At 44.2% G+C, this 144,179-nt stretch overlaps 6 protein-coding genes across 9 annotated transcripts in view; 5 read left to right on the top strand and 1 right to left on the bottom strand.

Moving 5' to 3' along the window:
- The first annotated feature begins 1,703 nt into the window (after positions 1 to 1,703).
- Positions 1,704 to 31,037, top strand: jazf1b (JAZF zinc finger 1b). The gene is made up of 6 exons (XM_079504517.1): positions 1,704 to 1,783; positions 1,871 to 2,061; positions 18,992 to 19,064; positions 22,882 to 23,159; positions 26,588 to 26,757; positions 30,720 to 31,037. Exons 2-6 carry the CDS (start codon positions 1,935 to 1,937, stop codon positions 30,894 to 30,896), a joined length of 825 nt encoding a protein of 274 aa, XP_079360643.1. The 5' UTR covers positions 1,704 to 1,783; positions 1,871 to 1,934; the 3' UTR covers positions 30,897 to 31,037.
- Positions 31,038 to 35,412: 4,375 nt separating this feature from the next.
- tax1bp1b (Tax1 (human T-cell leukemia virus type I) binding protein 1b) lies at positions 35,413 to 93,481 on the bottom strand. 4 transcript variants are annotated; one of them, XM_079504496.1, is made up of 19 exons: positions 93,396 to 93,480; positions 92,999 to 93,088; positions 89,387 to 89,586; positions 73,680 to 73,782; positions 70,413 to 70,606; positions 68,806 to 68,964; positions 64,737 to 64,885; positions 62,763 to 62,841; positions 58,787 to 58,972; positions 57,240 to 57,500; positions 55,972 to 56,169; positions 52,869 to 52,944; positions 51,919 to 52,037; positions 51,152 to 51,277; positions 49,366 to 49,452; positions 41,581 to 41,794; positions 39,953 to 40,122; positions 39,190 to 39,278; positions 35,413 to 37,364 (listed from the first exon to the last, which is right to left on the bottom strand). In XM_079504496.1, the coding sequence occupies exons 3-19, from the start codon at positions 89,522 to 89,524 to the stop codon at positions 37,166 to 37,168; spliced, it is 2,547 nt and encodes an 848-aa protein (XP_079360622.1). In that variant the 5' UTR covers positions 89,525 to 89,586; positions 92,999 to 93,088; positions 93,396 to 93,480; the 3' UTR covers positions 35,413 to 37,165. The 4 variants fall into 4 exon arrangements, with proteins under 4 accessions (XP_079360622.1, XP_079360620.1, XP_079360621.1 ...); XM_079504494.1 differs by having other exon boundaries at positions 62,763 to 62,853; positions 93,396 to 93,479; XM_079504495.1 differs by having other exon boundaries at positions 62,763 to 62,853; positions 89,387 to 89,582; positions 93,396 to 93,479.
- Positions 93,482 to 94,037: 556 nt separating this feature from the next.
- hibadhb (3-hydroxyisobutyrate dehydrogenase b) lies at positions 94,038 to 114,282 on the top strand. The gene is made up of 8 exons (XM_079503339.1): positions 94,038 to 94,196; positions 97,406 to 97,566; positions 98,726 to 98,835; positions 103,502 to 103,623; positions 108,589 to 108,722; positions 109,593 to 109,669; positions 110,722 to 110,878; positions 113,445 to 114,282. Exons 1-8 carry the CDS (start codon positions 94,121 to 94,123, stop codon positions 113,607 to 113,609), a joined length of 1,002 nt encoding a protein of 333 aa, XP_079359465.1. The 5' UTR covers positions 94,038 to 94,120; the 3' UTR covers positions 113,610 to 114,282.
- Positions 114,283 to 121,872: 7,590 nt separating this feature from the next.
- hoxa13b (homeobox A13b) lies at positions 121,873 to 123,556 on the top strand. Its single transcript, XM_079502669.1, has 2 exons — positions 121,873 to 122,616; positions 123,305 to 123,556. The coding sequence occupies exons 1-2, from the start codon at positions 121,980 to 121,982 to the stop codon at positions 123,544 to 123,546; spliced, it is 879 nt and encodes a 292-aa protein (XP_079358795.1). The 5' UTR covers positions 121,873 to 121,979; the 3' UTR covers positions 123,547 to 123,556.
- An 11,160-nt stretch (positions 123,557 to 134,716) lies between these two features.
- Positions 134,717 to 137,178, top strand: hoxa11b (homeobox A11b). Its single transcript, XM_079502680.1, has 2 exons — positions 134,717 to 135,478; positions 136,936 to 137,178. Exons 1-2 carry the CDS (start codon positions 134,812 to 134,814, stop codon positions 137,166 to 137,168), a joined length of 900 nt encoding a protein of 299 aa, XP_079358806.1. The 5' UTR covers positions 134,717 to 134,811; the 3' UTR covers positions 137,169 to 137,178.
- A 5,273-nt stretch (positions 137,179 to 142,451) lies between these two features.
- The window catches only part of hoxa10b (homeobox A10b), a 3,024-nt gene continuing 1,296 nt past the window's right edge, over positions 142,452 to 144,179 (top strand). The window contains exon 1 of the mRNA XM_079503150.1: positions 142,452 to 143,527. Within this exon, the coding sequence (XP_079359276.1) occupies positions 142,690 to 143,527 (838 nt within the window). The 5' untranslated portion in view covers positions 142,452 to 142,689. The remainder of the gene's footprint in view (positions 143,528 to 144,179) is intronic.

The following is a 144,179-nucleotide window of genomic DNA, read 5'->3' as shown; positions in this document are numbered from 1 at the left end:
GATTTGTACGGCTCTAGGCACTAGCAGTGATTCTAAACCTGTTAAATTTCAAGGACCCCCAGTTTGACATGCATTAGTCTACGGACCCCCATTTAATGACTTTTTTTTTTTAATCACTGAGACCCTAATTTATATTGTAAAACCAATGTTAATTGAACTCTGAGAGTGATACAAAAGGAGCCAAATGGACCTGTTAGGGTCCATTACAGACCCATAAGGGTCCATTTGGTTCCAAACCATCATTTAGCTGGGGACCCCCTGCCCCTGGAACTCCCTCAAGGACCCAGACCCCACTTTGGGAACCACTACCTGATTTTAAAGGCGGTGGACCACAGCATCCACTGAAACTGACCTGAGACCTGAAGTAAGAGGACATTTAATCCCAGATGTAATGTAATGTAAAGCTAAACGATTCAGCTGGCTTCTTGATTGTATTTATTTATACATAATTCATAAATAATAATTCATGAAATATTATAATTTGGTATTCGTTACATATTCCTTTCATAGCCTACTATGAGGGGTTCTATAGACCTGTTCCAGACAACATATTAAATCAGTCCAAGTAAGGTCTATAATAATTAGATATGACCTCTAGTAGATTTGTTGTGAACAAATTGGGGTGACCAAATAGAGACAGTCAAAAGGATAACGCTGCAGTAAGTTATCTGTTGAACAATACTGCCTCATGGTGGCCAGAAGAAAAAGGTGCATCTTCTAGAACTGTCTGGCCCAGCGATAACCTCTGAAAATAAAACAAAATACTTCCAGTTCCATAGTTACACAACTAATAAGGTTAAATATGATTATTAAAAATGCATTACTTAAATATATTGTATGTGATATAGCCTGTGCTGTGCCATATTCGGACCTGTATACCAGGCTGAACTACTGCCGCCTAAAATCATGCATGAAGCCAGAATTTACTACAACTACAACTGAACAATACATGTATAGCCTAGCCTACGTTTTGCCCGGGGACATAGTTACAGTAAAGGCCTACTGAATTGTTTAGATAAACTAGGATATTACAGTATCTTTTACTATGGTAAGTGTTTCAAACATTCAACAGGTGATAAATAATGATGATGATAAACAAACCGCCCACTCCCTCTTCAGTTCCTCATGTATGGTACATCCCATCGCTGGGAGGAACGGCCGCCCCTATAGTTCTAATTGGCTAATCAATTATCAGTGATAACAGCTGGTTGGTTGGTCTAATCATCTTCTGTGGGTTAGTTAGAGGCCATGCGGATTGTGGGGGACACAAAAACAAAATGAAGTATTGAGCAGAGACTGCACTACATGATCACAGAGGCAAATATTGTACTTTTTTACTCCACCACTACAGTTATTTTAAAACTTTAGTTACTGTAGATTTGGATTACATTTTCAGCCATTTGAAAATAGCTGATCTAGTACAAGCTCACACTGCATTGTGAGCTTGTAGATCAACTATTTAGAGTACCTTTTATTTTTTGAAGCCAATACCTTGTACTTTTACTCAAGTACTAAATGTTTAGAAATGGGAAAACAAATAAATGAAAGCTCCGCAGTATTAATTGCAACATTTACTCAAATAAATGTAGAATTCCAGACATTTACTTGCAAAAGAGTATTTCTATATATTGCTAGTAGTAGTGTTGATCCTTTTAAAGAAAGTAAAGAAATGTACTACTTTTTTCCCACCACTGTTGGTTGTCAGGCAACCCAATCTAGCCAATTACGGCACGATCAGTGCGGGCACGAGCGGCCGAGCCATGGGATCATAGATTAGAAAGCAGTAAGTAGACAACACCCACCGACTTGCTGTTGCTGCTGCGCTCATCCAGCTGTTGTCTGTCAGTCTGTCAGTCTGTCTGTCTGTCAGTCCTCCAGTGTTTTCCAAATCCAATGCATCAGCAGCGAGTGCGCCGCAGCAGCAGCGACCGACCATGATGTCCATGACTGGCTGCATCGCGGCTGCCTCTTTCTTCAACAACACTTGCAGGTTCGGGCTCTGCGGTCTTCACTTCGAGTCTCTGCCCGAACTTATCGTGCACATCGAGGATAACCACATCGGTAAGCAATATGCAATGCATGCCATGCATCACCGCCGGGGGCCCGGACCGGACCGGCCGGGGCTGCCGGCCGGGACCCCGGGGGGGTCGGGCCGGGGAATGACCGACTGACCCCCACCCCCCGTCCCCCCCCGGGGCTGACAGAACAGAAGTCATAATAATATTACTACCTGCTGCTGCAACTCTGCAATGGCCGAGGTTTGTTGCAGCGATCGAGAGAAGCTGTTCTAGCGTTAGGGCTACTTCCTGCGTCCTGACAGCAGCTGTTGCTAGGTGTGGTAACTATTGATGTTTCCGTGTATTTACAGTACGAGCATCAGCATAATGTGCTGAGATTGCATTGTTGCATTTATTTAGCTACAACAACCACAATGACAGAATCACCACCCAGTAGGCTGTGTCTCGTTTGGTCGCCCCAGGAAAGGTGTCATTATAGGAGGATTAGGCTGTATCTTATTACTATGGATGGATAGACCTGTTATTATTGTCAATAACAGTCTGCACGGCGGCCTATATGTATGTACGTATGTATGCGCCGCAATAAGTTATTGCAGCGAATACATACATAGGCCGCCGTGCAGATTCACAACTGCATGCTTGATCATATCTTGTCAATGCAAATCATAACAATGAAATACGAGAGCATTACTCGTGTTTGCCCGTAATAGTCTAAAACAGATCCACTGCTTTGTATTGGTTTGGTTCAGTTTTCATCTACTGCCTTGATTGATTCATTGATTGAATACTTTTAAAAAAAAAGCACAGGAAAGTAGTCAAAAGTACAGTTCAATACCAAGAGGATTTAATTAAAACCCAAGAAAGTGGCTTGTTTCCTTGATTGGGGTCCTTCATATTCAATTCATCAGAACATCTAATGACATACAAATATACAGTACTAATATGCAAAAACACAATCACCAATAGTTCTGTACTGCAGCTATGGTAACATGTACATTATAGTGTAATATAGTTTTTTTTTGTGGTACAATTTATGTCCACTCCTCCTGACCCGCCATAAACACGTATAGCATGAAATGTACAGCACACATGACACCGACATGTTTGATCTGCAGTGGTGATGCTTTAGAGTTGTATGTATTACTTTTACTTTCCGTTTGTCGACGTGAGATACACAACAGCTGTGGGCTGTACGTGTGTGTACCTGTGTGGCTTTCTGCTGTGCATGAATTAACGATGTCCCGTGGCTGTGGAAGGAAGCAGACTAGATAGCTATGAGTCACCCTGGACTGGCCAGGTGGGAAGGAAGGAAGCATCTGTTGAATGTTTAGGACGTTGATTATGACTTCACAGAGCTCTCCTCTTTTAGCCTGGGCAGCATTCCTTTTTGGGTTTATGATCCGGTCGGGAGGGAGCGGGTGATATCGTTACGTCATGTTGTCTGGTTTGGGGCCCGGGTTCCGGCCTGATGACTACAAAACAATGACTACAACATGACGTATAAACGATATCATCCGCTCCCGACCGGATCACACGGCAATTTAATAATGACACAGACCAGGCTTTCCTCCGAGGCGGAAAGCCTGGTGACGCGAGGTTACTCCTCTCTCATCATGACAGAGGGCCTCTGCTCAGCGTTGGTATGCAGGGGTGGAAAGTAACTAGAAGTTCTCTCACTCTCGACTAGTAGAGAGCGAGAGGAAGGGGTAGAGAGAGAGAGAGAGAATAGGGATTGGGTATGTCATGTCATACCCCCGAATGGGTGCAGATGTGACTTCAATGGCAAAATGGTGCATTTATATAGCGCCTTTATAGATTGTGCATTACATTCACCCACATACACCGATGACAGGAAACCATGCAAGGCACCAACCTGCACATCGGGAGCAATTCGGGGTTCAGTGTCTTGCTCAAGGACACTTCGACACCAACTCTGGGGGAGCCCGGGATCGAAGTGGGAACCTCACGGTTCCATACCGGCCAGGCGGCCACTAACTGAGCCACTGCCGCCCCATCATGCTACTCTCTCTCTCTCCACAGAGTAATCTATTGAGACAGAGAACACTGATGCCTCTGTCCTCCACGCATGAAAGAGCTTTACAGCCTGAGAGATAGCATCTTGTCATTGGCTTATTGAAGGGGCGGCAGTGGCTCAGGAGGTGAAGCAGCTGCCTGACAAAACGGAAGGATCTCAGTCAGGTCCTCCTGGGCTGCCCCTGGCTGGCTTAGTGATGTTGTAGTGCCCTTAGGCAAGACACTGAGGGCAGTATTATGCGTGTCTTAAGTACCAGGTCTTATTACTTAACTTAAGACCTGATCAATGCCATTTGGCTATTCTGAGTGGCCAAACAGCATTGACCACACCTCCAGGTCTTAAGTTAAGTAATAAGACCTGGTACTTAACGGCCAAGCTACACCAGGCTTTTCTCGCGCGTTTACCCTAAATGCGCGGCCCGCGTGTGCGTTTTTTAAAATGGGACTGGACCTAAATTACGCACGAGCAGGGGTAAACGCACGAGCGGGGGTAAACGCGCGCGTTTTGTGCGCAAAAAGCCTGGTGTAGCTTGGCCGTAAGACACGCATAATACTGCACTGAACCTTTAACTAGTTAGTTAGTGAGCAGACTGGTACTGTGCGTGTGCGTGTGCGTGTGCGCGTGCGTGCGTGCGTGCGTGCGTGCGTGCGTGCGTGCGCAATGTCTTTGTTTCACTACACACAAATAGTCATATTGATGACATCAGAATACTCGTGGATCTTTACAGACAGCATCCTCTCCGCTGTCCGTGTCAGTGTAGTGTGAATGAACCGTGCGGTCACTGGAACAAAGCCACCGTATTAGCATTTGAATACCTGTTCTGTGAACACCGTAAAGGTGTGTTCCTACGTGACAATTAATGACCAGCGGGGGAGGGGAGCTTCAGCCTTCAGTCAGTGGGTGCTAGTTGGCTTACTATTGTGTCAGTGGGTGCTTCAGCCCTCAAGCACTCCCGGAGTTGACACTGTTGGGTAGATGGGAAGGTGTGTGTGTGTGTGTGTGTGTGTGTGTGTGTGTGTGTGTGTGTGTGTGTGTGTGTGTGTGTGTGTGTGTGTGTGTGTGTGTGTGTGTGTGTGTGTGTGTGTGTGTGTGTGTGTGTGTGTGTGTGTGTGTGTGTGTGTGTGTGTGTGTGTGTGTGTGTGTGTGTGTGTGTGTGTGTGTGTGTGTGTGTGTGTGTGTGTGTGTGTCATTTATGCTTGTAGATCGGCTGTTTCTGGCGATCTGCTGCAGTGTTGGGTCAGACTTCCTCCCTCGTTCAACCGAAAATACCCGAATTTGCGGCTGCGCTATGAAACAACCGGGGGAAACAAGCCCCCCACCTCCTCCTCCTCCTCTTGTCAGCCCCCCCTGCTATGAACACCTTCCAGCGCCCCTCGGTCTTTTTTTTTTTTTTTGGTTGGCCTCTCCTTCTGCAGTGTACTCCTTGCTGTTTCGCGCATGCGCACTGCCGTTCACTTCCTTTAAATGTTTACGGCTCCAAAAGAATGGCTCATATCTCCTAATCTAGGGAACTCCATGGTTTTGACCAAAAGGACAATGTTCCTTGTCTTCATTTCTGACTTCAGCATGCATCTCGTTTTGGAATATTAACGCTTCTAGAGAGACTTTAGTGTGACCAAGCGTGAGGTAAGAACGGAAGATTATGCCTCCCGGTTTTGGGGGGGACGGGGACGGAAGGGAGGGGCTTTTCAGAGTAAAATCTGCCATATCTGCTGGCACTCTAGCGCCTTTTATTTTGAAGAATTCCCCGGCAAAAAAGTGTTCAAAGGTAGCTCACCCCTTGGCCTGTACTTCTTTGTGTACAGGAGCTGAGGAAAGTTTCCATCTAGTTTATACGACTCTCCAGGAAGATGCCGCTGACCATCAACCACTAAAAACCCCTCTATGGTTGACCGGTGTCCCTCAGGGCTCTATGCTAGTATCTTTCCAGTTGGCCGTTATAGCCCGGAGCCGCAGCTCTGTTGCGTAGCAAGCAACGCGTTGTGAGCTTGTCGATCTGCGAAAGCTCTCTCCAGAATATGGAATGGATGCTCGTGTTTAACTGGTTAACTGTGTTTGTTTTGCATTGAAGTTCCGCAGCCAACACCATGAAATGTTAATGAGTTTACTTTACAATGATGGCGTGGCCTACAATTGAACCAAGTGTTTTTTCTCGGTTGATAATGAAGTACGTTGATATGAAAGTTGATCTTATCTTCTGATCCATTGGTTGAGAAACATTGATTTAACTTTAGAGTATCTATATCCTACAGTGTATGTGTGAGATCTTTTAGTGTATTTGTTTAAGTGGATACGTGCTTTGTATGATGAGCAGAACGTTTGGGACATTTTTTGAGGGGCGCTAGCCCCTCCTAATATGTCCAGCTTTGAGTGTGTGTGTGTGTGTGTGTGTGTACACACATAAACATTGTCCTAACACAAATATTGAATGCATTTGATAATGAATGGCCAGTTTTACGTCATTGTCCCCCAACACAAACATTAAATGCCATTGACAATGAATGGCCAGCTTTGAGTGTTTGTGTAAACACAAACACTACGTAAACACAAACATTGAAGACGAAGGTGAGGACGCAAATTGTGATTGGCCGGAATGAGATGATGTATGATGATAAGAGCGCCACCTAACTTCTCACAGGTGTGATTGTTTTTTTTTCTTCTAAATTAGCTACTTTATTTAGCCATACTTTACTCCAGATCCGCCCGTCCAGTATTTCAATGCAGTTAAAATCGGACACAGCCCAGGCAGCTGTCGTTTCTGTTGTTCTTGTTTATTGCTCGACTTGTTTTAATATCCTTTGCCCCCTCTCTGATTGTGTGCCGTGCATGTGTCTAAGGTGTTAGCCCAGGGAAAATGGCTCCCAATGACTTATTGGGGAATAACGAGGCAATTAGCTGGCCCCAGAGTGGAAAAAGCCTCCAGTGCCCCTCTTAGATCTGCCGGCCTGTGGCCGCTAGCTCGGGAGAAGTGTGAAATCTGGCGCGTCCTGCCAAGCGCCTGTGAACCCTAATTACAGAGACGGTGCTTGATTTGGCTTCTCTTCCTCCTCCTCATCTGGTGGCCTGCTGCTTAAAACACATTCTCCTTTTTATAATTAGGCGCCTGGAAAACAAGCTTGCATGCTTGTCCCCGTTTTCCCTCTCCTCCGCGCGCGGGGCCGCTGGCCCAGGGTTCGAGCACTAGGGGGTGCTGCTCTGCCGTTGGATAAGAGGGGGGCTGTTGTTTGATCGGTATAACGGGTACGGTCGCCCCCCTTTTCCATCTCGCCCCACTACTCTACCTAGCTGTAAATAACAAACATAATTCATGTTGGTGGTTATATAAAAGGTATCGTCATATTAATATATATAATTGATGAGTTCACTCTGTATATCCATGGGCATAATAATAGCATGATGATGCAATTACAAAGCATGGGCTACATGGAAGAAATGTGTTTAATAAAACTAAGTGGATTGTTTACACGGCACTGAAAGAAAGCAGTCAGTCTCTGTCTCATGTTATTCTTTCGTGCTTTTACAGAGTACAGGGATCGACTACTATACAAGATAATTTCAGATTTCAGCAGGGAGAGGGAGGGAGCTACTAAATTAACACTATTCGCGGGGTGCAAGTTGGTAAAGGGGCGAGTTGTTTGGTGTCCGTTTGATCTGGCCTGCTGTCTGCAATATAGGAGATGATGGTGTGTTCTATTAACTAGACCGGCGCCCGGCTGTAGAGCTCCGAGTCGGTAACGAGATGTCTGTATCTGTCTCTCTATGTCCCTTTTATTCCTATATGGAGTGCTGTGTCAGGCATGTCCACATAATGGAGTGTTGTGATGTCAGAACAGGCCAGCTCCATATATGGAGCCTGGACAGGGGCCTCTGTCCAGAGCCCGGGCAGAGGCCTTTTGTGGCGGTTCTGGACAACCGTGGGTCCGACCGACTCGACACCGCGGCACTGCACTCCCTGTGGGGGGTGTGGAACGTGTGATAGATGCATACTAACCAGAATACATCTCTGTGCTTTCGTATAGCTGTACAGAGTAATTTATATTAAAACAATAAAATGCCTTATTTTCCAGTTAATGCTGCATTCACATGGAATCAGGCCAAGCGGTATATAGACGGCAAACCGGAAGTCATTTTAGTGGACGGGAGCCGGACGCCGGTAAACGGAACAGGACGGCCCGGCAGCCAGAACCGGCGACGGTAACGGCAGAATGATGGCATCAATGTTAAAAATATTTAATCTTTTTTTTTGTCGTTTTGCCGTCTACCGCTTGCCTGATTTCCATGTGAATGCAGCATTAGGCCTATAATAACTCTCGACAACCTGAGAGGAGAACTGGTAGTTTAAAAACTTTCGTTTTTTAGAAACTAAAAGTTTTAACTGGCCAGTTGGGGATCACAGCACGAAAACCACAAGTTTTTCACTGTTCACTCGTACCACATCACCACGTCGGGCTTGTTCCGCATATCACACACACTTTATAAATGCAAATGTTTTTCATGTTTTTTTTTCATGTTTCAATGTTTTTTCAAATGCAGGATTTGGCTGCAGGGCGGTTTGGTTTTGCTTTGGGTTTCCCCTTTCGTGGTCCCCCTCTTTTAAAAGCAGTAAAAAGCTGATAATGTGTGTACTGGTTGGTCTACACAATAAAAGTGCGTGCCTGACTTTTTCTTTTCTTCTTTTTTACAGTTCTGAGACCTGCCCACGACGGGTATGTTTTATGGGATGATTTATTTAAATATTGTCCGATGGGCTATTTATAGCAACTGTGACCCCAACTGATTCAGTTGGCTGTATGGGTAGTAAATGAGCCTGTATAATAAATGGGAACGATACAAGTTTAACATAACCATTTAACCTGGCATACCTATTTTCAGCATGCCATTATACTTATAGCTGACATTTAAAAAAACAATTGTGCTTTGTAGAGCTGCTATTTCCTGTTTTTTTTTTTTTCTCTTCCAAATAGGCGTAAGTGGTTAAACTTCCAAAAGCTCTGACCTCAATGGTTTACTGTTCTTGTGTGGCATTTAACCCATTTTGGGCGGGAACCCCTTTTCTTATTACTTTAGCTATTGAAAAATAGCAGATCTACAAGCTCGTAGCGCGGCACTCTTGTAGGTCTGCTATTTTTGAAAAATCGTGAGAATGCGACGCAAATCTTTGAATACATATTCTTTCGGAGCAGACGATTTTAACTCAAATTTTAGCTTCTGGGAGGGTCCCTGGAACAACATATTTTCACATGGGGGTCCGCAGCCAAATACAGATAATTCTGGGGGTCCTTGACATGAAAAAGGTTGAGCACAAACTGTCGGGATTTAGAAAACATTTTTTTAATTTCGACGTCAGGCCTAAATGGGTTAAAAAAAAAGAAAGGAAAAAAGAAGCTGTCTCGATCGTGCGTGTGTTTACTTTGCCACTGACTTACTGGGGTCTGTTTAGTGACACGACCAGGGGGACAAACACAAGACTTACTGGGGTCTGTCTAGTGACACCACGACCAGGGGGACAGACACAAGACTTACTGGGGTCTGTCTAGTGACACGACCAGGGGGACAGACACAAGACTTACTGGGGTCTGTCTAGTGACACGACCAGGGGGACAAACACAAGACTTACTGGGGTCTGTCTAGTGACACCACGACCAGGGGGACAGACACAAGACTTACTGGGGTCTGTCTAGTGACACCACGACCAGGGGGACAGACACAAGACTTACTGGGGTCTGTTTAGTGACACGACCAGGGGGACAGACACAAGACTTACTGGGGTCTGTTTAGTGACACCACGACCAGGGGGACAAACACAAGACTTACTGGGGTCTGTTTAGTGACACCACGACCAGGGGGACAGACACAAGACTTACTGGGGTCTGTCTAGTGACACGACCAGGGGGACAAACACAAGACTTACTGGGGTCTGTTTAGTGACACGACCAGGGGGACAGACACAAGACTTACTGGGGTCTGTTTAGTGACACCACGACCAGGGGGACAGACACAAGACTTACTGGGGTCTGTCTAGTGACACGACCAGGGGGACAGACACAAGACTTACTGGTGTCTGTCTAGTGACACCACGACCAGGGGGACAGACACAAGACTTACTGGGGTCTGTTTAGTGACACCACGACCAGGGGGACAGACACAAGACTTACTGGGGTCTGTCTAGTGACACGACCAGGGGGACAGACACAAGACCTTACTGGGGTCCGTCTAGTGACACGACCAGGGGGACAGACACAAGACCTTACTGGGGTCCGTCTAGTGACACGACCAGGGGGACAGACACAAGACTTACTGGGGTCCGTCTAGTGACACCACGGCCAGGGGGACAGACACAAGACTTACTGGGGTCTGTCTAGTGACACGACCAGGGGGACAAACACAAGACTTACTGGGGTCTGTCTAGTGACACCACGACCAGGGGGACAGACACAAGACTTACTGGGGTCTGTCTAGTGACACCACGACCAGGGGGACAGACACAAGACTTACTGGGGTCTGTCTAGTGACACCACGACCAGGGGGACAGACACAAGACTTACTGGGGTCTGTTTAGTGACACGACCAGGGGGACAGACACAAGACTTACTGGGGTCTGTTTAGTGACACCACGACCAGGGGGACAAACACAAGACTTACTGGGGTCTGTCTAGTGACACGACCAGGGGGACAGACACAAGACTTACTGGGGTCTGTTTAGTGACACGACCAGGGGGACAGACACAAGACTTACTGGGGTCTGTCTAGTGACACCACGACCAGGGGGACAGACAAGACCTACTGGGGTCTGTCTAGTGCCACCACGACCAGGGGGACAAACACAAGACTTACTGGGGTCTGTTTAGTGACACGACCAGGGGGACAGACACAAGACTTACTGGGGTCTGTTTAGTGACACCACGACCAGGGGGACAGACACAAGACTTACTGGGGTCTGTCTAGTGACACGACCAGGGGGACAGACACAAGACCTTACTGGGGTCCGTCTAGTGACACGACCAGGGGGACAGACACAAGACCTTACTGGGGTCCGTCTAGTGACACGACCAGGGGGACAGACACAAGACTTACTGGGGTCTGTCTAGTGACACGACCAGGGGGACAGACACAAGACCTTACTGGGGTCCGTCTAGTGACACGACCAGGGGGACAGACACAAGACCTTACTGGGGTCTGTCTAGTGACACGTCCAGGGGGACAAACGGAAGACTTACTAGGGTCTGTCTAGTGACACCACGACCAGGGGGACAGACACAAGACTTACTGGGGTCTGTCTAGTGACACCACGACCAGGGGGACAGACACAAGACTTACTGGGGTCTGTCTAGTGACACGACCAGGGGGACAAACAGAAGACTTACTGGGGTCTGTCTAGTGACACGACCAGGGGGACAAACGAGACTTACTGGGGTCTGTCTAGTGACACGACCAGGGGGACAAACAAGACTTACTGGGGTCTGTCTAGTGACACGACCAGGGGGACAAACACAAGACTTACTGGGGTCCGTCTAGTGACACGACCAGGGGGACAGACCGGAGACTTACTGGGGTCTGTCTAGTGCCACCACGACCAGGGGGACAGACACAAGACCTTACTGGGGTCTGTCTAGTGCCACCACGACCAGGGGGACAGACACAAGACTGGGGTCTGTCTAGTGACACCACGACCAGGGGGACAAACAAGACTTACTGGGGTCTGTTTAGTGACACCACGACCAGGGGGACAGACACAATACTTACTGGGGTCTGTCTAGTGACACGACCAGGGGGACAGACACAATACTTACTGGGGTCTGTCTAGTGACACGACCAGGGGGACAGACACAAGACCTTACTGGGGTCCGTCTAGTGACACGACCAGGGGGACAGACACAAGACCTTACTGGGGTCCGTCTAGTGACACGACCAGGGGGACAGACACAAGACTTACTGGGGTCTGTCTAGTGACACGACCAGGGGGACAGACACAAGACCTTACTGGGGTCCGTCTAGTGACACGACCAGGGGGACAGACACAAGACCTTACTGGGGTCTGTCTAGTGACACGTCCAGGGGGACAAAAGGAAGACTTACTAGGGTCTGTCTAGTGACACCACGACCAGGGGGACAGACACAAGACTTACTGGGGTCTGTCTAGTGACACCACGACCAGGGGGACAGACACAAGACTTACTGGGGTCTGTCTAGTGACACGACCAGGGGGACAAACAGAAGACTTACTGGGGTCTGTCTAGTGACACGACCAGGGGGACAAACAAGACTTACTGGGGTCTGTCTAGTGACACGACCAGGGGGACAAACAAGACTTACTGGGGTCTGTCTAGTGACACGACCAGGGGGACAAACAGAAGACTTACTGGGGTCTGTCTAGTGACACGACCAGGGGGACAAACAAGACTTACTGGGGTCTGTCTAGTGACACGACCAGGGGGACAAACACAAGACTTACTGGGGTCCGTCTAGTGACACGACCAGGGGGACAGACCGGAGACTTACTGGGGTCTGTCTAGTGACACGACCAGGGGGACAGACCGGAGACTTACTGGGGTCTGTCTAGTGCCACCACGACCAGGGGGACAGACACAAGACCTTACTGGGGTCTGTCTAGTGCCACCACGACCAGGGGGACAGACACAAGACTGGGGTCTGTCTAGTGACACCACGACCAGGGGGACAAACAAGACTTACTGGGGTCTGTTTAGTGACACCACGACCAGGGGGACAAACACAAGACTTACTGGGGTCTGTCTAGTGACACGACCAGGGGGACAGACACAAGACTGGGGTCTGTCTAGTGACACCACGACCAGGGGGACAGACACAAGACTTACTGGGGTCTGTCTAGTGACACGACCAGGGGGACAGACACAAGACTGGGGTCTGTCTAGTGACACCACGACCAGGGGGACAGACACAAGACTTACTGGGGTCCGTCTAGTGACACGACCAGGGGGACAGACACAAGACTGGGGTCTGTCTAGTGACACCACGACCAGGGGGACAGACACAAGACTTACTGGGGTCCGTCTAGTGACACGACCAGGGGGACAGACACAAGACTTACTGGGGTCTGTCTAGTGACACCACGACCAGGGGGACAGACACAAGACTTACTGGGGTCCGTCTAGTGACACGACCAGGGGGACAGACACAAGACTTACTGGGGTCTGTCTAGTGACACCACGACCAGGGGGACAGACACAAGACTTACTGGGGTCCGTCTAGTGACACGACCAGGGGGACAGACACAAGACTTACTGGGGTCTGTCTAGTGACACCACGACCAGGGGGACAGACACAAGACTTACTGGGGTCTGTCTAGTGACACGACCAGGGGGACAGACACAAGACTTACTGGGGTCCGTCTAGTGACACGACCAGGGGGACAGACACAAGACTTACTGGGGTCTGTCTAGTGACACGACCAGGGGGACAGACACAAGACTTACTGGGGTCTGTCTAGTGACACGACCAGGGGGACAGACACAAGACTTACTGGGGTCTGTCTAGTGACACCACGACCAGGGGGACAGACACAAGACTTACTGGGGTCTGTCTAGTGACACCACGACCAGGGGGACAGACACAAGACTTACTGGGGTCCGTCTAGTGACACCACGGCCAGGGGGACAGACACAAGACTTACTGGGGTCTGTCTAGTGACACGACCAGGGGGACAAACATAAGACCTTACTGGGGTCTGTCTAGTGACACCACGACCAGGGGGACAGACAGAAAGCACCTTATTCAGAGCGCTGAGTGAGTGAGTGGCCTGAAGAGGCTTTAGTGTTTTTTGCTCCAACAATACTAAACCTGTTTGTCGCTATGTGTCGTTTTAGAAGAATTTGGAATGCTCCACACACACACACACACACACACACACACACACCACACACACACATGCACGCGTGCACGCGCACACACATACACACACACACCCCAAATCTTGAGCGGAAGTAATACATTTGGGAAAGCCAGTGACCGGTGCCCCCGATCTCTGCACCTGGAGGACCTAATTACGGCCCTCCCGTCCCACAGTCCCACCCCCACCCCTCCTCCTCCTCCTCCTCCTCCTCCTCCTCCTCCTCACCCTCCGACAGCAGATCTGTTGTTTTGTGGTGCGCTGCTGCTGCTGGCTGTACAGAGAGGCCAGGGGCTGCTTTCCTCCTCTCCCCCTCCACTGACTGCACAGGGCTTTATGGGAGGGAGGTACGTTTTGGTTTGGTTCAGGACGTGCACCGTTGCGTGCACATAGAGTAATAAAAGGATAGAGATATTCATTTCAGTGGAAGTTGTGGTGTTTTGAAGCACCCGGAAGAACCCTCTATACTTCCGCATTTGACCACCACATTGTGGCGGTGAAATGCGGAAGTGCAACCGAGCGCTCAACGTTAAAGCCCCCAGCTGCACTGGGGTTTCCCCGGTCATGAATCCAACAGGTCGGCCTGCAGTTCACGCTCCAACCACTAGGGCCCGAGTGCTTCAACGCTGGAGAGCCTCACTGGGGGGCTTGGTTGCGTGCCACGGCACTTTGCGGGATGTGTGCGTGCGTGCGTGCAGACTGCGCACGTGTGTGTGTGTGTGTGTGTGTGTGTGTGTGTGTGTGTGTGTGTGTGTGTGTGTGTGTGTGTGTGTGTGTGTGTGTGTGTGTGCTGTGTATATGAACCCTGTGGCTCTTGCCACAGGGCTACGCTCCAGACAGCCAGTGGTAGAATAACACACTGAGCTCTATACTCTCTACTAGAGGCTGAGATTTCTCATTTCCTCTTTTTTTCTGGAGAGGTTTCACATCTTAATGTATTAGCTGTGCTGCCACTCCTGGAACCGTTCCCCCCCCTCCCCCTCCCCCGGCCCCGCCCGCCTCAGCTCAGGAACCGTCGTAAACATGTCACCATGATGTTTGCCACTCCGCACTGAACACCCCCCCCACCCCTCCCCCAGGGCTGTAGTATACTCTGGGCCCAGTGCTCTCTCTGTGTGTGTGTATTCCAATTATAGAGGCTGAACGACACATGCAAATATCGCCATCATCAGCCCTGGGGTTCGAGTTTGGCCTTTTTAATTTTGTTAGACCTTCCTGGAGCTAATGAGGGAGGGAGGTGTGTGTGTGTGTGTGGGGGTTCCTGGAGATAAAAGCCTGGTTTATACTAAACGTATATGGTTACAGGCATTGTATCTCTCTCACACACACCGAAACTAGCTGTTACAGCCGATAGATAGATAGATACTTTAGCCCATTCTGGGTGGGATTAACTTAAAATAGGGGTTTAACTAAGCATTATGTTATACTTTAGCTATTGAAAGATAGCAGATCTACAAGCTCGTAGCGCGCCACCGAGTGGCGCGCTACGAGCTTGTAGGTCTGCTGTTTTTGAAAAATCGTAAAAATGCGGCACAAATCTTTGAATATATATTCTTTCAGAGCGAACGTTTTTTTTATTTTGACGCCAGGCCTAAATGGGTTAGGGGAAATTCAGATGATCCCATAGCATAGCTCATACTGACAATGGCATACAACAATACAGTTAAAAATACATCTGCACTAGTAGCTGGTGCAGCCACCAACCAGAGCACACCCTCGTGCGTTGACATTTTCGAAGTGTCCCGTCGGCCAGGAGGACGTCAACGAGTCCCGTTGCATCGTCCCGCTGCACGGCTTCTGCTGATAGCAGGACCACCAAGGTGGTGGAGGACCACCTGCACAGAGCCCTTAGAGTGGTTCCCATCCCCCCCCCCCCCCCCCGCCCCGACCCCATGCAGCCCTGCTTCTAATCTGAGGCACTGTGGGTGGGGCCCCCCAAAGAGAATAGTGAGGTATTGTGCGGTACACACACCACCACCCCCTTCCTTGTCCCACCTGAAGTGTGGCTGATTTACAGAGTATGTATGAGCTAATTGAGCAGTCCACACAGGAACCTCCCCATCACCACGCACGCACGCACGCACACACACACTGTCTAGCTGCTCATTAGGGATTTCGTCTCATGCACTCAGGGTTGAGAGAGGAAACGCTCACACGTACCTCCCGAACTGCTCTGAAACTCCGCCCGTCTCCTCCTCCTCCAGTGCTTCCGGCAGCAGGAAGAACACCGGCGGTCTTTCTAATCTGAACCCGTTCAGACCTGAGGACGCGTCTGTGTCGCCTTAAAGCTTTTAACCACTTTAACCATTATTTTAAGATAAAATCTTTTTTTTATTTTAAGATTTTAAGATAGATGTTGGGACCGAGTGCCGCGCTGAGCCACGCTACAAGCTTGTGGATCTGCTATTTAGATCTGCTATTTTTGAAAAATCGTGAAAATGTGGCACAAAATAGCAGCTCTACAAGCTCGTAATGCATCACGTTTGTGAGCTTGTAGATTGGCATTTGGTGTACGGGATGAGACCAAGTACAGACCCCTGGGGGACCCCATGGTCAGTGAAGTATACAGGCTTTAACACTAGCATGACAGAGGTCATTTTGACCTATTTTCTTTTAGATTTTGAAGTTTATTATCTTTGCCCATGAAGCTTTCAGAAGGTCCCTCTTCCATCACCATCATCATCCATCACCATTCCATCATCTCAGAAATGTTTGACATCTGAAACAATTTCTAAATATGAATTTAAGCACATGCTACTTCTGTCCCTTTTTTTTTCCTTCAGTCATGATGCTAGTGGGGTTAAAGGGGGGGGTGGTGACACGTAGTAAAGGCCGTCAGGATCGGGAGTCGAACCCGCGGCACACTGCCAGACTGGAGTACCAGCCAAGGTGCCTGGACCGCTGAGCCACGGCCCTGGCCTGCCACCTCCGCGTGTTGCCTTGCTGTATACCATCAGCCAAATCACAGAGCCTCTGAAAGAATGGCTGCCCTAAATGCCATGTTGTTCTATTTACCCCCTTTTCTGGTCTCGACCACATGATCTGCAGTGAGATCTTTGGTCCCCCCCGCCCCCCCTCCTCCTCCTCTCTGAATGTGGTTCACGTTAAGCCGAAGTGCCTGCCGTTGCCCTCCGTGGCCTTTGTGGCAGGATTAGGGCTAGTAGCGTATTGTTAAAATGTGCACAGGGCACACCGTGCGTTTGGTGTTTACTTTATGGATGGAAAGACCCGTGCATCTGTGAGCCATTACCGCGCGCGTGTGCGTGTGTGTGTGTGTGTGTGTGTGTGTGTGTGTGTGTACCTTTTTAGAGTTTTTCTCACACGGTTATTTTGCAACTTCTGTCCATGTTTGAACCTTTTGCAGATTTCTAATTATGGACGTTAAGATGACGACAAAAGATGGCTGAGAGACAAGCGCTAAGTGAAGTGACGCAGCCCACCCACACAGAGAAGCCAGGCTTTGCTTTAAGAAGCACTTTGGAAAGAGTGTTCTTTTTTTTTACGAGAGGGTACCAGGTGATCTAGTAGTGTGAAATTGTGAATGAAGGGCAAAGAACACGTTGAGAGTGAGCGATTTACACATCCACGCCGGTGCGTCGCTTGCAAAGTGCATTTTGTTTTTCATACTGTAGAAATGCACGTGTTGTATAGATTTGGGGCTGTGTCATAATAAAGGTCCAAGCTTTATATTTCTTTCCTATAATGTCCGCATATTGGTATTGCAAGACAATACATCTTTGGATTGAGATGGAAATACAATCTCACAATGGCTCATTCACTGATTTAACCCATTTTGGGGCGGGAACCCCTTTTGGTGTTGGCATTATGTTATGCTTTAGCTATTGAAAAATAGCAGATCTACAAGCTCATAGCGTGCCACCGAGTGGCGCGCTACGAGCTTGTAGGTCTGCTATTTTTGAAAAATCGAAGAACGACGACATAGAAACAGCTTTTTCAGAAAACTGTCAGGATGTAGAAGACATTTTTAGAATCTGATCTCAGGTCAAAATGGGTTAATCGCCATAAACAACTAGTCAACTAGTAAACTAGGCAACAAGTCAACTAGTAAAAAAATCACTTAGAAGTGAAAGCCCTGGCCGTGGACACTAGTCAGGTCAAAATGGGTTAATGGTAAAAAATCATCTCGAAAACCTAGATGTGAGCAGCCTGAACAGTTCTCCTCTCAGGTCTTAGCTCTAAGGCACGTAAAGGATTACTTTACGTACTCCTGGATCATAAACATCTGTTTACGTGTACTGTATTTATGTCTGCGTGTAGACGGTGTACATACAAGCTGTAAAGTGACAGTATATGTGCAACAGCATCGACACACTAACCCCAGATGGATGGGGGTGGGGGGGGGGGGGGGTTACCGTTTCTCTTAGGTTTCCTTATCCTGCTTTGTTCCTTAAAGATGGAGTGCCATGATTTTTTTCCACCCTCAAACATGATAATCAGGTCTTATTGTCATATAAGGAGGAAGAAGTTTTGTTTGTTAATGTTATTTGTTAAAATGTTGTTTTTATGTGGGCACCCCCACCAGTTCATTAAGTATGCCTGGTTTGCCTGGTGGGTGGTGATGGCTGGTGATCCACCTGAACTGAAGCCACACCCACAGCTGTAGTTGTATGATAAAGGGGGAGGGGTTAGGGGAGGGGCTGATAGTGTGGTGTCACTATATTACTGTTTTGTTCATTGGCACGTTTGACCTACAAGGGTTCAGCCTCCAGGAAGAAACCCTAAATACAAAGTTAATACATCATTGCACATAAAAACGACTCCAGGGTGTCTAATGAAGTACTGTCACCTCATAGACACATGAAAAATACAAAAACCTACTGAAAATACTTTTTAACAGGTGTGTGTGTCTGTCTGTATCTATCTGCTGTGATGCCCCTGCAGTCATTAATGTGACCACATGGTGGCAGCAGTCTATCACAGCCCTCTGAGAAGCGGCTTTTAGATAATGTTGTTTTACACTCACCCCCCCCCCCCCCCCTCTGCTCCCACCATACTGTATATACAGTAGCACACAGCACTACCACTCTTCTCTTCTCTCTCTCTCTCTCCCAGACACAGACCCCCGTCTTCTAGAGAAACAGGAGCAGCAGCAGCCCACCTACGTTGCCCTCAGCTACATCAACAGGTGACCACAACAGCACAATCTATACCAGACAGTGGCCTTGTGGTTAGAGTGTCCGCCCTGAAACCGGGAGGTCGGGGGTTCGATCCCCGGCCGGGTCATACCAAAGACTGTAAAAATGGGACCCAATGCCTCCCTGCTTGGCACTCAGCATCAAAGGGTTGGATTGGGGGGTCAAATCTACTAATCAAATGATTCCCGAGCGCGGCACAGCTGCAGCTCACCGCTCCTTGGCTGCGGCTCACCGCTCCAAGAGATGGGTCAAATGCGGAGAACAAATTTCACTTTCGCAGTAACGTGTGTGACAAATCGTATGACTTTGACTTTTATACTAGAGACCAGAGAACTCCAAACTAAGTTCAAAACAGACTCCACTTAGGTTTCCCCACTGGGCTCATTAAATTATTGATTGTCATGCATGCCTTTCTAAAAAAAAGAAAGAAAAAGAAATCACAATTGTATGAAGTGAGGGGCGCTCTTATCATCATACGTCACATTCCGTGCTCAGCCAATCAAATCATCACTATGGGGTACACACAGACGCACAATGGCATGCGGCCATTAGTGGTTTTAGTGCTCAGAATGGGAGAAAGTACGATGTTGGGAGCTTAATAAAACATTAATTCGAGGTTGCGCTGACCATGTCAATAGTCCGACCGCTAGAACACTGGCGCGACCCCTGGCACGACAATGGGCGATTATGCACTTCCGGGTCATTCGGACGGATAACGCTTCTTCTTCTCTGCTTATGCCGTGCATTCTGTTGGCCCTGGCCTCACGACACCGCCTGTGGGAACGGGAGGGAATCACTTAGTAACTATTCATATTTGTTCAATATTTATAAAAACCCACACACGGACGTGAAGGGTGTTCAATAGCACTGCTAACTCAGCTTTCACTAATATGTCGTTACGCAAACCATGCATGGGCCAAACTGCAGTCTCCAAAGTCTCATCTGGTGGATTAACCCATTCAGACCCGAGGACGATTCTACTCGAATGTCTTCTAAATCCTGACAGTTTTCTGAAAAACCCTATGTTTGTATGTCAGTCGTTCTCAAACCTTTTCATGTCAAAGACTCCCAAAAATATATGTAATTGGCCGCTGACCCGTATCTGAAAATATGTTGTTCCAGGCACCCCCCCTCCCCCCCCCCGAAGCAAAGATTTGAGTTAAAAACGTTCGCTCTGAAAGATCTATTCAAAGATTTGCGCCATATTTTCACGATTTAAAAAAAAATAGCAGATCCACAAGCTCGTAGCATGCCACTCGGTGGTGCACTATGAGCTTGTAGATCTTCTCTTTTTCAATAGCTAAAGTACAACTTAATGCTTAACAAACACCAAAAGGGGTTCTCGTCCAGAATGGATTAATCAGATGAATTGCTCTAGGCGTTGCGTAATTGGATTTTATATTGCCCCAGACTCATCCCTCTCTCTCCACTTTGATATAGAGTGTTTGAATGGTGGTTTTTAAAAGGGCGGGGAGGGGGGGGGGGGGGGGGACCCCGTGCCACTGTCTAACCCCTCAACCCACGTCGTCTTGATGTGGTCTCGCTTAATCCGCTAATTCCACTTTTTCTTTGGCGCGACGTCTGCGTGAACATTTTTATTTTTTTTATGACGTACATTTACACCGAGCCGCTTTACTGTCTGTCATAAACTTTGGTCTCATTTGTGGGAATGGATCCAGCGATATTATCCCGTTCTGGGCGGGAACCCCCTTTTGGTGTTTTAAACATTGTGTTATAATTTAGCTATTGGGAAACATAGCAGATCTACAAGCTCATAGCGCGCCACCGAGTGGTGCGCTACGAGCTTGGTCTGCTATTTTTGAAAAATCGAGAAAATGTGGCGCAAATTTTGGAATATATATTTTGTCAACGTTTTTACCTCAAATATTTGCTTCTGGGGGGGGGGGGGGGGGGGGGTCCCTGGAACAACATATTTTCAGATGGGGGTCGGAGGTCAATTTCATCGAATTTTTGGGGTCCTTGACATGAAATATTGAGCACCGCTGACAGAAACATGAGGTATTTCAGAAAACTGGAGGATTTAGAAGACTTTTTTTTTTTTAATTTCGACGTCAGGCCTAAATGGGTTATATTGATTCCAAGCACATGTTTTACAGTAGCCCCCTACGGTAGCAGAGGGATCCTGAAAGACGGGAGGAGGGGCTCCTCCGTACTGTAAAAGGCTGATTGATGCTTCGTCGTACGGTGGGACATAAATGTACCCATTAGGACCCCAGGCCCATTTCTACAAATGTCTACTAAATCAGTTTGGTGAAAAAAAACGTATGATTCTATATGTCAAACAGTTTAATGTCAAGCCAGGACCCCCACAATTTTATGTTTTTGGCCGCGGTTTTAGATTATTTTTTTCTTCATTTTTTCCTCATAAATCAGTGCTATCGAACTAGCCTGCTAAACGCCTCCCTCTTGAGAACATGAATGAAAGAGGGAGGGGTTTACCAGGGGGGTTTTCCAACACCCTTTACGTCTTAACCAACACACGTTGGTTAAAAACTAAAATATGCAACCAATGAAAAGTATTCAAAAGCACTTCGGATGAAACCTCTTATTCTCTTAACAATAAAGTCACAATACCAACTTTGAGGAGGCAGTATTGCATCGTTTTAAAAATGAGGGAGTTCCAGGTGGTTCCCAGCTAAATGACGGAGAGTTGGTAACCAACTGGACCCTCTTTTACGCTCTAAAGAGTTAAAATAGTTATTGTTAAACATCTGCATTACTTAATTTACAAGAAGTCTACACAACTCGAGAATAGGGATGGAGCCCGAAAATCGGGTCCATTTCAAACCCGGTTCGGCATTTATCGAGACCCGGGTATCGATAAGGTTTTGGCTTGTCGAGCCTGTTATCGGGCATAGCGTGGATTAAATGATTGACGTGGGAGTGGTGGCGCATCTCCGACCAATAGGTGTGAACTGTGAACGGTTTTGCGATGTGCGAATGGGGGACAATTTAAAACAAAGGCGGCTAACGTGCTGTAGTTTGCTACTAACTTTGGTCGAGAAGGTAGAAGAATTGTAATTTTGATCAACGTTTACCTATCATTTTGTGGATTTGTGGACAAAATCTTACGCATGACGTAACAACATATTCTAAAGTCTTGGGTATGAGAGGCTAAATCTCAAATGCAGAATAAATAATGGGCCTTTTATATGAAAAGGGTTGAAAAACCACTGTTGTATACACATGGATTAAAGTTCTCAGTCACCATGACTGATTTCAGTCATCTGAATTCAATTGAAGCCAGCGTGTCTCATGTGAAAGCATGCTGCGCACCCAAAATAGCAGCTCTACAAGCTAATGACTACAAGTTTAGAAGCATCTTCCAGAAACAAGAATGGCCTCAGAAATGTCATAAAAGCAAAAGAGTTAATGCCTCAAAATCTGTGATTTCTTCAACTGGGCAGTGGGATGTCGTTTGGAAAAGCAGCAACACTATAGTGACCAGATTTGACTGAGAGCCTGCCATCGTGCAATCTCCAGAGAAAACTTTTTTAAAATGAGTTAATAATAGCAGTCGGCAGACTCTTCACATACTAGAGTATGTCTGAAATAAGTGTCAGAGCTGTAAATATAAAATAAATGCTTAAACATGTAGCTATAGGTGTAATGTTAGAGTCCCCAAAAAAACGAAAATTAAAAAAAAAATCCAATGGCAGTCCCTCAGTCAAATGTATATAGGTTATATAGGTTTAGAATGATAATACAAAAAAACAAAACAAAAATCATGATTTTATTTGTGCTTCATTCCATGTATGCGTCGTCGGCACCACCACGCACGCCAAGGTTCATGACGGAAGCGGCCCGGCGTGAACACGAGGCCCTGAAGAAGAAGGCGTCCCAGCCCATGAAGCTGTCTCTGTGTCTGACGACGGGTGGCGGCGCCCTGTCGCGCAGCGTTAGCGTGTCGGCGCCTCTGTGTCTGACGGGCGGTGGCGGCCTGTCGCGCAGTGTCAGCGCGTCGTCGGCGCCGACGCGCCACAGCAGCGGCGGCGGTAACCTCACACCCCCGGTCACGCCTCCCATCACCCCCTCGTCCTCGTTCCGCAGCAGCACGCCAACAGGTAAACTAGACGCTTCCCCGAACACTTTGTCGGGTCGCCGACGAGGTTTTTGATGCATCAAGGAAATTGACCTATAGCCCTCCCCAAACTCCTATGGTCCAATCACAGCTAAGCATAACATGGAACGAATGAGCCTGGCTGGAAAGTCTCCAAGTGGGAGTGTCTAAGTAGGAGAGGGCGGGGCTTTGCTAAAGGTCAATTATGTGTCTGCACTGTCACGTACTAGGTCTACGTCTATTCTAATAAATGTTGTGGAAAATGTGTTGTGACTTTGATTGAAAAGTTCTAATACAAATAGTTCCAAATTGGCATCTAAATGTAAGGTTGTAAATATGCTCATTGGTGTTGCGAGGATGAGGGGGGGACCTGGAAAAAATCCCCCCCCCCCCCCCCCCAAGGGGTACCTGGGCCAAAAAGGTTTGGGAACCCCTGCTCTAGAATAGCTCAGCCCTTAAAGAAAGGGCCTGTTATTTGATTCACTATAATCCTGTGTATGTGCACTTATTCCAAGTAGTTTATGTTCAGTAGCATGTTTCCCGTGTTCTCGGCATGGAAGAAAATCTTTCCCGTGTCTCTTCCTTTTCGTTTTTCGTGGCCTTGGAGCCAAACATTCTCATATATATTTAATCTTAAAATGTTAATTAATAAGACAATAGCGGCGAGTAAAAACCCCAGGAGACGTTGCAGACGGGGCTGAATTCTTTCCCACGGTTGGCATCTGTCAGTGTTTCCACAAACTCGGCTGCAAAGGAAGCATGTGACGTTGGAACATTAGCCTTAAAAAACACAGTCCAGAAAGGGCATTATAGTCCAAGATGTCTTCTATTCACTTTCAAGACATCTTGTGACCATTTGTGAGTTTATGCATCTCCCATTTCTAGCTATTAAGTAGACCTATTATTAGTGCTATAGTTGATAACTTTTAACTGTTCATTATCCCATTCTAGGCGTGAACCCCTTTTGGTGTTTTAAGCATTATGTTATGCTTTAGCAGCTGTTGAAAAATAGCAGATCTACAAGCTCATAGCGCGCCACTCGGTGGCGCGCTATGAGCTTGTAGATCTGCTATTTTTGAGACCACCGACATAGAAACATGGGTATTTCAGAAAACTGTCAGAATTTAGAATAGAATTTTTTAAAATTTCGACGTCAGGCCTAAATGGGTTATTATGAGATATTATGCTTTGTCAAATGTCACTCCCAAATGAGAATTCCAGAGCGGTTTTGTGAAAAGCTTTCTTCACATGGGACCGTGTCTGTTCCCAACAATAAGTCCAGCTCATTCCTAAACCCCCTGGGCCCTCGTCCGTCCAGGATCCCAGCGGCCAAAGACTAGTCGTGCCATGTGCATGAGTCATAGAGTTTGGAGAGCAGCCTGGTGGTGTGCATGGTGACTGTAGAGTTTGGAGAGCAGCCTGGTGGTGTGCATGGTGACTGTAGAGTTTGGAGAGCAGCCTGGTGGTGTGCATGGTGACTGTAAGTAGTTTGGAGAGCAGCCTGGTGGTGTGCATGGTGACTGTAGAGTTTGGAGAGCAGCCTGGTGGTGTGCATGGTGACTGTAAGTAGTTTGGAGAGCAGCCTGGTGGTGTGCATGGTGACTGTAAGTAGTTTGGAGAGCAGCCTGGTGGTGTGCATGGTGACTGTAAGTAGTTTGGAGAGCAGCCTGGTGGTGTGCATGGTGACTGTAAGTAGTTTGGAGAGCAGCCTGGTGGTGTGCATGGTGACTGTACAGTAGGACCATCTGTGGGGGAGCATACGTTTCTGAATTTGGTATCAGGTAATCAGGTAATGAGTTCATTTGGAAATAGGTTTACATGAAAATACCCCACATTTGGTAAAGCGTTCGATGCACCGAAACAACCAATTTTTAAACACCGTTTGCATGGTTTCATTAACAATAAAAGTGGTTTCTCCACTGCTCCATGTCTAAGTGTTTTGTATTTTCCTGAATCCAATGACCTTGTGTTTTCTGTGAGCCTGCGCGGAGACATTTTTGCACACTTTACGTACTTAGGCGTCTTGGTTTCCTGTGGATAAGGGTGTGTGTGTGTGTGTGTGTGCTTCCATCTGGTCCTGTCCTGTGGATAAAGGTGTGTGTGTGTGTGTCCTTCCATCTGGTCGTGTCCTGTGCAGAGTGTTTTGCCTCCTCGACGCCCCAACGTTAGGTTCTGTTTTCAGGTTTGAGGTCACAGGTGTCCACCATGTTGCTTTTGCCCCTCCATCGTTTCCTCTTGCCAGGTGGGGTCCATCTCAAGGCTACTTCAGGAATGCAGTCCTGGTCCATTCTGAAATCTGAACACATGTCCGAGCCGTCCATTCCATGTAGCCATGTTTCCAGGATCACATTGTGACTTTCTCTGTGTCTCTGATCCAGTAGTCTTGCGTATAGCCAGACAGCTATTCCACAATCTCCGAATGCTATATAGAGTCTGGAACTACACCTCCCGAGCTTCCCGGAGTAAGGAAGCTGCCATTTCCGTTCACGAAAATATATTTAAAAATATCTTTCAGAGCTTATTTTCTCATTTCCATTTCTGCTCTATATGCTTAGATGATTTTGATTTATATTAGGATACATTTACGCGACTGTAAAGACAAAAACGGAAGTGGCGAGGAGGCTTCACTTCCGCTTTGTATTTTACTCATGATAGAATTTCCGTTGCTCCAGACTGTATGATGGAAGCATTTGGAAATTGCGAGAGTCAACAGTCTGGTAGCCTGGGGTCGACCTATGCTTTCTATGGCATAGGCAGCTCCCGGCAGGATCCGCCGGGAGAATCTAGCTGTGCGACATGAGACTAATTAATTAGAGCGACAGAGAGAGAGCGGAGTATGTGTGTGTGTGTGTGTGTGTCTGTGTGTGTGTGTACGTGACTACGTGTGTGCGTCAATTTAACAAAGGTGCAGACGATCAGAAATCAGCAGAGTGATCAAAGTTCACTACTGTATGCCGAATTGAAGTGGACTTTTTTTTTTCTCCCTGGAAATAAAAACGTCTGGGTTTCCGAGGCTAACAGACTACTAATCCAGTGGTTCCTTTTTAGCTTGTCGTGACCCAAAAGAGAAATTAGACGTTTGCCCAGGACCCCAAACTAGTGAAAATAGCAGATCTACAAGTTCACAACGAGCCGTTTCGCACCATGTGATGAGCTCATAGATCATCTATTTTCACTACTTCTTAAACATTTGTTTTCTAATTTATGGAATGTCTGATTTTTTTCTTTGATTTCTTCATGAAATTATTGAAAGAAAACACGTGAATTTTGTTTTCAATCCATGAAACATGTTGCTTTTTTTTTTCTTTTTCTTTTAATGTTTTGAAATAATAAATAACATAAGACAACATAAATGTTTCCGTGACCCACAAATGTGCCCCGACCCACCGTTTGTCCCCCCACCCCCCTACCCCCCCCGACCGCCCCCCTCAGGGAGCGAGTGTGACGAGGAGGACATGGACTACGAGGACTCGGACAGCGACGAGTCGTGGACCACGGAGAGCGCCGTCAGCTCCGAGTCCATCCTCAGCTCCATGTGCATGAACGGAGGCGACGAGAAGCCCTTCGCCTGCCCCGTCCCGGGCTGCAAAAAGAGATACAAGGTAGGTTAGAGAAGCCCTTCGACTGCCCCGTCCCGGGCTGCAAAAAGAGATACAAGGTAGGTTAGAGAAGCCCTTCAGCCTGCCCCGTCCCGGGCTGCAAAAAGAGATACAAGGTAGGTTAGAGAAGCCCTTCAGCCTGCCCCGTCCCGGGCTGCAAAAAGAGATACAAGGTAGGGTAGAGAAGCCCTTCAGCCTGCCCCGTCCCGGGCTGCAAAAAGAGATACAAGGTAGGTTAGAGAAGCCCTTCAGCCTGCCCCGTCCCGGGCTGCAAAAAGAGATACAAGGTAGGTTAGAGAAGCCCTTCGACTGCCCCGTCCCGGGCTGCAAAAAGAGATACAAGGTAGGGTAGAGAAGCCCTTCGCCTGCCCCGTCCCGGGCTGCAAAAAGAGATACAAGGTAGGTTAGAGAAGCCCTTCGCCTGCCCCGTCCCGGGCTGCAAAAAGAGATACAAGGTAGGTTAGAGAAGCCCTTCAGCCTGCCCCGTCCCGGGCTGCAAAAAGAGATACAAGGTAGGTTAGAGAAGCCCTTCAGCCTGCCCCGTCCCGGGCTGCAAAAAGAGATACAAGGTAGGGTAGAGAAGCCCTTCGCCTGCCCCGTTCCCGGGCTGCAAAAAGAGATACAAGGTAGAGAAACCCTTCGCCTGCCCCGTCCCGGGCTGCAAAAAGAGATACAAGGTAGGGTAGAGAAGCCCTTCGCCTGCCCCGTCCCGGGCTGCAAAAAGAGATACAAGGTAGGGTAGAGAAGCCCTTCGCCTGCCCCGTCCCGGGCTGCAAAAAGAGATACAAGGTAGGTTAGAGAAGCCCTTCGCCTGCCCCGTCCCGGGCTGCAAAAAGAGATACAAGGTAGGTTAGAGAAGCCCTTCGCCTGCCCCGTCCCCGGGCTGCAAAAAGAGATACAAGGTAGAGAAGCCCTTCGCCTGCCCCGTCCCGGGCTGCAAAAAGAGATACAAGGTAGGGTAGAGAAGCCCTTCGCCTGCCCCGTCCCGGGCTGCAAAAAGAGATACAAGGTAGGGTAGAGAAGCCCTTCGCCTGCCCCGTCCCGGGCTGCAAAAAGAGATACAAGGTAGGTTAGAGAAGCCCTTCGCCTGCCCCGTCCCCGGGCTGCAAAAAGAGATACAAGGTAGGGTAGAGAAGCCCTTCGCCTGCCCCGTCCCCGGGCTGCAAAAAGAGATACAAGGTAGAGAAGCCCTTCGCCTGCCCCGTCCCCGGGCTGCATAAAGAGATACAAGGTAGAGAAGCCCTTCGCCTGCCCCGTCCCGGGCTGCAAAAAGAGACACAAGGTAGGTCAGAAAAGCCCTTCGCCTGCCCCGTCCCCGGGCTGCATAAAGAGATACAAGGTAGGGTAGAGAAGCCCTTCGCCTGCCCCGTCCCCGGGCTGCATAAAGAGATACAAGGTAGGGTAGAGAAGCCCTTCACCTGCCCCGTCCCGGGCTGCAAAAAGAGATACAAGGTAGGGTAGAGAAGCCCTTCACCTGCCCCGTCCCGGGCTGCAAAAAGAGATACAAGGTAGGGTAGAGAAGCCCGAAAGTTAAGAATATGTCCACATGTCCCTGCTGTATTGACGTTGGTACCGTAGGAGAGATACCACGCAAACGCTGCTCTTCTAACATTCTCTAATTGCGTAGACTTCTAGTAAATTTAAAGTAATGCAGATGTTGTTCCATTTTGTTTCTGGTTGAGAACCACTGGTTGACAAAGATCAGTTTCTAAATCCATGTCTATTTCTGCAGTTCATGCTTGATAAAAAAACAAAACAATCTGGTATCAATCTGGATTAGGCCAATACAGTAGCCCCTCATGACACGACAGATAGCAAAACGAAAGCCGTACAGTTCAAACCCTAACCTTTGAAGCTCTGATGCGGTCAGCCCCTCGTCTGCCCACAGAGCATCATCAGCTCTGATGCGGTCAGCCCCTCGTCTGCCCACAGAGCATCATCAGCTCTGATGCGGTCAGCCCCTCGTCTGCCCACAGAGCATCATCAGCGCAGACGGATGTGAAGTCACCATCCTGCAGACATCCTGATGTAGAGAATGGACAACACTAGGGTGTTAACCCATTGAGACCCAACACAAGATTCTGCAAACCGTCTTCTAAATCATGACAGTTTTATGAAAAACCTTTATGTTTCTATGTCAGTGGTTCTCCAACTATTTCATGTCAAGGAGCCCTGGAATTATCTGTATCTGGCCACCGACCCCCATCGGAAAATATGTTGTTCCAGGGACCCCACCCCCCATCCCCCCAGAAGCAAAGATCTGCGTTAAAAACGTTCGCTCGGAAAGAATATATATTCAATGATTTGCGCCACATTTTCACGATTTTTCAAAAATAGCAGCTACGAGCTTGTAGATCTGCTATTTTTCAACAGCTAAAGTATAACATAATGCTTAACCCATTTTGGGCGGGAACCCCTTTTGGTGTTTTAACTAAGCATTATGTTATACTTTAGCTATTGAAAAATAGCAGATCTACAAGCTCATAGCGCGCCACCGAGTGGCGCGCTACGAGCTTGTAGGTCTGCTATTTTTGAAAAATCGTAAAAAATGTGGCACAAATGTTTGAATATATATTCTTTCAGAGCAAACGTTTTTATTTTTTTTGACGTCAGGCCTAAATGGGTTAAAACACCAACAGGGCTTCCCGTCCAGGATGCGTTAACCGAAGCATAACAGCATGTCAACATGGCTGTGTACATCTAGTCCACTTTCAGAGATTGAGCGTTTTGTTTTTTACTGCAGTTTCCATTCACATCTGGGCCGTGCGGTCGGGGATAAATTATGTGCAGCTTGAGAAAATTGCATTTGCTGACGTGAATGACAGGGTTACGGGCGATGACATAGTCATCGGCAGCGAGTAGGCAGCCCTCGGAACACACCGAAAACAGGACAAGGGGGCCTGGGCCATGGCTCAGTGGTCCAGGCACCTTGGCTGGTAACCCAGTCTGGCAGTGTGCCGCGGGTTGGACTCCCGATCCCGACGGCCTTTACTGCATGTCTTCCCCCCATCTCTCTCCCCATTTCCTGTCAGCCTACTGTCTGTCCCTCCATAAAAAACGACAAGGGTATATAGATTTGACGTTCCTCTTCTGTTCGGCAGTACAGTGGCACACAGATGGTTAGCAGGATGCTGCTAACGGCTGGCAGCGTTATGGGGGTCGCCGAAAAACCCAACTTGAAGTGAGGTGCTCTTTTCGTTGTTAAGGTCAACTATTTCTGTTGCGATGCTCTAAAACAGGGATGGGCAACGTTGACGATGGAGAGGGGCCACTAGATTTCCACACTCACTCCAGAGGGGCCGCATTGCAGATTAGTGTCGTGGCAAAAATAGCCGATCTACAAGCTCATACCGTGTCACACTGCGACGCGTTTTGAGCTTGTAGATCAGCTATTTTTTGCTATATTTGAATTGAAATCCTGAATGTTTTGCTATTTTTTTAATTGGAATCCTAAAAAGTAACCTTTATTGAATTTGAATTGCATTTAGTTATGTTTAACTATGTTTACTTTATGAAGTAGTAGTGAGTCGAATGGGCTCTATGCCCCTTCACAGGTGTTACTCATGATACTAATTAAGGCTCTGTTCCATTTAGTGTACACTGGTTCTCAAACGTTTTAATTTCAAGGACCCCTCCCCCCCATAACTCTGAGAGTGTACAAATGGAACCAAATGGACCCGTAGTTCCATCTGTACACTCTTGAGTTACACACCCGTACGGGGCCATTTGGAACCCACTCAAGGACACTTTGAGACCCACTGGTGTAGCAGAGTGTTTCCAGTGAGCCAACATGCAGCCTGACTCTGTTTGACACAGAATGGAACAGAGCCTTCATTAGTATCATCGGTAACACCTGTAAAAGAATTAGGGAAGGGGGCCCAAATTCTTTCCATAGAGCCTATTGGGATTCCTTGACGGACGTGGCCTGACTTTCCTCCCCCCCCCCCCCACCCGTTTCTTGGCAGAACGTGAACGGGATCAAGTACCACGCCAAGAACGGCCACCGGACGCAGATCAGGGTGCGCAAACCCTTCAAGTGCCGATGCGGGAAGAGCTACAAGACCGCTCAGGGCCTCCGCCACCACACCATCAACTTCCACCCGCCCATCTCCACCGACATGCTCCGCAAGATGCAGCAGTAGAAAGAAACCATGGCAGCCGCCACCACCCACCCACCCAAAACACATGGCACCACCACCCTATACCCCCACCCAGCCACCACCCAAACACCTTGCACCACCACCATCACCAGCAGTGGCTATGGTCCCCTTATCTTTCCACCCCATTCGACCGTTATCTCTCTATTGAATAGGCGAAATCATCCGTTATCAGCACCTTCGAATAGGGCCAATATGGCCATACTGGCATATTCACGGTTTCAGTATGTCATTATCACCTATTGTCATTATCACTGATGTCCTGACGGAGGCGCGCCGTGTCTGGTGGCCTTGAGCCACGTGAGGCACCGCCGAGCGAGGCGCCGTGCCGAGCGTTGCGACGGCCACCAGACCCGACTCAGCGCCGTCCGAGTTACGTCCCGATAGGTAGAGAATAGTATATATTAGTAGCCCCTAGTTTCCATGCGCGACAATAGTTGGAAATGACACGTCCACCAGGGGGAAACCTTGACCAGGCTATGTTCAGCCAAGGGTGAGTATGCCAGTATGGCCATATTGGCCCTATTCGAAGGTGCTGATAACGGATGATTTTGCCTATTCAATACAGAGATAACGGTTGAATAACTTTCCATCTACCTCTTTTCCCCTCTACCTCTCTCTCTTCTCTTATCCTCACTATTGAACCAACACTACTTGATTGCATGCTTTAAATGCATTGTTTTACCACCTTTTCTTTTTTCTTTGGAATGCTGTATCTTTGCGTGGTTCACATGTTTGTACTTTTGCACATTTAAGCTATCTATCACTCATGTTTTTTTTGTATGATATATGTATTATTTTTGTTTCTTTGGACATTTGTATTGTGGATGGCAGCATGTTGAGTAGAGTGGTCGCCTATCATGTTGGGATGTCCTGCCGGAAGCATACCCATGTTCCCCAGGTTCTATGTTCCCCATCCTGCAACGGGAAGAGAGAGGGGAGAATAGATTATATAGAATTAGTTTCCACCAAAAGATGATCTCAGGTGACAGTTTTAGGTATTTCAGCACCACAATCCTTCCCCGAGTGTTTTGACGAAGCAAGTTCCTCAGAATCTTTGGGAACACATTGGTCGGTGTCATCGTGGCTCCCAGCCATTCCAGCGCCCTTTGCCGTACCGCGGCGAGGGACTTCCAAGCACTTTGTAATTATTAAAGCAGTTGCCAACGCGTTAAGGACGGAGGCTTTCTCTGTTGCCAGAAGTACCTCTGGTCTTCAACGCACCAACCGTACTGCCAATAGTACCTCTGGTCTTCAACGCACCAACCGTACTAGTGCCAATAGTACCTCTGGTCTTCAACGCACCAACCGTACTAGTGCCAATAGTACCTCTGGTCTTCAACGCACCAACCGTACTAGTGCCAATAGTACCTCTGGTCTTCAACGCACCAACCGTACTGCCAATAGTACCTCTGGTCTTCAACGCACCAACCGTACTGCCAATAGTACCTCTGGTCTTCAACGCACCAACCGTACTGCCAATAGTACCTCTGGTCTTCAACGCACCAACCGTACTGCCAATAGTACCTCTGGTCTTCAACGCACCAACCGTACTAGTGCCAATAGTACCTCTGGTGTTCAACGCACCAACCGTACTGCGTTCACGGAGAGTGAACTCGAGACCAAAACAATTTATTTTGAGTCTCCCTGCAGGCTGGGACCCAAACGTATTATTAATCACGTAAGCTCTATTTCAAGTATAGTGAAATATAACCAATCTACAATCAGCTATTTTGTGTGTGTGTGTGTGTGCGCGCGCCCAGAGTTTGGAAACCATTGCTTTAGAGAAAGCCAAAGCAGTTTCTAGTTAGTAGATTGTGATGTATAATGTATCTGGTTGCCTTGAATCTCGCAGACCACAGCATTCCAGTCCAGAACAGATCTTTCTATCAATGGCCGTCTCGACAATGAAGGACCATTTGAGCCCTATATATATATATATATATATATATATATATATATACAGTCGACATTGAGTCAAACGTCAAACTTGACAGCTCAGTCCGATTGTGTGCCATTCCTCCGGGCTCGTCTCTGCCCCCCGAGCCCTGAACTTTGTTCTATATTGTTATTCAGACTAGCTCCCCAAGCAAATGGAACCGTGCATGTGTCAATGAAAAGATGGAGGGCCGCATCTAGTCCCAATCATCATGACATCTCCACACACCTCATTATGACTGAATCATGTTGTCATGGGTCCTGCTTTGTGCCATAACCATTCTAACCACTTTAACCACCCCTTAGATTAGGAAAATAGCCGTTACAACACTCACAATGTGTCAGTGTGAGACGTGTTGTTGGCTTGTAGGTCGGCTATTTTTTTGCTATTCATTCGACTTAAGAATACAGTGGTTAATTTATAGAGACTTAATCAAAAGTAGACATGCACATAAACACACATGGGGTGGAAAAAGGCACTATAACTTCATATAAAGGCCTTTAACCCATTTTGGGCGGGAACCCCTTTTGGTGTTTTAAACATGTTATAATTTAGCTATTGAAAAATAGCAGATCTACAAGCTCATAGCGCGCTCTGCTATTTTTGAAAAATCGTGAAAATATTTATTTCAGAAAACTGGAGGATTTAGAAGATTTTTTTTTAAATTTTGAGGTCAGGCCTAAATGGGTTAAAACAGGATCTTAAGGCATCACCAGGGTGTGGGAGAATGGCGTAAGGGACAATGAGCCGTTCGCTCATCCATTTATTTTCGCTGCATGGATGTCCGTTGTTCTGGAACGTGCCGGCCCGGTCCATGGACGACCAACCGTGACAGTATTATACTGCCAATGTGATGGAGGGAAGTGTTTGATAATATAATATATATTGTGTGCATATACAGTGAATGTATTGTTACGTGTCAAGTGCATTAAAAGTATATTTTCGTATGTTTCTGAAATTTAAGAGAATAAAAACAAACTTGTGTACATGACGTCGTTTTGTAAACCCCACGGCGGTGCGCTGGAATTCTGAACAGTAAAACTGCTTCCTGTACATTTTATTATATTAATATGCCTAACACTAAATGTCTTTTACTGATTGCACTGGTGGAAAGTAATTAGGTACATGTACTTTACTGAAGTATTTGTATACATTTACACCACTACATCTCAGTCAAATTGTACTTTTACTCCACTAGTATTTAGTTACTAGTAGTTGCTATAGTATATTTTGGATTATTACAAAACATACATGAAAATAGCAGATCTACAAGCCCACAATGCATCAGAGATTCGCAATGCATTGTGAGCTTGTAGATCTGCTATTTAAGGCTTTTTGGGATACATTTGAAAACTTGAAATGGGACATTCTGCATATTGACTACTTTTGTTACTTGAAGTACATTTTGATACCAATTAATTTACATTTTGAATTTCCAGACTTCCAGAGAGTATTTTGCAGTATTGATACTTTTACTTAAGAAATTAGTACTTTTTTCACCACTGCGGGCCTCATTGGCCGCTGCAGTTCGTTGGAGCGATGTGTGTTGAAGAATTTACACTGGAAGTGTGGAAGGCAACGTTATGTCACACTTACTGGCCAATCACAGCGCATATTTTCCGGGACTTACAGACCCGAACATGCGCTTTGTGACACACGCTCATGCTTCCACGGTGCTTCGCAAGGAACCTCAGGAAGGTTCCCCCCCCCCCTTGAACACATGCGCTCCAGAGCCGGAAAGGGCGTCTAACGTTTATCTGTCTTTGGGTGATGGTGCATGGTCCCCACTCCCAGCACTGTGACCAAAATAACTGGACAGTTGAGCTCATTAACATCTGTCTCCAAAGGTCAAGGTCAAGATCAACATGATGACGTGAGCTGCCTCAAAAACTAAGAACTAGACCAGACAGTGGTCCTTGTGGTTAGAGTGTCCGCCCTGAAACTGGGAGGTCGGGGGTTCGATCCCCGGGCCGCGTCATACCAAAGGCTGTAAAAATGGGACCCAATGCCTCCCTGCTTGGCACTCAGCATCAAAGGGGGGTCAAATCAACCAATCAAATGATTCCCGAGCGTGGCTACAGCTCACCGCTCCTTGGCTGCGGCTCGCTAGCCTGGTTAATAAACCAGACCGAATCAGCCGTTGGCAAAAAAAAGTTGCCTACCAGCGGATTACGGTCTGGCGAGGCTCAGTAGCACGCCTCTTTCCTACAACCGAGAACAGGTCGGACCAATCGGGACACGGTATGCAATATGGGCGGGCTTTGGTACAGTGACGTTCAATGCTTGAGACCTTTGACTGACAGTAGCTCTGACCAATTGCGTCAAAGAGAAAATGTTCCCCGGGAAATGAAATCCAAGTGGAGCCAGCCCAGACTGATATACCGCGACAGTGTTGTGTGATATTAGTCTGGCTTATTAGCCAGGCTAGCGGCTCGCCGCTCCAAGAGATGGGTCAAACGCGGAGAATACATTTCACTGCGGTAACGTTTGTGACAAATCGTACAACTTTGAAGATGTGATTGGTTCGATGTTCCAAAGGTCACATACTGCTAGGAGAACCACTTGGTTTTGAAACATACTTTTATTTAGTTTATGTTCGATACATGGGACTCACAAAACAGAAGTCAAATAAAGCATCTATGACAGAAATAACTTATTTTTTTCGTAAAATAAGAACCAAAGAAAGATAATCTAAACACAAGGCCCTGGCATGCAGCGATGACTAGCTGATGATACAACAGGTGTTTTGTTAGCCAGACGCGGAGGTTAAAGGTCATGGTAAAAACCAACAGAAGAAACCAGCCTAACGCTAACATAAAGACATCTCTTTTTTAAATACACAAAATCAGGTCAAAGTTTTCACAACATTCACTGGCATTAATAACCTTAATCCTAAAATAAATGATTTTACAATATATAGATAAAACCGGGTTTCGATGTAATTTTGCAGAAGTAAGCATTCACCCCCTGACTGCATATAGTGCACCACGGCCGTTTGTTATTCCAAAAGTGATGAGGACACCTGAATGGCATGCCGAATTTATATGCTCTGCCGTACACGGCGCAAATATCTGATCTACAAGCTCACATCGTTGCTGCGTTGTGAGCTTGTACAGGCATGCCTTTTTTCGGCACGCAATGCCGTCCCGTCGTGGTGTGACAAAATATGAAATCGCACTCATGACGACCCGTTTGGTTGGAAGGGTTCAAAATGTGAAGATTGGTAAACAACACTCGCTGTCGCGTCTTTCCCTGATTTGTGACGTTTCCAAACGGATCCGCGTAAAAGATCCGAGAAGACTCCAGGTTTAAACGTGAGCCTAAAGAACAGCCTCTCACCCCCACAGCCCCTAAAATCAGTGGTTCCTATTTCCAAACGTCCAGCTCCTCAGGATGCCCTGCTAGGCTGCTACTCATGCTTTCACATCGTTAATTGGCTGTTAAGAACAACTCCTCCTACTTCCAGGCCGCTTCCTTACTTCCTTCACAGGTGTTACCGATGATAGTAATTAAGGCTCTGTTCCATTTAGTGTACAGTGGTTTTCAAAACTTTAAAATCTCAAGGACCCCCATTAACCCCCCCCCATTAACTCTCAGAGTTACACATCCGTACGGGGCCATACAAGGACACTTTTGAGACCCACTGGTGTAGCAGAGCCTTAACACCTGTGAAGAAAGTAGGGAAGGGTCCCAGGTTCTTTCCAAAATGGCGCGTATGTATAGAGCCCGTTGCGTTCTCCTGGTGTCCTCGCAATTCTGTCTGTAGAAATAGGAAACCAGCAGTACCAGGGGGGGAAAGGACTGCACCAAATAAATCACTGAAACCCACTCCCCCCCCCCCCCCAATGAAGGGCCAATAAAAACAACATTGCACATTAGCCCCTGGGACACGCGTTGAAACCCAATTTATATGCCACAGTACGACAGTGCCGCTTGACGAAACTAAAAACATCTCAAGCTAAACGACGCATCGCATTGTGATTTGTGAGTGAATATCGGTTCGTTTTCGGCAAGCATCGCCGTCTTGAAATGCAGTATAAATTACGCTCGACTAAAGTAAATTAGTTTGTTCCTCTGTTTTTGGAGTGCCACACCACCTTTGGGAGAATTTCCTCTAAGTTAGAAATCACAAAGCGAAAAGTCGTCGATAAAAACAGTCGCTATCGGTCACACCGTTACATACTGAAAAAGGGGTGCAGAGTAGTGCGATTTTTATCTCAGTGTTGAGTGCGTAGGGAGGCGTGTTAGGCTCATTGCCCCCCACCCCCCCGCCCCCCACACACACACACACACACACACACTTCAAAATTTAGTTTTAGTCAAAGTTGAGCACGTTTCCGTCAAAGTGCGTGAGCACGTGGTTCTCGAAGATCTTCTGGTCGCAGTCCAGCGGGAACTGCTCGCTGCACATGGGGCACACCTTCCAGTGGCTCTCCACGTGCTCCTCGAACTTACTCTGGTCGTAGTTGGGCGGGAAGATGACCCCGCACAGCGGACAGCGCTTCATGTCCATGCTGCGCACCAGACAACCAGACAGGACAGGACAGGACAGGACAGGACAGGACAGGACAGGACAGGACAGGACAGGACAGGACAAGGAGGAGGGACATCGATTGGATAACAGAGACAGGGAAAGGGGGAGAAAGAGATGAAAGAGCAAAAGGGAGAAAGAGAGAGAGAGAGCTTGTGTTAACCGATTAAAACCTCACGTCAATTGTCTTCTAAATCTTCAACATGAAGATAAAACCTGAAAAACCTGTTTCTATATCAGTGGTGCTCAAACTTGTTCATGTCAAGGACCCCCCCCCAAAATTGTATGTATTTGGCCGGCGATCCCCTGCCGGACCCCCAGAAGCAAGGATTTTGAGTTAAAAGACGTTCAACTGTGGCCTGGGCCGTGGCTCAATGGTCCAGGCACCTTGGCTGGTAATCCAGTCTGGCAGTGTGTCGCGGGTTCGACTCCCGATCCCGACAGCCTTTACTGCATGTCTTCCCCCCCATCTCTCTCCCCATTTCCTGTCAGCCTACTGTCTGTCCCTCCATAATTTTTTTTTAATATAAAATAAAAGGTGAAAGCCACAAAAAAAAACATAAAAAAAAAAGACGTTCACTGTGTGTATATTGAAAGATTGCTTTGAAAGTATATCAAGACTTGCATAAAATGTTCAGGGATTTTTCAAAAATATAGCAGATCTACAAGCTCATAGCGCGGCACGAAGTGACGCGCTATGAGCTTGTAGATCTGCTTTTCTTTTTTAATAGCCCAAAGTATATACGGTTAAACGTCCTACATATGCTTTCCCGGTTGGAGCGGGTTAATAATGAAGCGAGTGGAGTGATGATGTTGGCAAAGCAAGGCACGCTGGGCTAATAAAGAGCATCTGTGTGGTGGTCTGCGTGGGTGGTCTGCCGGGCTGCTACTAGTACTAACATCAACATCAGGACACAGGGCGGGGCGCGGCTGTGTGTTACGGCGGATAACACACACATCTGACAACATGGAAACAATGCACAGATGTGGGCCAGGCAGTGTTGATTTCGTCGACTAAATACAATGACAAAAGAATGTTCGTCGACTACCTTTTTTTTTTTTTTTTACCACTGATGAAAACTAAATGGAAACTTTAATGAAAACGAAGCTATGATGGACTAAAACTAAATATAGTTTCGTTAACAAATACAAACTAGATTAAAATGTTAGGAAGGGGACTAGTGGATCCAGCTGGATCCCACTAGGGTCCCACATATAATTGCCTAGGTGGGGCCCACCTAGGGCCCAGGTAGCACCCACTTAAAACCCACATGGGAAACCCAGGTGAGAACCATCTGGTGCCCGCTGACATTTCTATATGGGTCCCATATGGTTATCCCACCTGGCTCCCACAATAGATAGCACATCTACAAGCTCACAACGCGTAGCTCTTTTCAGCAAGTGTAAAATCAGTCATTACGACATCAAGGCCCGCCGAAATACATTTTAGACGACTAAATCAACTGTAGATTAAGTCGACTAAAATCTTATATTTCGTCGACTAAAATGTGACTCTAAAACTAAATAAACTATTCAAGGGACTTATGACTAAAACTACAAATCTGCTGTGAAAAATCAACAGTGGGGCCAGGCATGCTGGCCTGGGACCCAGAAGAGGAGGGCTTTGGTTAAACATTATGTTATAATTTAGCTATTGAAAAATAGCAGATCTACAAGCTGGCGCGCTACGAGCTTGTAGGTCTGCTATTTTTGAAACATCGTGAAAATATTTATTTCAGAAAACTGGAGGATTTAGAAGATTTTTTTTAAATTCTGAAGTCAGGTCGAAAAATGGGTGTTAAACGTACCTGGAGTCAAAGCAGAAGGCAGTTTGTCCCCCTTCGTTCATGAAGGGGCTGTGGGGTTCAGTCGCTGCGGGGTGCTCATTGGCGTTGCCCTAAGAAGTCGGAATATGATGAAGAAAAAAAAGATTATAAACTGCATATCTACATCTCTTACGGAGATTATTTTACCCGACGGCAAGAGTGGGAAGTCTGTTCCCATCTATCAAGAGTTAAAGATCTATAAGAGTCCATTTCTTTAACAACTCTCCCATCATTTAGCTGGGGACCACCTGGAACCCCCTCAAGGACCACTGGTTGAAAACCACTGATATATAAAGTATACCATCTATGAAAGATGCTACTACAGCAGGGGTTCTCAACGTTTTTGGCCGGGGACCCCCGAAAATGCTTTGGCAACGTCTCGGGACCCCCGCCCCGCCCCCTCCCGACCCCCAATATAAATTGACTGCTACAATAACCTTAAACCATTTTGGGCGGGAACCCCTTTGTGTTTTAAGCATTGTTATAATTTAGCTATTTAAAAATAGCAGATCTACAAGCTCATAGCGCGCCACCGAGTGGCGCGCTACGAGCTTGTAGGTCTGCTATTTTTGAAAAATCGCGAAAAATTTAAAAAATAAATATTTTTTTTTAAAATAATTTGGGGACCCCCTAAAATAATTTGGCGACCCCCCCCGAGGGGTCGCGACCCACGGGTTGAGAACCCCTGTACTACAGGAATAAAGCGTGATATATTCTTCATTATATGACGGTGGACATCATTTACATTGTTGTTGTTGTTGTGCTGCTCCTGCTCCGTGTCGTCGAGGGGCGCGTCGGGCCGGCTGAGGTTCCGGGCAGGCTGGATGCACACCACGTTGCTGTCCCAGGAGGGGGGGCCCACGGGGGGCAGGCGCAGCAGCTGCTCGTCAGAGAACGGCTCGTCCAGCTCCTCGTCTGCCGGGAGAAGAGGTGCAACGACACGTTACAGCTAGGCATGTAACGATATATCGTATATCGCGATTTTTTTTTAAAGGGGGGGGGGGGCTAGTGTGTGATATGAAATGTGAGTCCGGTGGATTGCCCGTATGACTTAAAACTGACGTGGATTAAATTAAATACAATTCAAATATGGGAAAATTAGCTGATCAACAAGCTCAAAAGGCGTCACAGTGCGAGGCGTTTTGAGCTTGTAGATCGGCTATTTTTGTTACGACAGTATGCAATGTGGCCCTCTGGAGTGAGTATGGAACTATAGTGGCCCTCTGGAGTGAGTGTGGAACTATAGTGGCCCTCTGGAGTGAGTATGGAACTATAGTGGCCCTCTGGAGTGAGTATGGAACTATCGTGGCCCTCTGGAGTGAGTATGGAACTATAGTGGCCCTCTGGAGTGAGTATGGAACTATAGTGGCCCTCTGGAGTGTGTGTGGAACTATAGTGGCCCTCTGGAGTGTGTGTGGAACTATAGTGGCCCTCTGGAGTGAGTATGGAACTATCGTGGCCCTCTGGAGTGAGTATGGAACTATAGTGGCCCTCTGGAGTGAGTATGGAACTATAGTGGCCCTCTGGAGTGTGTGTGGAACTATAGTGGCCCTCTGGAGTGTGTGTGTGGAACTATAGTGGCCCTCTGGAGTGAGTATGGAACTATAGTGGCCCTCTGGAGTGAGTATGTAACTATAGAGCGTCGCAGTCCCGCCTCCTACCCTGGACCAGGAAATTAAACCCAATGCATTATTCTCATAGACATTTCTTAAAGTATTTATTTAAAGACGGTTACGCCGCGGACAAAGCCAACTCGAGTCGTGACAACTCATGACAACACAAACAATATTTTGGACCAAACAAATAATTAGAAAGAAGATAAAAACGGCAGGTTACAACACTTTTTGTTGTTTTTCTTCTTTGTAATTATTTGTTTGGTCCAAAATATTGTTTGTGTTGTCATGAGTTGTCACGACTCGAGTTGGCTTTGTCTGCGGCGTAACCGTATTTAAATAAATACTTTAAGAAATGTCTATGAGAATAATGCATTGGGTTTCATTTCCTGGTCCAGGGTAGGAGGCGGGACTGCGACGCTCTATAGTGGCCCTCTGGAGTGTGTGTGGAACTATAGTGGCCCTCTGGAGTGAGTATGGAACTATAGTGGCCCTCTGGAGTGTGTGTGGAACTATAGTGGCCCTCTGGAGTGTGTGTGGAACTATAGTGGCCCTCTGGAGTGAGTATGGAACTATAGTGGCCCTCTGGAGTGAGTATGGAACTATAGTGGAGTTGGAAGGCGTTTGATGAATCTTCCCCAGGTCTGAACGTAAAAGATAGATGAGAGTACTTTTCCCATCACTGGCTGTGTGAGCGTGCATTACTTTCCCAGAGGTGGGTCAGGTGGGGGGGGGGGGGGTCTGGTCAGGCCTGACTGACCTTTAGCGTGTGAGCTGGCGTAGGGGTTCCCGTAGTGCAGCTGGTGGCCGGGGCTCTGGGTGGAGACCAGCAGAGGGGTGGGGGCGTCCTGGCTGTAGGGCAGAGGATACTGCAGGAACACAGGGACACTGCTGCTCTGGCTAGTGCACTCCGTCACGGTCAGCTTCTCGCCGCTGGACTGCTCTTTCTTGTTGACGCCGGTCTTCGACACGTCCTGATGGGAGAGAGAGAGACGACGACGACATCAGAGAGATATACTTCCCACAGATTACACACCCAAAGCCAGTTTTAACCCATTTAGGCCTGACGTCGAAAGAATATATACCTTATTCAAAGATTTGTGCCACATTTTTACGATTTTACTAAAATAGCAGACCATGAGCTTGTAGATCTGCTATTTTTCAATAGCTAAAGTATAACAGAAAGCTTGAAACACCAAAAGGGGTTCTCGCCCAGCTACGAGCTTGTAGGTCTGCTATTTTTGAAAAATCAAAGAACGACATAGAAACATAGCTTTTTCAGAAAACTGTCAGGATGTAGAAGACATTTTTAGAATCTGATCTCAGGTCAAAATGGGTTAAGATAACTAATATCTATTACTATTGTAGGGCATGACTTTTTCCCGCCACATGGGTTTAGGGTTATTCCTCAGTTCTAATTGGTTGTGCCACCGTGTGTGGCGCACTGAAAACAGCCAATCTCCAAGCTCACAGGGAGCTTGGAGATTGGCTGTTTTTGGCGCATGACATCGACAACTAAATATAAATCATCCTTTAGTTGAGAGCCTTCAATGTATTTTCAGGCCAAAGACCTCTTAGCTGAGAGAGAGAGGAAGCAGGGACCCCCACTACATTAGACCTCTTAGCTGAGAGAGTTGAAGCAGGGACCCCCACTACATTAGACCTCTTAGCTGAGAGAGAGAGATGAAGCAGGGACCCCCACTACATTAGACCTCTTAGCTGAGAGAGAGATGAAGCAGGGACCCCCACTACATTAGATCTCTCAGCTGAGAGAGAGATATGAAGCAGGGACCCCCACTACATTAGACCTCTTAGCTGAGAGAGAGAGATGAAGCAGGGACCCCCACTACATTAGACCTCTTAGCTGAGAGAGAGAGATGAAGCAGGGACCCCCACTACATTAGACCTCTTAGCTGAGAGAGAGATATGAAGCAGGGACCCCCACTACATTAGACCTCTTAGCTGAGAGAGAGAGATGAAGCAGGGACCCCCACTACATTAGATCTCTCAGCTGAGAGAGAGAGATGAAGCAGGGACCCCCACTACATTAGATCTCTCAGCTGAGAGAGAGAGATGAAGCAGGGACCCCCACTACATTAGACCTCTTAGCTGAGAGAGAGAGATGAAGCAGGGACCCCCACTACATTAGACCTCTTAGCTGAGAGAGAGATGAAGCAGGGACCCCCACTACATTAGATCTCTCAGCTGAGAGAGAGAGAGAGAGAGAGAGAGATGAAGCAGGGACCCCCACTACATTAGACCTCTTAGCTGAGAGAGAGATGAAGCAGGGACCCCCACTACATTAGACCTCTTAGCTGAGAGAGAGATGAAGCAGGGACCCCCACTACATTAGACCTCTTAGCTGAGAGAGAGAGATGAAGCAGGGACCCCCACTACATTAGACCTCTTAGCTGAGAGAGAGAGATGAAGCAGGGACCCCCACTACATTAGACCTCTTAGCTGAGAGAGAGAGATGAAGCAGGGACCCCCACTACATTAGACCTCTTAGCTGAGAGAGAGAGATGAAGCAGGGACCCCCACTACATTAGACCTCTTAGCTGAGAGAGAGATGAAGCAGGGACCCCCACTACATTAGACCTCTTAGCTGAGAGAGAGAGTTGAAGCAGGGACCCCCACTACATTAGACCTCTTAGCTGAGAGAGAGATGAAGCAGGGACCCCCACTACATTAGACCTCTTAGCTGAGAGAGAGAGATGAAGCAGGGACCCCCACTACATTAGACCTCTTAGCTGAGAGAGAGAGATGAAGCAGGGACCCCCACTACATTAGACCTCTTAGCTGAGAGAGAGATGAAGCAGGGACCCCCACTACATTAGACCTCTTAGCTGAGAGAGAGAGATGAAGCAGGGACCCCCACTACATTAGACCTCTTAGCTGAGAGAGAGAGTTGAAGCAGGGACCCCCACTACATTAGACCTCTTAGCTGAGAGAGAAAGAGATGAAGCCGGGACCCCCACTACATTAGACCTCTTAGCTGAGAGAGAGAGAGAGAGATGAAGCAGGGACCCCCACTACATATCGTATAAAATTGTGTTGCATATTCGACTTTTTCACAGATATCTTCATAGACTTGTTTAACAGCACTGTCATTGTGTAGCTTTTTGTTGGATTAATGTGTATTTTCAGACAGTTACATGTAACCACTTAAACCCCCAATACTTAGGTGTTGTGAGCTTGTAGATCTGCTATTTTCAGGTAATGTTTCCCTCAGAGTAGGGATGCTAGGGTTCAAGTGGTAAAACAAAAAAGAAAAGTAGGGATGGAGCTTGAAACTCGATACCCGAAAAGATCCGATAACAACCCGTTATCAATAAGCTTTGGGCTTATCAAGCCTGTTATCGAGCATAGCGGCCCAGGATGTCATGTTTAAACAATCAAGACAAGAGGCAATCAAGCAATAAATCTAATCACCCATGCTGGCCACAAACATGTCGGTCTAAAAGCGTATTGATGCCTGCCAACCAGCGCTGTCCGGGTAAAACAACATTACCCTTTTAAAGTGATGGTACACACATTAACCAGTTAACAGTTTCTACAATATTGTTTTCCAAAAGTAAAAAAAGTCAATTGCCTTCCGTCCGTCAGAAAAGTACTGTATTTGAAAGCCTAGTAAAAGGCAGTGGTTCTGTTCAGAATTTGTCGTCTCCAGCCTTTCCACAAAATAATAGAAAATGCTCGATAGTGGGCTCGCTTAAGAACCCGGCTCGATAAGCCTGATCGATAAGGTGCCAGTTATCGATAACAATTAATGAGCTTCATCCCATATTCCCTACCTATGAGACAAAGATGTGACACCCCCCCTGTAGTAGACCCCTGCCAAGAGAAAGGCATGTTGGGACTCTCCATGGAATCCAACTGGAATCCATGCAGACAAACACAGTCACACAGCGAGCAGAGCAGCACCGGAGGGGAAGCTGTGGAGTCTCGGCTCGACTCCCTCGGTCTCACAAACAGTTTAACCCATTTAGGCCTGACCTCGAAATTAAAAAAAAATCTTCTAAATCCTCCAGTTTTCTGAAATAAATATTTTCACGATTTTTCAAAAATAGCAGACCTACAAGCCACTTGGTGGCGCGCTATGAGCTTGTAGATCTGCTATTTTTCAATGGCTAAAGCATAACATAATGCTAACACCAAAAGGGCTTCCCGCCCAAAATGGGTTAATTAGCGCCTTCGTCGAAAAAAGAAACTCCTCTTGTTTTCAAAGAGACGGGAGGCTCAGGGTTTTATTTGACGTTTGTATTGCAGGCGCCAATTTTATTTACAGTCTAAAACCTCAAATTGGGTGATTTCGTTCCTCTCCTCTGAGCTGCAGCGGCGCTTGCCTCCCGAGTTGTGGGGGTTCTGTGGGGCCTGACGCGGACCTTGCTGTGGTCCGGAGTAATTGAATGGAAAATCAGAACTCATTTACTTAGCTTCTCCAATTAGAGACATTTTAACCCACCCCCCGCCGAACGCAGAGATCGCGACTTTTTATTTTAATTGATCTGCCTGCCAAACGCGCCTTAGTCGCGAACGGGGGATTCCCCTCTTATATGTCAATTTCAACCCTTGGGCACCCATCGCTGTAAACCCCGAACGTCTACATGAAAAGACACCGCCACAGCACGTGATCAAAAACACCATGCCCAAAGTAGCCAATTGTATCGAGGAAAAGTCCAAACAAACAGCGAGAGAGAAGAGAGAGAAAGAGAGTGCAGTGCGCTCCCTTTCTCTCTCTTCCGTGTGCTCACACGGAAAAGAGATCAGAGCAGTGAAAAGATATACTGACAGTTTTTTTTAGCGTTTTATTTAGTGTTAGGTAGTTAGTGAGTAATTACAGTTTAGCTTTAGTTTATATAGTTTTCAGTTTAGTTTATAGTATAGTATAGTATAGGTGTCGGAGAAGAGAGGAGAGAGGAGAAGAGCGCCGGCTACCTCTGATCTCACACACACAGTCACACACACACACACACACACACACACACACACACACACACACACACACACACACACACACACACACACACACACACACACACACACACACACACACACACACACACGTTTTACACACTAGTGTAGTGTAGTAAAGTTGACTATTTATATTATATTTATTTAGACAGACAGAGGTGTTGTGTTTGCGCCCGCAAGCACTGCCGTGTTAGCACAGGGGAGAGAGAGCGAGAGAGCGAGATAGAGAGAGAGAGGCGCAGGCCATGGGGAAACATACTGCCAAGCTCAAGAATGTGGATCCACGGCAGAGAACCATCCACGATGTGATGAAACTGGTGAACCGGCCTCCGGAGAAGATAAGTGAGCCTGCCCCCCCCGCCCCTTACCCGCGTCCCTTACCCGCGCGTCCACAAAAAAAAAAAGAAAGTGATCAAACCGTCCCCGATCGGCCCCCGATTTCCCCCATCGGCGTCGGGAGTTGAGCAAGAGGTTAGTCCCTTACCTGTGGATGTGCCCAGCGCCAATCTGTCCACAAAGGGGCTCTGAAGAACGACTCGGAAAACAAAAGTCCCCCGTTACGTTGTTGATCATGAAGAAACCGAGAGCGATTTGGACAGTGACCGGGATCCTGATGCTGACACATCGACCACCTAGATTCCAAGCCCCAGGCCTCCATGCCCATCGATGTACAACACTGGTATGTATAATTTGTTTATCTTATAAAGTAAAAGTATCCTCTAAACGCGCACAGCCTGTGTGTGCATCTCTCTCCTTTCACTCGCCCATCCGCCTCCTCTGACGACTGAACAGAATCAGATCCCATGTCTGGGGGTTCGTCGGCAGGTAACCGGTCTGCACCCATTGGTTCCCAGATCGGTTACCATGCCGACGGCACGGCATGGTAACCATTCAGCTCCACTAACCCTGCCAAGCAATGGGATTAGATTAGCCTGCTCGGTGTTGCCAGGGTTTGTGAGAGAAATACGCAACTATGTCCAGGAAAGCAAGTCCAGCATATGGAAATATACAATATATAGGTCGAGTGCCTAGATACATCAGCTATTTGAAAATAGCAGATCTACAAGCTTACAGCGTGTCGCGTCGTGACGTGTTGTGAGGAGAGGAGACGAGAGCACCCCTTTAGGCAAGGAAATAATTGTGGGGTCCTTGAAATGAAAATAACTAAAACAAGCCCAAAGGTAGCTTATAAATACGCGGACATGGCAACCCTGGTATTCACTGTGTGAATAATGGGTGAGAGACCGTAGAATGAGGACATTCAGTGAGACATTCCAACTCAAGCAATGAGAGATATCAATTTTTTTGTATTGACCTGTGCTTTTGTCTGAAATGTACTGATTATACTTACTGTGAAATGAAATGATCAATCAATGTTTTTTTATTTTGTGTTACATGAAAATACAATGTAAACCTACACTAGAAAAAGGCCTGCCCGGTGTTGCCAGGTTTTGTGAGAGAAATAAGCAACCAGGTCCAGGAAAGCGAGACCAGAATAAACAACTATGCATTGCATTATATAGGGTGCGTGGCCAGTATAATTGAATTACATCAGCTATTTGAAAATAGCAGATCTACAAGCTCACAACGCGACGCGTCGTGACGTGTTGTGAGGAGAGGATAGGAGAGCTGTGGTCCTTGACGTGAAAATAAATAAAACAAGCCCAAAGGTAGCTTATAAATAAGCAGACATGGCAACCCTGGTATAAATTATACTGTGTGTGTGATATAACCTGACTCCGCCAGATGGCGATGATAGACAACCCTGTGAAATGAAGACATTCCGTTTATTCATGAGATGGCCATCTCATGAATAAACGGTTTATTCATGAGATGGCCATCTCATGAATAAACGGAATGTCTTCATTTCACAGGGTTGTCTATCATCGCCATCTGGCGGAGTCAGGTTATATCACACACACAGTATAATTTATACCAGGGTTGCCATGTCTGCTTATTTATAAGCTACCTTTGGGCTTGTTTTATTTATTTTCACGTCAAGGACCACAGCTCTCCTATCCTCTCCTCACAACACGTCACGACGCGTCGCGTTGTGAGCTTGTAGATCTGCTATTTTCAAATAGCTGATGTAATTCAATTATACTGGCCACGCACCCTATATAATGCAATGCATAGTTGTTTATTCTGGTCTCGCTTTCCTGGACCTGGTTGCTTATTTCTCTCACAAAACCTGGCAACACCGGGCAGGCCTTTTTTTTATTTCAGATGATGAGTGTGCTGATGGGGAAGCTGGGAAGCTGGTGTCACATTCTTCACAATCAATTCCATGCTGTATTTTTGTTGGTACTGTATAAATACAGGCCACAGCATTGCAGTACGGTACAGTACAGTACAGTACAGTACAGTACAGTACAGTATGGTACGGTACAGTATGGTACGGTACAGTATGGCACGGTACAGTACAGCACATTACAGTACAGTACGGTACGGTACGGTACAGTACAGTATGGTACGGTACAGTATGACACAGTACGGTACGGTACAGTACAGTACAGTACAGTACAGTACAGTACAGTACAGTACGGTACGGTACGGTACGGTATGGTATGGTATGGTACAGTACAGTACAGTATGGCACAGTACAATACGGTACAGTATTGCACAGAACAGCACAGTATGGTACAGTACAGTATGCTAGTTATATATAATACATGACTTTGAATGTAAAACTATATATATATATATATATATATATATTTTTTTTATATATGTATAGTAAAGTTGAAGTGTGATATGTGTGTGTGTGGCTACAATAAAAGGGTCACTGTCAGATCACAGTGCTGTCTATTCTATTCACTATTCCCATGTTATTCCCATGTTATTGGACGAAGCGGTATTCAACTGTGAATAATTACATAATGGAGCATGGTAGAAACTCACTTTTTTGTGAACATGCCATATATCAAATGAAAGATTAGGATGTCCACTTGAATACAAAAAAAAGCACGAGTTTCTAGCATGTACCATGTGAAATTATAAGCTGTCAAAAATAATTTGGTGTCACTCGTTCTGTCACTCTTGAAATACCATGCTGTATTCTGAGCCTGCTATGTACATAATGGAACATAATGGAATAGTTTTCTTTTTTTCACAGTAAAGTAGACAACATTATCTTTCATTTGATATATGGCATGGGTATGTAGCCATAATAGAACCTAGCCTATAGCTAACTGAAACTAACTGAAACTTTAGATGCTTGTAACTTTTTATTTTGCAAAATATGCAAAAAACCCCACAATGTATTCAAGTGTTTCCTGCAACATGACAGAGTTATATCAACTCAGTTTATTTTTTCTATGAAAGAAAACTGTATTCTTCTTTCTTTGATATATTCCGTGTCCTAATAGACCCACCAGAGAATATTCTATAAATAAAAAGGTTGGTATGCCAATCTGCATTGGCATACCAACAGTAGGTTTTGAAAAACCTCCGGCGGGTAATGGGTTAAAACGCAGACCAGAATGGGAAAGGGGAAAAAAAAGTAGCTTTTTTCTTTTCTTTTTTGGGGTGGGAGAAGTCTATAAAGAAGAAAATGAAAGCCGTCACTAACCCCCTCCAGTTTTTCCTTCTCCTTCATCAGGACTGTGATTGAATCCTTGAGTTCCTTCACTTCTCGTCCCTTCTCTGCCACCTGGCTCTGCAGCCCCGAACGAACACACACACACACACACACACACACACACACACACACACACACACACACACACCAGAAAGAGAGGAAGAGGTTAGTGTCAGTGTCACGTTACGTGCAAGAACCGACGTGGCTCCCACAGCTCAAAGAGCGGAAACCTAGAAGTACTCCGGGGTCCTTCAGCGCGTCACGTTAATTGATCGTGGCTGTCAAAGGCTTCCGTCTCGGCCGAGGCCTAATATATGTACAGTAGAGCTCAAAGCAAAACAACCTGTTTGAATTCCCCCCCCTCCCCCCTCCTCCCCCCCCCAGGCGCTGAGCAAATATCCGGCCGTCCCGAAGCCGAGCGCTGGCCCGTGGATTCCTACCGGAGCTCGGCCTCGACTGTCTCCGCGGCCTCGCATAAACAGCAGTAAAAGGGTCTTCTCTGAGCAGGCCGGCCCATAAACAAGGCTGTCAGAAGGGATTGTGGTCGGGCCGGACAGATGGCATCAAAGGATAAGAGGAGTCGCTGAGCTAGAGCAGCCACACACACACACACACAGCCATGAAGAGCCCCAGACTGTCTCTCCCAGTACAGACTGTCTGTGTCCCCAAGCCAAACTAGAGCAGCCACACACACACAGCCATGAAGAGCCCCAGACTGTCTCTCACAGTACAGACTGTCTGTGTCCCCAAGCCAAATTAACCCATGTTGGTGGCGGGAACCCCTTTTGGTGTTAGCATTATGTTATGCTTTAGCTATTGAAAAATAGCAGATCTACAAGCTCATAGCGCGCCACCAAGTGGCGCGCTACGAGCTTGTACGTCTGCTATTTTTGAAAAATCGAAGAACGACTGACATAGAAACATAGCTTTTTCAGAAAACTGTCAGGATGTAGAAGACATTTTTAGAATCTGATCTCAGGTCAAAATGGGCTAGAGCAGCCACACACACAGCCATGAAGAACCCCAGACTGTCTCTCCCAGTACAGACTGTGTCCCCAAGCCAAATGAAGACGGTTTGAGACGAAAAATGTTTGCCGACTACCTTTTTTTCACTGACGAAAACAACATGGAAACTAAATGAAAACTAAGCTATGGTGACTAAAACTAACTCATTTTGTCAAAAAAAAAAGAAAACTAGACTAAAATGTTAGGAAGGGACCAGTGGACAAGAGATCCAGTATAAGTCATTTTACACTTGGTTGCATGCTGAAAATAGCAGATCTACAAGATTGTAGATCGGCTATTTTCATTTCGACGACAACAAGGCCCGCCAAAATACATTTTAGTCGACAAAATCAACTGTAGATTTAGTCGACTAAAATCGTATTATATTTAGTAGACTAAAAGTAGACTAAAACTAACTAAAACTATTCAACGGCCTATGACTAAAAATAAAATAAAAATGTGCTGCCAAAAGCAACACTGGTTGACCAGTCCTGTGTGTGTAGTGTTACAGTGATCGGAGTATGAATCGGCCCTTAGACCCCCCCATGTCATATTCCCATAGACCACGGACCCTCCCCCCCATGTCATATCCCTATTTTCTAACTCTGGGACGGCATTCTATCCTAACTCTGGACCTTTACTGGAACGGAATATTCCGTCAATGAATGGCAGTGAATGTGATAACGGTTTCACCCCCTGCTGTGTGCGCACGTGCGTGCGCATGCGTGCGTGCGTGCGCATGCGTGTGTGTGTGTGTGTGTGACGGACAGACCTTGTAGCGGTCCTCCTCCGCAGCCAGCTGCATCTTCATTGCTTCGTTGATCTTCATCTGCTCCCTCAGTTTCACCTCCATCTTGGCCAGCTCGTCTGCAAACATGCAGCTTCTCTCCTTCTCCTCCTGCACATGGATTCAAGCATTAAGAACGGAGACCAGTCCAGATTCTACAAATGTGACCAGATTTGACTGAGGGGCTGCCATTGGATTTTTTAGATTTTTTGTTTTTTCATGTCATGAAAGCAGGGAATCATAGCTTCAAATTGACATATTGGTTGTTCAGTTTGACCCACCAGTTTTGGCGATATGGCTTATAGAGTAATGTCTTGCAGAAAATAGCGAGTTGAGAAAACAGGCTTGAGAGGTTCACTTCTGTGGTCTCTAACATTACACCTATAGCTACATGTTTAAGCATTTATTTCATATTTACATGTCGATTTCAGCTCTGACACTTATTTCAGACATGCTCTAGTATGTGATGAGTTATTTTCTTTCCAAAATCTACTCATTTTGAAAAAAGAAAAAGAAAAAAGTTTTTCTCCTCTGGTGAAAAGCTGGAATTTGCGCGATGGCAGGCTCAGTCAAATCTGGTCACAAATGTCTTCTAAAACCCTGACAGTTTTCTGAAAAATCCCTATGTTTCTACATCTCAAAACTATTTCATGTCAAGGAACCCCAAGAAAAAGTACTGACACAGAACTAACTGACATAGAAACATCAGTTTTGGTCTCAATGGGTTAAACTAAACGGTAGGAATTTCTTACGCTGAGCATCTGTTTGCATTTCCTGTACTTGTCGCTTCTGTCGGCCGCCTCCCTGCTAATGCCTTTGAGCTTCTCCTGAATGAGAGCTTCCAGCATGGGCTCAGCCGAGCCAGGGCTGCCTGCAGAGAGAGAGAGAGAGAGAGAGAGAGAGGGAGGAGAGAGAGAGAGAGGGAGGAGAGAGAGAGAGAGAGAGAGAGAGAGAGAGAGAGAGGGAGGAGAGAGGAGAGAGGAGAGAGGAGAGAGGAGAGAGGAGAGAGGAGAGAGGAGAGAGAGAGAGAGAGAGAGAGAGAGAGAGAGAGAGAGAGAGAGACACACACGAGTCATTTAGTACTAGGGCATTAAGCAACTAGTCGACTAGTTTACTAGTCGCCTAGTAAATCCACTAGTCGACCTTGTTGGTACTAGTTGATAAGAAGAAAAAAAAGTTTATTTTTTATTATTTTCCTGATTTTGTAGGCCTCAAGATCAGGTAGATTATAGTTATAGTCACCAATGTACACAGTTTCTGAATGTTTTTTAAATGTACACATATTTATTTCCATTTTTTTTTTTACATAATAGGTAGTTAACCCATTTTGACCCGAGATCAGATTCTAAAAATGTCTTCTACATCCCGACAGTTTTCTGAAAAAGCTATGTTTCTATGTCAGTGGTTCTTCGATTTTTAAAAAATAGCAGACCTACAAGCTCGTAGCGCGCCACTCGGTGGCGCGCTATGAGCTTGTAGGTCTGCTATTTTTCAATAGCTAAAGCATGACATAATGCTAACACCAAAAGGGGTTCCCGCCCAGAAATGGGTTAAACAACTAGTCGACTAGTAAACTAGGCAACTAGTCAACTAGTAAAAACGACTAGAAGTGAATGCCCTATTTAGTACTGAGGCAGGGCAGTGCAGTGCGTCACAAGGGGGGACAACACACACACACATTGTTGTGTTTAGATGGAGGTACCTGGTACGGAAGTGTCTGGACTCCCAGAGGCAGCAGGGACGGTTATGGCTTCAGCTGCATAGTACTTCCTCTGCTCCTAAAAAAGGCAGGAACACAAGCACAATTACGTCTCGTTAGTGATGTGTAGGCCAGCAGGGTCGACTGGGTTCGTCCATGTGCTTTATATATATGTTTTATTTTTTGCTACATACGCTGACAAAAGGCCACTCCAACCTACTTAACTGTATGCATGATGTCAAAATTATATTTTTGCTATTTGTCAATATTTGTCTACATACTGCGAATAATATACAGTGTTCTATTTTCGATACAGTTAGTATCGCGTATAGCCAGACAACTATTCCACAATCTCCGAATGCTATATATATATATATATAGAGAGAGAGAGTGGAACTACACCTCCCAAATTCCCTGAGTAAGGAAGCTCTGTTTTTTAATAGAGGGTATGCACATGCATAAAGTTTATGGCAAATCGAGTGGCAAAGTGAGTTTAACATGGTTTAACATCATTTAATGCAATCATATTGGACTTTTCTGTTTGGATGTATGGGCTGTCGATGCCAGAAAGTAGTTTTTTGCCACTTAGTAGGCGTTCCCGCATAACTTCCGGGTTTGATGATGTCACGCGCATACCCTTTATTGGCCGCAGACCCCCATCACAAAATATGTTGTTCCAGGGGGACCCCCCCCCCCTCCCCCCCAGAAGCAAATATTTGTGTTAAAAATGTTCGCTGTGAAAGAATATATGTTAAAAACAATTGCACAAGTTTTCACGATTTATCAAAAATAGCAGACCTACAAGCTCGTAGCGCGGCACCACGCTATGAGCTTGTAGATCTGCTGTTTTTCAACAGCTAAAGTATAACATAATGCTTAAAACACCAAAAGGGGTTCCCGTCCTTCCCAGTCCTGAATGGGTTGGTTCAGAAACTTCAGAGCGGTGTTTCAAGTTGAAACCGTCTGAAACTTCAAAATAAAATGCCCACCATTTCCGTTTCCCTACACCTTTAACACTTATGATGCTGCCCCCCCTCCCCCTCCCTGAACCCCTGTTGGTGTTTCAAGCATTATGTTGTGCTTTAGCTATTGAAAAATAGCAGATCTACAAGCTCATAGCGCGCCACCGAGTGGCGTGCTCAGGGCAGGAATTTCACGGCGGCCATGGCCGTCGTTGCCCCTCTCTTTGGCCGTGTGCCCCTCGAAAAAGTATATGCCCATACGGCCACAGTGGCCGTGGTGCCCCGACCGGCACCCACAGAAGTTCATTTTACCGCTTTTCCTCTGCGCAATTTTCCAGTCATTACGGTAACCAATGTTCCCCTCACGCCCCGCGCAGAACAAATCTGTGTTGTAGTTGTGTTGCCATTTGCCAAGTGGTTTGATTCTTTTGCGGTACTTTGCCTTAATAACTACCCCCGCTGCCCGTCATGGCACGCACGAACACACACGAACACACACACACACACACACACACACACACACACACACACACACACACACACACACACACACACACACACACACACACACACACACACACACACACACACACACACACACACACACACACACACACACACACACACACACACACACACACACACACACACACACACACACACACACACACACACACACACGCCTCCTCCGGGCCACACATACACGCACTGACAGAGTAAACAGAGGGCATTTAGCCCACACGCTGCCTACTAGTGTAGCTAATCTAGCTATCCGGTCAAACTGCAACTATCACTCAAAACAAAATAATCTTTTATACAGTTGCGACAGTGTGGCGGTCCTACGTCACATGCATTAACGTTGGTCGGACATGGTCCAGCTGATTTATTTTTGTCTAATGCGAAACAGCGTGGCTGTCCATACAAGGAGGAGAAATGATCTACCGTATCTATCTAGCCCACCAAAACAAACATAAATGTACTTTTGCGTCGCATTATGGATAGCGACAGAAAGATACCATGGATATAATTAAACAATTGTTCCCCTGTACACAGCACACACTGTCTCCAGGTAAGAACAAAAAACTGTTCTGAAGCTGCACTTTCACTTTGTGTGTTGACTTGGTGCAGCCCCACAATGGAGAAATTATCTTTTCTGTCACTAACCTCTCTACAATGTCAATATATTAGTTTAGCATAAAATATGGGCTTTTCTAAATAAGGGCTTGCCCTTATTCAAAAGTTATGTAGGCTGTCATTGTATTTTCTGTGAATTAACTCACAGTTTAACCCAATGAATTGAACATGGTGGACCCTCTTGTAAACAAGTGTAATGCTTAATTGGGTCGTCCACTCACAGTTAACAGTCTTTGTATTGAGTTTGTGCTTGAAATGTACTGTAATTCTGCAAACTGTTAATACATATTTCAATCAATCAATCAATGATTCTCAGCCATTCAAATTTCAAGGACCCCCAAATTAAATGTATATGAATTAGCCTAGGGTGACAGCCTGACAGGGTCCTAGGCCATTTCATTATGATTTTCATCTCTGGCCTGGGACCCCAAAACATGTTTACAATATTTTACAACAGTTATCTACTTATTTAAAGCTGTGATTATTTATTTAAGAAGCACTGTTCTGAACCAATGTTCACCTTGAAATAAAAATAAAGATATGTAATCATCCTTAACCTTTAAGCTAAAATAATTATGACCGGGGACTTAAAATATTTTTTTAATTGATGGCCTTCATGCCCTGGCACTTGGCCTTGTGCCCTCAAAAAGTTGACCATACTAAAGGCCAAGTGGCCTTGCCCCTAAAAGGATGAAATTCCAGGCCTGGGCGTGCTACGAGCTTGCACCACATTTTCACGACTTTTCAAAAATAGCAGACCTACAGTACTGCTATTTTTGAAAAGTCGTGAAAATGTGGTGCAAATCTTTGAATATATATTTCAGAGAGAACATTTTTAACTAAAATATTCTTCGGTCCTTGACATGAAAAAGGTTCAGCACAACTGACATAGAAACATGGGTTTTTCAGAAAAATGTTAGGATTTAGAAGCCTTTTTTTTATCGACCTCAGTCCAAAATGGGTTAAACCTTGCTAGCGTGCAGCTATAGAAGACAGACTATAGGACTCACCCCAGGCAGCTCGGAGAAGCGCAGCACCTGCCTCTGCAGCCTCTGGCACTCCTTGTACTTGTCCTTGTAGTGTTCTGCCGCCATGTGCAGCCGGAGCTTCAGGTCCTCCACCTCCCTCTGCATCTCCGCCACCACCACGGCAACAGAAGCAGCAGGCTCTCCTGCAGCCTCCTCGTCGTCCTCGTCCTCTGCCCTGGCCTGGAGACAACGCAACGGGGGGGGGGGGGTTAACCCATTTTGACCTGAGATCAGATTCTAAAAATGTCTTCTACATCCTGACAGTTTTCTGAAAAAGCTATGTTTCTGTGTCAGTGGTTCTTCGATTTTTCGAAAATAGCAGACCTACGAGCTCGTAGCACGCCACTCGGTGGCTCGCGCCACTCGGTGGCTCGGGAGTTAAATGCTGCAATTTGTAAAAATGGCAAAATATGAATCCTAACGTCGTTGAAGTGGGACTCATAAAATGTCCCTGCAGGGACTCATCTAAAAGACCATCCCTGCATCCCGGGACTCATTACATTGAAAACCTTTTTACATCACTGAAATGTTATAATGAATTGAAAATGGTGGAGCCTTTTGTAAAACAAGTGTAATACTTTATGGTGTCGTCACACTCACAGTTGGACCCCTTTTGGTGTTTTAACACATTCTGGGCAGGAACCCCTTTTGGTGTTTTAACTAAGCATTATGTTATACTTTAGCTAGTGAAAAATAGCAGATCTACAAGCTCATAGCGCGCCACCGAGTGCCGCTATGAGCTTGTAGGTCTGCTATTTTTGAAAAATCGTGAAAATGCACAAATCTTTGAATATATATTCTTTCAGAGCGAACGTTTTTAACTCAAATATTTGCTTCAGAGGGGTTCCTGGAACAACATATTTTCAGATGGGGGTCGGAGGCCAATTACATATAATTGTTGTGGTCCTTTGACATGAAATATTGAGCACCACCGATACAGAAACATGAGGTATTTCAGAAAACTGTCAGGATTTAGAAGACCTTTTTTTCTCTTTTTTTTACGTCAGGCTTAACCCATTTTGACCTGGGAACGATTCTGCAAATGTCTTCTAAATCCTGAAAGCTATGTCAGTCGTTCTCAAACACTTTCATGTCACTTTTCACGATTCTTCAAAAATAGCAGACCGCCGCGCTATGAGCTTATAGATCTGCTATTTTTCAATAGCTAAAGCATAACAACGCTTAAAACACCAAAAGGGGTTACCGCCCAAAATGGCTTAAATGGGTTTTAAACATATCTCCTCGCTCACCATGGCCTCTCGCCTGGCGGCCTCGGCCCTGGTGTGCTCCACGAGGCGCTGCTCCAGGCGCTGGCAATGCGCCGCGGCCTCGGCCTTGCCCTGCCGCAGCGCGTCCGCCTCTAGGCGCATGCGGTACAGCTCCGTCATGCTGCGGTCGCGCGCGCTGGAGGCGTCGCGCAGCTCCGCCGACAGCATGGCCGACTGCTGCTGCGTGGCCTGCAGCTGCTCCTCCTTCTGACGGAGCTGCTCCTTCAGGGCCTTCATGTCGCCCTGCGAGGGGAGGGGGAGGGGGAGGGGGGGCAGCATCATAAGTGTTAAAGGTGTAGGGAAAAGGAAATGGTGGGCATTTTATTTTGAAGTTTCATTTTTATTTTATTTTTTTAAGATATTCTTTTGCGGCTTACGCCTTTTATTGGTTTTTTGAAGGGACAGACAGTAGGCTGACAGGAAACGGGAGAGAGATGGGGGAAGACATGCAGTAAAGGCCGTGTCGGGCTCGGGAGTCGAACCCGCGGCACACTGCGACTGGATTACCAGTCGGGTGCCCAGACGGTTACGCCACCGCCTGGGCGAAGTTTCAGTTTTGACGGTTTCAACTTGAAACGCCGCTCTGAAGTTTCTGAACCAATCAGAGCGTCACATCCCTTCAGGCGATGGGACGGTAGCTAGGGATGGTAGCCATGCTATACGCAGCAGCATGGTGTGTTTTTGTTTACAAGTCAGATAGTCGGCCAGCTGTACCAGTTTACTGTTATGTGGCTTATTTCTACCCTGTAATGTTTTCAGATACATATTTTAGTGATGATTAAGTTGAAACCGAGTAATACACTGTCTGGATGTCACCTTGAATGGGAATAAAAACGGAGGATTTCTGTAATCAGTAGCAGCTGTGTTGGACGGATGCGCAGATATGGGGAATTAAAAAACGGGTGAGCTTCATTTTTATTGGCTTTTATCGATGTGGGCCTCGACACGTCATCGCGCAGCACGTTTTCGTGGACTTTTGATATAAAAACACACAGAAATGAGAATTTGCCCATTTCTTTGGAATCCATTGTTAGGTATGCCCATATGATGACCACAGATATATGGTCTAAAAGTGTGAAAAACATATTTTTCATTTCACTACGCCTTTAATGCAGAAGTGGTGACCTAGGTAAGAGGTAGGGATGCACCGAAAGGGAAAATCTTGGCCGAAACCGAATACTGAATATAGTTAACAGTTGGCGGAAAACCGAATATCCGAATAGGATTAATATTATTTATCTTTTTTCCTACCATCGCCGTCATGGCCGTACCTTAAAGCTACCTGATTTATGGCAAAATAAATGGTTATGGAAAAACTTAACTCAAATAATAATCACTATTATGGGTCCATAAAACATGTATTCAGCTCTTTTGAATGCATTAATTGCATACACTATTCGGCGATATATTTTCTGCCTATTCGGGCCGAAACCGAATAGGCCGAAAATGCATTTTTAGCCATTTTCTGCCGAATATTCGGTGCATCACTACTAGTAAGAGGAGTATTGTTGTTGGTGGAGGCCGTTTACCAGAGGGGAGACCTTGGCCAGGATGTCTCTGTGCAGCTTGTCCTTGTCGGCGAGGCAGGCCTGCAGACGAGCCACCTCCTCCTTGATCTGGGCGATGGTGTTCTCTTTGTTTACGTCCACCGACTTCAGCATCTGCAGCTCCGCGCTCAGCTTGGTGTTCTCCAGCTCGCGGTTCTTCAGGTGAATCTGCACGCGCATATACATACACACACACACACACACACGGCGCACGCACACACACACACACACACACACACACACACACACACACTTGTGAGGACCTTCCATTGAAAACATTCATTCACTCTTCCAACACCGAAGTTCCAGACTAATATCTACGCAGTGATATTAACCCATTTTGGGCGGGGACCCCTTTTGGTGTTTTAAAGCATTATGTTATAGAGCGTCGCAGTCCCGCCCCCTACCATGGCCCAGGAAATGATTCTCCGTTCATTTTCCTCATAGACATTTCAGAAAGTATTTATTTAAAGACGTTTGTTGTTTTTCTTCTATGTAATTATTTGTTTGGTCCAAAATATTGTGTGTGTTGTCATGATTTGTCACGACTCGAGTTGGCTTCGTACGACGCTTAAAAGGTCTTTAAATAAATACTTTTTGAAATGTCTATGGGAAAAATGGGCCAAGGTAGGGGGCGGGACTGCGACGCTCTATACTTTAGCTATTGAAAAATAGCAGATCTACAAGCTCATAGCGCGCCACCGAGTGGCGCGCTACGAGCTTGTAGGTCTGCTATTTTTGAAAAATCGTCAAAATGTGGCGCAAATCTTTGAATATATATTATTACAGAGTGAACATTTTAACTCAAATCTTTGCTTCTGGGGAGGTCCCTGGAACAACATATTTTCAGATGGGGGGGTCGGAGGCATATTACATATAATTTTTGGGGTCCTCGACATGAAATATTGAGCACCACTGATACAGAAACATAAGGTTTTTCAGAAAACTGTCAGGATTTTCTTTTAATTTCGACGTCAGGCCTAAATGGGACAAGAGTCTTTGAACAGTCCACACACACACACACACACACACACACACACACACACACACACACACACACACACACTTGTATAACTGATTGCACTAGTACTGAAGGCTATACTCTCAAGAAATCACGCTACAGTCGCGTAGTCTGAACAACTCTGCGTGAGATGTACCAAACGACACGCGACACAATTAAAGTAAATGTCGCGTGACGTTAATTACAAAACAGAGAGTGAGGTGAGCCTGTAAAGTTTCCCCCAGTGCAGCTATACGGTCGCAGTGAGCTAAATTAGCTGGCAGGGTTGTGTTTTTTTTCTTTACCCCGGGTTTCCTTGGCGACGGTACTACGCACCACTCCCAAAGTCGTGCACCACAACAAAGAGCCACAAAAAAAACCCGTAAGAAGAACAAGGGGAGAATAAGTCATGCCCTGTTTTAGACTAACTACATAGTCTGGGGTGTATATTAACCCATTTTGGGGCGGGAACCCCTTTTGGTGTTAGCATTATGTTATGCTTTAGCTATTGAAAAATAGCAGACCTACGAGCTCATAGCACGCCACTCGGTGGCGCGCTATGAGCTCGTAGGTCTGCTATTTTTGAAAAATCGAAGAACGACTGACATAGAAACATAGCTTTTTCAGAAAACTGTCAGGACGTGGAAGACATTTTTAGAATCTGATCTCAGGCCAAAATGGGTTAACCCATTTTGGGGCGGGAACCCCTTTTGGTGTTAACATTATGTTATGCTTTAGCTATTGAAAAATAGCAGATCTACAAGCTCATAGCGCGCACCGAGTGGCGCGCTATGAGCTCGTAGGTCTGCTATTTTTGAAAAATCGAAGAACGACTGACATAGAAACATAGCTTTTTCAGAAAACTGTCAGGACGTGGAAGACATTTTTAGAATCTGATCTCAGGTCAAAATGGGTTAAGCCAAACTGACATAAACTTGGAAATCTTAACGATTTCTGACGTAGGAAGGGAAGGGAAGGTCGGGGACAGTTCTTTCGGAATCACTTTATTTGACGTGTGTGCAATAAATCACTGGTCCTCTGCCCCCCAAGCAATAAAACGGATACCTGGGGGACCCCCCCAGGTATCCTTGAGGGGGGTCCCAGGGGATCCCCATGCAAAATGACTGAATGGCTAGGAACTAGGGCAGACGCAACAACGCGGTCTACCAGTCATTGTCGATGGAAGCCAGCGACGTGACGATGCAAATGTGGGCTGCTCCAAATGATACTCCTGTTCGTCTTTGCGTCCTGCCCGTTCCATAGACCAGGGGTTCTCAACGTTTTTGGCCGAGGACCCCCGGAAATGCTTTGGCAATGTCTCAGGACCCCCGCCCCGCCCCCTCCCGACCCCCAATATAAATTGACTGCTACAATAACCTTAAACCATTTTGGGCGGGAACCTCTTTCGGTGTTTTAAGCATTGTTATAATTTAGCTATTGAAAAATAGCAGATGTACAAGCTCATAGCGTGCCACCGAGTGGCGCGCTACGAGCTTGTAGGTCTGCTATTTATTTTTTTTTGAAAATAATTTGGGGACCCCCTAAAATAATTTGGCGACCCCCCGAGGGGTCGCGACCCACGGGTTGAGAACCCCTGCCATAGACATTCCATAGACATGAAAAGGTAGACGCCTCTTCTTCCGGGCTCTGGGACGCGTGTGAAAATCGAAGGCATCATTTTCCCCCGAGATTCCTTTGCGAAGCATGAGCTGGACAAGCTTCCGCGTGCGTATAACGTAAGTTCCTGGAAAAACACACGATGTGATTGGCCAGTAGTCACTTGAGTGACAGGCGAGAGACATGGAGGAGTCGCATGAGTGACGTGACTTGGGCAGCGTGACTTCAGCACTTCCGCTTGACTTCCTGCCTTCATTGGAGACACGTCGCACCAATCAACTGCAGCGGCCAATGAGGCATCTAATTTCTTTAAATATCTATGGGGTGAAGTTAACCCACCATGGGACAGGTCTGTAACTCAGAGGGCATACACATGGAACCAAATGGATGCTTATTTGGGTCCATCCTGTATGCTCTCAGAGTTGAAGGAGAATTTCGGACTAGAAGGCTGTCTTACCAGCTGTTATTTTGTGCTGAAATGCATTATTGACTACTTCCCCTACCATACGCCCTCAATGGGGCGTTGGGTTTTAGTGCTAATTCGCTTATTTCCATCGCTCAAAAATCTTTTTATCATCATAATGTAAATAGTATCCCAAGCGGCACACTTTACTACTAATAAGAGAATTGGCCCAAAAACACAACCCCCATTGAGGGCTTATGGTAGGGGAAATAGCCAATAATGTGTTTTTGCACAAAATAACACCTGGACCTCTTTGGTGGAGACGCAACAACTACAAATAAAAGGTAAGAAAACCGTCTAGTCTGAAATTATCATTTAAATGAACACAGATGTCAGTCAGTGTAGATTGGGGCAACTAATTGGGAATCAATCTGGGAGTATCAAACTGTGGTGTCAAACTGGGAGTCCTTAAAATAAAAAGGTTGAGAATCTCTACAATAACCCACCTGATGACGATTCTACAAATGTCTTCTAAATCCTGACAGTTTTCTGAAAATTTTTTCTATGTCAGCGGTTCTCAAACTATTACATGTCAAGGACCCCCAGAATTATCTGTATTTGGCCGCCGACCCCCATGTGAAAATATGTTGTTCCAGGGACCCCCCGAGAAGCAAAGATTTGGCTTAAAAATGTTTGCTCTGAAAGAATATATATTCAAAGATTTGCACCACATTTTCACGATTTAAAAAAAAATAGCAGATCTACAAGCTCATAGCGCGGCACTCGGTGCCGCGCTATGAGCTTGTAGATCTGCTATTTTTCCAACAGCTAAAGCATAACATGATGCTTAAAAACACCAAAAGGGGTTCCCGCCCAGGATGGGTTAAACTCCAGTGTGTGAGGTTAGTGCATACTGTATGTTGATAGTGACTGTTTACCTTGTAGAGTTCCTTCTCATCTCTCTCGTTCTTTAGATGGGACTCCAGGGCTTCCTTCTCCACCGTCAGCTTCTTCACTCTGTCCTTCAGTCTGAGGAAAACACCTCATAGTTTTAGTTTATTCTAATTGCCCCCCCCCCCCCCCCCCCCCCTCGCAAAAGAGTTCTAAAGTAAGGGGCTGCCTTCACGAGGACGTCGCGGGCTGTTCCCCGCCTAAGTTTTGTGAACGATATAAAACTTACTGCGTCTACATTGCGGTTATGTTAATTATGTACGACGTCCACTCGAGACCGGTAAACTGCTTCGTTTTCAAGATAAAGATGCAGTACACATGGCTGGCCTGCAGATGGCCACAAAAAAAAAGAAAAAGCTTATTCTAAAGGCTATATGAAAGCGTTGGTATTTCACACAGGTGTTGCCAAATAACTAATTATCTTGATCAGATGCGCATATGCGTCATATCAATTTAATGAGCAGAGCAGTGCTGCTTCTCTCTGAGTCTGCACACACTGACTGACCAGCTAAAGTGTATGCCTACTAAACCATAATATATGACAAACCTTGGATTAATTCTTCTGAAAACAGCAGCAAGCACAAAGTAAGTGTGAGAGAGAGAGAGAGAGAGAGTGTGTGAGAGAGAGAGAGAGAGAGAGCGAGAGCGAGAGAGAGCGCGCCCCTTCTATTTTTTAACACGCAGCATCTCTCTCTCTCTCTCTCTCTGTGACTGTGACTGCGACGCGGTCAATAATATATAGCATAAATAATAGGCCAAATATAACACTTTCCCTCTATCTGTGATCAGCTCCTCACACACAACTCCTCTCTCGTGCATGCCTGCTCAATCTCAACAACGGTTTGCATGCGTGCGGGCTGCAGATCGGCTATTTTTGGAGAAGAGATTTATAGACATTATGTGCAAATATAAAATAGCTGTGATACTTATATGTAAGTGGTTATGGTGAAATAAACCATTAACACTGGTTAGTTTGGAGGGGCGAGGGGACTATGACATCACCGTTTCAGCAAATTAGGCGGCATTCGCTGTACACACGGAGACGTGAAAGTCGCGTCTCCAAACTTTCCCACTCTGGAAGGTAGTTTCAAAATTAGCCGTTAAAGTCCCCCAAAACGCCGTCTCCGTGTGACAAAAAGGGTAGATCGGCTAATTACTTGCCCCAGAAACACCGAATACGTCCTCGTCTGTACAGGCCCTATGTCTGCGGCCAAATACATATCTTTTTTTTTTGGGGGGGGGGGGGGGTCCTTGACATGAAGTTTTTCCACAAAACCATTAGGATTTAGGATACATTGGCCTCAGGTCTAAATGGGTTAAAGTGACGCTAAAGGGATTTTATTGCGATCTACAGGCTCACAACGCGTCGCGCTGCGACGCGTTGTGAGCTCGTAGATCGGCTATTTTTAGCATGCAACCAAGTGTAAAATGACTTATACTGGATAGTCCCTTCCTAACATGTTAGTCTAGTTTGTATTTGTTGATAGTTTTAGTCAACATAGCTTAAGTTTTCATTTAGTTTCATTTAGTTTTCGTAAGTGCAAAAAGGTAGTCGCCGAACATTTTTCGTCATAGTATTAACACATTGAGAGCCCACGCAAAACTGCCCAAAATCACTTTCACCTAGAAAATCCATTCACATTTTTTATAATTCAGCTGACTATGGAGACACATGCTGGAACTTTTTTCTTTGAAATGTTTTATAGTTTCTGAGTTATTTAATTTAAACGCCAAATGCATTCTCAATGGCAAAAACACAAACTTTGGCACCACGTGTAAAAAAAAAAAAAACGTTTTAATAAAAAATAAATAAAAATAAAAATATTTTTTTTGTATTTATTTTTTCAAAGACGTCCACAGACGTCTTGGGCTATGCACGTGCGGTAATACCCAGGACGTCCACAGACGTTTTGGGCACAAAATGTGTTAAGTCGACGAAATCAACACTCCTATGGACTCACCCATCCAACTCCGTCTCCTTCTGCAGACCCTTCTGGGTGACTCCCATCAGGTCCTCCTCCAGCTGGAGGACCCTGGCCGTGGCCTCCTCCAGCCTCCTCTTCACCTCCTCCCTCTCCTCCTGAAGAGCCTGGGCCGAGCTCTGCACCTCCTGGCAGACAGACAGACCATTGGAAATCAATGGAGGGGAAACATGCAGAGAGACTAGGGCACTTGGAAAGCCCACTGCTTGTTATTTTTGGGAAATGCGCATCATGTTCCAAACCCCCAGCCAGCCCCAAAAGTACTTTTAGTTATGTTCAAAATGTTTATATCTACCCGTGGAATTGGGCGCAGCAAATATTTGCTATGTCATGTAAAAAGAAAATATTTTAATTTAAAATGTCTCGATGGTATTTAGGAGAGCAACCTTTTAAAACAATCAAAAACAAAACGCCACCAAAACATGTTGGCTGAGTGTCATCAAATGGTGGTCCGCGGCTCAAATGCAGAAGAGATCATGGGTCTTGACATGAAACGGGTTGAAAACCCATTTCCTCAAATGTAACAACATGTTGTTACTTTTTAGGTCTGTCACAATGATTACATCACAATAATTTGACATAATCACAATTATTTTTTGCATAATGTCTTCAAACTTTAAAAACAAAATAGCAGAATTATCAGATCTACAAGCTTACTTGTAAGGTATTTACAACACAACTAGTTTAGCTATTTTGTAAATGTTTTGGAAAGATCTTTTGTAATTATTAAATGTGTCAGGGATTTCTTTGTATATTTAAGTTATTTGTCATATCTGACATTCCAATGTTCAATGCAAAAAAACACAATTAAATGAATCGCAATTAATTGTCAACTTAAATTTCGAACTGCGACAGCCCTACATACAAGGTTACCGACCTGACAGCGACGATATGCAATTTAACCCATTTTGGTGTTTTAAACATTATGTTATAATTTAGCTATTGAAAAATAGCAGATCTACAAGCTCATAGCGCGCCACCGAGTGGCGCGCTACGAGCTTGTAGGTCCGCCATTTTTGAAAAATCGTGAAAATGTGGCGCAAATCTTAGAATATATATCTAGAACGTTTTAACTCAAATCTTTGCTTCCGCTGGTATTTTCAGATGGGGGTCGGTGGCCAAATACATATTATTTTTGGGGTCCTTGACATGAAATATTGAGCACCACTGATACAGAAACATGAGGTATTTCAGAAAACTGTCAGGATTTAGAAGACATTTTTTTAAACGGAGAGCACAAAAAAACCAGAAAGCAGTTCAGACTGCGTACAGCACATTCAGTTTCGCTTCAAGTCTTTCATGGCAGCTACTGTAGCATTGCAAGCAACGGAGGTTTGGATTTCTCTACTGTATGTTTATAGGGAGAATTTTGGAATCATTTTTCTCGCACCACATAAAAACTCCGTATAAAAGTGTAGTCATAAAATTAACAGCCGCAAAAAAAATCTGTAATCATGTTTTCATCTCATGCAAAAGCTGGTTTTAAATGCCCCGGGAAGATTTATGGTACGTGAAATAACGGTTGTAGAAATTAGTAGACGCTGCTTTTAAAAATGATTTGCTTAAGCCATTTAGACCAGAGTCCGATTCTAAAAAAAAAGTGTTACATAGTTATGTTTCTGGTGCTCAACCTTTTTCATGTTAAAGACCCCCAGAATTATCTGTATTTGGCTGCGGACCCCCTCTGAAAATATGTAGTTCCAACTTCCAGGGACACCCAGAAGCAAAGATATGAGTTAAATACGCTCGCTGTGTAAGAATATATATTCAAAGATTTGCGCCACATTTTCACGATTTAAAAACAAAATAGCAGATCTACAAGCTCGTAGCGCGGCACCGAGTGCCACGCTACGAGCTTGTAGATCTGCTATTTTTCAATAGCTAAAGTATAACATAATAATGCCAAAAAGGGGGGTTCCCGTCCAGAATGGGTTAACCCATTTTGGGCGGGAACCCCTTTTGGTGTTAGCATTATGTTATGCTTTAGCTATTGAAAAATAGCAGATCTACAAGCTCGTAGCGCGCCACCGAGTGGCGCGCTACGAGCTTGTAGGTCTGCTATTTTTGAAAAATCGAAGAACGACTGACATAGAAACATAGCTTTTTCAGAAAACTGTCAGGATGTAGAAGACATTTTTAGAATCTGATCTCAGGTCAAAATGGGTTAACATAAAAAAAGAAAATAATAATAACTCTGATAATGGGGACTGTCGAGGTCTGATTTATCTCTTTGGGTGCGTAGTACAGACGTTTGGATCGGCCTGCGGTCTACCAGTGTGGAGAAGATGAAGGGATGGGAGTCCAAGCCCACACTAGGGGGTGCTGAGAGACTGCGAGGCCCAGATGGGAGCTCTGTACCTCGGACCAAAAGAGCCCCATTGAGACCTGAGAACAAGATTCTACAAAAAATGTCTTCTAAAATCATGACAGTTTTCTGAAAAAACCCCTATGTTTCAATATCGGTGGTTCTCAAACTATTTCATGTCAATAAAAGGACCCCCAGAATGATCTACAAGATTGTAGATCTGCTATTTTTCAACCGCTACAGTTTTAAAATAATGGTTAAAAGCTATAAGGCGACACAGACTTTTTCCCCTTTTTATTTTAGACTTTTCTATATGTTCATAAATAGGTGAAAATAGACAATATATATACTTACAGGCATTGCAATGCATTGTGAGCTGGTAGATCTACAGCTCGTGGAGCTGTTTTTGAAATTCATCAGACAACTAATAATAATAATAATAATACAGGCAATTGTTATTTTCTTGGTACATACTATGCTGCTATACGTTCTGTATACGTGCTGTATACGTTCTGGCTCTGTCACCAGCTATACCGTAGTGTTAAGTATAGGGTTAAAGGCATGTAATTTCAGGGAAACAGAGCTGCAAAAAAAAGGTTTTGGGGAAAACAGGAAAAAAAAAACGTTTGGGACATTTACACCGTGTTTAGACGCGGAGCATTTCCTCTGGGCAGATCCCAACCCCCTCCAAAGCTAAAGCCTCCTGTGCAACATGCAACTCCCAAACATGTAAACTAAATAATATGGACCCCGTTACACTCTCAGGAAGGAACCCCTTCTGTTATACTTTAGCTATTGAAAAATAGCAGATCTACAAGCTCATAGCGCTGGGGGGAGGGGGATTGGTGGCCAATTACATATATTTTTGGGTGTCCTTGACATGAAATAGTTTGAGAACCACCGACATAGAAACACGGGTTTTTCAGAAAACTGTCAGGTCTAAATGGGTTAAGGACTCGCATCCTAATTTTGGGCGTGTCATAACACATGGATTAAAGCAAAATATAATCTCACGACTGAAAATGTTTAAATGGCCAAGTCCTAAATGTGAGATTTGTGAGACAGCATGAAAGGAGCCGCCCCACACACACACACACTAGCGCCGATTCCTAAACAATCAACACAATAATGCAAAATGATGACGTTTTAGTAATATTGTCCCTGCTTTCAACCAGGTTAAATACATCACAGATTGAGGCTTTTTAACCTTTGCTTTCATATGAGATATCCGACCGAGACCATTACAGATTTGATGGAAGATGCTTCAGAACAGATTGCTAGTTTGACTAACATCAAATGCTCTTAAATAATAACTTAAATAATCTATATGCTCTTAATGTGCAACCCATTATGTTATACTTTAGCTATTGAAAAATAGCAGATCTACAAGCTCATAGCGCGGCACTCGGTGCCGTGCTACAAGTTTGTAGATGTGCTATTTTTGAAAAATCGGGGAAATGTGGCGCAAATCTTTGAATATATATTCTTTTAGAGCAAACGTTTTTAACGTTTCTGGGGGATCCCTGGAACAACATATTTTGAGATTGGGGTTCGCGGCCAATTACAGATAATTCTGGGGGTCCTTGACATGAAATAGTTTGAGAACCACCAATACAGAAACATGGGGTTTTTCAGAAAACTGTCATGATTTAGAAGACATTTTGTAGAATCTGGTCTCAGGTCTTCAATGGGGTTAACAGCGCATATATATATACGGACTGGGCTCATGGCGGCGGTCCTCACTTGGTTCTCTCTCCTCAGCTGGGCGCAGGTCTCCTTCTCCTGCTCGCACTCCATCTGCAGGCGCTCCCTCTCCTCCTCCAGCTGCTCCTTCTCCTGCTGGAGCACATCTATGTTCTTCACCAGCTCCTCCTTCTCTCGCATGGACTCCTCCAGCTTCTGCTACGAGAGGGAAGGAAAGGAGAGGAGAGAGAGAGAGAGAGAGAGAGAGAGAGAGAGAGAGAGAGAGACAGAGAAATAGAGAGAGAGAGAGACAGAGAAATAGAGAGAGAGAGAGAGAGAGAGAGAAATAGAGAGAGAGAGAGAGAGAGAGAGAGAGAGAGAGAGAGAGAGAGAGAAATAGAGAGAGAGAGAGAAATAGAGAGAGAGAGATAAATAGAGAGAGAGAGAGAGAGACAGAGACAGAGACAGAGACAGAGAGAGAGAGAAATAGAGAGAGAGAGAGAGAGAGAGAGAGAGAGAGAGAGAAAAGAAAGAAAGGTTGTTGTAATTAGATGGTAGTTCATTCCTCATTCAGCGTGGTTCAATTCACCGCCATGTTAAAAACAAATAAGAAAAATGTCTAATATAGTATGTTCTGTCCGTTGAGTCAAACTTTGTTTAAATGAATACATTAGAGTACGTTTATACAACATAACATACTATTGGTGGTGTTTTTTGTATTTGGTCTCCCCGCCCTTCTATTGAGACAATCCAAAACGTGGGGACATTTACAGTGCTTACAATGCTACGGTTACAGTCGCAGTGCGACGCCTTTTGGGCTGGTCGATCTGCTATTTTTGATGTGACAGTGATATGCAATGTAGAGAAACTCTGGAGTGAGTGTGGAACTATGGTGCCCCTCTGGAGTGAGTGTGGAACTATGGTGGCCCTCTGGAGTGAGTGTGGAACTATGGTGGCCCTCTGGAGTGAGTGTGGAACTATGGTGGCCCTCTGGAGTGAGTGTGGACCTATGGTGGCCCTCTGGAGTGAGTGTGGACCTATGGTGGCCCTCTGGAGTGAGTGTGGACCTATGGTGGCCCTCTGGAGTGAGTGTGGAACTATGGTGGCCCTCTGGAGTGAGTGTGGACCTATGGTGGCCCTCTGGAGTGAGTGTGGACCTATGGTGGCCCTCTGGAGTGAGTGTGGAACTATGGTGGCCCTCTGGAGTGAGTGTGGAACTATGGTGGCCCTCTGGAGTGAGTGTGGAACTATGGTGGCTCTCTGGAGTGAGTGTGGAACTATGGTGGCCCTCTGGAGTGAGTGTGGAACTATGGTGGCCCTCTGGAGTGAGTGTGGAACTATGGTGGCCCTCTGGAGTGAGTGTGGAACTATGGTGGCCCTCTGGAGTGAGTGTGGAACTATGGTGGCCCTCTGGAGTGAGTGTGGAACTATGGTGGCCCTCTGGAGTGAGTGTGGCACTATGGTGGCCCTCTGGAGTGAGTGTGGCACTATGGTGGCCCTCTGGAGTGAGTGTGGAACTATGGTGGCCCTCTGGAGTGAGTGTGGCACTATGGTGGCCCTCTGGAGTGAGTGTGGCACTATGGTGGCCCTCTGGAGTGAGTGTGGAACTATGGTGCCCCCTCCCCGTCTTCGAACTTGCCCCAGCCCTGTCTGTCTGTGCGTGTTACCTCCAGGAAGCCGGCCTTGGTGGTGACCACCAGGATGTCCGAGTTGCACTCATCCTCGATGGTCAGCAGTTCGTAGTCGCAGCCCGGGCTGCCGGCGCGGAACTGGAAGGGCGTGCTGGCGCCGCGGATCTCGCACTTGTGCGTCACGTAGCAGAACTGGTAGAACTCCCCGTCGTCGTTGGGCACGTAGTATCCTGGTTAGGAAATGGAGCTCGTTAATGTTTATTGATAACAAGCACCTTATCGAGCATTTTCTATTATTTAGTGGAAAGACGGGAGACAATAGATTCTGGACAGAACCAGTAACTTTTTACTAGGGCCTTCAAATACAGTACTTTTCTAACAGACGGAAGGCAATTGACTTTTTTTACCAATAAAAATAAATCCTTGGTTGCGGACAAGGAAGCTTAGAGGAAGGAAAGGACATGGTCACATGACACTTTCATGGATGCTTTCGTGGGAGCCAAACTACACCCGGAAGTTCGGCAGAATGCACTGGAGCCAAACACTATTTCTGAATGACTGAGACCTTTTGTAAAGTAATCGCTTCTGGAAAATAACAGAAGACATGTAACACATTATCGTCTGCTGTGTTGCTTTTCTGATGTGTACACTGTAATTATGTAGAGGTATGGGCCCTCATTTATCAACCGTGCGTACGCCAAAATATGGGTGTACGCCGAAATTACCGCAATTTTCGGCATTTACCATTTGCGCCAACGTTTGATTTTGATCTTGTGCCAAGACAAAACTCACGTCTGGTCGGGAGCTGTCGTACGCTTTGTCCTCACCTGTTTTTCTGTCGTAGAACAGCGGAGCAGCATTGTTTGACCAGCTGAGAGGCTGTCACAGGCATCGAAACATATGTATTCACTCCTACAATGTTTATATAAAACTGTATGTATATGGGCTAAATGTAAAAAAGGAAAAAAAAGTAAAGGAATACATCAACGATGTGTCTTTGTGTCATATGAAATTAGTAGGAGATTTCCAACTTTACAAGCAAGCAATTAAAATCGCGCATTTAAAAACAATGTTGCAAGTTAGATGCGTAAGCCATTTAAACAGTGTTTTGCATGATGAGCGCATACTATGCGAGGATTTGGGCTGTCTGTGCTGAAATATTTCCATGACGGGACGTTGGATAGTATAGTGCAGCGCTGCAGCTGCGGAGAGTCCCAACTTGGGTAGCCTACTGTAGCCGAATCTACAGCAGGCCGATGTCTTTCTGGAGTTACAGTATGTGCAATCTCCTCCTCGTTTAATAAACCCGACGCGTCGCTCGAATGCCAAATGTGCCGTGCCAGCGCAAGTGGGAACGCATCGGAGATAGTATAGCCTAAGCCAGCCTGCAGCCCACCATACCACCACCAATGTCCAGTGCCACATGAGGCTACGGGTTTGGCTGCAATATTCATATAAATGACAGTTGACAGCGAGGCAATTTAAATAGACTGTCGGACGTGCATGGTCAATTGGTCACGGTGTCACGGACGGACCACAGTGATAGAGAGAGACAGACAGGACAGGAGATGCACCTTGCAAAACAGCAGCGCGTGCGCGCCTATTTGTTATATAATTCATGGTTCACAGGTTCAGGTTTTCGTTCACTAATATATCTTGTTGTATATTAAATGAATAAAGACTTTAATAATTTAATATACAACTAACAACACAGTGACAGTTGCTTGCAAATTGCGATATGTGCGTGCATGCGTGCGTGCGGGGGGTGAGGCGGCAGCAAGGGAAGCGAAGCGAGAGGAGAAACAGACAGGGTAGTCCTACAGCTTTATTTAATTCATGCAGGTTTATTTATTTAAGATACAACAAGTTGCGTGCGTCTGTGTGTGTGTATGGGAGGGGGCAGCAAGGCAACTTAGGTGACATTCACACCAGAAAGCTTTGCTGCGATTCAAACGAATCCTGCGCATTGTCAGAAAGTGCACTTCGTTTGACAGGTGAAACTTTTTTTCCCCTGTAACCATGGTTTCCAGGTCGTATTGCAGTTGTTCATGTCGCAAAAACGAGGGCGAGGCTAGATTTTATAGGGCGTGCCAGATAGATTTCAGCCGTCACATTTATTAACGTCGGAACGAAATTAAGGAAGAAACAGCTGTCTGCGATCACTTTGTAAATGCCGACCCGACGTGGGTGTACTACGAATCCTACACTCGAATTTGGGGCAGATTTTACACTCGATTGATAAATGAGGGCAATGGTATCTAAAGAGCACAAAGTACCTTTCTGAGCGTACCAAGTATCGTGAGACTTCCCACCGTTTCCTGTCTGGCAGCCAAATCTCGCGATACCTTCCTAGCCAGAAACGATACCTTCTGCCGTTTAGATCCTTAAATAAAATAAATTATATACTGTGCACTCTGTGCACATCGAAAAGCAAGTGATTAGAAAACAACCTGTGATATGTCTTCTTTTATATTACTGAACCGATTATATGACAAAGATCTCAATTGTTCAGAAATAATGTTTGTTAGGAGCTGGTCCAGCCGGCTCCATTCACAGCCGTGTATTCATTGAACTTCCGGTGCGAGTTTTGGCTCCCATGAAAGCTTCCATAAAAGTGTCATGGCGCAGCCCAGTCACGTGACCATTTCCTTTCCTTTCTCTAAGCTTCCTTGGTCGCAGCAAGGAAGCATAGAGAAGGAAAGGAAACGGCCACGCGACTGGGCTGCGCCATGAGACTTTCATGGGAGCCAAAACACACACTCCGGGCCACTCGTCGGGAGTGTGACCACTGAAGCCCCATATTCTTTGTCGAGAATAGTAGCAAAAATAGCCAATCTACGTACAGGCTGTGGATAAAAAAAAAAAGTCATGCTCAAAATAGGTACAGGTAGAAAGTGGTTAAGTCCATGTCTAACTGTTCGGAATGATTTAACGCTAATGTAATGGAAAGTGACTCCGATAGTCATATCCACTGACCATATTCACACACACGGCAGCCACTTTGGCCAATACGGTCCTTGGAACCTATTGGTTTTTACATTATGGTTTTGAATATGAAAAGATTCCGTCGGATGTCTGTCACGCATCCTCCTCACTGCATGCTCTATAGAAACTGCCATAATAAAGCAATGACGCAGATAATAATAATATGGTCTCGCCAACGCCAGAAGACAGATCCACGAGTAACCGCTCTTTCACCTTTAACGTAACCCCGTGTTTTTTTTGGCACGGTACCTTTTCACGGCTGTGAAAGAAAAGGTGGCAGAGGTTTTATAAAAAAAAAAAAGTGTGGTTTAATCTTACCTTGGAACACCACAGCCCTGTTGACCGCTCTGCCTTCCGTGTAGTTCTCGGGGAGAGGCGACCACAGGAATGTGTAATAGTCCTTCGCTGTGCTCCAACCCACCTGCAAAGACAGCATGGGCACTAGTGTTCAATGTAGCGCTCTCATTAGGGCAAGGGCACAGTGTTCAATGTAGCGCTCTCATTAGGGCAAGGGCACCGTGTTCAATGTAGCGCTCTCATTAGGGCAAGGGCACCGTGTTCAATGTAGCGCTCTCATTACAGCAAGGGCACCGTGTTCAATGTAGCGCTCTCATTAGGGCAAGGGCACAGTGTTCAATGTAGCGCTCTCATTAGGGCAAGGGCACCGTGTTCAATGTAGCGCTCTCATTAGGGCAAGGGCACCGTGTTCAATGTATCGCTCTCATTAGGGCAAGGGCACCGTGTTCAATGTAGCGCTCTCATTAGGGCAAGGGCACCGTGTTCAATGTAGCGCTCTCATTAGGGCAAGGGCACCGTGTTCAATGTATCGCTCTCATTAGGGCAAGGGCACCGTGTTCAATGTAGCGCTCTCATTACGGCAAGGGCACCGTGTTCAATGTAGCGCTCTCATTAGGGCAAGGGCACAGTGTTCAATGTAGCGCTCTCATTAGGGCAAGGGCACCGTGTTCAATGTAGCGCTCTCATTAGGGCAAGGGCACCGTGTTCAATGTAGCGCTCTCATTAGGGCAAGGGCACCGTGTTCAATGTAGCGCTCTCATTAGGGCAAGGGCACAGTGTTCAATGTAGCGCTCTCATTAGGGCAAGGGCACCGTGTTCAATGTAGCGCTCTCATTAGGGCAAGGGCACCGTGTTCAATGTAGCGCTCTCATTACAGCAAGGGCACCGTGTTCAATGTAGCGCTCTCATTAGGGCAAGGGCACCGTGTTCAATGTAGCGCTCTCATTAGGGCAAGGGCACAGTGTTCAATGTAGCGCTCTCATTAGGGCAAGGGCACCGTGTTCAATGTAGCGCTCTCATTACAGCAAGGGCACCGTGTTCAATGTAGCGCTCTCATTACGGCAAGGGCACAGTGTTCAATGTAGCGCTCTCATTAGGGCAAGGGCACCGTGTTCAATGTAGCGCTCTCATTAGGGCAAGGGCACAGTGTTCAATGTAGCGCTCTCATTAGGGCAAGGGCACCGTGTTCAATGTAGCGCTCTCATTAGGGCAAGGGCACCGTGTTCAATGTAGCGCTCTCATTAGGGCAAGGGCACCGTGTTCAATGTAGCGCTCTCATTAGGGCAAGGGCACCGTGTTCAATGTAGCGCTCTCATTACAGCAAGGGCACCGTGTTCAATGTAGCGCTCTCATTAGGGCAAGGGCACCGTGTTCAATGTAGCGCTCTCATTAGGGCAAGGGCACCGTGTTCAATGTAGCGCTCTCATTAGGGCAAGGGCACCGTGTTCAATGTAGCGCTCTCATTAGGGCAAGGGCACCGTGTTCAATGTAGCGCTCTCATTAGGGCAAGGGCACAGTGTTCAATGTAGCGCTCTCATTAGGGCAAGGGCACCGTGTTCAATGTAGCGCTCTCATTAGGGCAAGGGCACCGTGTTCAATGTAGCGCTCTCATTACAGCAAGGGCACCGTGTTCAATGTAGCGCTCTCATTAGGGCAAGGGCACCGTGTTCAATGTAGCGCTCTCATTAGGGCAAGGGCACAGTGTTCAATGTAGCGCTCTCATTAGGGCAAGGGCACCGTGTTCAATGTAGCGCTCTCATTAGGGCAAGGGCACAGTGTTCAATGTAGCGCTCTCATTAGGGCAAGGGCACCGTGTTCAATGTAGCGCTCTCATTAGGGCAAGGGCACCGTGTTCAATGTAGCGCTCTCATTACAGCAAGGGCACCGTGTTCAATGTAGCGCTCTCATTAGGGCAAGGGCACAGTGTTCAATGTAGCGCTCTCATTAGGGCAAGGGCACCGTGTTCAATGTAGCGCTCTCATTAGGGCAAGGGCACAGTGTTCAATGTAGCGCTCTCATTAGGGCAAGGGCACCGTGTTCAATGTAGCGCTCTCATTAGGGCAAGGGCACAGTGTTCAATGTAGCGCTCTCATTAGGGCAAGGGCACCGTGTTCAATGTAGCGCTCTCATTAGGGCAAGGGCACCGTGTTCAATGTAGCGCTCTCATTACAGCAAGGGCACCGTGTTCAATGTAGCGCTCTCATTAGGGCAAGGGCACAGTGTTCAATGTAGCGCTCTCATTAGGGCAAGGGCACCGTGTTCAATGTAGCGCTCTCATTAGGGCAAGGGCACCGTGTTCAATGTAGCGCTCTCATTACGGCAAGGGCACCACGTTCAATGTGGTGTTGTTAGCGTGTTCAGTGTAGCACCGTTAGCGTGTTCAATGTAGCGCTCTCATTAGGGCAAGGGCACCACGTTCAATGTGGTGTTGTTAGCGTGTTCAGTGTAGCACCGTTAGCGTGTTCAATGTAGCGCACTCATTACAGCAAGGGCACCACGTTCAATGTAGCGCTCTCATTAGGGCAAGGGCACCACGTTCAATGTAGCGCTGTTAGTGTGTTCAATGTAGCGCTGTCATTACAGCAAGGGCACCGTGTTCAATGTAGCGCTCTCATTACGGCAAGGGCACCACGTTCAATGTGGTGTTGTTAGCGTGTTCAGTGTAGCGATGTTAGCGTGTTCAATGTAGCGCTCTCATTACAGCAAGGGCACCGTGTTCAATGTAGCGCTATCATTACGGCAAGGGCACCGTGTTCAATGTGGTGTTGTTAGCGTGTTCAGTGTAGCGATGTTAGCGTGTTCAATGTAGCGCTCTCATTACGGCAAGGGCACCGTGTTCAATGTGGTGTTGTTAGCGTGTTCAGTGTAGCACCGTTAGCGTGTTCAATGTAGCGCACTCATTACAGCAAGGGCACCGGCGCGTTCAATGTAGCGCTCTCATTACAGCAAGGGCACCGTGTTCAATGTAGCGCTGTTAGCGCGTTCAATGTAGCGCTCTCATTACAGCAAGGGCACCGTGTTCAATGTAGCGCTGTTAGCGTGTTCAATGTAGCGCTGTTAGCGTGTTCAATGTAGCGCTCACTACATCAATACACAGGACGACGACAGTATGGTCAACCGTGTTCAAATGGAGCGCTCTCAGCGTGCAGCCGTTTGTACCACCAGTTACCTAGTTATCGCTGAATCGTATGTATGCATTACCTGGGTTGTTTTTATATGCCTTGTTAAGATTTATGTTTCGTTCTTTTCTCTCCCCCCCCCCGTACGTTTACTGTGGATTTATGACAAGTGGAGTGACAAATTGGAACCGAATAGAAGCATGGAGTGAGTCTAAGCCTCCTTTGGTGTGGAAATGAATTCAGAAGGAGAGAGAGAGAGAGAGAACGGATCATTTGAGCCCAAGCGTTAAGGTTCCTGGTTCCGTCCTCGTGGTCGTGAACAAGCCCGACTGTGGAAAAGTGGCCACAACTCACCTCGAGCAGGAAGAGGAAAATAGGTGAAAATTTTATATATAGTCTACTTCAAAATGAAAACCAAAATGTAATTATATGTATTTTATGTGTTGTTAAGTGACGGCTGATGAGGGAGGGTTGCACCAGAAAATACATCCATAACTTTCAGGCCGCCACCATAAAACTGTCAAACAAAATCAGAGTCACGTTGGGCTGGCTGGGGTTTCTTCTGTGCATGAGCACACACACGCGCACACACACACACACACAGTAACACACACACACACACACACACACACAGTAACACACGTCTGTCCAAGCAGGCTGTTACATCAGCCTGCTGCCACAACACACAGTTTGTGATGCAGGAGACGATTTGTAAAAAAAGTGAAGTCAGAAATATTCGCTGTGTTTTAACGAGCCTTTTGCACAGTTTGCCGTACATAAGAGCTTTTGATAGCCGCTACCTTTCCCCCTTCACTAGTGGGGGAATCTGGGGATACTAGCATGTTTTCTCACCAGTGAAATAATAAATAGGCCCCCAGTAGTACTCTCACGACGCTGCACATGAATGAAGTGAAAAACATTTTTTGCTTGGCGCCACCAGGGTGCATGGCATGCACTCTGATTTAACCCATTTTGACCCGAGATCAGATTCTAAAAATGTCTTCTACATCCTGACAGTTTTCTGAAAAAGCTATGTTTCCATGTCAGTCGTTCTTCGCTTTTTCAAAAATAGCAGACCTACAAGCTCGTAGCGCGCCACTCGGTGGCGCGCTACGAGCTTGTAGATCTGCTATTTTTCAATAGCTAAAGCATAACATAATGCTAACACCAAAAGGGGTTCCCGCCCAGAATGGGTTAAAGTGAGAATAGAGTAAACACTGCAACAAGAACAAAAAATTATAATATATATTATATCAGTTCTTCAGTGCATTGGTAGATGGGCAAATGACCAAATAATTAATTATCAGGACAAACGTTTTCTTTCCGTAACAAAATCTGGTGTCCTGTCCCTTTTGTGCACATATCATGAGGTGAGTCTTCAAAAGAATTAAAATGTTTTAAAGAAGAAGAATCCGATGCTTTTGCACAAAGCCATCGTAGGACAAAGTATAAAATAGGGCTCGACTTAAAGTGGTTAATTTAGAACGGAAAGTATAGAGACAGGAAACCGAGGACAGATGTCTGTCCAGAATTGAACCGATTATGTGGATGGTAGGGGTGCGAACTAATCAGTTTAACCCATTTAGACCTGAGATTAGATTCTAAAAATGTCTTCATCCTGACAGTTTCTATGTCAGTGGTTCTTCGATTTTTCAAAAATAGCAGACCTACAAGCTCGTAGCGCGCCACTCGGTGGCACGCTATGAGCTTGTAGATCTGCTATTTTTCAATAGCTAAAGAATAACAGTCCATAATGTATAAATTATGGTAAAGGGGTCAGTACAGTTGGGCCTTTTCGGGGAGGGGTCAGAATAAATGATGGACTTAGGACTGTTATTCGTCTCAACTGCTCAATTCTAAAAATCAATAATTAAATAAAAACAATCGATTAATAATTTATCACTAGGGGTGTGCATCTCTCCCTTACAAGACGATTCGATACGTATCGATACGCATGGGCTACGATGCGATTCGGGGACGATACATTTTATATACAGAACGATTCGATTCGATTCAGTCCAAATCGATACGATTTCGATTTTGTGGAACTTCATGGAATTTGATGCGATGCGATTCGATACGATACGTTGCGATCTGACACATTTAACCTAGATTTTTTATTTTAAGCTAGAGGCTTTGTGATTGATTAATTAATCTCAATTAATCACATTTTAATCGCATATCAATAGGCCTATTTGACCTGAGCAGTGAGCTTTTTTTTTTTTAAATGGATTTGGATATGAGTGAATCAATGAATAGTGACTACATAAGCATAGGCAATAAAACAAGTAGTAATAATAATAGTGATAATAATATTATTTATATAATGCTTCTCTGAGTACTTAAAGAGAGAACAAAAGAGAAAACAAATAAAAACAACTATTAGAGAAAAACTAAGACTATGGAATAAAATAAATGAAAGCTATAGCAATATTCAAGAGGTGGGTTTGAATTTATAGGTGGTGGCATGTCTCTGAGTTTTGGAAGTGCAGTTTGACAGGTCTGACTGCCTGCTGTGGACAGTGAAACCCTGACCATTAAACACGGGCAGACGCAACGATACATCATTCATTGTTAAAGCTCCAAATGATATTCCCATTCGTCTTTGTGTCTGCCCGTGTAAACGCAGCAGCGAGTGTGAGGGGTTGGGGAACAGATGGAAAGTACATAGTGTTATTAAGGAGGACTCCTTCTAACTATATGGAAGTTAAACTAACGTTAGCTCCCATGCTAGCTACTAGCTAGTAGCTTCCCTCGTCAGACAACAGAACACCACCACAGATCGGGTGGAAGCTGTTGATATCACTGCTTGTGCCCGTGGATGGGAAATAAGATTTAAAAGGCTATGGAAGCGTGGATGAAAGCACAGATGTGTGCAATAAAGTTGTGTCGGATCTGCCTGTGCACCCCGTCTGCTGCTCGTGTGTTGTGACTGTCAGTCGCTGGCTGCTGATGCAAAGTTAAAGAGCGTCATAAGCATGCGCCCTTCCTGCGCTGGAAGTAGCAGATCTACAAGTTATCTACCCGTCGCAATGCACAGCGCTTTGGGCTTGTACATCTGTGTTTTTCCTGCAGTTAGTTGAATTATATCGATTCACAACTTTAGGATCGAACCAACGTCCGATCCAGACGCTATTTTGACCGATCCAGACACACGTGCATCGATGTAGTCGTATCGTTAATGTTCAAATCGATTATCGATTCATATCGATATTTTTTGACACCACTATTTATCACCATTATAGGCGTCAGTCAGTGGTCAGCTGGCTACCGGTCAGTCAGTGGTCAGCTGGCTACCAGTCAGTCAGTGGTCAGCTGGCTACCAGTCAGTCAGTGGTCAGCTGGCTACCAGTCAGTCAGTGGTCAGCTGGCTACCAGTCAGTCAGTGGTCAGCTGGCTACCAGTCAGTCAGTGGTCAGCTGGCTACCAGTCAGTCAGTGGTCAGCTGGCTAGCGGTCTGGCACACGCCTGGCCTCAGTCAGGCAAGTTTGAGCCAGAGATGGAACATTCTGGTGCTTCATACTCTTAACACACACACACCCCCCCCCCCCCCCCTCCTTCTCTCATTCGTTAGCAGGGGGAGTTTCCAACTTCCAGCAGTATAAAGAACAGGAAGCAATTAAAAACATGCACGTAGTTAGTGAGTGCCATTACCGAAGGCTGGCCTCTTCACCGCTCCACTCATTAGAGCAGCCGAGGTGACACGGGTGAGATCTCTGACAGGAACTCTTTCACTTCAAACCAGGAGAGCTGCTAGGGGCCTGCAGTTCACATAACTAGGGGCCGAAAGACTGACGAAAGCAAAAAAAAAAAAGACCTTCAGACAAAACACTTTGACCAGTTAGCATGGTCAAAAACGCTACCGTCTTTTTATATTTGTGTTACCATCTTTTTGAGTGGTGCAACCACTCCCTTACGGAGCTATGTGTGTGTGTGTGTGGCTGTGTACACACACACACACTTCTCTATTATTCAAAATGGTAATCAATAGAATAATCACTAAGATGATCATCGACAGATGCATGCTTACTGAACAGCACCACATATGTATTTATCCAGGACTGTGAAAACATCTCGTGATCCACTTTCTGGTACACAACCGACCTGTTGTTGTTGAGAACCATTTACAAAACTAAGAACATCTTTAAAACAGAGAGAGAGAGAGAGAGAGAGAGAGAGAGAGAGAGAGAGAGAGAGAGAAAGAGCGGTAAACGTCTCTCAACAAATCACTTCACCCCAGCCAAAAGAATTTGCCTTGAACACTACATTTGAAGAAATATGAATATTTCATCGACATTCCAACAGGCCCATAGTTCTGCCGAGAGCTGACAGAAGCCCAGTGGCAACCAGGTAGTGTAACGTGCATGGGGTGTGCCAATTGGACTTAATCAATCACAACACGCAAGACAAGTTGCCCATGAATCACGCGGAGGGGCTGTGCTCAGCGACAGCTTAATTACGGTGGCTGTGTTTGGCTTCTGTCGAGCCCGTCTTGACAACCTGTCCCAACAGCGCTCCTCCGCGAAGCCTGGCAAAAAGCTGGTCTCGTGTGAGTGTTCCAAACACCAGAATGCCACTTGCGTGCACGCATGTTCAAACAAACAGCTATCCGCAGGTTGTTGCGTCGCGTCGCTTGATGTGCAATGAGATCGCCGACTTGGCAAGGACGAACAGGGAACAATTAGGACATTTGCATGGTTTTTATTGATCGTAAACAAGGCTATAAATCTGCAAATGTTTCACTTTGGAGTTTGGACTGACAATTGCATGCGCATCACCTTGATCTAACTTCTCAAATTGAATGACGTGCCGGTGGTGGCGTTTGTGGAGATAGGACTTGCCTCTTCTGCACACTGCTGCTGAGAGGAAGAGCTGTTATTTGTGCACAGAGAAGGGAGCCATATATACTGTGATGTACAGAGGTGGATGGATGCTGCAAAAATACTTTTCATGCAAAACTAGAAAAGGTGCTCCTCGGAGCACAGGTCTTCGCCAGGTCAGGTCCATTGTGGCCTCCTGGTGGCGCTATAATAGGCCAATGTGAAAAAGGGTGTCATGTGTTCTTAGGCCTTTCATGGCAATCGGACATTGTTGGTCAAATAAGTCATGGAAAGTTTAACAATATGATTATGTAAAGTTTGTATGATCAACTTCCACTTGATCGATCGTTTTATCAAAAGGGAGAAACCTTCTACACACCCCCCCCCCCACTAAATCGATGTTGACAAGATTGCACATAATCTTCAGGAGCCCATATTACTGTCAATGACTCAGCGGCGGGTTGAGTCCACACACCCCTCCAATAGTGGAAGGCCGTCCTGTCCCATGATCCCATGAGAAGACGACATGCACCTAGATGTGTGACGACGAGGCATGGGTCTGGGGAGCGACGTCGAGTCAGAGTGACTCAGTGCACAGGTATCCATTCTCCTGAGAACCTCGGAGTCTCGTCTGTCAGTGCAGCCAGGAAGGTTTACATGATTTATGGTCATGTCGTCAGCCTCCACAACCTTCACTCCATGTTCTAGAGGTGTGCACGTGCGTGCGTGTGTGTGTGTGAGAGTTAAGGGTATGTTTCAGAAAACGTACTGCTACAGTTGGTGCCTCGCTTAAGGGTAAACAGTGATGTGGCAGAGCCATCCAAAGAAAACAGAGTAGTGTTTCCCATACTTCTTCAACAGCCCCTAGGCCTCCCAGACATTACATTACCTGAGCCTCCCCCGACGGGCGACAGACTAACGTAACCACACTTCTCACTGATGCTTGGCTCCTCTCACCTCAACAAAGGCATGGTGGAAAGCACACGTTGGGGGTTTATGTAAGCTCATTTATGGTCGGGCCATTGTTTAGGACTTCGAAAAATATGAACGTAATTATTTCACCAATTACTTCAATCAAACGCAGCCTTGCCAGGAGCTTAAACGCTGGCAGCAACATGACTTGGCTGCTATGCGACCACAGGAAACTCATAAAAACTAGCTATTTCAAGCCTCCATCCTATGCAAGAAAATAATGCACAGGGCAAGCTTTGGCTCCCTTTGTAAACAAGAAGAAGGGGGGAAAATGCAAGTGTGGAAAATTATATATCTCCTGAAGTTCTTAACGATAGTTTGCTGCACGCCAAGGCATTGTGCAGCCCCGGCCAACGGATTTATAACCTAGTTAAAATAATCATAAAACAAGCGCCATAATTCATGATAAGCGGCGACCAGCTCTCAATCTGCACTCGATGGGTTTGGACCTACAGACAAGGTGACCGACGGACGGGCAGAGTGCTTTATACTAGCTGTGTGGTTGCAGCAACAAAATAAGGATGTGCCGCTCGGTACCGTACAGTACAATACTCGGTATTGGTCTGCAATATAGTATAGTTCTGTAGTCACGCTACAGCAGCTTGATGTACAAGTACACTCCCAATCCAACGCTTGATGCTTGGGTCCCCAGTCTTTGGTATGACCCGGCCGGGGGGATCGAACCCCAACCTCCCAGTCTCAGGGCGCACACTCTTAACCCAGGGGTGCCCAAAAGGAAGATCTACCAGTAGATCACAAAGGCTGTGCAGGTAGAACCACTTGACATGGCCCTGAAAATATACTTCAATTAATAGAATACTTGAATTAAGGTGAATTTATGATTAGACATCAAAAGGGGCCTGTCAGCTCAAACCAGCAATGCAATACTTTGTTTTCAGGAATGTTCAGGAAGTAGCATTACAAAGTTAGTTTATACACAAACAAAACTTATATTCAACTCCCCCCATTTGTGCATTTGTCTTACTAGTTTCAGCAATGGGATATTTTGTTTGTTTGTGGGTAGATCTTGTTGAACTGGTCATTTTGAAAGTCAAAAACATGTGGGCACTAGGGCATTAACATAAAAAATGATTATTCGACTAGCAAAACAGTAGTCAACACTGTAAATCAAAAATCGAGTAGTCGTTAAATATTATTTTTAATATTTGTTATGATTTCTTTTATTTGTGCTTTTCTACAGCAGACATGCAGCTGTGAGCTCTGTTGTTTTGTTGGTAGTTCTCCAAGTTAAGTACTAATCCATTCCTGGCTGATTGTTTTCATATATACAAGCCTACTGTACATGGGTTTTTCCGTCACCGTCACTCGTGTAGGTGCGGTGGGCGGCAGTGGCACTGTCAGCATTCAAGACAGATTTTCAAAAAGCATATGCCTCATAGGCTCATACGCTCAATGGGGACAACTACAGTGTGTAAATACTTTTACTATTGGTGAGTTTATTACTGTAGTTTGTTCAACAAGTTAGATTGGAGACGTGTCGTCGTGTTGTCCGGTACAGTAAAGTATAGCAACTCTGCCCAATATTATCCAGTTTGGTGACAGTCAAACTACAGTAGCTCTTGCCGTGATTTCACGTTTCTTTTTCATCTTTCTTCATGCTTATCCAACAAAAGTGCAGGCGTGCGGCATTATTAAAAACAAACAGCTATGCCGAGCGATTATAGTTATAATAGTCGCGATGGAGTGAAGTAGTTGATCATCTGATTGGCAAGCCTGCTAGCTAGCAAGCCTAGTATGTAATCATAACCTCCTCCTAGCTTGTACAGTAGCTCCTTCTAAAAACCAAAGGAACTGTGGTTGTAACTTGTTGTTGAACATTTAGGGTTGTATGAAGAACATTGCATCGTTCATTCCTCCTCCTCCCCGCTCCAGTCTCCACTCTCCATCTGAACAAACATTGTGAACAACGCAACATGCTATGCTGCGCCGTAGAAAGGTCTTGCGCATCAAAAATAGCAGATCTACAAGCTCACAACGCGTCCATCCGTGAGTCATTGTGGACTTGCAACTTTGACTTGAAACAGCTGATGTGAATTTCGGCCAATCACAGCGGCATTCAGCGTAATCTAGTAAGAGAGTGGCGACACTAGCGTTGACTCCCATTGTAATAATGGAATGCGGAAGTGCTCATTCTATCTCAATGGGATAGTTCCAATGTTTGGAACTATAGCCCATAGGCACCCGCTTTGTGGTGAGATCAAAGCATGTCGCCACTCTCTTACTATTCCACTCGGCCTGCATTCACCGGCTCTGTTTTGCAGTTCTCGCTGGCCGTTTCAGAACACGATGTTTTAATGCTTGATTGGATGGAAAAAAATATAATATTTGACCGCCAAATAATCGGCTATAAACCGATTTTGATGGTAGTCGAGTCGACTATCAAAAATCACGTTTGGTTAATGCCCTAGTGGGCACCCCTGATCTAACCACAAGGCCACACCAAGCTGGTAGTCAGTTATAAGAGCATAAGATAACTGTATAGTCCCTGTTATCCAGAAGGTGTCACTGGCATACCTGGCTATCAGCCTATAATACGATTTTGAACCAGAAACACATATGTGAAGGTGTCATGTGTGTCATGTCATAACAACTCAACTGGTTAGTAGTGGTGCTCCAATTTATCGGACACCAATATACACCAATTATCTGTCAATATATCTGCCAATGTTCGCTTCAAATAGCATAAAGATAATATTACACCAAGAGCAATTTGGTTCACCGAATGTCAGGAATGTTTTTGACTTGTAGGGGCGGCGGTGGCTCAGGGGTAGAGTGCCTGGATGGTAACCGTAAGGTTGTCAGTTCGAACCCGGGCTCCCCCAGAGTTACTGTCGAAGTGTCCTTGAGCAAGACACTGAACCCCTAATTGCTCCCGATGTGCTAGTTGGTGCCTTGCATGGTTTCCGCTGCCATTGGTGTATGAATGTGTGTGAATGGGTGAATGTAATGCACAATCTATGTAAAGCACCTTGGATAAAGGCGCTATATAAATGCACCATTTACCATTTACCATGTTGCCCAGCAGATATCCTCCGATTTCTATGACAAAGGCAAAATTAAGCACCACGAGATGGGAGAATGCAAAGCCTCAACGTACTGATAATTTCATGCAGGCCATGTCACCGATAGGGCCGGCCCCGCCCAAAGTGCACAGGGAGGAGCGCCAGTATAGCAGGAATAGTTTTCATGATATGAATGTTGCAGAACCAGCAGTACGGCCTAAGTTAGAGTTTAACCCATTTTGGGCGGGAACCCCTTTTGGTGTTTTAACCCATTTTGACCTGAGATCAGATTCTAAAAATGTCTTCTACATCCTGACAGTTTTCTGGAAAAGCTATGTTTATGTCAGTGGTTCTTCGATTTTTCAAAAATAGCAGACCTACAAGCTCGTGGCGCGCTATGAGCTTGTAGATCTGCTATTTTTCAAAAGCTAAAGCATGACATAATGCTAACACCAAAAGGGGTTCCCACCCAAAATGGGTTAAGGCATTATGTTATACTTTAGCTATTGAAAAATAGCAGATCTACAAGCTCATAGCACGGCACCGAGTGCCGCGCTACAAGCTTGTAGGTCTGCTATTTTTGAAAAATCGTGAAAATGTGGTGCAAATCTTTGAATATATATTCTGTCAGAGCGAATGTTTTTAGCTCAAATCTTTGCTTCTTGGGGTCCCTGGAATAACATATTTTCAGATGGGGGTTGGCGGCCAATTACATATATTTTTGGGTGTCCTTGACATGAAAATGTTTGAGAACGACTGACATAGAAACAGAAAACTGTCAGGATTTAGAAGACATTTGTAGTATCGTTCCCAGGTCAAAATGGGTTAATGTTGTGCAGGAAAATGTTTCGGGCATTTCTGAAAATAATTACATGCCAAAAAAATATGGAAGACAGGTGTAAAGTGGTTCATGCCAAGGTTTTGGTCATGTGTTGGGTGGCTTCTACTTCCACTTTATACGTAACCCAGCAGCAAACCACTGCTGATGTGCTAATAGTTTACCCAGTACTGCCTGAATCTGGTCAGATTCGACTCACGACGGGCTCTGGGCGCAAGCAGCAACTTTAACCCATTTAGCCCTGGGAACGATTCTACAGATGCCTTCTAAATCCTGACAGTTTTCTGAAAAACCCTATGTTTCAATGGCAGACGTTCTCAAACATTTTCATGTCAAGGACCTCCAAAAATATATGTAATTGGCCGCCGACCCCCATCTGAAAATATGTTGTTCCAGGGACCCTCCCAGAAGCAAAGATTTGAGGTCCTGGGTTCGATTCCCGCTCGGGACGCTGTGGGTGCTGGCGGCGTGTTTCCTCCTCCGCGTCATCAGTGCACATACCCGAGGTGGGGTTGGCGAAAGGGCCTTTCTGTGTGGAGTTTGTATGGTCTCCCCGTGTCCCCTAGGGTAGGTATACCCTCACAAAAAACATGAAGTAATCCTGGTCTCTAAACTGCCTCCCCCTGGCCAGCCGGGGCGCCTGATAGAGGGGAAAGGAACTGGTTGGAATAACGTGTTCCTTCCACGCGCTACGTCCAACCAGGGAAACTCCCCCCTGTCAGGTGTAAAGGAGCAACTTGGACACTCAGGCATGAAGGAAGCACGAGTTCAAGTCCGTTGCTCTCCCCATGTCCCCCATATATGGGGAATAGGTTGGCGGAGGGTGTGTAGAGCCCAGGATCACATTAGATAATTGACACAGGGGTGAAAAAATGGGTTACAAAATCGTGGGATAAAAATTATAGAAAAAAAAACCGTTCTGAAAGAATATTGATTCAAAGATTTGCACTACATTTTCACGATTTTTTTCAAAAATAGCAGACCTACAAGCTCGTAGATCTTGTAGATCTGCTATTTTTCAATAGCTAAAGTATAACATAATGAAACACCAAAAGGGGTTCCCGCCCCCAAAATGGGTTAACAAACACAGCTGAAATGCCCCCATTTCACCCCCATCATTCACTACAGACGAGACCAAAATCAATTACTGCCACTGTATATTGGATTTAATGGGCTCCCATAACCACATCCATCTGGGACATTCAAGTGCGTGACGGGAGCCAAAAAAAAAAAAAAAAAAAAAAAAACCTCTGCTCCTTCTGCCAAGCTCGTTTTTCACATGAGCGAGACAACGACAGCACTACAAATCACCTTATAGACCCGGTTGACGCGTCGCTACTTTATCCACATTTCATCGGCAAAACGTACGCTTCTCGAGAGAGACGTGATGCTAGTCCAGAGTGATGCTCACTCAAAGACTGCTGCTGGCACTGACTCATATTCTGCGTCTAAATATATCCTTTGACACAGATATTGTCAAGTCTTCCAGAAAATGTTGACAGCGTAGTAGGTACTTTATTCGTTTGGCTCAGAGGTAGCTACAGTTTAACCCATTTTTTTTTTTTAATGTTTTCTTTTTTGTGGCTTTCGCCTTTATTTTATATTTTTTTATGGAGGGACAGACAGTAGGCTGACAGGAAATGGGGAGAGAGATGGGGGGGAAGACATGCAGTAAAGGCCGTCGGGATCGGGAGTCGAACCCACGGCACACTGCCAGACCGGATTACCAGCCAAGGTGCCTGGACCACTGAGCCATGGCCCAGGCCCAGTTTAACACATTTTGGGCGGGAACCCCTTTTGGTGTTAGCATTATGTTGTGCTTTAGCTATTGAAAAATAGCTAAAGCTCATAGCGTGCCACCGAGTGGCGCGCTACGAGCTTGTAGTTCTGCTATTTTTTTTGTATCGTAGAACCACTGACATAGAAACATAGCTTTTTCAGAAAACTGTCAGGATGTAGAAGACATTTTTTAGAATCTGATCTCAGGTCAAAATGGGTTAAGATTAATTCATGCTTCATCACCAGGGGTGCACAACATAACCTTTTTGGGGCTAGTTCTCAGGGGAGCACCCGGAGAGGGTGCTTGGTGCGCACTGCGGGCGAACATCTCTACTCTACTAAGGCAGCATGAGAGATAAAATTAACTACTCACATAATGCCGCAGAGGACCAGGTTCCATGTTTGACATACTTACCAAAGTGTGTACATTGTTTAAGGCACAGAGTAATGGTTTTCATATCGTAAATATATGAACTTTCGCTAAAAAGCTTTGTTCACTTTAATCCACCAAGTAAATAAGTATACTTGGTCAGACTAGCGCTTTAAACGGAATTATAACTTGTCATGGCAGCTTGGTGTGTGTGTGTGTGTGTACACAATTACAGAAGACAGAAGTACCTCCACTCATTTGTATGAAATATATACAGTAACTTCAACTATCTTGGAAGTCAGTGGGGCTGTGATCAACTGATCACTCTGAAACCTTGCCCAAATATTCCCATACCGTTCTACTGACACCAAAGATGACTCATTTCACATGCTGGTCACATGAAGTCCACAAAATCCACAATTCCACCGTAGCTGTTCCCGGGTTTCACATAACTTTGTAGTTTAAAAAGGTTTACAAAACATAATTTTGTCTAAAGGGCTGTAAGACTGTGCCTTTACATAGGGGGATCTGGGATTCAGTCATTGCCCAACGTCACTTAACCCATTTAGGCCTGACGTCGAAATTTAAAAAAAATAGCAGACCTACAAGCTTGTAGCGCGCAACTCGGTGTCGCGCTATGAGCTTGTAGATCTGCTATTTTTCAATAGCTAAATTCTAACAATGTTTAAAACACCAAAAGGGGTTCCCGGCTTCCCGCCCCAAAATGGGTTAAAAGGGAAGTATAAAATAAAATTAACTCCTAACCAGGGGCAGGACGAATGTGAAAGACAGAAAGAAGGGGCTCACCTTGAAGATGCCCACCCAGTCTTTCTGATGGGGTCTGATGAACTCGGTGAGGGTGAACTGGCACTCCAGCGCAGCGTGTGGCAGGTAGCCCTTTCCCACATTCTGGAAGATGACGTGGGCAAAGTTGGATCTGTCCATGATGTTGTCCGACTGTGATAACGTCCTGTCCTGGAACTGTGCCTTCAGTCACTCAGCGCTGGCTACGGAAAGAGGCAAGAAAGAAATACAAGAAGAGAATGGTCAAGGACCGACCACAACCGCTCATCTGAATGACGTAATACAGTATGTACGAAAACATGCAGGGTCACAGTCTTTATAGTTTCACTCCCACAAGAGACAACCCCCAACATAGCCCTAAGGAATTTGGGACAGTAACAAAGTAACCAAAACAGCACCACAGGGGTGTCACAGATAAGATAACATCAGAGTGCAATAAAGGGGTATTATTATATGTTTGCAGTCTAAATTTCTATGACATTTTCCTGAACATTGTGGGTTTTTTTGACCAAAAATGTTTTTAGTATAAATAAGCAAGTGATAATGTATAGGGGTCTTCGACCTTTTTGACATGAAGTGCCGTGTTTTTATTTTCTTGATAGTCAGTGTGCCATATCAACATTATGTTGAATTACAACACCACACAAAAATAAAAACAATTCCAACAGATGTCGATTGTCCATGACTATAACCTTTCTTTCTTCTTATAACCTTTCTTTCTTCTTGACTATTTTCTTTCACATCAGGACATTGTTAATGATCATTAGAAATAACGCACCTATCTCCCAGATTCCCTCCCCAGTCAGAGTTCAGTTTGAATGAATGTAGAATTGTGTGCAGGATTTGCATGCATTTGAGAGAGCTTAATAAATTGTATATGTTATTTTAACCCATTTTGGGGCGGGAACCCCCTTTGGTGTTTTAAACTTTAGCTATTGAAAAATAGCAGATCTACAAGCTCATAGCGCGCCAACGAGCTTGTAGGTCTGCTATTTTTGAAAAGTCGTGAAAATGTGGAGCAAATCTTTGAATTAGTCTTTCAGAGCGCATGTTTTTAACTCAAATCTTTGCTTCTGGGGTGGGGGGGGGGGAGGTCCCTGGAACAACTTTTCAGATGGAGGGGTCGGCGGCCAAATACATAACATTTTTGGGGTCCTTGACATGAAATACTGAGAACTACTGACATGATTTAGAAGAATTTTTTTTTATTTCGACGTCAGGCCTAAATGGGTTAAAGAAAGAAAGGAAATTCCTCTCTCACACTCACGTCAGTGTGCCAGTGATTACCATTCACTGTGCCAAATGTTGCCTACTCCTATACTAATGATAGCGTGCCGTGCACAGGAAATTTGATGCAAAACAAACAAAGACGGACCATCTTCTAAATGGTGTCGCTGACTATTTGGTTGCCCCAAGCATGAAATGTTTGTGCTGCCACGTGATGAGAAGCAATTCCACTATGACGCGCGTCCGGTTTTGGATGTTATCTTGGATGCTATAGCAATAGCGCCAATGCTAGCGAGCTAAGGCGAGGTGCATCCTTGCTCTAGAATACGCCAATGTTCCCATCTCGAGCACCGGATGATCAGAAATGACCTCCGAACATCGCCACAGCCTAGTTTCAGAGAAAAGAGGCTGTGGCTAAAACAGAAGCTAATGTGGTTGGGTCGTGCGCCGCAGACGAGGCCCTAGCAACAGTGCCTAGCAACCGGAGTGCTTTCAAAAATGGAAAATAGCGAGGCAATCTTATATCGATATTAAACGCCTTAGGATGAGTATACATGTCATTTTGAGCAGTTTGAAAAATGTTTCAACCCGATTTTCTTCCTGGTTTTTTGAGCAATTTGCATGAAATGTTCTTCACACAATCGATGGACCATTATCTGGAATCCCAGTTGAAGAGAAGGAAAAAAATTAAGCGAGCAAGCAGTGATAACTGCCAACTGGGCCTTTGAACAGGCATAACTCATGCCTCATCTGTCTGTCTGTCTGGGGTACAAACAGCTGCAATACCGCTGGGTGACCTAAAGTGGCACTGTTGAGCAGCCTTAAAGGGCTTATTGCTTGGTCCCGTCTTATCGCAGCTTGCAGCTATATTTGTTATTGTTTTTAAGTCAAATGTGCAGCAGCTGCAGCCCCATTGTGACGACGCCATCTCGTAAGTAACCAGAGAATGCAAGGCAGACAGACAAGTTAGACCACATCCCATCTGTTCCCTACAGAAGACAACAAAGCCTGCAGGCTGATGATGGACACATGACAATGTGAACTCTCACTGCTTTTACAATCTTTTGGATTGGCCCAGCTAATACTAAACTCATCTCATCTCATCTCCCTTTCATGTTTAATGTCTTCGGTTTCACCTACTTTAGACTGTGCACTGCAGTAAGAGCACAAGAATAAAGGGGAGAGTGGCCTGGCCAGTGGCACAGCAGGAAATCCCTGGCACCTGTATGTGAATATAGTGTGTCTGCGTCCCTCTCTTACAAACCTACAAAACTCTGACAGATTTGAAGGCCCCATCAGTTTGGGGGCATTGTTATTGGGTAAACAGTTGCTTTAACTCCTCACACATGCATAGGAGGCCTTATCTATGTTTCACATCAATATAGTTAGTATATTTAGTGTTGTAATAGTAAGTATTCTTGATGTGGAAAGAGTGAAGCACAGGAGGTACAGGTCAAGAGAACCAAACCAAGATAAGTGAAGTGGGGAGGGGGAATCGCCAACACATTGACACTGCAATATGTCACTCTGAATGAATGAACAGTAAATGTGTCAGTCTGTTTTGGACAATAGAATGTTTATTAAGCCACAGAGACAACAACGCCAGTGCTCAAAACATAGGAAGAACTATCCCCTATTCGCTGTCAGTGTCAGCTATGACACTGACAGTTATTTCAACAGCTTGTTGCAAGCCAGTTCTATCAGTCTTGCATGAGGTTTAGGAAAACATGACCATGTTTCGTAACTTTATACAATCGACACAGACACGGGTTCTTCTCAACGCCATTTGGCTTAAACTAGAGCAGTTGTTATGTCCGACATGCTTAGGCCTACATACAACACACATGACCCAGAATCTCTCAGTTATGTCAATGAAGAACATACATTATATACACGGTTTCTCAATCTAACATACAAAGTCTAGTAGGCACAGCCGTTCAGATAAAAATTAGACCTTGACATAATGTTGATGTCGTCGTAGCAATAATTGAACGGCCGATAAGATTCTGTTTGGAGCTTATAAGAGACTGACAAGGCCCGTTTTTTATCAAAAACAAATATCATACACGTAGCTGTCCGTGTTCACACAACACACGCTAGTGCAAAACGCATATACGGTAAAAGCTAGAAACACAAACACGGTACGCAAAAATTAAAAGCACTGATATGACTGTAATCTAATCTTCTCGCAGCTGTATATGGTTGTCATCCCGAATGACAGAAGCTAAGCTAGCAGAGTAGCTATGGCTAGGAGGCTAACGTACGCGTCGACAAGGTTAGCTAACGGACAATTTGACATGTTGAGAACTTCTGAGAGAGACGTTTTTTAAAGGTTTTTGTTCATTTATTGTCGTACTGATGAAATGTCATGATAAATGTGAAACCTACCCCGTTGCCATGCTGAACCGTATTAGAGACCGTATCAAAACAACTGCTGACGCACTTCTGATCTGGTGGTGGTGCTTTCCAAACGACTTCCTGGAAGAACAACAACATTACATCACTTCCTATGCTGGGGAATACAAAAACTGCATAACGTGGGGGAAATTTGATTTAAAAAAAATGATAATAATAATAACAAGTATAAAATGTGGTGGTTTAACACCATTTGTTATTACATTTATTTATATGTAATCTAAATGGTACCAAATTAAAAATAAAAATAAAATATTTTGTATTTGCCTTGCTCATCAATAAACCATTTTTTTCCACCAAAGACGTTGTAATCTTTTTCTTTACAAGTCTAACTTGAAAGAAAAAAAAACGTTTTTGTCTATAGTCCTACCTGTATCACCAAAGAGTATATGTTTGTTCCCCTTATTAACCTAAAATGCCCATTTGTTCCCCTTAGCCTAAAATGCCCATTCATCCATTCATTCATTCATGCATTCATGCATTCTTCATTCATTCATTCATTCTTCATTCATGCATTCATGCATTCTTCATGCATGCATGCATTCTTTCATTCAATCACACTATTGATTGGGGTTGGGGATCACATGGGATGCACACCGATGCAAAACAAATAATTGATTGATTACATAACATTCATCATGGCTCAGCTCAGCTTATTCTCAAAATGCACTTCACTGATGCTGGGATGCTTTCACAAACATTGCAAGAATGCACGAACAAGTATTTTCTGTGCTGTGTGTGTGGTGGTGATGGGAACAAAAACAAATGCCTCTGGTGAAGCATTCCACTCTCTCTAAAGTGACTGCCTGTCTCGTGTGATTACCACAAATCCTCATGTTAGTTGTGTGTGTGGACGTTTATAACAGATTGATTAATGTTAAATCCTATAAAAATAGAATAGAAGTATTATGTCTGGGTGGGGGTGGGGGTGGGGGTGGGGGGTGATTTCCTTCAGCTGTTCCGATCCCTCCCTCTCATTGGTTTGGTCGTGGGGGCGGGGCCCTACGAAACGTCCTGCGATTGGCAGGAGGAGCCCATCCGTCAGGTCTCGGTCGAATGACGTCACGTCAGACGTAAGGTCAAGGCGAAAGAAGCATGGCCGCTGCACTGAGGAGGGGGTCTCGGAGGCTGCTTGGAAGGTGGTACCAACAACATGGTGACTTTGCACTTGGTAAGAAGACGAGGTGGAATACTTTGAAGTTTGTGCCAGCGAGGCACAAACTCGAGGCAGCTGCTTTAAGCCATTTTAGACTTACTTTTTGCTACTGCTTTGCATGGAGGGGATTGGGAAGGCAGTGTGTGCTAGGATTGCTAGGTTTTCGTTACACAGTGCACTACTTACTACTACATAACAGGCTTTGCAAGTGTGCAACTTGTAGATGAATTATTAGCCTCTGTGATGATGGAATGAGTGTCTCTCGTCTTCTTTAACATGTCCTAGCCTGCCTTTTAAGCAATGAATTACGTGGCATTTTATATCGTCTGCCAGTGCTACATACCACGATGCTTTGATGGTCTCATGATCTTTAGCAGTGGTAGAATTGCCCTACAGTCAGACAGTAGCCGCAATTTGCAACACTATATTTTTTGTAATGGGTTGAGTCTAGAGTTGTAACACCAGCCATTGACAGCCCATACACAAAAGTCCCATCTTATTGTATTAAATGACATTAAACTCACCAACATTGCAGCTGTAGAATTATCTTTCTATATTATCTGCAGTGCAAAGTGTTTGTTTTATAAAAATCCACCATAGACATGTGGGTAACACTTGCAGATAAGGTTCATGAAATAATGATTAACTAATGATTAACTAATACATTAGTTAAGCATTAGTTAATCATTATTTCATCACAATTCATCATGAATCATGATGAATTCATCATGATTCATGATGATGATGATTCTGATGATTCATCATGAATCGTCATTAGTTAACCACGATTTGTAGATGATTTATAGATCTAGTTAATCATTATTTCATTAACCTTATCTGCAAGTGTTACCGACATGTGCTTGTGGGCTACTTTCTGTTAACATATTCCATGCAGGTGATAATTTTTTTTCATAGTGTTCGAGTTTGGAAGCGCTCGTTGGAAACCACTCAACGCCCCTGCATACAACCGGTTTTCAAATTGCACACACTGCAGAAGGCAACAGGAGGTTGCGTTACTGAAAATGAGCACTCCAACACTGCACATCATTTCTTGGCAGAAAGTAGCTCATAACTAGCCTGACACTAGTCACACTAGTCTGAATTTTCATTTTGTTTCACTTCGCCAGGACATATTTTTTTTTAATAGTAGCGATTCTGGGCTGGAGCCAGGCTAGCTCATAACATGTCTACAGTGGATTTTTAAGAAACAAACACTTTGCAGATAGAGGATAATTCACGCTTTTCGTGCAGCTGCAATGTTGGTGACTTGGAACTCTAGATTCAACCCATTAAAAGCATCTAGTGTTGCAAATGATGGCTAGCAGCCAGCCAGGTAATTTAACTCATTGTTGTAGTCTCTGGAATACGATACCAGCCAATACTCTACACACCTTCTCTGCACCATCCTGTATGCAGTCGCTTTTAGAATCATCTTTATATTGTCACATTACATTACAGGGTTGCAGAGAAAAGTACAGAATAACATCAGTAAAAAAACTAAAAATGGACAAGGGAGGGCAACAATATACGGTAATATAAAAGACATTATAAAATGTCAGCGTCTGACCTGGCCCTCATGTGGGTTTATATATGGTCAAACACGTAACGGTGTTACAGGCTATAGGTACAATGTGAATTATGTAATTTCACAAAGATGTGGCTTGAATTAGATTTTTAGAAACACATTTTCCATTAATGCACACCATGCTTCTAATATATTATATATAATTTAAGAAGTTTGGAACTCTACTTTTGTTCTATCATGAAAGGATATACGGTACTGCTGCAGTGCACATTGTCTAAAGTTGCTTTTGGCAGTAAGTCTTTTTGGATACTTGTGTAAATATACGCATACTTGCTAGGTGACTTTGGCAGTAAAGGGCAATCTGATATGAAATGATGGGCGTTCTGTAATGTTGTAGACACCCATGAGCATTTCTTCCACATCCTGGCCAGCCAAGTCGCAGGACTGACTCAAACTTATGTTGTCATGTTGCGCTTAAAGATTTTGTGGGCGGGAACCCCTTTTGGTGTTTTAAACATTATGTTATAATTTAGCTATTGAAAAATAGCAGCTACGAGCTTGTAGGTCTGCTATTTTTGAGAAATCGTAAAAATGTGGCGCAAATCTTTGAATATATATATATATATTCTTTCAAAGTGAATGTTTTTAACTCGGGTCTAAATGGGTTAAATTATTTAAAAGTTGGGAAATGGTCTGCCAGATATAGGAACACTTCACCAACCTTATCTTCCTCACTAATGCTCATTATAAGATGGCAACAATTCTGTCTCCTCACTCTCGGAGGTGTGCTGTGGATATTTCAGGAAGAACCTGCCAGTGCCTACCGAAATGACACTATCAGTGGGGATTCCAAGCTAATAGTTAGAGAAAACTAGTGAAATTTTTGGCAAATCTGCAAAAGAAAATGCTTACCACTAGCTTTCTTCACAAATGTGTTAATATAAAGGTGTCTACTATAACATATAAATGTGTTCCAACCAACCCAACTCCCTTGGGAAACTTTGTGACAGCTGCTGAAAGTTGGTGTACCATTAACAACCAATATAAGGCAAAATTCCCATGTCAAACTAGGGGGTTTTCATGATGCTGAATCCATTCCAAGCATTATTTTTGCACAAAAATGCTCCTTGGGCTAAATTCAGGCATTTTTTGGCAAAGGAGTGTTTGTTTTTGTGCAAAACGAATGCTTGCAATGGATTAAGAATCTGGAATGTTTTGCCTTATATTGGTTGATAATGGTCCCCCAACTTTCAGCAGCTGTCACAAAGTTTCCCAAGGGAGTTGGTTGGTTTATATGTGATTGTAGACACCTTTTATGAACACATCTGTGAAGAAAGCTTGTAGTAAGCATTTTCTTTTGCAGATTTGCCACACATTTCGCTAATTTTCCGTTATTATAATGGGATTATGGGAACCAGCCCACTGAATAGAAGCCATTGTTCCTGCATCAGTAAACAAAATCTAAATCTTGTTTGAAATGACCACCAGATGAGGATGTCATCTGTAGGCAAATTTTCTAACCAACTCAACAGTTCCACCTCTGAGACACATCTGTGTGTATCTGTGCAGAGTGCAGACAGAAATGACACAACCCCAAGTAAGGGCCCATATTGAGATGGGATTGAGAAGTGAACTGTTCCTTTTAAAGGTTGCAAAGAAATATTGGTTGCACCTAATATGGTTGTTATTATCTTCCTAGCTTCCACAAGGTTCATGGCCTCAAAGACGCACGTGGGGTTCATTGGACTGGGCAACATGGGGAACCCGATGGCCAAGAACCTGTTGAAACATGGCTACCCTATCATTGCTACCGATGTTTTCCCAGAGTCCTGTAAGGAACTACAGGAGCTGGGTGCTCAGGTGAGAGTAGAAGCTTATTTTGGCTGATTTGTTTTATTTAGCAAATAAACACATCATTTCTTTTTTTTCTGTTGCTTATGACAATTCGGGCAATCACAACATGATGTAACCCATATATTTCATGTATATATTCTATGTTTTAAAGCAGCTATAACATGAATTTTAAAACGGTTTTTAACATTTAATATCATATTGTCTATGTCCCTCAAACTTATTTATAATGGTTTGAGCCTCAATCACCACTCTGATATAACCAGTCCGTGGCATTTCTTTTTTGCTTCTGAAGCTGTTTAGCTGCAGTACCACAATGTCCTGAGGTGGTGGGGGTGCTGCTATGCAACTTATTTAATATTTGAGTCATTATAATACTGATGCTAGATAAACACAGGCTTGTTTCCATTCCATGCGAGCTTGGAAAATCAACAATGGTGCACATTGTAAACAAAGTGGAAATGCAAATTTGGAACTGAAGAGAGGGAGGAATTATACAAGTAGGGTGACATTGATGACACCAGAAATACGACCAAATCAGTTGAGCTGTTCCTGAGAGCAATTTCCATAAAAGCCCCATAGAAATCCTGATTGTTCAAAATTGCAGGGATAGAAAATACACAGGGGAGCTAAAAAAAAAAAATGTAATTAGGGATGTTAATAGTTAACCGTTGATCGATTAATCGCCGTTAAGAAATTAGTTGGTTAAACTTAATACCTTTTGCATGTGATGTGACGGACAAGACAGTGCACTTTTCATCTGATTCTATTTCTCATACAAAGCCCTGTATCGCAAATGGTCAAATAACTATTTGATTAAGGAATATAATATGCCTTTTATTTTCTGTCTGTACATAAGCAAAGTGTAGGTTTTATGACATTGAGGGAAATGAAGATTCTCAATTTTTTTTTAAAACGCCGCTTATCAACTAACCAGTTAATCAATCGATAAGCTTATCAAAAGTTATCAATTAACTATTAATGCATTAATCGATAATTCCCATCCATAATTGTAGTGGATTGTGACAGCAAACTTCTGTCTGAAGCTGTTCCTCATCCTTCAACTACAGTAGTATACAGTATGTCTGTCATATTAATTCCTGGATGCTATAAAAAAACTGCCTCTACACCTTAGAGATCAATAAGATGTGATTCCATTTCATTTTAGATCCTGGATAGCCCTGCTGAGGTGGCGGAAAAGGCAGACCGGATCATCACAATGCTTCCCTCCAGTCCCAATGTTGTTGACGTGTACACAGGACCCAATGGCATTCTCAAGTAAACACTTCACTCCACTTCCTTCAGTCTAAGGCCTGACTCACACCTTTACAACAGACTGATGTATGCTTGTTGTATGAGATGTATAGCTGATGCAAGCTCGCAATGCTTTTCCAATGGGAGTCACATGGTTTGACACAACATTTGTGTTGTTTGAGGGGGGGGAGGGAGGGGGGGGGGGGCAGTCGAAACACAGCCGAAAGCCATACAACACAAATGTTGTGTCAAACCATGTGACTCCCATTGCAAGCTTGCATCAGCTATACATCTCATACAACAAGCATGCATCAATGTTGTATGCTAGATGTAAAGGTGTGAGTCGGGCCTTAGGCCTGACTCACCACTTCGCAACAGATTGATGTATAGCTGATGCATGAGACTTATTGACTGATGCAAGCTCACAATGCATTTCCAATGGGAGTCACATGGTTTGACACAACATTTGTGTTGCATGAGGGGGTGGGGGGCAGTCGAAACACAGCCGAAAGCCATACAACACAAATGTTGTGTCAAACTGACACAACATTTGTTGCTTCCATTGGAAATGTATTGGGGCAAGATGTAAACAAACCCTTTCATACATCTAGCATGGATCAATGTTGCATGCTAGATGCAAAGGTGTGAGTCAGACCTAAGCATGTCATCTGTATAAAGGGAACTTTTAGCCTGTCTACTACGTCTCTAGCGAACTTTAGCCACGGGAGACACCACGAGCGCCTCGGTGCGAGTTCCTGTTGTCGAGCGTTGTGAGCGTTCGCACAGGTCCATAGAATTGACCTATAGCTAAGCCCCTCTCCCCAAACTGCTATGGTCCAATCACAGCTAAGCATAACATGGGTTAGACAAACCTCTCCACAACAGTTTTCCTATATGATAAAACACTGTTTTAAAAAAGAAATGCCACGCACATATTTTTCCAGTGCATATGGCTTGTTGACGGATTTGGAAGAGATTTTGAAGGTCTGGTTCCAAAAATGAACCAGTATTTAATGTGTAAAATCCCTGATATTTACATTGGAATGAATGTGCCTGGCTGGAAAGTGTCCAAGTGGGAGAGGCCGGGTCTTAGCTATAGGTGAATTGGACCCAACCGAAACAGCCCTGTGGATAACTGGATCCGGCCCGTAGCAGGACAGAGAATACTGGACCCTGTCCGACTCCGAAACTGACCGGGGATAATCCGATGTATTAGACCGGGTTTCCGACTGGGTCTGTCTGTAGACCCGGACCGGACCCGTTCCAAATGTAATGCTAATTTAACCATGGCATTCAGATAAGCTGTGTGTGTCACTCAATCGAAGAAGTCACAGAGACAGAGAACATTTTCGCTGACTTCATGGCATCCGTCCCCGCAGATAATGACGAACATGCTCCACTCGGATGACGCTCCAACTTGCATCTTCCCAGTGGCTTTTTGTTTGCTTTTCACCTCGCTAAAAAGTGTCGTGTTCAGTGCAGTTCATTCAATATGCGTAATTACAACACACATGTAACATTTTAAAACCGAAGATTCAAGAGTTTAATAAAAGAAGAAGAATAAAAAGCTGGTCTATTTCAAATGGACCGACCAAGACTTGTGGCAATTGAAACCGATCCGACCCATGCCAAAGGGACAAGTCAATATTTTGGACCCGTCTCGGTTTGGGGCTCAGATATTCAGCTTCGTGCAGACCCGTGCTACGCTCTACCACATAACAGCCCACCTCTGAGACGCTCAATGACTCATGAGTAGACGGAAATGGTGCCAACTCGAATGAGCATTAGTGAGGGCCAATTATATGAAGGTTGAAAATGGGTGATGTGTGCTTGAATCATGTCCTCTCCTGTAATTAGCAGTGTGTGAAATGAGGATAAAGCCTAAAATACACCATGCCATTTTCTGGCGAAAGCCACAGACTTCCAAGCGGTGAGAGGGGGGGGGGTCTGCTTGGTGTGTGCATATTTTTGGCTGTAGTCGGACCTCACAAAAGCCCAATTCAAAAAGTGAATATGCTTTGTTGCTGTCACCCTATCACAGTCGGTTTTAGGCCAATCGGTATTAAGAAGCAGTGCCACATTGTCATTTGGCTTTAGGCTATGAACATTTTATTCCAACATAACTTTAAAAGCAATAATGTCTTATGTGGAGTAGTGAAGTCGATAACGCAGAAAACACCTTGTTTTTTATAAACGGTAGCCAACCAAACGGCACCATGATAAAGGCCTGATGTGGCATGTCGTTGACTCGTTGCTGTTGTCCACCGTCTCAGTAACTGTCCATTGTCCAAGCCCCCCTACACATGGGGCGCTATGCCACGCCAGCCAGTCGATGGTTATGTTCTTGCTACCAAAATAACCAGGTTATCAGAAGGAAATGGGTAACCATTCTAGGACTGGTAGTCGGAAGATTCTGTTTTCGTTCCTGTCAGTCTGTGTGAGTAGCAAATCCTTAGAAACCTCCTTTCCACCTCACGAATGCATTATGGCGTGAGGAAATTAGAAAAGGCCAAAATAAGTTTATCCTGTATTTGTTTTACTCTTCCTACTTTACTTGTCGTTCCTATTGGACCGCCATGATGTTTCATAGAGTGCAGTGCAACATTTAACTGTTCCGCTGAGCTCCACGGTGGACTGCCGTGCCTCTTACTTTTTTCTCAGCGCAGCGCGACTACATTCCTGCCCTGCACAGATGGGCTTCACACCACAGTGCAGCTGTGGATTTACCCCCTGGATTTGTGTGGCCATAGCTATAGGCTGTATGTAGCCTTGTAGACTATACCGTTAATCTGGCCATGAGAAGAAGGGACGTGGGGCGGAAGTTCAAGACAAAGAGATGCATTTTCGAAAGTCACAGCCAACATATAGTCCTTTTTTAATGTAATTAAGTCATCATGGTATTTTGTAATCAAGTATAGGACTCTGCTATATATATATATATATATATATATATATATATATATACACACACCACACACTTTATGTTGATTGATTGCTCGTTGTGACAAAATAGTTAGGCCCAGCTTAGCTCTGGTCCATAGCCTTACTGCTCTTGCTGCCGTTGCATTAAGGCTATGGAACTGATTGGCTTCCAGCCTCACATGAAATGCAGACCAGCCTCTCCTCTCCGAAAATAAAAATAATGTCTTACCTACTCACCAATACAAAGATGGGTTGTGTAATTAGAAAGCCTACTTTCCATTTATACGTTGACCACACGTATAAATGTCGTTTTTGGCCAGAAAGTGATTTTGTTTTCACCGATATTGCCAAGAGAAAACCCTCATAGAGAAGATTTTTGCTTCGGGTGAAAAAAAGTATCCCTTTCTGACTAAAGTGCATTTATACGTGTGGTGTGGGGCTCAAAGTGCGTCCACTAAGGCTTTCTAATTGCACAACCCGCCTTGTTATTGGTGAGTAGGTAAAACATTATTTTAGTTTTTTCGCTACAGACGGAGAGGCTGGTCTGCATTTATGCGAGCCCCGGAAGTCGACAGTAAAGGCTCATACATAGTCTGGATTTACGGTGGTTAGGTGACCACCGAACTACAACATGACATCACGAGCCGCGGTGAAGAGAAAACCACCGCCACCGCTCCAGCCCTTCTCTCTGTTTTTACTCACCACCGCTCAATGTTATTTCAGCTCCGGTGGTCAGCTCACCACCGGAGCGGTGGTCACCTCATCACCGAAAATCCAGACTATGAATAGGCCTTTACATAGCTCTAAATGCGACGGCATTAGAGCTATGGACCAGAGCTAGGCCCAGGTTGTGGGAAGAAATAACGGAGGTTGTTTGGATGGTGATGTAATACAAATGAGAAAGCGACCTATCGGGGCAGTGTAGGAACAATTTTGAATATTCTTTTTTTTAAAGAACTGCTACGCCCGCTACAGAACTGTGCCAATGTGATCTCCACTGTTGAAGGCCAGGTTCTTAATACTTTCAGCGCCATTGCCGAAGTCCTTTGTCAATTGAAACCTAATTTTGATACTGACGCTTTAAGCCATTGCCGAAGACCTTTGTCAATTGCGCTTTTATAGTGCATTCGATCGTCCGAGCTATAATGCTGCTTACGTTAGCCGGTTAGCTAGCAATGTTAGCACAGCACTGGATCGTTAATCTTAGATCGTCGTCGCCATAATAATCATTTCTATCTGTTTCTTTCAATCGCCTGTATCCTTGTCCCAAATGGCATTTTGGTCAAAACAGCGCTTCTTTGATGGCACAGACCCGGCGATGTGGAGCTCTCCAGTGCTCCGGCATAGATCGATCATGTAAACAACGGCTGTCTGGGCTCCGTCTAGCTTGCAGGGATAATCCACTTCCGATCGACTGAAAATGTGGCTTTTCAAAATAAGAGCTCGACTGGAAAAAATGCTGGCGTGAATTAGGTCCTAATTTTTCAATAAATGATAGCGCTAAATGGGTTAACATTGGTTCTTAACTCTGCCTGTTCCGGACCTAGTCTGATAGTTTTCTATTCAACCAGCTTTATTGGCCGGCTCTTTACTGCGTTCCTGAAGAGTTAGGCCATGCTGCCAGGTTCTCTAACCTTTCAGGTAGTTAATTATATTCCTCTAGTAACCCGGCTCTGAATTGGTCCCTGATATAAAGCAGTACTCGTGGTCCCCCACAACTGTAAACCTGGCGTGATTAAAGCATTCTATCATATGCTTAACTCCACAGAAAGGTGAAGAAAGGGTCATTGCTCATAGACTCCAGCACCATCGACCCAGCTGTTTCAAAGGAGATGGCTGCTGCCGCTGAGAAGATGGGGGCTGTTTTTATGGATGCACCCGTGTCAGGAGGTAACTATTTTTTTTCATGGGTAAAATGTTCTTTGTTTTACCATCCCCTTTTCTTTTTTTTCTTTTTTTATTGAATTTTTAGGTTTTTGCATAAAGATGTCATAAATGTATACAAATAAAGTAGAACAAACTAGAAAGGTATAAATTAAATGCACAATACAATAAAAAAGGGCAAGCGTGCAGCACATCATCATGGAACTATGGATACACAGCACAGTTAGATATTCATACAAAAATTTATATATGTGTAGTACACACAACACACATGGGCACATCAAAGGGCAAATTGCAAGAGTACAGCTGGGGCTCTCCAATCCAATGAATCACTTCCTAATTTGTGTTTTATGTGACAATTCATTTTTCTGCTACTGTCACAGAAAGAACCCAGCATTTCTGTAATATTCCTTACTCTTAGTGGGGGGAACTAGAAACGACGTCATAGTGTGTAAACATGTACCAACGAGGAACATAATTCGACTTACTTTCACAGGCAACTCAACAACACGCACGTCATCGGAATTTAAATGTTATATCCATTATTTAACTTTCAAAATAGCCAGGAGGCCTTACGGCTGCGTCTCTGAGACATAGTGGTGCATCCAGTTTAGCTGCTCTCCAGATTCGCTCTGTACTGAAATGCAGAAGCATACAAAAGAGACCAGTATTAGTATTATTTTGTGTGTGGCTGGCTGGCTGCAGGCTGGCTGGCTGGCTGGCTGCAGGCTGGCTGGCTGGCTGCAGGCTGGCTGGCTGCAGGCTGGCTGGCTGGCTGCAGGCTGGCTGGCTGGCTGGCTGCAGGCTGGCTGGCTGCAGGCTGGCTGGCTGGCTGGCTGGCTGTCTGCTGGCTGTCTGCTGGCTGGCGTGCGTGCGTGCGTAACAATTCAGTTTATTTTTCTAATAAAACCGTTTTATTATTTTGTTCTATAAAGCGACTTTGAGTACCCTGGAAAGCGCTATATAAATTGTTTTATTATAATTCTTACATAATCCTCTAATCGCAATTATTTGAGATTATGCTCACAATTATTTTGTCATCGTGTCCATGTTGAAAAAGTGTTTATACATAAAAAAGCAGAAATGGCATATATTCAAGCTTACAACGCATCACAAGCTTGTAGATCAGCCATTTCTGCTATTTTCTTTAAGTAGAACATTTATAAAAATGATGTTTCGGTATATTTCAGTTATTTCTGCACTGTAAAAGTGCAAAGCCCTTGTATTTTCTATTCATGTTCCAATTTCCAATGCCAAAAAACACAAATCTTTAATCGCAATTATTTTGTGACAATTAATCGTCAACTTAAATTAAAATGTGTAAGCATGACGGCCATAGTTATGTTACTTTGTTTATACTTAGTTGTGCACCAGTGTGGCGCGCCAAAAATAGCCTGGTCTGCAAGCTCACAATGCACTGCGAGCTTTCTGACTGGCTGTTATCCATGCACAACACCAGCACCGCAGCTACACGAGTATAAATCTGGATTTACTAGTAAAGTGCATGTTCTCTCTCTCTAGACTGTCTTGGGGGGTCCATGCAGACCCACTGCCTGTTTGAACTCAACCTCTCAACATCAGGGCAGGCACTTGCTTTGAATTGAAGTTGCCTCCTCCACCCCCTTTTTTTTCTTTTTTTTACGATCAGGCCCTAAAGATTAGTAATGATTTATATGCTTCCTTCCTGCGGTAGTGCACATGGATTAAGGTTGTCTAGCTTTCCATATCTAGCATGTGTGTGAGACTGTGTGCATGTTTCTAAATGGTGCAATATGCAGCCTTCCCATTATTTAGGTGTATGTATGGTGTCAGTCATCTGCCTTCAAGCTCCAAAGGAAACTTTTTTTTTTTTTTTTTACATCCTCGGTGGTCGGACAGAAATCAAAGGTAGATCCAGAGCGCCATGCCAACAACCACTTAATCCAGTGCAAAAAGAGTTCCAACATGAAAGCAGCTGAGTGACACTGAAGTGGGGCGGTGTGGTAATTGAGTCAGCATGTCTCATTGTTGTCTTGTAAAGACTGTGATTTTTAAGCATTTTGTGTGTGTGTGCTATAAGCTATTCCTGGTCCTCTGTACTGATCCATTTCCTGCTCTGGGATTAGTAGAAATCTAACCTTTTTCGTCTTTGGAACGGAGTATGAACGATTCCCTTAGTGAAATATCGACGTGAGCTTGGAACTATATGGCAGCGATTGGACGTCGCTCAAGGCAGAGGTAGAGCAGACATGTGAAGAAGAGAAGAGGTGAGGTGTTGTCGATTTCCCCCAAGAGATTTCAGCGTAGCCAGGAGCACTTGCCAATTTTTATGACAGAAGACCACACGCAACCAGTAGATGCCCTTTTTAAAGAACAACACGAGAAAAAAAAGTTCAGAGTTCACCTCTGTGTTTTTGTTTCGATGAATCGGTGTGGGCGTTGTTGTTCTGCTCGAAATTCTTCTCTCAGGTAGCTTTTTGGCTGCTGCTTTCGTGAGACAACAAACAACGCGTCTCCTAATTGTCCTGTTCGTGTTTTGCTGCTGGCCCTGCCTCCACTGCGTCGGAGAGAGAGGCTTTTTGGCAGCTCCACAGCTGGAAGGAATGCTTTTACTGGAGCAATAATGGGAAATCCACAAACCTGCTTTCTCACAGCTTTAGCCGTCTGGACCTAAAGTGCTTGTTGAACATACAAAAAATACATTTACTTCCTTTTTTTTATTTGGCTGCTTTCGAGGTGCAGGTGTCTCTTTTACTGCAGAATGTTTTGATTTGTTTAACATTTTTATTGTATTGTCACAAATTGGAACAGATTTGTTGTTGTAGCGGGGGGGGGGGGGGTCATGCTGCCATTGTTATCCAAAGTGACATGCAGCAATTATGAGCCTCAGTTCATAGATCATCCACATTGCAAATTAAATAACAACCATCAAGTAGCTCAAGACGGAATCTATGGATATAATATGAAGTGACGGTATAAGAATATAGTGTAAGCATTATTGAGCTTTAGGTTTAATTGGTGTCTGTCAACCACACATTTAAGTATCCCAGGGTTTTTTTATGATGTGGCTCTACGTGGACCGTCTAGAAGAGGGTCGGTCTGTGCGGTTGTCCGGAGTTAATCCGGCAAACCGCTGGAGCGATCAGCGCCACATTTCTTATGTACCTAGCCAGAAGCATAAATCAAGCTCTAATTGGCCTGCTGCGACTGCGTATGTGTACATGTACAATACATACTGTTCCCGAACTGAACTTTTCAGGTCGAGACTCGAGGCCCAAAAGAGCGATTTAGATGTTTGCCTAGGACCCAAACTATTGAACATAGGCTTGCAAGCTTGTAGATTGGCTATTTTCACTACTTCTTAATATATTATATACTTTTATTTCGGGGATTTGTTTCTTTTTAAACAATATAAAATTGACTTTTGTAAAACTTGAAATATATATGTATGAAAAGAATCCCATAACAATTCCCACAAATGGGTCCCGACCCACTGTTTGGGACACAATGCATGGTGTAAGAATTTAAAAAAAGAGTCTGCACTGACCGCACACCAATTAATGCTACAAAACGTATTTTGACTTTAAAGGTGTAGTGAAATTCACACTTTTAGACCATATCCGTGGTCATCATATGGGCATACCTAACAATAGATGCCAAAAAAACTGGAAAATTCTCATTTTTGTGTTTTTATATCAAACGTCCATAAAAATATATTTTTTATTACTTCCTGAAAACAAAAACGTGCTGCGTGATGACGTGTCGAGGCCAACATCGATAAAAGCCAATAAAAAATGAAGCTCACCCGTTTAATTCCCCATATCTCCGCATCCGTCCAGCACAGGCTGCACAGCTGCTACTGATTACAGACATCTTGTGTTTTTATTCCCATTCAAGATAACATCCAGGGAGTGTATTACTCGGTTTCAACTTAATCATCACGCTAAAAAATTTATCTGAAAACATTATAGGGTAGAAATAAGCCACATAAGAGTAAACTGGTAAAGCTGGACGACTATCTGATTTGTAAACAAACATCCACACGCTGTCCTGCGTAGCATAGCTCATGCATAGCTACGGCCCCTAGCTACCGTCCCATCCCCTGAAGGGATGCGACGCTCTGATTGGTTCAGAAACTTCATAGCGGTGTTTCAACTTGAAACTTCACAATAAATGTCCACCATTTCCGTTTCACTACACCTTTAAGGGGAATTCCACAGTATCATTTTTTTTGTTTTTTTTTACTGAATTATGTTTATAATGTGTGTGTGTGACTGTACACATACACTGTTCACACAAACCACCAAAAAAAGAGTAAAAGCGGCCATGTCTTTCCAGCACCCCAGAGCTTCTATTTTGAAGGAATCCCGGCACTGATTGTGTTAAATCTACAACAAAAAAAGAAATGGCGCCATTTAAGAAGATATTTACCGTTTGACCCGCTCAGCGGGTAAATCGGTATGGAACACTCGGCATGGAGTTTGTTGGGGGTTTTTGTGTTTGTTTTTGCTTCCAGTGATCAATGGATAGTGTCATCTTAAAAAAACAGCTGGTCGGGAACTAGCCTTAAAGTTGTACATGAATGCATAACCAACTAGAACTGCACTCTGTCGAGGTGCTGCTACTAACTAATGTCTATTACAACTGCTGTTCTAAATCCTTTAGACCCGTTATTGACCTTATACCAACCTTGAGACGTACCTTAGTTACGTCACCATCAACCGCCAAAAAGGGACCACCATTCTTACCAACATGTATACATACCCAGCCGATCACCAAACGTACCTTGGTTACGTTTTACCCACCAACCATTGAAACATTATCTTAATTACGTCACCATCAACAGCCAATTAGGGACCACCGAGGACAGGCCTATACATGCCTATACATACCATACATAGTACGCAGCCGACCACAGTACTTGCGTGCTCTGCTTGCGCAAGTAATAACCATGTTGTGTACCCCCCCCCCCCCCCCCCCCCCATGTCTCAGGAGTGGGAGCGGCCAGCTCAGGGAAGCTGACCTTCATGGTGGGAGGGCCAGAGGAGGAGTACCAAGCCGCCACGGAGCTGCTCAACTGCATGGGAGCCAACGTGGTTCACTGTGGCCAGGTTGGAACTGGGCAGGTGAGCGGCTCAGTCACCAATGAACCACTTTCTGTTTGAATGCATTCTTTTTTTATATATCATTTTTATCCCACGATTTTGCAACCCATTTTTTGTCACCCAGTGTCAATTATCTAATGTAATCCTGGGTGCTACACTAACTCTGCCAACCTGGGGCAGCGGACTGACCTCATGCTTCCTTCTATGCATGACGAGTCCAAGCTGCTGCTTCTTTTTTTTTTTTTTTTGTGGCTTTTGCCTTTTATTTTATATTTTTTATGGAGGGTCAGACCGTAGGCTGACAGGAAATGGGGAGAGAGATGGGGGGATGACATGCAGTAAAGGCCGTCACGATCAGGAGTCGAACCCACGGCACACTGCCAGACTGGATTACCAGACAAGGTGCCTGGACCACTGAGCCATGGCCCAGGCCCAAGCTGCTTCTTTTCACCTGACGGGGGGAGTTTCCCCGGCCGGACGTAGCGCGTGGAAGGAACACGTTATTCCAACCAGTTCCTTTCCCATCCATTAGGCGCCCCAGCTGGCCCGGGGGAGGTAGTTTAGAGACCAGGATTGCTGCATGTTTTTTGTGAGGGTACCTACCCTATTTGAAGGCATTCTTGTATTCTTCTGTTTACCAAATGTTTCTGTTCTGTTCAACTCTGTCAATGTCAATACAACTCACACAATATCATATTTATGTGCTTTATGCTTTAGCTATTCAAAAATAGCCGATCTCTAAGCGTCGCCAACTTGCCATTATAGTAGAGGGGGGGGGGGGAAAGTGAATTTGAGAATGTGACATTTTCGGCTATTTAACTGAAACATTTTGTAACTTAATTGCACTTTTTTTTCCTATACTGAACTGTCATTGGTTGGTCATTATTGCAGGCTGCTAAAATCTGCAACAACATGCTGTTAGCCATCGGAATGATCGGTACAGCCGAGACCATGAACCTCGGAATCAGGTGAGTTTTCCTTTCATAACAAAGTAGTGGAGCAACTGTATGAAAAGTGGACAGCGCTTCTCCATTAGTTTGTGGGACCCACATTTTGTGTTCACCATGAAATCGGGAGCCAAATATTTTAAACTATAATTAATAATAAACTTAACCACTTAAACCCATGTATACTTAATTGACTGTGGTCTCCCAGGGCTCTGTACTTGGTCTGTTCCCCCCCCCCCCCCCCCCCCCCCCCCCTCTACACCTAATCTGTTCACCAAAAATAGCTGATCTGTGACCTTATAAACTGACCTTGTCTTGATCCACTATAGAGGGTATGCGTGTGACATCATCATCAAACCAGGAAGTTATGCAGGAACGCCTACTGAGTGGCAAAAAACTACTTTCTGGCCTTGACAGCCCATACATCCACACAAGTCTTATCTGATTGCATTAAACAACATTAAACAATGTTAAACTCACTTTGCCTGTTGCTTTGCCACTCGATTTGCCACTCTATGTGCCATTCACTTTAAGCATGCTCATACTCTCTATTGTTAGCATAATGTTCCCATGCGTTTAAAGTATGTCTATATATAGCATTAAAGTGTCCGTGACGCTGCCAAACAATGTTGTCAAAGTCAAAGGAGCTATGTTGGCATGGTATGGCATATGAGCGGTGGCTCAGGGGTAGAGTGGCTGGATGGTAACCGCAAGGTCGCCAGTTCGAACCCGGGCTCCCCCAGAGTTGGTGTCGAAGTGTCCTTGAGCAAGACTCTGAACCCCTAATTGCACCTGATATGCTGGTTGGTGCCTTGCATGGTTTCCTATGCCATCTGTGTATGAATGTGTGTGTGAATGGGTGAATGTACATGTACAATCTATGTAAAGTGCCTTGGATAAAGGCGCTATATAAATGCACCATTTACCACATATCCAACACACATTTAACCCCCCCCCCCCCCCCCCCCCCCTAAATGCTCAATACAAAGCCTTTTATGATTAGAAACTAAAACGAGATCAAATACTATCATGAATGTATCTCATAATATATTTTGTTTTTGTCCACTTGACAGACTAGGACTTGACCCCCAGCTTCTGGCCAAGATCCTGAACATGAGCTCTGGCCGCTGCTGGTCCAGTGACACCTATAACCCGGTGCCAGGAGTCATGGAGGGGGTGCCCTCTGCAAACAACTACCAGGGAGGCTTTGGCACTCAGCTCATGGCTAAGGTGGGACCATGTTGATTAAAGGAATACTTTAACCCATTTTGGCCTGACGTCGAAATTTAAAAAAATGTTTTCAAAATCCTGACCGTTTTCTGAAAAAGCTTATGTTTCTGTTTCTGTTATGTTTCTGGTGCCGGAAATATGAAAGGAATTAATGTAATTGTAGATGACTTAACACTTAGGCCGCTATCATTTATTGAAAAATTAGGATCTAATTCACGCCAGCATTTTTTTAATTTGAGCTAATTTGCTAATTTGAGAAATGGATAGAATGGATTATTATGGCGACGACGATCTAAGATCGGCGATCCAGTGCTGTGCTAACACAGCTAGCTAACCGGCTAACGTGAGTAGCATTATGGCTCGAGCAATCGAACGCGCCATAAAAGCGCAATTGCCGAAGGCCGTCGGCAATGGCGTTAAGCGTCAGTATCAAAATTAGGCGTCAATTGACTTTAATCGTCGGCAATGACGCTGAAAGTATTAAGGGACATAGTCTGTTTCAAGTTCATTGGTGGAAATTACTGACAGAATTCTTGGTATGACCCACCTGCCTTTGAAAACGGTGGCTGCAACTACAGACAGTCAGTTCGGGTTGGGAAGGCTACAGCAGTGGTTCCCAAAGTGGGGTCTGTGGACCCCCAGGGGTCCTTGAGGGAGTTCTAGGAGGTCCCCAGCTACATGATAGTTTGGAACCAAATGGACCCTTATGGGTCTGTAACTCTGAGAGTGTAAAAATGGAACCTAACGGGCCCATTTGGTTCCATTTGTACACTCTCAGAGTCAAGGAGATGGGTCGCACACACCAATTAATTAACTTTTTTTTTTTAATTTATATTTTACAATATAAATTGGGTGGTCCCAGAGAAATGCCATTAAATGGGGGCCCGTGGACTAATGCATGTCAAACTGGGGGTCCTTGAAAGTAAACGGTTTGAGAATCACTGTTGGAGCCGTAAAAATCTTTTCTTATGGGGGTCCCTCGCATGTCTCTTCAAATGGGGGTCCGTGGGCTAATGAGTGTCAATTTGGGGGTCCTTGACATGAAAACGTTTGGTAAACCACTGGACTAGAGGACAGCCAGAGGAGGCTGGGGCTCTTCATCGAAGCTTAAAGTACTTAAGTTGATGTTCGTTTAGCTTAGTACTATTTTGATGTGCCTATTTTTGAGTGGTGTAAACCACTCCTACAACTGGCTTTGTTAGTTTACGTGTCTGTCTGTCTGTCTGTCTGTGCTCAAAAAATGAGCACGGTTGCTATGGTCACCCAGTTCACACGGGTGTGATTTCATTACGTCAGACATTACGTCAGACCACAGCTGATCAGTCTATATATAAGACCTTACACCACTCAGTTCACACGGGTGTGATTTTTTTGGGAAATAATTCACTGAAAATGTTTTTGCACTGCCAGGTTGGTCAATAAAAAAAAAAACACAACAAAAAGGCATTTCTTGGAGCCTTGGCCGCCTTGTGAAGGATTCATGTAGATCTCAGTTATTCTATAACTTCTATATCTTTGGTAGATGTGTATGTCAATCTACGCACACTTTGTATCATGTTTAGTTTGCTTATGGGTGAAATGGAATTGATTGAATAACATTGAAGAGATTGCTCAAGAGAGACCAGTAGCAGCCATAGCAACTTGCCCAAATGTGCCCAAAATGTGCTGACCTCATCCCATTTGTCATGATTTCTATGGCCGATTTTAGCCCAAGGAGTGTTTTTTTGTGCAAAACTAATGCTTGGAATGGATTCAGAATCATAAACCCCCTAGTTTGACTTAAAGCGAAAGGAAAGTTTGACATGTTTTGCCTGCCATAGGATGTTAATGGTAGGGTCACAAGAAACCCCTATAAAACAAATTGCCCAATACTTTCTGTGTGTGTGTGTGTGTGTGTGTGTGTGTGTGTGTGTGTGTGTGTGTGTGTGTGTGTGTGTGTGTGTGTGTGTGTGTGTGTGTGTGTGTGTGTGTGTGTGTGTGTGTGTGTGTGTGTGTGTGTGTGTGTGTGTGTGTGTGTGTGTGTGTGTGTGTGTGTGTGTGTGTGTGTGTGTGTGTGTGTGTGTGTGTGTGTGTGTGTGTGTGTGTGTGTGTGTGTGTGTGTGTGTGTGTGTGTGTGTGTGTGTGTGTACCCACCCGTCCACCTCGGCTGCCGGACTATATGGGCCAGTACTGTTTGTAAAGTCACTTGACCACTATTGCAGCTAATGTTTGTTTCTTAATTCCCACACTAAAGGCACAGTGGAATGTTTTTGACTGAAGGAATGTATCTCGTTCTGAATGACCATTCCGTTTTTTTGGCAGTTTTCATCAAAAGTCAAGCCAAACCGCGCTACGGTTTGAAAGAGGAAGTGCAATTTGAATAGCATTTTGTCCAAAACACTTTCATATTATGTCTCCATGCATCAAATCCATTTGGAGGTGTGTGTGTGTGTGACAAACAAAATGTAGGAAACAAAAAATAAAGAGACTCATAAAAATGGGTCTGTGCCCCCGACCCAGTGATGTGTGTCTATGTACCGTGTATGTCTGCTTACATAATTGTTCTGGTTGCTCTCTCTCTCATCAGGACCTGGGCCTGGCACAGAACACAGCCACCAACACAAAGACCCCCATTCCCCTGGGCTCGCTGGCCCACCAGATGTACAGGATGATGTGCGCGCGGGGCTACGCCGGCAAAGATTTCTCCTCCGTGTTTCAATTCCTGCGTGAAGAGGAGGAGAAGAGCCAGTAGAAGAAACACTCCTCCTCCTCCGTCCCAACCCCGCCTCGTCCCATCCCTCCCTCCCCCTGTCCCAACAGCCTTCCACACACCAGGCCTGGCCCCCTGCCCCACACGGGACCCACACACAGGCTCGCTAATGGGGGGGGAGGGGGGGGGGGGGCCTTCTGCCCCGCTCAAAGGACTTTTATGTCAAGAGATGTGAAGTGAGACACACAAAGACGAGATGAAGCTCAACCAAACCCGCCACTTCAACCGATGATTAGAGCACTTGTATATCACCTCCCCTAGGGGGGATAGCCATGTTACCGTATATACCAACTTGTGTGATCATGCCTTTGTTTAATATGAAATGAAGCAAAGCAACACTCCTTTTAAAAATTCATGAGGAAGTCTCCTCCACAGATGATGTTTAGTATGGCTAATCATGACTGTAATGACTGTTATGATGTGGGTGTGGAGACGGCGAGATGCGGTGTGAGTTACCGTGGTCAGGGCGATGATCGGCACTAGATGGGGTTGAACGGTTTAGTCGCCACGTTATATCTGTTGATTGTGATTGTTTGCTTTTTTTTGTTTTTGTTTTTTTTTGCCGTTTTCACTTAATGTTTATCTCTCAGCACTGGGATGGTTGCTTTATATGTCCTCATGTCAGTAATAAAGTTGAGAGATTGTGTTGTCTTTACTTTGTCTACGGTTTTATTTAAATGATGGTCTTGCAACATGCAAAGCTCTGCCCAGGCACAATATATGCACCTACTTATTATTTATAAATAATGAACAAATGCCAGCTAGCTATTGTTTACTTTATATTGCAACCTGATAAACATTTGGTAATGTTATGCTATAGCTCCTTGATTATGGGAAAATACTAGCCTCATATCAAAGTAGAGAAATAATTTGACCTCAAGCAATAGCAATATCAGGTTCTGCTTCATTAGTTTGCCAACTATAATCCAATATTAAATATTGTTTTGTATCTCAGACTATTCAAAATACTTCACTCCTGTCCTATCGTGTTCCTTTGAACATCTGTATTAAAAACCCACTTAATTTTGACCTGAGGCTCATTATAATGACTCCTACACCAGACAAGGGGTGTGTGTGTTGCCATAGCAACAGCTGTGTGACACATGGGTGTAAGGTGTACTTCGAGCTTCCAGGTCCTAAATGGCCCAAATGGGTAACATCTTCGGATAAATTAGTCATTTATAGAGCAGTGCTCCGCTCTAACCCTGCACGTTCAAGTTTACCGTTTACGTGGAGAAAAGCTCAGATTAATGCCACTGTCGACAGTCTAGGGTTGCTGTGAAGATCTAACCAAACCCATTCACACTGTTATTTTGCATCAAAAAAATATGTAATTGATTTGTGGTGCGTTGTATGTAAATGTGCATAATTAATTCTGCTCCTGCTGGTCTCTGAGCACAGTGCACAGTTAACCACTTCCAAGCTGCTTATTTTTAGTTATGTCATGCCTTTTTTGGGGCGAATGTTCTTCAAGTGAACACGTGAACGTTTTACACCGTTCACACAGGCTATTTTTTGCAATCCGTCGTCATACAGTTGTAACCTACAATGAAGTACAGAGATATATAATAATATAGTGGATTATAGGCTATTTAATTTCTATACAAACGTATACAAAATGGGGATCAAAAGAGGCGCACTGCCTGACAGCGTGTTCCACATAATAGGAGAGGCTTAACTTCTGATATTGTGGTTAGTTTTATATGCACTTTGACTTTGTTGTGTATAGGCTGCTACAGGCTATAAATGTTACATTGCAACGGTCATTGCACACCGGTTACCTATCAGGTAATTAATATGGCGCCTCTGTGTTGTGCCCAATGCGCCAAACTATTGGGCCTGAAGAAGAGCAGTGTTCTCGAAAACGCAACATTGATGCGATTTATTTGCACGCATCGTTTTCTACATTAAACATTGACACGTGTAGGGCTACTTTATACACTTAATTGATATACCCTTGTTTATAACCTTTATTTCCTTACAATAAAAAAACTATCGAATCTTGAATCAATTTGTAATCTTATAAATCGGTATTCGACTCATTTATTCCTTAGCCATGCACATTGTGTTTTCATTATAAGTGAAAACTGTCAAAAATAAATAGTCAGAAACATGTAAGCGTCAGCCTGCGTGGTGTAGCTCTCAGCCTGCATGGTGCGACCATGCATTGTTGCTTTTCGTCGTACTATAACGAATATACTGGTGGAAAGTAAGTACATTTACTCAAATCCTGTACTTATCTTACGTTTTTTTTACTTTACTGGAGTATTTCGAATTTTAAATAAGTGTAGGCCTATACTACTGGCGCTACATAAGCAAATAGCCTATTGTTCTTTCACTCCATCATTATTTGAAAACTTTAGGCCTATTGTTATAGATTTAGGTTATTATTACAAAACCATTTCAGACTACTTTGGCATCCTTTAAAATCCTTTGAAAATAGCTGATCTACAAGCTCACAGCGCGTTGCAGGCAGCACGTTGTGATGTATATATTTTGATGCCAACACTTTTGCACTTGTAACAGACTATATTGTAACAGACTATTTCTAACATAGGATATACTAAGTAAAAAAAACAATGATATACTTTATACATCCAGCTATTTGTAGACCTACGCCTCGAGGCTATAGCCTATGCGTGCTAATCATCGTTTCCTCTGCAGCCTGACGCATGCTTCCCTTCCCTACTCAGCCTTGACTACATGTAAGCACAGCCACTGCGTTTGCGAAACAAATTGAATTGAATTTGTCAGCGTATATATGAAATAAATTAAGCTCGGCCTTATATTGCCTTTCGCTTTCAGCGGATTTAAAGGGACAACTATTTTGTCTCTCCTCCTCCTAGCTGTATCTCTCCACTTAGACAAAGAGGGTCGGCAGCATGTTTTTCTGATCTAGTTTGCCAAAGAGCCAGTGAGGGGTTCAAGATGCCATGGCATAGGTCACACGATCAGAAGACAAAGCCATAAAAAGTCCATTAAGCACTGTAGACGGAGAGCCGTGTTGTTATCTGCTTGGCAGGTATTGCAAACAGAACAGAACACCACTTTGGTCTCAGGGCTTACGTCCAGTACAGGCTATAGTAGTGGTAGAAAGGGTCTAAGTAGGCCTACATGTACTCAAGTATATAGTAGTAGGCATATTACCCTATACCATATTTTTGAGGGGCGCTATATCTTCTCCAATGGGCTTTCCGAAATTAGGCACAGTGTCAGCCAAGTCTATGGACTTTTAGAGCCTAATTAAAAATAACCGCCAGCCAATCTATTCTATGGACTTTGTTTAGGGTAGGTGTATGATTTTTTGCCATTCCAAACACATATGGACTTTAATGTTTGTTAGTTTTAGTTAGGGTATAGTTATGATTTATCTTTGTGCCAGCAAAGTATGGACTTTAATGTTTGTTGAGAGCAGTAGCCTAAATGACAACAAAGACGTGATCTAAATACTGATATAAATTACTGCCACTCACTCACTCACTCACTCACTCACTCACTCACTCACTCACTCACTCACTCACTCGCTCACTCACTCGCTCACTCACTCACTCACTCACTCAGACTGTGATTTTTTACTTTACTTTTATTTATTCCAATTTGCTATAGGCCTACTTTATTTCTACTATAGGCTATATCTCAAATGCAAATGTTTTACGACATAACTTGTGAAATGGTAAATTCTGCATATATTTTATATAGTTATTGGCATCAAAATATTCTTACTGTAAAATAATATTTTGATGCCAATACTTTTGTGTACTCGTACTCGGACTTTTACTTGTAACAGAGTATTTCTGCATATAGGGCCTATGCCCTATGCCTGGTATTGATACTTTTACATAAGTAAAAAAGTAAGAAGATCTAAGAAGAGCCCATATCACGGTGCAGATGAAATATCCAGCCAGCTGGCCCACTTTGAGTCTTATAGGCCTATACGGCCGACATCCACATTCAACAATATGGAATGATTGGAATCAGACCTATTTGAATGTGTTGTGTGCCGTTTTGACTTCGAACAATCCCTATACTATTCCTATAATCATTTTGACGCTTTTGAGGTTTTATGAAAACAATCATATAAACAAAAATAATCAAGATACATGGCGACCTGATTCTAATATGCCATGTTGTGGGGCTAAGTTTTAACTTTCACTTGTTGCTGTCATTGCTGATATATATACGCAGGCCTGCTGCTGTATTTTCTCTATTATAAAACAGGTATTATTAATTAACCTTTTTACATAATTATTAGTATATTATACTTTTTACTATACATTTTCGTAAATCATTTAGGCCTATATGTAGGCCTATACCTGCATTATTTGGCCGGGTCTACTATAGAAAACGTATAGGCCTACAAACACACAATTACCTCAGTTATAGCCTTGGGCTATAGGCGTCAAAACCTGTCCACAAATATAGCCTAAAGCTGACCGTAAATCGATTAAAAAATATATCCTGGTGACTTCAATGGCCTAGCCTATATAGTTTTTATTTATGTATTTGATTTCCTATAGCCGATATATAGCCGAGGATAGCAGTCGCGTCGTTGAAGCTTAAACATATTATTAATAATAATAATACAGTTATGCAACTAAGATTCTGTAAACGAAGGAAATAGAAACATATATGTGAAATAACTTGCACTGAGGCGGCGGTCTATACATGCATGCTTACCTCGCAAAGCTGAATAATGAACTTGAAAATATTTACGCATAATAGCCCTATTTTTTTTGCCAGCGGTAACTTATTCAACGTTATCTAATGAAGTTGAAGCATGCAGGGTGGCCGAGTCTATAATTAAACCGCTATACCTCCGTGCACACTACGCACGGACACGCGCGCGAGTCAGCCAGTCAGCCAGTCAGCCAGTCAGTCAGTCAGTCAGTCAGTCAGTCAGTCAGTCAGTCAGTCAGTCAGTCAGTCAGTCAGTCAGTCAGTCAGTCAGTCAGTCAGTCAGCCAGCCAGCCAGCCAGCCAGCCAGCCAGTCAGTCAGTCAGTCAGTCAGCCAGTCAGCAATTATTAGTAAGAGCTAGACTACTTCAATATGTCAAAAGAATTTGTTGTAAAATTCCAAGATAATACATAATTGTCATGCTGCATACTTGACTGAAGGAGGTGTGTGTGTGTGTGTGTGTGTGTGTGTGTGTGTGTGTGTGTGTGTGTGTGTGTGTGTGTGTGTGTGTGTGTGTGTGTGTGTGTGTGTGTGTGTGTGAGTGTGAGTGTGTGTGTGTGTGTGTGTGTGTGTGTGTGTGTGTGTGTGTGTGTGTGTGCGCGCGCGCGTGTGTGTGCATTCTTAATATCTCGTGAGTCCACATTTCACAATAATGTGTCATTCTCATACGCAACATTGATGCGATTTATTTGCACGCATCGTTTTCTACATTAAACATTGACACGTGTAGGGCTACTTTATACACTTAATTGATATACCCTTGTTTATAACCTTTATTTCCTTACAATAAAAAAACTATCGAATCTTGAATCAATTTGTAATCTTATAAATCGGTATTCGACTCATTTATTCCTTAGCCATGCACATTGTGTTTTCATTATAAGTGAAAACTGTCAAAAATAAATAGTCAGAAACATGTAAGCGTCAGCCTGCGTGGTGTAGCTCTCAGCCTGCATGGTGCGACCATGCATTGTTGCTTTTCGTCGTACTATAACGAATATACTGGTGGAAAGTAAGTACATTTACTCAAATCCTGTACTTATCTTACGTTTTTTTTACTTTACTGGAGTATTTCGAATTTTAAATAAGTGTAGGCCTATACTACTGGCGCTACATAAGCAAATAGCCTATTGTTCTTTCACTCCATCATTATTTGAAAACTTTAGGCCTATTGTTATAGATTTAGGTTATTATTACAAAACCATTTCAGACTACTTTGGCATCCTTTAAAATCCTTTGAAAATAGCTGATCTACAAGCTCACAGCGCGTTGCAGGCAGCACGTTGTGATGTATATATTTTGATGCCAACACTTTTGCACTTGTAACAGACTATATTGTAACAGACTATTTCTAACATAGGATATACTAAGTAAAAAAAACAATTATATACTTTATACATCCAGCTATTTGGACTTAAATGGGTAAACAAATATGCCTTTATGGTAGGCTATAGCTGTATACTGATCCCCTCCCAGTCCCAGCAGTGTGTTTGTGGTGGTGTGGGTCTGGTGACAGTCGCCATGGTGGCACACACACTACACACACACACACACACACACACACACACACACACACACACGCACACACTACACACACACACACACACACACACACACACACACACACACACACACACACACACACACACACTACACACACACACACACACACACACACACACACACACACACACACACACACACACACACACACACACACACACACACACACACTGTACACACACACTACACTGTGTTGCACTGCAGCGCGCCGGTTGGGGTTTACTATAGGTGAGAACAATGTGGCTGAGATGTTTCCTGCCCACCCTGCACAAATACAACACTTCCCTTCTGTACCAGACCAGACACCGAGCTATAGCCAATAGCCACGCACTGCAAAGGCCCCAGGATTTTAATTTTATTTATTGTCTTCTTACCTCGCGGAATCACACTCACTCACAACCCGAAATCTCTGCAGTTGTGACATTTTGACAACCTTCCTATTTTAGGCTATTCCTTTTTTTTCTTTTTCCTTTAATGCAGCCTAATGAATGGAAAACGTATAGTGTTTTTTCCTCTCCCCGCATCCGCTTTTTTCATTCAAATTATCTTGTTCCATATAGGCCTATTCACATTCAGACCGCAATGCTATGCTTATGAACATTCTAAAATATATATATAGAAAATATGGGCCTATTGCATTAGGCCTAGCTATACTCGTTTCAGCATTGACACGAATTAGTTTTTCTATCATGCATGCATGCCAGCAAACACGAATTCGAATTCATATGGGCTATTTTAATGTTTATTTTGTTATGGCGTTCAACAAGCTATCATATTGAAGTCTATTTATTATAATTTTATGTTCCGCGACGTCTGTATACGCACGCACGCAGACGCAGTAACTGAACAATTATGTGGTCTATATACATTTAAATAATCATTCAAATTATGTTATTCTTTTTTGAACCATGGACAATGCATTTGTTGTATTTTGCCTTCGACATAGCCTATAGCTCCCCTAAAATATAGGACAATTCTATATGTAGATTTGATCAAATAAACATATAGTCCTATACCTTGTTAATTGACCATTCAAATGTGAGAAGGTTTAGGCTACACTCTTTCTTTCTTCTCATATAACTCTCACTTCTTGGAATTCGGGGCTTGACCAGTCAGTGTAGCTGTTTGGCCAGACGGCACTTTCAACTTGACCTTGGCCTCTAGATCTGTCTAGCTCGAACGTAAAAAAACCCAAAACACAACAACAACGCCAAATGTGCTCTGTGTTTGGTGACACCAAGATCTGTTTGTATATGATATCATGTAATGTGTCATGTCATTTTGACTATTACGCAAGAAAGGATACGTTGATTCAATATTAGTCATCTATTTATTTGGCAATACCTTTTTTTCCCATCCCCGTGAAATATAATTATATATTCTATTAACCAGGGTGGTCGATGTTGACTAACTAAACCCAATTAATGTTCGATCGATCAACCGATCAAGCCGTAATCTTTATAAATAGCCTATCTGCATTGCTGTTTTCAGACTGTGCACGCTCACAGCAGCCATATTAATTATAGGTCAAAAATGTAAAGGCGCATGCCTTCGTATACATTCAGATAACCTTTAGCTTAACAGTAGCCTAGTCTATATTTGTGTGGCTCTAATTGGATTAGAATGCAATCTATTTTGCACTAAATCTTACTTGGCCTCCAAAAAACTGTGTATGAGTAGCGCGTATAATTGTAGAGTATACTCTTATATGCTGCCATGTATAGGACACGATTTTCCATGTAAGCTTGTTGTCTTTCGTATGCTGTGCCAAAAAAAAGCAACTATATCAATCTGCTACAATCTGTAAAAGATGCTTTTGAACGAGACCATGCATGGGAAGCTATGTTTATCTCTGCACTAAATAAAAAAGAAGATATGTGTACATCGAACATATCGAACGTGGAGCTTGATCTGCGTGATCTGCGGTCTAGACTTTTATCATCTCTTTTGCATATCACGTGTCTGGCCTTGGCCAATAACCTCTCGGTCTTTATGTACACAGGCAGGCTGGTATCGGTTACTCTCTCAGATTCTCTATCTCTTTTCAGTCGAGGGGATTTTGAAAAAGAGCCCGCTGTTATAGCTCCCCTCCGTCTCGATGTAGGGCCAATGCTATGACCGCGTCATTACTCCTCCATCCGCGCTGGATTGACCCCATGATGTTCCTTTACGACAACGCCTTGGACGAGAGAAGCAAGAACATGGAGGGCTTCGCTGGAGGTAATTTCGCCGCGAACCAGTGCCGGAATCTGCTGGCGCATCCGACCTCGCTGGCTCCGAGCACCACCTACACCTCCAGCGAGGTGTCAGTCTCCGGCATGGGCGAGCCTGTCAAACAATGCAGCCCCTGTTCCGCCACGCAGAGTTCGCCCAACGCATCGCTGCCCTATGGGTATTTTGGCAGCGGCTACTACCCGTGCAGGGTGTCACACGGCGGTGTCAAGACCTGCGCGCAGCCCCCTGGCTATGGGGATAAATACATGGACACGTCGGTCGTCTCGGGCGAGGACTTCCAGTCAAGGGCAAAGGAATTCGCCTTTTATCAGGGCTATTCGTCCGCTCCTTACCAGCCCAGTTATTTGGACGTAGGACCCGTCGTGGGGGCCCCACCTGAGCCCCGACACGAGCCTCTGTTGCCCGTGGTGGAGCCCTACCACCAGCCGTGGGCCATCGCCAACGGCTGGAACGGTCAAGTTTACTGCGCCAAGGAGCAGCCACAGTCAAATGCTCTATGGAAATCCTCTTTACAAGGTACATAAAAACGTGAATAATAATAATGTAATGTAATGTGATAATTTATAGAACGGACAATACAATATACATGACTTTTGAAATGGTTTTGAAGCCTTATATATGCCTCTAGGATCGTGATATTTCCTATAGACTAATTAGGCTAAATCATTATAGTGTAAAATGTGCCTGCAAGAAATATGGGGTGGGGGGTTGGGGGAGTGTTCATCGAGGAAAAAAAGAAAAAAGTTTTGCTGCCAACTTTTTGCTGTTTGACTTAAAGGCCAGAGGTTTCTCAAACCTTTCCAGGTCACGGACTCCCAAATTCAATTATGATTATGGGCCCCGTTTCAAATGATAGATTATAGGGACTCTAGGAAGATGTCCTTTTGCTTCTAAAATACAATAATTGCCATAATTGTAGGGTATACATACCGTACATGACAAATGGATTTAGTGGTGACTCTGAAAACATGTTAGACACTCATGAATGTTTTGTGTGAGTGAATTGAATTATAATGGAATGAAATAGGCGATAGCCTATACTCTTGGCTTGGCTTGGGACCCACTAAAACACTGTCAATGACCCCCCCCCCCCCCCCCCTGGGGCCCCGGACAGTCCAATTAAAAAAAAAAAATTAAAAAATATATATTTAGGCTCCCTTTTATAGTTGCATTTAATCCCAGTATGTGATCTTTCGTTTTGCAGACACTATATCCAGCGGAGACGTCAACTCCATGCGCCGCGGGAGAAAGAAACGCGTGCCGTACACCAAGATACAGCTGAAGGAACTGGAACGGGAGTATGCCACCAATAAATTCATCACCAAGGACAAAAGGAGACGGATATCCGCCCAAAGCAATCTGACAGAGAGACAAGTGACCATCTGGTTTCAGAACAGGCGCGTCAAAGAGAAGAAAGTCGTCACCAAATTCAAGAGCAGCAGTTAGCCTCCTTTTGGAAATAGCCTAAACAAACGAGAGGGGGGGGGGGGGGGAGTCGAGACTTTGACGTTCCTCCGTCGAAATAAACTGTGTTCTATATTATTTATTGCGTTATGAAGTGTTTTCCTTCTTATTCTTCCTATTCCTTGCCCGCCAAGGTGCATGGTTGTGCTTTGGGAATTCACGTTTAGGCCTGCCTGCCTGCCTGCCTGCCTGTACATTCTCCTCCTCCACCGCCATTAATTGGAACCATTCACTGTCGGCTGTTGACAGAGGATCGGAAATGACTTGCAACATGTTGACCAAGAAAGACCATTCATTCTCTGAAGGATCAGGATGTTGTAGGCCTAGCCTACTAACTAGTAACTACGAGGTGTGTTGCTTTGCTGTTCAATAGACTATAACACGTTTCAATCAGACATTAGAGTTCACCCCAAAAATGACTTATTTTCTATCAATTAGCCTACACACCCCATGAAGCCTTGGATTTATGGAGGGTTTTTTGATTTTGTCGCATATACATTCCTGAGACAATAATTTGATGACGGGGTGGCTGGTCCAGGAAACTCAGTTGAGTCTCAATTGACTAAATTGAGTCTCGCCAGTCACCAAATTATTAACAAAACGCTGGCGGGTTCCGAGGCTATACCAAATTATTAGCTCAATATTGATAGAAAGTCTTTTTAAACCTGAAATATATAATTGTTCTCAAATGCAGGTTCATGTAGCCTATAGGCCTACACTACAGGGTAGACCTAATTACGTTAAGCATTTTTAACTATATCAATCCGCCGATTTGATAGACCTTTGTGAGCGACTGACTGACTGATTGATTGATCGATTGAACTCCGTTGTGTTTGCCGTATAATGAAAGAGTGTTATTCCTTCAAATGGAATGTGATATAGCTAGAATGGTAGAATTAGCTGGTCCGCATGTCACCATCGGTGGATATAATTAATTAGCATGCTTATTAATTTATAAACCCCTTGCAACTTGTCCCGCTGGCCCATAAGGCCAGAATAGGCCTATACGCCCTCTGTGTGAAGTGGCATTGAAACACCTTTCTGTCACTTATTTCTTTGAAAATATTGAACATGCAAGTCTATTTAAATATGTAAATACTATATGTGAATGCAGCTATACTCATTTCCCGTCTTCTGACTGCAATAGCCAATATTTCCCAATAAATGTTTTCAAAGACTCCTTTATAGCCCAACATTGTGCTATGCTATTCACTCACCTTTTGCATCGTGATAAAAATGAATGATTTTGCTATATTTAGCATTCTAAAGGGATGGGCAGCCCTCATCAAATTAAATATTGCTAGCTGTAAATAAATACAGTAGCCCAAGAGAAGCCATACTTGCCATCTCGACTATTGGGTGCTCTCGTTTCATGCAGCCCTCACCAGGACCTTTATGACGCCATCTAGCGACGAATGTGTGTCAACACAGCGTCCGCATTTAATCGACAGCATGCACTTGATTCAACTAAGCATGGTGATGATTGGCACTTGGCAGCAGACTTATTTAAGCGTGTGCCTATTCTATATTATAATCTATTCTATTCTGTGCAAGTGTATTGGGCATGGATGGTTCGATATAGTATATAGGCAATTGTGTTGCTAAATCTATTCCATCACGTTCCCTGGGGCTGGCCCTTTGTTCTGTTCTTCAAAGTTAATGCCCTCAGCAGGCAATAGCCTACACATGCATAAAGTCAGCGCAGATGGAAGCAGACTGCACAACATTACATGTTGAAAATTATAGGTTCGAAACAGGCTATAGTATAGTATGTGTTCAGGGGCCAAGGCAAGCGCTATATATACGAGTGAGTGATGATCTTTGTGGAGATTAAATTCAGAAACTCAACAATTTTCTATAGACTGACTCAGTCCTATTGAATAGCTTATACCTGCTCTAACTTTATAAGAATCACAATGTATTTGTAGCCTAACAATAGGCGTATAGCAGCCTACAGGTGTTCAAAAGGCTATATATTCCATTACTATAGGCCAATAAAGATACATTGTAATTAACAGATATGATTCCAATAAAACTGAAAGTTTGTTCAATTTCAAAACATTTTGAAGAAACTGTTTTTTTTTCTTCAGTTGGCTTGAAATAAGAATGAGAATATTTCTCGTAATTTTGACAAATCAATTAAAAATAAATATATTTGTGTTAAGCGTGAACAATTGGCATGCCAGTAGTTAATTGAATAATAATAGTCTAATTGAAGATTTCGTTTACAAAACAGTTTGCACATTGTCTTCAAATAGGCTATATTCATGAATAGGATCTATACCAAATATATATAACGCCCAATTTGGGTCAATCCAGGATTCTTGGTAAATAGTTAATATAATAGGCCTAATTCGTTTTCAAGGCGTATGGCTATTGTCGTTTATTTTGCACATACCAAAAATGTTAAATTTCAGGTAGGCTTAGGCTACATTATAAAACATGCATTATATAACGCATATGCATAATATAATAGCTTATTTCCACTATATGTGAAATCAGACAATGCGCATATTAGTTAAATGGACACACTGAGGATTGTTGTGTATTGCTCAGTATAGCCTATTAGTTAAATGGACACACTGAGGATTGTTGTGTATTGCTCAGTATAGCCTATTAGTTAAATGGTCACACTGAGGATTGTTGTGTATTGCTCAGTATAGCCTATTAGTTAAATGGACACACTGAGGATTGTTGTGTATTGCTCAGTATAGCCTATTAGTTAAATGGACACACTGAGGATTGTTGTGTATTGCTCAGTATAGCCTATTAGTTAAATGGACACACTGAGGATTGTTGTGTATTGCTCAGTATAGCCTATTAGTTAAATGGTCACACTGAGGATTGTTGTGTATTGCTCAGTATAGCCTATTAGTTAAATGGACACACTGAGGATTGTTGTGTATTGCTCAGTATAGCATATTAGTTAAATGGTCACACTGAGGATTGTTGTGTATTGCTCAGTAGCCTATAGCCTATTAGTTAAATGGTCACACTGAGGATTGTTGTGTATTGCTCAGTAGCCTATAGCCTATTAGTTAAATGGTCACACTGAGGATTGTTGTGTATTGCTCAGTAGCCTATAGCCTATTAGTTAAATGGTCACACTGAGGATTGTTGTGTATTGCTCAGTAGCCTATAGCCTATTAGTTAAATGGTCACACTGAGGATTGTTGTGTATTGCTCAGTAGCCTATAGCCTATTAGTTAAATGGTCACACTGAGGATTGTTGTGTATTGCTCAGTAGCCTATAGCCTATTAGTTAAATGGTCACACTGAGGATTGTTGTGTATTGCTCAGTAGCCTATAGCCTATTAGTTAAATGGACACACTGAGGATTGTTGTGTATTGCTCAGTATAGCCTATTGACATTCCTAATCTTTCCTTTGATCCATTTGTGTGAGACTCGAGTTAGATAAAATAACATATTAGTCCTACTACTACTCTATAGTATACTCATATAGCAACATAGAAACATTTGCATCTGTGTGTGCACGCAGAGAAAGTTAAAGCCATCATCACATCAGCCTCACATGGGACAGACCATCTTATGCCTGTGTGTGTGTGTGTGTGTGTGTGTGTGTGTGTGTGTGTGTGTGTGTGTGTGTGTGTGTGTGTGTGTGAGTGTGTGTGCGCGCGTGCGTGCGTGCGTGTGTGTTTTAGGGCCTTGTACAAACGTGAAGCGAGGAACGCAGGCGTTGTTGTTGCCTGGATCAACACAGGTCTCCTCCAGCCAGGTCTGTTGAAGAAGGGGCGCAACAACGCAAGCGTAAAAAAAAAAGCTAAACAGAATCCAGGTCTGGTGAGTCGCGGGCGTGTGCACGTAACGAGCACGCGCAACAAATTCACGGGACCGCGCTCACGTAAATACGCTTGCGTTGTCGCACCGCGACTTCTCCGAGCAAAATCGCAGGTCTCATTGAAAATGAACTATAGGCGCGTTTTATCGCTCCCCGTTTGACATTCGACTTTTCGTCTACTATAGGCCCTTTATCACATTAGGATTGGTGTGCAGGGAAAAGCCTCGTTTTCCCTCGTTTTCCTATTAATTTATGCTCATTTCCATTATTAGATTATATGCTGTTTTTGCCTGCTATATATACCTGTCTGGAGGAGACACTGACTTGCAGGCAGCACCATTCGATACAGAAGGCCTGCACATAATGCAGCGCGTGCATGGTGGCATCTAGCGTCGAGAAGGTGTAATAGACAGTGTTGTCTCTTGCATAAGGTCTGCCCCAGATCAAGCACTGTTATTAGGCCGTATTAACCTCTTTCAGCCTGCAGGAGTCTCTGTTTTTGGTATATCAAGAAAAATAAACAAATGTTTGTACCTTCAAGACACATAAACAATTGAGCCATAGTTAGCGAAAATGTCTGATTTACTAAATTGACTTAAACTTTGACTATAGGCTAGTTTGACTATAGCCTAATGACGCCAAAATACATAGGGATGAAAATAAAATGTCTTCAAAGGAATGTGTTTCAACTTACTTACCTGACTATAATTGATTAATAGAACGTTTAAATATAACAACACTTCAAGAACCCGCAGTAAAGAATTAGATAATTCAAAATATCAACATTTGAATAGGCTACACTCCAATTATCCCATACAGACAATGAGGGGGGGGGGGGGGGGGTAATTTATGAACTATAGAGCAGTGGTTCCCAAACTTTTTCACGTCAAGGACCCCCAAATTGACACTTATTAGCCCGCGGGGCCCCATTTGAAAAGATATGTCAGGGACCCCCATGAGAGAAGATTTTTACGGCTCTATATAGCAGTGATTCTCAACCATTTTAATTTCAATTGATATGCAATAGGCTACGGACCCCCATTTAAAGGTATCTATCTCTGGGAATCAAAGTTTTGTAAAAATCAAAATTTAACTCTGAGAGTGTACAAATGGAACCAAAAGGACCCGTAGGGTCCTATATAGGGTCCATTTGGTTCCTCTCTGAGTTACAGACACATAAGGGTCCATGCTGCGGGGACCCCCTGGAACTCTCTCAAGGACCGCTAGGGATCCCCGGAACCCACTTTGGGAACCTGAACTAAAGGTAATGGTGAAAACAATCAGATCCAACCATTAAGACTGAATGCTGAATAGAACACAAGACGGATGCGTCCCTATATGTTCAGTTAAACGATTATACTAATAAAAGACTATACATTACAGACAGTATAGCCTGTATAGGCCTGTATAGTCTAAAGTTAGACCAGTAATTGGAATTTGGAACTCTTCTACGATGTGTGTCAGTGTGTGACAGACAGACAGTATCCTCCGAGAGTCTTAAATTCACTTCATCAATATGTTCAAGGTCGGACTTTATTGTTACATCTTGTTGTGTACAGGTACATAAGAGTAAAACTTATTTTTGTTTGGCTTCCTACACAGACAATGCAGCGGCATAGATAGCATAACAATGCAGCGGCATAGATAATATTCAAACAACAAAAAACACAGCAAGCCAGCAAACAAAAAGGGATAGAATGAAGAGTGCTAAAAAAATATAGTAACATATATGTACATGTTCTCCCAGACTTCACAGTTCCCTATATACAACACAGTTTAGTTTAGAAGGTACAATTTGAGGCTATGTTGATGTTCCATGTATACAATACAATTAGTTTAGAAAAGGTGCAATTTGAGCGTGATAGTGCAGAGGGCAGGTGTGTGTGTGTGTGTGTGTGTGTGTGTGTGTGTGTGTGTGTGTGTGTGTGTGTGTGTGTGTGTGTGTGTGTGTGTGTGTGTGTGTGTGTGTGTGTGTGTGTGTGCGCGTGCGTGCGTGCGTGCGTGTGCGTGTTGTTCTGACTTTTCTGAGTCATGATCTGTCTTCTCTTCATGCACCAAATCTGGACTTTATTAGGCTACATAATTCGGTTTCGGAATTCGGAGTGGAATAATATAGTGCCTGATGGGGAGTGGGGTCACATTTACGGCTACTTAAGTTTTGCCCTTTGAAAGTATGTTGCGTCTAACCAATGAATCAACAATTCCGCAGTGTAGACAAAGTATAGGCTACTGTTTAGTTGTATAAAAATCACACCCGTGTGAAGTGAGGGGCGCTCTTATCCGTACATCATCAGCTCATAGGCTACTGGCCAATCAGAATGCCTGTTGCCTGTTGCTACAAATTTACGTCATATTTGGCAGACGTTTGATCTAATTTCTCCTTTCATTGTCGATGGCAAATATGAGACGCAATGTGGGTAAGATGACGTACATTTTCCCTTCATTGTCAATGGCATTTAACTTTTAATGTTTGTGTTGCGGACATTTTGTGGGGACAAAAGCTTATTTATAGTGTAATTTCAAGGTTTTTATGGCCATATATTCCATTTTACAATAGCTAGCTATATCATTAGTAAACCATAGTTATTAAAGCGGTCAGACCAAGGCAATAGGCCTATTTGTGAACAACTCAGACCAATCCAAGAATGGAATCTATCCATGCATGACAGAAGTTCACAGAACTGCTTCACTGAGAGATGTTCTTTATTTTGGGCCTATTTCTTCGGGTTCATAACTCATACATTTCTAACATGTGCGTCAAACCACAAAATCACTCTCCTCCCATTGTTTATGCAGCAGCTCCGGATCCGGATGCATGTTGATGACGTCACAGGTCACAGTCAAGATCCTCTGGCTGGCGTCTGGCCTTGGGACTATAGGTGTGTGTGTGTGTGTGTGTGTGTGTGTGTGTGTGTGTGTGTGTGTGTGTGTGTGTGTGTGTGTGTGTGTGTGTGTGTGTGTGTGTGTGTGTGTGTGTGTGTGTGTGTGTGTGTGTGTGTGTGCGTGTGTGCGTGCGTGCGTGCGTGCGTGCGTGCGTGCAGGAGATGACACTTACAATTCCACTCGTTTAATCTGTATCCTTCTCTATAGCTATATCCTGATTGGTTCAAATTGGTATCCCTGTATGCAAATGCATATTTTAGTATGGCTGAGACACATGGTCATGGAGACTCCTGTTACTGAACAAACATGCACTCTAGCAACGAGTATAGGTTGAACACAAAATCAATCATTTACCCTAAAGACATGCAGAAAGTCACATAGCATTATAATTGTATACATTCTAGTTTATTTGCATTCGTGTCAAGGCATGTCTATAGCCCATAGACTAATTTTTAAACCATCTGATTCTATAGATTAGAACCAGATGGTTTACAAATTAGAATCATCAGTGATTCGGTTGTTTTGTTTACGAATTGCTCTATATTATAGAAAAATGTGTAAACAAAAAAACCCGAATCATGATGCTCTATTAATTTGGTTCATCGTTAACTCTTTTATTGTCCGTATTGGCGTATATAAGCCTGTATACATTTTGCTTTGAGTGAGCTACACTATACAGGTTTTCGTGACTATACAGTGGAAATCTGTGTTCATTTTATTTTTACCCCGAAGAGTGTATACAAATGGAACCATGGTGGAGCCTCAGGGGGTTTAGGCTATACTATATGGTGATGGTGAAACGACAGGAAACACTTTTAGCTGTCTGCAGGCTATGTTCGTGCATGCAGAATTGACATGTCGATTTGACAAAGATTTGACACATTACATTCAATCATAACTTTTCTCATAAATCTTCATCTTCTTCAGACATTTGTATAATTGCATGTTTTTGCATGTTATTTTTCTAGAATAATGTGAGGTGTTATTCAAAACCCGTTTATTCAAGAACCAAGCTTTAGTCTGCATTGGGAACCCATTCGCTACAATGGGTATTACCGCCCGGGTGCTTCTTATTCCTACTATAATAAATGTGGTGCACATGTCTTTATTATAGTCTATATATCTGAACATCAATGTATTATGTTCTTTTTCACTATAGAGTTATACACATGTGCATTAACACGATGCAGCTATACACGTGTGGGGCCTATATATTTTCGTTTTGTTGTTTTGGCAAGAGCCGTTTCGAAATATTATATGTTGATAGGCTATACTCCTGCAGTGCAAATCTTCTAAATCTGCCTTCATTTAGAAAAGTAGCATTATTATCATGGTGTGACAGAAACAAATCCGAAGAATCTTAGGCTATATAGCATTTGGCGAGATTCATAAACAAACCAATCCACTCCTCTGTTTCAAGGACATTCGTAAGGCTGTTCCCTTCAAAAAATGTTAATAATTGTATATTCACCAAACAAATGTTAAAGTAAAACATGATGCAATTGCTTGGGGTTGTTGCTGAAGGCCTAGAATGGCGTGAGATTCCAACCCCGCACAGTAAAATGTAAATGTATAGCCTACGCGGATAAGTTAAAATTAACACTATAGGATTTACTGTGTTTTTCCTTTATCACTTGACTCCCCCAAAATACAAAGTACAAACACATACCTGCATATAACCTGCATATAACCACGACTTGTTTTGGGTTATAAATTACTCGACAAATGAATCAGATCTAAATCGTTTGCCAATAGAAAACGAGGTCCATAGGCTACACATTAAACATTTTAACTCCTATTCGTCATAGACTCATATTAAATGACAAATAGCTAAAGTAACAGATCTACAAGCTCGCGTGCTTTGCAATGTCATGCATGCCATTGAGCTTAGAGATATGCTATAGGCCTATATGTTCGCGCATAGCCTATAACGCCAGGATTAATGTGGTCGAATTCATGCTCACATTTCTCAAAACAAATCTCAGATAACTGCAACTTAACATTGGTCGAGTTGAATAATTTGACTATATTTTAAACTAGGCCTATATACGTGCTCTTTGACTTTGACCAGGCTAGGCCTATATGTTTATCTGGAACCCGGCGGGCTAAGCTATTTGCAGGCGGAGAAGGCCCAAGTTTGTTTGTTTATATACGAATTAATTCAAATATTCACACCCTGCACGGAAACAGGGACTGGCGTCGGCCTATACTTTCTTCGTGCTATTTATTAGAATATCAAAAAGTCTCTAAGTAATATTGTATACAGCGTTATTAAAAAAAAAAAAAAAAAAAGCTTATTGTTGCATTTTGGCAGGTAGCCTATATGGTTAAAAAAGACAACCGAGCTAACATGCTTTAGATATCTGTTGTTTTTGGCGAGCGACACCAGTGAGTGCAGAGTATAAGAACTATATGCAACACCTGTGTTTCCAGCAGGTGACAAACATCCATCTTTGGCTAATAGACTATAGTCCACATCACGTTGGGCTACAGTATATCCTGCTATGACAGATGCGCTGCATGAGCAGCATTTTTGCACTAACCGGCATACCAAATGGCCAAATATCCCATGTGGTCATATACTTTAAGAAGCGATGACAAATGGAAATAAATTCGGCCTATATTATTCTACTCTACGTCTCTACACATGCTTAACCCTAGAATATAGCTTTGTTTGCCAAATATATAGCCTATATACAAGCTGTGACAGTGTGCACGACAGTGCAAAAGCCTAGACCAATAGATCTAATATAGCCTCACTCCGCTTCATTCAGAAATCGCCTGATTATTGACGGCCTGTAAACAGGCCCTAACACGTTTGCATTAAACGTTATCAACACCGTGGTGTTATATGCGCTGGCCCATAATTGCGTGCTTCGTCACGCGGGCTCCGAGCGTCACTAATCATGTTCACAGAGTACAGTCAGCCTCATCCGGCCCACATGCGGAGTACAAGTAGGCCTGCAAAACACTACTGTAATGTTAGAAAGTTATATGAACCGAGGAGTTTTGCTTTTTATTTATTTATTTTTCTTTTCTTCCCAATGAAATGAAAAATGAAAAAGGTTAAGGCTATATGATTATATTACCTCGCGCGTGCAATGTGTAACCTTGGACGCACCATTGAAACACATAGGGGTTCCTAGACTATAGTGTGTGACTTATTCGAGAAAGCACAACGTATTCTAGCTATACTATTTACTTTTCACGCCCATGAAAAAATTCCTGACACGAATAATAATCCTAGCCTTTTAAGGTCGCCCCCTTTAACGTATCGTTGAAACATAATTTCCCATATAACGGACATGGGGCATAGTTAGTTGGTGTGTAACCTGCTCATGCGAGAAGTCAACACGGTATGGTTTCACTGAACTTCTCAAATGGTCCAACACAGAAAATCCACAGTGTTGGTTTGCTTGAGAGTATACAAATGGACTCTCATGTGGACCGTGCGAAGGCGCAGGCCCACTGACGTTCGCCTAAACACGCGTAGTAGCCAAATAAAGCAGGAATTTTAGCCGTAAGTATTTGGGTTTGTCTTTTTCTATTCAAGGGTTACCTTTAGCTTTAGCCAATACCACCGCATTGCACCACATTATGGCTAATGCGTGGTGGTATCAGTTTCATGAAAAGGTTCAGATTTAGCGGTAGGACAAAATAAGACAAAAATAGAACAAAAATTAAACAAAAATAGAACAAAATGCTTAAATAACAAGTCTTCATGTAGAAATAAAATACCTATATCTAAATTATTTAATGGGCGGTCATGTTGCCGCCTGGCCTATTGCGTTACACTTGCCTATATGCTTGCCGATAAAACAAATGCGTATCAAATATCACCATATTGCAGCTTAGATCGCGAAAGGTCCACTCATGACCTTTCGGAGAAGACGCAAAGTATAAAAACAAAATAAAAAAAGATAGATGACCAAACAGAGTGCTTTTCCCATTCAAGGCTATATGGCTCAAGGTCCCTCTGAAGGGGGGTTAAGGTTAGGGTTAAGGTGAGGGGTTGGATTTGAAGTCGGCTTTTTGCGTGAAAGCTATATTATGGTGCGTTGGTTTGCCAATTTGGCCAGAAATTAACAACCGTAAAGTTGTGAAATGTATAGGCCTACCTCATTTTCTGCTCTTTGCGGGGTTTTTTCCTATATTTGCATGTTGCAAATTAGGCTATACATGAACGGAGATTTGCATAATATCATCACTCAAAAGTTGCTCTTACCCTAAATGAAACTAAACAGTGTTTCAATTGATGTTTTAAGCCCTAGCATTGAGGTAAAAATATCCCCTGTCAAATTTTCCTCTCAGGATAGCCTTGGACTGGTCTGTGTTCTTAAGTCACTGGCTCATATATAGCCTCGGCATCGTTGAGGCGTATCTGTCAGTTTGTGCCCATGGTCACATGGCTTTCGCCCTCAGGAATGGATAGAGATGGATCTCCCACGTCAGCTTACGTCTAAGAAATTCTGCTCCACTGATCTGCCCTCAAAGTGGCTGAGAGCGCAGCGCCACGGAGGAACTATGCGAGGATTGATAGACGCACGGCGAATTACTACAGAATATGGATTTTGATGAGCGAATCCCCGGGTCCAACATGTATTTGCCCAGCAGCTGCACGTATTATGTCTCCGGAGCCGACTTCTCGAGTCTCCCCCATTACTTAAGCCAAAGCCAGGCTTCTTGCCCTATGACATATTCGTACCAATCCTCTCTGGCACAGGTACCGTCCGTTAGAGACGGGGCTTTTAGGGACTATGGCATTGATAGCTCCAGTAAATGGCACCACAGGGGAAGCCTCTCGCACTGCTACACGGAGGACTACATGCACAGGGACTGTATGACAACAAGCCAGACCTCACTGGGGGAAATACTCGCGAAAAATAGCTCCAGCAGCAGCGCGTGCCACTCCAACCCCAGCAACCCGGTGTCCAGCTTCTATGGCAGCAGCGTCGGCAGAAACGGGGTGCTGCCACAGGCGTTCGACCAGTTCTTCGACAACGCGTACGCGAGCGCAGCGGAGAACACCACGCCGAGCGGCAGCGACCACTCGTCGGACCAGGACAGGGACAGACACGCCGCCGCTAAAATAAGCCCGGCTCCGGCTCCAGGTTCAGACACGTGTCGGGAGTCTCGGGACACGGAGGAGACGACACGAGGAGGCGAGGAAAGCTGCTGCAGCCCCAAGTCGTCCACCGGCAACAATGACGAGAAATGCCCCAAAAGCAGCAGTAAGTATGAGCCTACAGAGACCCGCTGAGCCTGTTAGTGTGTGTGTGTGACTGTGTGTGTGTGTGTGTGTGTGTGTGTGTGCAGCTATAGTTGTTGTAGGTCTATGTAAAGAGGGAAAACGAAGGCGCCGCTGTTATAAAAGGTTTTTATATGCTGTTTTATAAGCACATGAGATTTATAGAGGGCCTGCAGATTTACCCTATAACAAAAGTTTGTTATAAACGACAAGATCACGTGCTTGGGATTGAAATTGGCCGTGAAGAAGACGTGGGCCACTATAGTCTGCACACATGCAGCCATGGGCTTCAAGCTTGTCTGCATGCCCTTCATGTTAATGGCTCTTGTCTTGAATTAACCAAAACATATCTGATACATTTTAAACATGCAGCTGGTATTCTTGTATTTTGCAATGTCCATCATATCGAGTTGAATATTTCCCAAACCACTTGGTTCTATTTTTATAGGCTTTGTGGAGACTTCTACTTGAAACACATGGGCGGCCAGAGTAGCACAAGCCAATTTTGTGTCATAATTTGTAGCAAAATCGCTGGATTTGTAAGGCGTGAACAATTTATTGCAATAAAAAGAAGCATCGATTTGGCCTCCGTTCCTTGAGATAAAAAGCAATAGGCTATACCTATACCAGACATTAAAACAACACAACACTGAACGCGCAGCTGATTATTATTGCTAATTGACGCATTAATTTGATGCAAGCAAGTGAGCCCATATATGATTGATATAGGCTATGCCTTGTTACAGATCTACATACCTTCAATTTAGGTCAAAGGTATGACTATAGTTTATTGTTTCCTATAGTTTTATGGTTATATGTTACACCGATAGCCTACAATTATTGCAGTTATATGGTTATTGGTCTATAATTGGGCCTATTTTAGACGTTGTTTAACTGTGCAGGTTCCGCCAATTCCAAGCAGTTGATACTCAAGCATATCCATACATGTTCAGCACATGTTAGGTACATTGTTGTATAAATACTTACAGATAGGCTATAGCGCCACTTGAATCTTTGTTTACAAACACAGGCCACCTGTAAACAGAGTAATGCAACAACTGAGTTCACAGAAGCAACACATATATACTATAACCAACCTGCACACTTCAAGAATGCGGATTCATTTCAAATCAAAGTGATGTATGATATTATAACAAAATTGTAAACTCAAGAAACTGGCGTATACACATAAGTTTCACGTCACATCATATCATGCCGACACTCGGATTCAACATTTTACGAAGGGTTTCGCGAAAGCTGCATAGCTATTCCTTGTCCTTTGTCACTTTTATTTATTTATATTTCAACACTTATTATGTATTTATTTTTTCAACAGTTCAGATTTTTTGCATGCACTCGGGTTTGCGCATGCAGTGCACGTATAATAATAATGCGCCCTTCATGGCTTCATGCTTGCGCCTTTGTGTTTCACCCATGCAGGCGGACAGCGGACACGCAAGAAGAGATGCCCGTACACCAAATATCAGATCAGGGAGCTGGAGAGGGAGTTCTTTTTCAGCGTTTACATCAACAAGGAGAAGCGCCTGCAGCTCTCCAGGATGCTGCACCTCTCGGACCGCCAGGTGAAGATCTGGTTTCAGAACAGGCGCATGAAGGAGAAGAAACTCAACAGGGACCGCTTACAGTATTACCACACGAACCCTCTTCTGTGAGCAAATACTGGACAAAACAGACAGACGAACACACAAACAAACAGACATACAAGACTATATGGCATAAATGGCATGCAGCCTAATGAGGGCTATATAGGCATATCTGCTATTTTACCTGAGGCCAAGTTAAGAAGATGTTTTTGAAGTTTATAGTTTTTTTTTTTTTTTTTTAATCAATGGTTTATTTCTGGACCTGGTCCTTATATTTGAGACACGGCGAATGTGCTCACATAGTGTCGCATCGCATTGTTGATCTGCAATTATTATTGTTTTTTTTGCCAAAAAGAAAAATGGTGTTGAGGGGGGGTGCAGGGGATCCTATAGTTAATGGACATGCCCAAAATATATAGGGACTTCATGTTGAAAGTGTTTAAACTGTAGTATTTAAAGAATATTATTTGGTATAGACACATATGGTTATTAATTATTGTTGTTATTGTTATTATTATAGGGTATTATTTTATTGTTGTTGTTGTTGTTGTATTTCGCACGCCCCCTATACCAATCAGCGATGGAGTCAATCCCCAAATTCAAAGTCCACGTGGAAGGTTGAAGCCTATATTAATAGCCTTTGATGTAGGCTATATTAGTACAAAGATATTGTAACCGTGTTCACTTCTCGCCACATTATATGTTTGGACCGTCCATTTTCCCCTCAAAATGAAAATGGTTGCCGCAATTTTACGCACGCACAAGATTGTTGCTATAATATTTTTATTTTCTATTTTGTTCTCCTCTTTTCACGAATCATTCAATTCATTGTGAAAATACAAACATTTATTTGAAGTCTGACAAAACGTGTGTGTGCTTACTGATATAAAACTGGGTTATAGGCCTATATACTGACTTTAAAATAGAATAGTTGCCCAAATATGTAAGTTGAATAGAAAGAAATGCCTATACGCTAATATGCTATACTGTGACATTGTGTTTGGACACTTTAGCCTTGTAATCTTTGCAAATTCTCAAGGTTAAAGTGACAAATATATTTAACCTCAAATCTGAAGATATAGGCTATACTTTGATTGTCTAACTTAAAAATAACGCAGATCTAGACCAAATATAGCCCATACCTAATCCTATATTTCCTTGCATATGCGACGTATACGTCGTATCAAATGTGTGATATATTGGCCTATCACTTTTTATTTCCATTGACTGGAAACCAGATCTGCTACAATCATTTTACAATCATATCCGTTACAAAGACTTTGAAGGACATTCATTTATAATGGTGGACAGGCTGACTTTTCCCAAAGTCGTGACTTTAGTCGAAATGCAGCGCTTAAACATTTTGACCACCCGTTGTGTATATATATACGTATACGGCCTCGATGGTTGTTTTTGAAAAACTAAAGGCCAACTCAAATGTGCACCCTGATCCAATGCCAGCACGCGAGAAGGAAAAAGGACAATCTTTTATTAGGCCCACGGCTATAGTATCTAGGCCTACACATGGACAAGGGCAAGTAAGCAATGCCACTCATCCCCGTCCAATGTCCATCCTGTGTTAAGGCGCACAGGAATTCCGCTTTGATTGTGGCACATCCTCCCAGTTGCTCCAGCTACTTGGCCATAAAAGTGCGCATTCGTCTGGAGCATTTGGAGTGTAGTGCCATAAACTGTCTGAGAACCAAGGTTATTAACTGTGACTAAGGGGCCGAAAACAACGGCTGGAAGCACTGAAAGCTTGGTGTCCGCGGACCTTCCGGCGTCATTTGCTTCCAGCATCATACTGTGATGGTGGTGTGGTGGTGGTGGTGGTGGAAGGAAGGAATAGTATCGCCTATTCAGCAGTTCTGCCATTAGGCTCCACTGTCCGTGCATGGGTTGGTTGGTTGGTTGTTGTTTCTGTTTGTCTCCACTGGGTGGCGCTCCTCAGATCAATGTCATTGCCGCTGAAACTGAAGCATCGTTCCAGCAAAATAATCTGCCGGAGGATTTCACTATTCAGGTAAGATTAAACAAGTGCATGTAAACTATATGGTGTATACTAGACGACTTGATCACATCTTTGTGATTTTTCTTTTTTTTTGTTTTGCTAATTTAGGCCTATGTTGGAGAAATATATAGGCTATAGGGCCTTACACGATACACGTGGATTGCCTGGAAACACTATTGATTGAAACGGAACTCTACCCTAATTATAGACTGCTAGTATGTTAAGCAGATTAAACATAACATTGTGTCTGTAAAGGCGTTAGGGCATGGTAATTGTTTACAAACATGCAAGCTATATGTGCACTAGCTATATGACAAATATATTGCAACAAGTGTTCTTATAGGATAGGAATAGCACTATTACGCCAAAACGTATACTCTATTAGTATACTCTATATGGCATAATGTCGAAGTAACCTATTATATATACTTAGGCTATATATAATGAACTATAATTGAACTGCTTATCCAAATAAATGTCGAATTAACAGCAATATAATAACATTATTATATAAATATGATGTTTAACTGCCTATCCAAATACTATGCGAGTAAAATAGCTTTTGGGGTGAGAACAATATTGAGATTCTATATTAGGGCATAATATGCCATGCTGTGTGTGTGTGTGTGTGTGTGTGTGTGTGTGTGTGTGTGTGTGTGTGTGTGTGTGTGTGTGTGTGTGTGTGTGTGTGTGTGTGTGTGTGTGTGTGTGTGTGTGTGTGTGTGTGTGTGTGTGTACGTGCGCGCGCGGTTCACAGATAAAGAGAAGAAATGGAAATGGAAAAATAAGCTGTCCATTTTTTTTCAGGGGAATAAAATAAAATAAAATAAAAGCTATACGAGAGTTTGTGCGCGTTATAAAGACAGCATATATACCCGTATATCTTTTACCACGGGATACATGAGCCAAAAGTAGCAAGTCGTTGCAGTTTTCGACATCAAGCCATTATAGGCTTTGGAGACAGCCTGGCTGCATGCGCGGATATAGTATTGGTTCAGGTGTAAATTATTAAAAGTATAGCCAATTAGCCCATATAGCCTTTTGAATGTAATTTTCCGTATTGCCTTTTAGACATATTGCCTTTGGTGAATATAAAGCAGACAAATAATACATTACACTACATATTTTGTTCAGTCGAAAATTATAGGCCTATTATGTGGACATTCAAAACATTTGCAAACTATATATTTTTAAACACATTAATATAGTCTTAGAAGCTAAACTAGAATATAACATACAACGTGGCCTAACCCTAAGGGTTCGTTTACACGATTTTATGATGAATTCCTGTTCTGTTCTTTGACTATATAGAAGTGTTTATTTGTACGTCTCTAAATGTTTTGATGAATTTAACAAGGTGGACCCTCTTGTAAACAAGTGTAATGCTTAATTGGGTCGTCCACACAGTTAACAGTCTTTGTATTGAGTTTGTGCTTGAAATGTACTGTAATTCTGCAAACTGTTAATACATATTTCAATCAATCAATCAAAAACACAGCATATACCAGAATGAAAACGGACGGTATTGATTAAGCACTGAGAAGAGAAGCACATTATTTTCTTTTCTGAAATGTGTTTATATGCGACTTTCTCGGGCTGTTGAGAAGAATATGCGACCTGCGAGAATTGAAAACAAAAACAAAACGAAGATTTGCGTTCAAATTTTCATTGATAGGCCTAAGAGATAGATAGATAGATAGATAGATAGATAGATAGATAGATAGATAGATAGATAGATAGATAGATAGATAGATAGATAGATAGATAGATAGATAGATAGACATGATGTGTGTGTGTGTGTGTGTGTGTGTGTGTGTGTGTGTGTGTGTGTGTGTGTGTGTGTGTGAGTGTGTGTGTGTGTGTGTGTGTGTGTGTGTGTGTGTGTGTGTGTGTGTGTGTGTGTGTGTGTGTGTGTGTGTGTGTGCACGCGCGCGCACGTGTGTGTGTTGTGAAGATGCCTTTATTGAGCAAAAATATGAGATCTAGAAGGGCGTATAGGCCTAATCCTATATCCTAAACCGAATCCGACAGTCACGGTATATTTGATGTGCCTTTCCTTAAAAGAGGCATGTTCTCGTATATCCCTCGTGAAATAAAATGATTATTGAATTCTCAAACTAGACCCTCGTATATGTGAATTTGCTTCACAATTGCGTCACTATATTCACAATATTTACATTGCTGAATTTGTCCCAGAAGAAGAAATGCCTGTATCGTTATATGCGTTTTGTTATAATCAATTTGATCTGTGCTGCTGAAGTTCATGATATCCCCAATAAACATATATATAGTTGCATAGTGGGACTATTGATCGAATGGTCTAGCTTGCGATTACAGTCAGCTGCCCTTGTAAACACTGCAATATACGTTGGTAATTAAGAGACAGTTATCCGGATAGGCGGATAGGTTTGCCCCTCAATCACCAATCACAATATTTAACCTATAATATGAGAATAAAATATCTATGGTTGCTAAAATAATTGAATATAGCTGTGATCACAACATTGTATCAGAATTCAGAAGCAGAAGCAAGTATGCATATATATAACAATTTGTAACACAAATTAGGCATATCTGCACGTTACATGTATAAAATGTACACACACACACACACACACACACACACACACACACACACACACACACACACACACACACACACACACACACACACACACACACACACACACACACACACACACACACACAAAGCTGCGGCAATGCACATGTATAGCCTATATATATATATATATATATATATATATATATATATATATATATATATATATATATATGTGTGTGTGTGTGTGTGTGTGTGTGTAAGTAGTAAGTATAAATAAAGAATACAAAAGTTATAAAATTGACAATAGCCTAGCCTATAGTCTCGGCCGGATTTAGGCAAAAACTATATGAATATGTAATCAATAGGATTGAACTTGTTTGAATTATAGGCTGTAATGTATCATATGCAAATGTAAAAGTTGAAGCTGCACATTTGATAAGCATATTGTGTACATTGTATTGCACAACACAACACACCACCAGACTTTATTGCAAATGCTCCTCAGAGCAATAGCCTATAAACAGTGGTTTGGGAGAGCTGAGAGCCCTATTATCAAAGGCACGAGCACCGTTCGGGTCTTTGATGTGCCATACGCTTCTCTGACACCCTGAGTACCTTACATTTTTACAGTGCTGTAAGATTGGCTATAAAGTTATGTAGAACAACCGTTAGGGACATCTTTCATCAACCAAGAGGCATGCCAGTGATTTATTTACATTAATTGGCATAATTGGCAGCTTGTAGCCCAATATTATAGCCAATTTCATATCCAAGATGACATGAGGGGTTATATTTGAGTTGAAATGAAAACTTTGATGGTCTTTCCACCCCCCCTCACAATTCTCTTTTCTACTTAGCCTAAAACAAAGTATAATATAAGGCACGGTTGCATGCACTGCGTGCTCATAATGGGGAGGAGTCTCTACGTCGTCTGCCGTTTTAATTGGCTGTCGGCTAAAGCAGCTAGAAGTGCGACTATCTATCAGTAATTATATTCAGCATGTTTTGCACAAGAAATGTCAGCCAGAAAGGGCTATCTTCATCCTCCGTCAAATTACACCACGACGATGACATGCCCCAACAACCAGCCTGGAAACTCGTTTTTCGTGGACTCCCTCATCAACGTGAGAGACAGTGGCGCCCCGTACTACCACCACCACCACCACCACCAGGGCAACGGGCTGTATCTGCAACCCGCGGCGGAATATGCATATGGACTCTCCGGTAGCTCCTGCTTCTCGAGCATCGGCAAACGCAGCAGCGAACCGAGTTCTCAGACTGTACCTTCGCCCGGTGGTCCCTATGTTCAAGGAATGGAAACGTGGCTGGACACGCCGAGATCCTGTCGCGTCGCAGAGCAGCCCGGCGGCCAGCATAATAACATGGCCCAGTGTTCATTCTCCCCAAGCATAAAAGAGGAGAGCGCATATTGCCTTTATGAATCCGAGAAATGCCCTAAAGGCACGACATCATGTGACGACATATCTTACTCGCGGGTGCCGCCCGGATCGTGCCCGATCACTGGCGGCGCCGTTCCCGTTCCCGGCTATTTCCGTCTGTCTCAGACGTATAACACGTCGTCTTCCAACAAGGGCTACCATCAAGAGATTCAGCCAAACCTGACACACTTTACTCTGCAGCGCCCTGCGCGCTTCGACGCCGGCTCGCAACCCCCGGGCGCCTCGGCGGTGGATCCGGAGCAGAGGGACGGCGAGGCTGACGAGGCGCCCGTCCCCGCAGCGCCTGCATGCGCCCCGGCTAAAGGCGAGGAGGACACCCGTCTGTCTTCGGAAAACTTGTCCTCTCCCGAGCCAACAGAGACTTGCGCAGAAAGCCCAGAAAAAGCCGTTAAAGGTGATTAGCCTATAAAAGACCCCCGAGCTTCTCAATACGTGTGATTGTTTACATAAGCTTTTTACGCATGGCCCCCTTTCTTCTATGTCTTAAATCAGCGTTCTTTTTTTGGCTGCGCCTCTCCAACTACGCCATGGCTAGAGCTCATTGCTAAAGGCATGGACGTGGTTGTGGTTTTGACAACAGAGGCCATGGACTGCATGGGATTTCCCCTCGTGTTTTTATTATTGCATGACGAGGACCAGCAAGGCCAATCCGGCCCAGTCCATCTGTCCAATGCAAGACGCTGATGTCCTCAGCCGTCCCCTCATAAAATGCAAACCCATAATCTCAGCAGACTGTGTAGGCTACGTTTTATGTCTTAATAAATGTGTAATGGCCTACAGGCTTCTGCGGAATACGGTGGGCATTTGACAGGCTATAGCAACATGGCCCAAATGTTAAAATGTGAAATGTAACAGTATCCACTTGTCTTTTCGTCGGTGCCGCCAATTATTTGGCTCACAGGCATGGACATAATCGTGAGTCGTAAAAACTTAACACAGTTGTTATTCCGATGATCTAATATTATGCCTATTTGTGCCACTCCGGGCGCAATGCCTTTGGGAAACTTGTCACTTAACAGCGTATAGGCCTATATGAGCTTTTGAAA

Source organism: Electrona antarctica, assembly GCF_951216825.1.
Source record: "Electrona antarctica genome assembly, chromosome: 6".
Lineage (NCBI taxonomy): Eukaryota > Metazoa > Chordata > Actinopteri > Myctophiformes > Myctophidae > Electrona > Electrona antarctica.
The sequence above is the reverse complement of the archived record's forward strand: the minus strand, read 5'-3'. Positions and strand labels throughout refer to the sequence as shown.

What these genes read in the sequence shown, in the direction of transcription:
- tax1bp1b (XM_079504494.1), bottom strand. Translation starts at nt 89,524, where the DNA reads ATGGACAGATCCAACTTTGCCCACGTCATCTTCCAGAATGTGGGAAAG. An exon ending in TCCAGACACTTCCGTACCAG is followed by an intron (nt 52,038 to 52,868) that starts GTACCTCCATCT and finishes CTCTCTCTGCAG; the next exon opens with GCAGCCCTGGCTCGGCTGAG. An exon ending in AATGCAAACAGATGCTCAGC is followed by an intron (nt 51,278 to 51,918) that starts GTAAGAAATTCC and finishes ATCCATGTGCAG; the next exon opens with GAGGAGAAGGAGAGAAGCTG.
- hibadhb (XM_079503339.1), top strand. Translation starts at nt 94,121, where the DNA reads ATGGCCGCTGCACTGAGGAGGGGGTCTCGGAGGCTGCTTGGAAGGTGG. An exon ending in GGACCCAATGGCATTCTCAA is followed by an intron (nt 98,836 to 103,501) that starts GTAAACACTTCA and finishes TTAACTCCACAG; the next exon opens with AAAGGTGAAGAAAGGGTCAT. An exon ending in GCCAGGTTGGAACTGGGCAG is followed by an intron (nt 108,723 to 109,592) that starts GTGAGCGGCTCA and finishes TCATTATTGCAG; the next exon opens with GCTGCTAAAATCTGCAACAA.
- hoxa13b (XM_079502669.1), top strand. Translation starts at nt 121,980, where the DNA reads ATGACCGCGTCATTACTCCTCCATCCGCGCTGGATTGACCCCATGATG. An exon ending in ATGGAAATCCTCTTTACAAG is followed by an intron (nt 122,617 to 123,304) that starts GTACATAAAAAC and finishes TTCGTTTTGCAG; the next exon opens with ACACTATATCCAGCGGAGAC.
- hoxa11b (XM_079502680.1), top strand. Translation starts at nt 134,812, where the DNA reads ATGGATTTTGATGAGCGAATCCCCGGGTCCAACATGTATTTGCCCAGC. An exon ending in GAAATGCCCCAAAAGCAGCA is followed by an intron (nt 135,479 to 136,935) that starts GTAAGTATGAGC and finishes TCACCCATGCAG; the next exon opens with GCGGACAGCGGACACGCAAG.
- jazf1b (XM_079504517.1), top strand. Translation starts at nt 1,935, where the DNA reads ATGATGTCCATGACTGGCTGCATCGCGGCTGCCTCTTTCTTCAACAAC. An exon ending in CATCGAGGATAACCACATCG is followed by an intron (nt 2,062 to 18,991) that starts GTAAGCAATATG and finishes TCTCTCTCCCAG; the next exon opens with ACACAGACCCCCGTCTTCTA. An exon ending in GCTGCAAAAAGAGATACAAG is followed by an intron (nt 26,758 to 30,719) that starts GTAGGTTAGAGA and finishes GTTTCTTGGCAG; the next exon opens with AACGTGAACGGGATCAAGTA.